The 144,179-nt window shown below is 39.9% G+C and overlaps 2 protein-coding genes across 6 annotated transcripts; one reads left to right on the top strand and one right to left on the bottom strand.

Moving 5' to 3' along the window:
* The first annotated feature begins 35,290 nt into the window (after positions 1-35,290).
* Positions 35,291-48,666, top strand: LOC126272069 (40S ribosomal protein S18). The gene is made up of 5 exons (XM_049974614.1): positions 35,291-35,397; positions 35,514-35,699; positions 35,781-35,882; positions 47,143-47,234; positions 48,532-48,666. The coding sequence occupies exons 1-5, from the start codon at positions 35,395-35,397 to the stop codon at positions 48,605-48,607; spliced, it is 459 nt and encodes a 152-aa protein (XP_049830571.1). The 5' UTR covers positions 35,291-35,394; the 3' UTR covers positions 48,608-48,666.
* A 21,845-nt stretch (positions 48,667-70,511) lies between these two features.
* LOC126272068 (uncharacterized) lies at positions 70,512-123,004 on the bottom strand. 5 transcript variants are annotated; one of them, XR_007549169.1, is made up of 4 exons: positions 122,769-122,985; positions 122,208-122,690; positions 121,587-121,815; positions 70,512-73,758 (listed from the first exon to the last, which is right to left on the bottom strand). XR_007549169.1 is itself a non-coding variant. In XM_049974609.1 (3 exons), the coding sequence occupies exons 1-3, from the start codon at positions 122,928-122,930 to the stop codon at positions 73,111-73,113; spliced, it is 1,293 nt and encodes a 430-aa protein (XP_049830566.1). In that variant the 5' UTR covers positions 122,931-123,004; the 3' UTR covers positions 70,512-73,110. The 5 variants fall into 5 exon arrangements, 4 of the variants coding, with proteins under 4 accessions (XP_049830566.1, XP_049830568.1, XP_049830570.1 ...); XM_049974609.1 differs by lacking the exon at positions 121,587-121,815 and having other exon boundaries at positions 122,769-123,004; XM_049974611.1 differs by lacking the exons at positions 70,512-73,758; positions 121,587-121,815 and adding an exon at positions 90,947-92,179 and having other exon boundaries at positions 122,769-122,952.
* Positions 123,005-144,179: the final 21,175 nt, after the last annotated feature.

Raw genomic sequence — 144,179 nt, 5'->3', positions numbered from 1 at the left:
ACAATAACATTAAGAGTATCTTTATTTCAAAGTTTCATGCATCAGCCAACCCTTGTGAGAGAAGTTTTAGAGAAGTAAACAGATTCATGAGAACTTACACCTCAACACAGCACACAAACTGGATACACTACATACCACTTTTTGAGGAAATACACAATAATTTAAATGTATACCATACACCCTATACTCCCAGAGAAACCATGTTTGACACAAAGGAAACTAATGAATGGAGCAACCCACTGACAAAATTTTCTGATACCAAACCTTCACATGAGGAAAAGATAAGGGAAGTATTCGTTGCAATTACTGAACAAGCTGACATTAGAAATAAGAATTATGGCGCTAATCTTAAAAGAAGGCAAAACTTTACAACAGGCTTGCAAGTTTTACTTAAGACCCACTACAAATCGTCATCACCTCTGAAACGTAAGGATAAGTGGCGTCCATTATATGAAGGTCCTTACACGATCATTGATACACCACACCCTGGAGCATATCTTCTACAAAACACCAAGAATAATAGAATTTTGGGTTTGTACCCTCACAAAGATTTGAAAACTTTTAGCCCTTAGCAGAATATGCTGATACAAAAACAAGGTAAGTCACATCTGGAACTTCAAGATGGAAGAAGTAGAAAATATAAGCTATAATCTTGAGTATCTACATTTTACAGCACCAGCAAGAAGATAAGGCACAGGAAGAACTAACAATTTTCATGCAAAGCAGAGCTACTGATTATATTTATTAATACCCTACAGACAAGCTGACAGACTAAATGACTGGAGACAATTTCTGCCCTGAACCTGATATATTAATTAGCATGATAGACATTTGATTTGCTGTTCACGCTCTCACCACAATCCACAAGAACACAACATGCACAAAAAAAAACACACTCTACAGGAAATGGCAAATGAGATTCACTGAGCAAGGCTATATACTTTATTTTATTCATAAATGGTACTTTGTGCATGTGCTAATTTGGAATTGACTGTGAATGTGATGTGTCGTGTCTTATTGTTATCATGACTTTTCAGGACAGATCATCTCCAAGATGTTTTCTAAACTACTATGAAAGTTTATGTTGCAGGAAACATTTAATGAGGAAGAACACTTATTGTGTAGTACTGATGTAAAGGAAAATATACTTAAAAGGAAAACTTTATTAAAAAAAACACTGAACCTATAATATAACTTTTTCTATGTTTATGTAAGTAGATTGTGAATTAGAGTTTGAACTCTTTGAATGAGGAGACCAGGAATTCAGATTTGCAACATTGATAAAAAAATAGGTTGAATTCATCTGAAATGAAATTAGCATCATTTATAACTTTTACATAATGATTACCTGTACCTAATTCTCTCTTAAAGCCCCTCCACTCAGCCTTACATTTAGTATTGGAGTGTCTGATGAAGTTACCATTTGCTCTACATTTGGCTAATCTAATCTGTTATGTGTAGTGTCTCTTCAGGCTAAAGTAAGCTGTTTTGTCAAGACTACCATTTTCACCATATCATGTCATATCATGTGGTGTAAACCACTAATGTAGAGTTGTTTGGCCATGTTTAATCACTATAGTTTTGTTTAGTTTGGTAACCAATGGACAGAAAGTATTGAAAATCTTATATAGAATACTAACAAATACACTTTTTTATACAATACACTCCTTTATATAATAATCAATATTATATATATATATATATATATATATATATATATATATATATATATATATACTGTCCAATTATTAGAACTGTTTTGCTATTCATATGGAGAAACTAGCCAAGACCTCACAGAAGCTAAACATAGTTTTATTTATTGGTGAGCCAGAAACATTTTTTGAAAGTAGCTCTGATAAACTTAAACCAGAAAATGTTTTTTTAAAATTTTTTTTAAACCTGCCTTATGCACAACATTCATTCTTTTTATTCACTCAGATATGTTTTGACATCTATGTGTCATGCTCAATGGGTCAAATTTATTTCTATAAAGTAAAACACAAAGTATACAATAGTTTTTCTATTGTAGGTCTAATAATTATTACATTTGTATTTCGTTTGGTTTGTTTTGATTTCTCACATGAAAATTACATTGGTAGTAAAAATCAATAAAAAAGTAGGAGTGCGGGTAAGCTACTACAAACAGCATAGTGAACGCATAGTAGCCAAGATAGACGTGAAGCCCACGCCTACTATGGTAGTACAGGTGTATATATTAACTAGCACTGCAGATGATGAAGAAATTTTTGAATGTATGACGAGATAAAGGAAATTATTGAGATAGTGAAGGGAGAAGAAAATTTAATAGTTACGGGTGACTGGAATTTGAGAGTAGGAAAAGGGAGAGAAGAAAACTTTCTAGGTGAATATGGATTGGGGGTAAGAAATGAAAGAGGAAGACGTCTGGTAGAATTTTGCACAGAGCATAACTTAATCATAGCTAACACTTGCTTCAAGAATCATACAAGAAGGTTGTATACATGGAAGTATCCTGGAGAAACTAGAAGGTATCAGATAGATTATATAATGGTAAGATAGAGATTTAGGAACCAGGTTTTAAATTGTAAGACATTTCCAGGGGCTGACGTGTACTCTGACCACAATCTATTGGTTATGAACTGTAGATTAAAACGGAAGAAACTACAAAAAAAAGTGGGAATTTAGGGGAGATGGTACATGGATAAACTGACTAAACCAGAAGTTGTACAGTTTCAGGGAGAGCAGAAGGGAACAATTGACAGGAATGGGGGAAAGAAATACAGTAGAAGAAGAATGGGTAGCTCTGAGGGATGAAGTAGTGAAGGCAGCAGAGGATCAAGTAGGTAAATAGACGTGGGCTAGTAGAAATCCTTGGGAAACAGAAGAAATATTGAATTTAATTGATGAAAGGAGAAAATATAAAAATGCAGTAAATAAAGGCGCAAAAAGGAATGCAAACGTCTCAGAAATGAAATCGACAGGAAGTGCAAAATGGATAAGCAGGGATGGCTAGATGACAAATGTAAGGATGTAGAGGCTTATCTTACTAGGAGTAAGATAGATACTGCCTACAGGAAAATTAAAGAGACATTTGGAGATAAGAGAACCACTTGTATGAATATCAAGAGCTCAGATGGAAACCCAGTTCTACGCAAAGAAGGGATGCACTTGAGGACAATATGATGAAAATGGAATGGAATGTAGATGAAGATGAAATGGGAGATATGATACTGCGTGAAGAGTTTGACAGAGCACTGACAGACCTGAATCGAAACAAAGCCCCGGGACTAGACAACATTCCATTAGAACTACTGGCGGCCTTGGGAGAGCCAATCCTGACAATACTCTACCATTTGGTGAACAAGATGTATGAGACAGACGAAATAAACTCAACTTCAAAAAGAATATAATAATTACAATCCCAAAGAAAGCAGGTGTTAACAGATGTGAAAATTACCGAATTATCAGTTTAATTAGTCACAGCTGCAAAATACTAACACGAATTTTTTGCAGACGAATGGAAAAACTTTTAGAAACGGATTAGTTTGGATTCCGTAGAAATTTTGGAACACGTGAGGCAATACTGACCCAACGACTTATCTTAGAAGATAGATTAAGGAAAGGCAAACCTACGTTTCTAGCATTTGTAGATTTAGAGAAAGCTTTTGACAATGTCGATTGGAATACTCTCTTTCAAATTCTGAAGGTGGCAGGGGTAAAATACAGGGAGCGAAAGGCTATTTACAATTTGTACAGAAACCAGGTGGCAGTTATAAGAGTCGAGTGGCTTGGAAGGTAAGCAGTGTTTGGGAAGGGAGTGAGACAGGGTTGTAGCCTCTCCCCGATGTTATTCAATCTGTATGTTGAGCAAGTAGTAAAGGAAACAAAAGAAAAATTCGGAGTAGGTATTAAAATCCATGGAGAAGAAATAAAAACTTTGAGGTTTGCTGATGACATTGTAATTTTGTCAGAGACAGCAAAGGACTTGGAAGAGCAGTTGAACAGAATGGACAGTGTCTTGAAAGGAGGATATAAGATGAATATCAACAAAAGCAAAACGAGAATAATGGAATGTAATCGTATTAATTTTGGTGATGCTGAGGGGATTAGAATAGGAAATGAGACACTTAAAGTAGTAAAGGAGTTTTGCTATTTGGGGAGCAAAATAACTGATGAAGGCCAAAGTAGAGAAGATATAAAATGTAGACTGGCAATGGCAAGGAAAGCGTTTCTGAAGAAGAGAAATTTGTTAACATTGAGTATTGATTTAAGTGCCAGGAAGTCGTTTCTGAAAGTATTTTTATGGAGTGTAGCCATGTATGGATGTGAAACATGGACGATAAATAGGTTGGACAAGAAGAGAATAGCAGCTTTCGAAATGTGGTGCTACAGAAGAATGCTGAAGATTAGACAGGTAGATCACATAACTAATGAGGAGGTATTGAGTAGAATTGGGGAGAAGAGGAGTTTGTGGCACAACTTGACAAGAAGAAGGGACCAGTTGGTAGGACATGTTCTGAGGCATCAAGGGATCACAAATTTAGCAGTGGAGCGCAACGTGGAGGGTAAAAATCGTAGAGGGAGACCAAGAGATGAATATACTAAGAAGATTCAGAAGGATGTAGGTTGCAGTAGGTACTGGAACATGAAGGAGCTAGCACAGGATAGGCTAGCATGGAGAGCTGCATCAGACCAGTCTCAGGACTGAAGACCACAACAACAACAAAAGAGAAAATGCACGTATACAGATTGGTTTTTGTGCCGTTTGGTCACTTTGTCAGCATCTCATCTTCAAAGCAGTTGACAAAGAAAGTTTGTATAATTCTGAAGCTTACACAGCAGTGGGGCGCGGTCAACACCACCTAGAGAGAAGGTGGCGTTGGCACGGTGCGACTCTTCTACTGCCGGCGGCTTGGCGCAGCGTGTAACGTGATCTAGCGGGGCGCGGCCATAATGTGGGCACGCTTGCTTCACTGGACCATTACGGCCTACACGTCGTCGTGCACGCCCGAAGACGCGTCTAGCACATATAACGCAAACAGCTAAGCGGCCCTGGGCGGCACATCTCTAGGCGTCGCTATGGTTGCCAGCATATGAGATCGGCACTAAAATATTGATTCGGAACGAACGGCGGAAAAGATCCCACTTCCAAGACCCGTTTGTACAAGTCATGATGGTATCAGGTGGGCATCTGGAGTGTTTTTCTACGTAAAATGAGAAACACCAGGATTAAAGGAAACAAATGGGTTTTATTCCCAAGAATTACCACTAAGGTATACAATGTTCATGAAAACTGGCTACAGCCATGGAGTGAATCACACATGGTATGGAAAGAGCATTTCACCCTCCATAGGGAGGACTGGTGGACATGTCTGGAGGACAAGGAAGCTGGCGTGCAAGAGAGAATTCTTATTTGTTAAGAGGCCCTCTAGATTGTGTGTGAAACAGTTTTAAATGCATAAGTGGTTTTACAAGCTAACCCCACTACAAATAATGCTCTTGAACAATCAACAGACAAATATGAGATGGAAAGAAAACCTAGACATCTCAAAGGGTAAGGTATTGAGGGAGATGTGACTATTATAAAGGAATTTGTACTAGACTGGAAACTAAACTAAAACTAAAACAGACAAACGTTTTACGAGATGTGATGACACCTCGTTTTCCTTTTAGTATATTTCTGACATAACAAATGAAAAACATGGTGCTTCGACTTTCTGAAATATAAAATGCAGATTCCTCTTCATCTAGCTTCTCGTATAGTGTGTGAAATTTCCCTTCTGTACCACGTAATGACAATTTTCGGATCCACACTCTTTTTTGCGTTGACTTGTCCTTCTGTCTCCTTTCTCTATAGCTCGCATTTTGTGAGATGGCTCCTCAGCGCATGCGGGCGGAGCAGGAAAGCAAAGTCCGCGTTGCCTAACTGCGTTGCTTGTGGTCAACAGTCAGGTTCATTTGCCTATTGTACATCGTACATATGTTCAAATCTGTGAGGGACATAGTAAATGTTAAAACCTATTTCGATCAGTAGTCCACAAGAGAGAAATCTTACTTCCCGCCTCGATGTTTCATCCCCTGCCCCACGGCATTAGTCTGCATAAAGTCGGAAGGTATGAACAGATGACACAGCTTTGTGAAGAGGTCAAGTGCAATTTTTCTCAAAATGACGATTGTCTACCGACACGATAATCGGAACTTTTCGACAGTTGTCATTTATTGTAATCTGGATTGTATCATAAGTAAAAATAGACAATAAAATGAACATCAAACCCAAATAGAAATCATTATATACACTTGACAACTGTTTCTACTCCATATAATTTTTTTCAGTATGTATAATTTGTGTGTGTGTGTGTGTGTGTGTGTGTGTGTGTGTGTTTAGTGTAGTTAACTTAAGATTACTAGTAGCGAAGACTAGTGCAAAAGGCTGTCATAAAAACTGTTCCTATGTTCATATTTTTCGCTGAAAATGGGCATTATGAGTGGAAACTAACTCATTTGACAACAGCGAGAGAATGCATTTATGATTCACTGAACAGCAGACAATTAACCATCTTCTATCTATAACTAGAGGAAATGCTGACTGATAACGTTGAAAACCACCAATAACTCGACAGGTAACCCTGCACATCATTTTAAGGTATTTTCCAGTTCACGCCTTGAAAACGTTACAGATGTAGTCGTCGCAATATTGGAGTTTTTGCCGAATGTATCTAGCTGCATTCTTGCTAGTAATGGCTTCTGGGGTAATATGTGGAACATTATAGTCTACTTATTTCACGAGATAAAAATTCCTAGTCAATAACGGCTAGGAAGTTCATGTGTACCATGTACGCAACTGATATGTTGACATACAGATTTTGTAAAGCATGGGTCTTCAAAATAGGGAAATAATATCTATTTACTTTCTTCCAAAATCTAAATCATAATACAATCCTTACTGCTATCCAAGGGCTCCTCTGAACCATCGAATTGTAAATTTAGAATAAGTTCAAGGCTTACATCCATCTTCAACTCCCTAAAAAGGTCTTCTTTCTGAAGCTTTCCAGCATACCTCACACACTGTGCCCACCCTGAAGTGGGATGTTGTCTATTGCTTTATGCACAGGTAATACACTTTCTGTTATGTTGAGCATTTTGTTTTTTCCTCCATATTATCATTTAACTTGTAACAAAACTGACTCTGTCGAATTATACTGACTGTGATATGTTAGTAAACGTAAAAACTTTGTGACCACATTCACGTGCATTAAAGTCAAATTTGTACCATGTGTCCAGTGACTTGTATAAATTAACAAGGAACAGAAGTTCAGCAAGAGTCTGGCTTATAATGTACATAATATACTTATTTAAGCCAGAACACTATGTCTGCTTTCCTGTTGTTTCTACGTAGTATTTTCTCTGTAACAGCTGAATGACAACTGGAATGGTAATTACAATGACCGATTTTGAAACAACATATGGCAAGAATTGATCAGTGAACCATTTCTTGCAACTGACAATGTTCAATTCAGAATGATAGTCACTGTTGTTCTTACACCTACATACAAATTTACTCTCCCCATTACAAAACCAAAAGATGATCCAGCATGGAGAATAATTATCTAAGAACCTATTCCTATGGGAACTGTAAAACCGCCAGTACCATCACTCATTTTCCAACAGGTATTTGTAGAATGATTGTGATTCATCCATGGTTCATCAATATAATACATTTTGAACTATCTCCTTCTCTTGTATAGTGCATCTTTATGAGGGATGTTGTTTGTGCTGCACCTTTGTCACTTCTTTCAATCAAAAATCTCGTCTTAACATATTTGAAACCAACACCTTTTAAAATTATTTGCATTGTCAAAGTACTACCCCTGAAGCCAATTTTCTCAGGCATAATTATAACAAGTTTTCGTGATATCAGGTATTCACTAGTTATATGTATTTGAAACATAGAGTGCTTTGAAATGTCATTTTCAAAACCATCCATTTGTGTTACAGGTGTCCTGCGATTTCGACGTTTTGCAGGTGACACGAAACTGTATTTTCCGGAGGTTTCTACATCTCTGACACTTTTGTTTACTATTCTCCGTACAGTGCTCTCGCCGACGTGTGCTTCTGCATTTCGTTCTTGTGTCTTCAAAATGTCAAAAATAGGAGTCTTGCTTATAGATCCACGTTTGATAAATTTGTAAATGTGCCTGCTTGTGAATCATTTCACATATATTGTCACCATTTGGCATATTTGTCCGAGTTTAGTTGTAAATCACAGCTAGCAGTTTGCACAGAGAATGAATCTTACTGGCCGCTTCCAGTCAATGGAGGGCATGCGCAGAAAGTCTGAAAATTGGGACGCCTTCTTACATGAAGGGAACTGTAATGCACAAGCTATACCTGCAAGCTGCAAACTATTTGATTCCAATAAATGTCAATTTCATAAAAATGTGGACTACAGCATTCACATATATGTGCTATCGAGTTTTGTATGTGCTCTTCGCTTTAAAAAGCAATTGAAATTCATTTTGAGTAGATCAAAAGTCACGAGAAAAAACAGTTGAGTACAGTAATGTGACATGAGATCACGTCACTTGAATTGTCTTGATGTGCCATGCCTTGACAGATAGTGTGAATATACCTTGACTTGGTGGTTCTGTGAAATGATGGTGCTGTGACAGAAAGTGTGAACTGGCCTAGATTCTTTCTTTCATGAGTGTTAGTCCCACAAGGCATGAAAGAGAATTTTATGAAGTTAGGAAAGTAAGAGATGAGGTACCGATGGAAGTAAGGCTGTGAGAGAAGGTTGTAGTCAAGATTGGATAGTTCAATTGGTAATACAGTTTCCCCAGGATCGAGTCCCAGTTTTAAGCAGGTCTTCAATCTTTCAGGAAGTTTCTAGATTACTGATGTTAGGTCACAACAGACTCCACACATATATGCCTATCTGTCAATGATGTCATTATAAGCCCTGTTTCTCCATTTTTGTACTATTAACAAAGTGACCCTCTTACTTCTACTGCCTGATACAGACCAGCACTATGTTAAAAAATAATCTGATCCTAGTTCATCCTACAGCAGTTTTCCTACCCTTCTAACACATGAACCAGCTGTAAACCAGATATATGGGTGTGTACTAAATAAGCTATATTCTCAATTTTGAAATTATTGCTATACGTTTGTTGAATTTGGACTACATTTGCAGCTATCTAGCAAGATGTAAAACATGTTTTCCATATTTATCATAAAGTTGTTAGAATAAGTCATATGTCTGATACCTCTATTACCTCTTGCCATTTCCCACCTCCTTTTGGCCATATCCTTCCTTGATCTGTCAACATCATGTCTAACTTTTTCTGATTCAGGTTGAAGATTTCCTGTTCCACTATCATCCTGTTTCTACTCCATTTCATAAATAGCCATTGAAAACCCTCATTAATTTTTTGAATGCCAACTCTAGTACAGATAGAAATACCACTTACAATTGCATCAAAACCATGAACAAACAGTTTTACGGAAACTCAAGTTTTCAGCTCACTTTTCTCATAACACTTTAACAATAACAATCTAATACGAAACTTCCTGGCAGATTAAAACTGTGTGCCCGACCGAGATTCGAACTCGGGACCTTTGCCTTTCGCGGGCAAGTGCTCTAACAAGTAGAGCCCGTGAAAGGCAAAGGTCCCGAGTTCGAGTCTCAGTCGGGCACACAGTTTTAATCTGCCAGGAAGTTTTAAATCAGCGCACACTCCGCTGCAGAGTGAAAATCTCATTCTGGGAACAATCTAATACTCTATTGAGTAGACAGCAAAAATCATTTACAAATCTCATCGCTATGTTCTTGCAAATGTCATGAAATAGAACAAGAAAAGCTTAAATACGTTTACAAAAATTTAGTATGTGATAAGGATGTATGCCTATCTTAGCAAAGTTGAAAAGAGAAACAATTGAGAAAAATTAACCCTGCTTGCTGTACAGAAATTTGCCTAGAACTCTCACTACTAATATTACGCTTTTATTTCGACTGATAAATAAAGGAAAGAGCGGTGTTGAACAGAAGTAATAAAATTAGACCCTACCACACAGATATTTCTATGCAAACTTCAGAAATATATATGTTATTGTTAATTAAATAACTTGCATTTTCAAAAGTGCAGAAATACATGTTTCCCCTGTCCTTGCAGGGCACCATACATTTTAAGATGTGCTAAGATACAATGGCAAGAAATACTTTTGTGATGATGAAACACATGCATTGACAATTTCTCAAAATGAATTGATCTTTCTGAAAGTGACCTCATTAATGTAGATACTTGAATATGTTAGCTTCCACAAAAAAAAATAGTATTCAGTGTCTTGTTGCTAACTGGTTTTTACCTCATCTAGCTAAAAGAGTGTCGAGTATCACACATAGAACATGCATGAATATCTACAATGAAACTGCAGCTACAAAATGAGAAGAAATAATTACAGACGAATCTCTGGTATAGATACTGGGTTCGCTCTTGTTTTTCTTTTACACACACACACACACACACACACACACACACACACACACACACACACACACACACACACACACACACACATATATATATATATATATATATATATATATATATATATATACACTCCTGGAAATTGAAATAAGAACACAGTGAATTCATTATCCCAGGAAGGGGAAACTTTATTGACACATTCCTGGGGTCAGATACATCACATGATCACACTGACAGAATCACAGGCACATAGACACAGGCAACAGAGCATGCACAATGTCGGCACTAGTACAGTGTATATCCACCTTTTGCAGCAATGCAGGTTGCTATTCTCCCATGGAGACGATTGTAGAGATGCTGGATGTAGTCCTGTGGAACGGCTTGCCATGCCATTCCCACCTGGCGCCTCAGTTGGACCAGCGTTCGTGCTGGACGTGCACACCACGTGAGACGACGCTTCATCCAGTCCCAAACATGCTCAATGGGGGACAGATCCGGAGATCTTGCTGGCCAGGGTAGTTGACTTACACCTTCTAGAGCACGTTGGGTGACACGGGATACATGCGGACGTGCATTGTCCTGTTGGAACAGCAAGTTCCCTTGCCGGTCTAGGAATGGTAGAACGATGGGTTCGATGACGGTTTGGATGTACCGTGCACTATTCAGTGTCCCCTCGACGATCACCAGAGGTGTACTGCCAGTGTAGGAGATCGCTCCCCACACCATGATGCCGGGTGTTGGCCCTGTGTGCCTCGGTCGTATGCAGTCCTGATTGTGGCGCTCACCTGCACGGCGCCAAACACGCATAAGACCATCATTGGCACCAAGGCAGAAGCGACTCTCATCGCTGAAGACGACACGTCTCCATTCGTCCCTCCATTCACGCCTGTCGCAACACCACTGGAGGCGGGCTGCACGATGTTGGGGCGTGAGCGGAAGACGGCCTAACGGTGTGCGGGACCGTAGCCCAGCTTCATGGTGACGGTTGCGAATGGTCCTCGCCGATACCCCAGGAGCAACAGTGTCCCTAATTTGCTGGGAAGTGGCGGTGCGGTCCCCTACGGCACTGCGTAGGATCCTACGGTCTTGGCGTGCATCCGTGCGTCGCTGCGGTCCGGTCCCAGGTCGACGGGCACGTGCACCTTCCGCCGACCACTGGCGACAACATCGATGTACTGTGTAGACCTCACGCCCCACGTGTTGAGCTATTCGGCGGTAAGTCCACCCGGCCTCCCACATGCCCACTATACGCCCTCGCTCAAAGTCCGTCAACTGCACATACGGTTCACATCCACGCTGTCGCGGCATGCTACCAGTGTTAAAGACTGCGATGCCACGGCAAACTGGCTGACACTGACGGCGGCGGTAATTATTAGCTTTTCAAAGCATTGAGACAAGGTTGGCGCCAGTGGCGACACCTACAACATACTGACATGATGAAAGTTTCCAACCGATTTCTCATACACAAACAGCAGTTTACCAGCGTTGCCTGGTGAAACGATGTTGTGATGCCTCGTGTAAGGAGGAGAAATATGTACCATCACGTCCCGACTTTGATGAAGGTTGGTTTGTTGGCTATCGCGATTGCGGTTTTTCGTATCGCGACATTGCAGTTCGCGTTGGTCGAGATCCAATGACTGTTAGCAGAATTTGGAATCGGTGGGTTCAGGAGGGTAATATAGAACGCCATGCTGGAGCCCAATGGCCTCCTATCACTAGCAGTCGAGATGATAGGCAATTTATTCACATGACTGTAATGGATCGTGCAGGCATGTCTCGATCCCTGAGTCAACAGATGGGGACATTTGCAAGACAAAAACCATCTGCACGAATAGTTCGATGACATCTGCAGCAGCATGGACTATCAGCTCGGAGACCCTTGACGCTGCATCACAGGCAGGAGCGCCTGCGATGGTGTACTCAACGACGAACCTGGGTGCTCGAATGGCAAAACCTCATTTTTTCGGATGAATCCAGGTTCTGTTTGCAGCATCACGATGGTTGCATCCGTGTTTGGCGACATCGCGGTGAACGCACATGGGAAGCTTGTGTTCGTCATCTCCATACTGGCGTATCACCCGCCATGATGGTATGGGACGCCGTTGGTTACACGTCTCGGTCACCTCTTGTTCACATCGACGGCACTTTGAACAATGGTAGTTACATTTCAGATGTGTTACAACCCGTGGTTCTACCCTTCATTCGATCCCTGCCAAACCCTACATTTCAGTAGGATAATGCACGATCGCATGTTGCAGGTCCTGTAAGGGCCTTTCTGGGCAAGGAAAATTTTCGATTGCTGCTCTGGCCAGCACATTCTCCAGATCTCTCACCAATTTAAATGTCTGGTCAATGACGGCCGAGCAAGGGGCTTGTCACAATACGCCACTCACTACTCTTGATGAACTGTGGTATCGTGTTGAAGCTGCATGGGCAGCTGTACCTGTACACGCCATCCAAGCTCTGTCTGAATCAATGCCCAGGCCTTTATTGTTGTTGCTAGAGGTGGTCGTTCTGGGTACTGATTTCTCAGGATTTATGTACCCCAATTGCATGAAAATGTAATCACATGTCAGTTCTAGTATAATATATTTGTTCAATTAATACCTGTTTATCATTTGCATTTCTTCTTGGTGTAGCAATTTTAATGGCGAGTAGTATATATATATATATATATATATATATATATATATATATATAATCTGCTATCATATATCCAAGAGTTATAAATAGTTCACTATGCTGATGAAGCAAGTGTTATAGGGAAGCCTAATGGAAACGTTCAATGCTCAAAAATGTAAATATAAATTTCTTGAAAATTAATATCTGTTTTTTGTAACTGGACAGTGACCGAGTTTGAATAAAGAACAAAACTTGCAGTTCTGTACTGCGCAACACCTGTGTATACTACTAGATGTGATGGATGAGGGTGAATCAATAAATGATATTGAATAACTTAGGTATTTATATTGAACCTGAACTGGACGTCATATATAAAAGAGCTGCTAAAACATCTGAACACTAGAAATTTTATCTTGCAAGTAAAAGTTTCTTAAACATCTAAACTCTAGAAATTTGCTGTAACATATAAAACCAGAATCTGGGATTGAAACTGCCAAAGAGTCGCCTTACTTTTCTTATTATGTTCACTAATATCTTATGGCATCATCGTCAGAGATGACTTGTCATTGAAGGAGAAAGAGTTTATTGCAGAGAAATGTGTAATAAGGGTCATGTGTGGTGTCATCTTCAGGACTTCTTAGGGAGATTTCTTAAAACAACTGGGCATACTGACAATCTAATCACAGAATATTTACGCTCTTATAAAGACTACTGTCTACTGACACAATACTCAAATTACTGTAAACTCCATAAATGTCATTGTAACTCACAACCTCTATCACAATTCTCAGAAATGATTGTGTCCCACTTGTTCTGAATGGAGTGGGAGGATTAAACCAGAAACTTTAAATTTTCTGTGACAAGTTGGACACTGATTCCCTAGAATTGTGGCACAAGGCCACTATGCATTAGAGGCTACTTCCCAGGCACTTAACTGTTTATAGTGTGCAAATAATGTTTTCAGATCTGACACCTCTCCATCCAGCCCAGACAGTGATAGCTTGGGTGACCTTTAAGTCTAAGTGCAAGATCAGGGAAAAACTCCCAGAGACAGTGGCATTAAAATCATGGTTTCAGTTGTTTAACACCAAGAAAGTCCCAGATTTTGAAGCACTCTGAGCTTGAGTAAAGCTAGGTACAGAAAGCTAGTGAAAACCCAAAATTGACAACATGAGATTTTTGGGGTAAATCTAAGTTCATAATAAAAGAATAGGTTAATGGGAAATGGGGAAATGGTGGTTATGTATTTGTCATAGTGGAAAGTAAAGTAAAGTCCAACATAATAGAAATGGAAACTATATATAAGTTTTATATTTACAGTGAAAATGTATTTAGTTCATTAGGAAATAAATTACAGACTAGTAGTTTGTTCTGCAACCTATCAACTTAATGTATGCACATCAATCACAAAATAATTTTAACTAAATTAAAATATTATTGTGTCATGGGATATGTAGCAGCACAAAGTGTGTCTTGCAAATGAATGGAGCATTCTGATTAGCCCTTACTGCATTTACCCGCCAAATTTCTGATGCTGCCGATGTGGAAGCACTGTCCGCCTTTTTTTCTGCAAACGAGACTTTTAGTGGAAAAACTGTTTTGTACAGGTCGCCACACTGTACTGATAGTTAAACCCTGCACACCCTGTCTTCAGATCGCCAAATAATGAAAGACACTTCCTCAACATACTGCTGGGCTACTGACGATGGAAGATTGAATATTTCAGCGTGAAACCGATATCTAACCCGGCTACATATATCGACATACCATATTGGTGTAGTACACAAACAATTCGTATCCTGCGCCATACAAAATCACCACTTCTGCATCCTGCATATAGCTATCGACCATCAGACACTTTCACATATACCGCGAAGACAGATAGCGTAAGCATATGTCGTCGTAACTGCCGTCTGCTTCACATCTCCTGTGAACCAAGCTACGTAAATTTAAGTATTAACTGTGTTTTTCTTACTTGTCACTTCTTTTTCCGTGTGTTTTTACTTTTAGGAAGCTTTAATTTTCGAGTTCTAGTAATAGTGTACCATAGGTTTCGTGTTTATTTTGAATACAGTCCAGAGACAGTTAGTGATTATTTTTAATGTTTCTAACAAGAAGTGTCTAGTACCCACAGTTTAGTCAGCCATCAGCCACCTTTAGTGAATTAGCAGTCTAGTTAAAAGTTGATTACATAGCTCCCTACAGTAAATTTTTGATTTCTTAGGATGGATAGGATGTGTGACTGCTGTGTCGGATGTCGGAGGAGCAAACAGCTGAACGTGCTGATGGCAGCTGTCAGCCGTCTTCAGGCTGCTGCCTTGGAGTGTAGCGGCAGTGGGGAGTCTGATGCGTCGTATGGAACACATCAGGTGTTACATGCTTCACCCACGGTCCCTGCTGTCGAGACAGATTCGCGGGTACCAGGCGCTGTTGGACCACCCTCTCCCCAAGGGGACTTTCAAGTTCAACGGCGTTCGCGTCGCACGAGGCGTGTCAATGTGAGTGGTCAATGTGAGTGGTCAATGTGAGTGGAAATGTGGCCGCTCCTTCAGCAAGGTCCGAACAGGCACATGGTAGGTGGGGTTTATTAGTGATTAGGAGCCCCAATGTTAGGAGCCCCTTAGGGAAATAGAGGAATGGTTGGGGAAGAAGGAGTGTTCACTCAGTCTGCTGGCCCAGGGGGTCCCATCCAAGATGTGGAGGAGGCCCTGCCGGCGGCGATAGAGAGCACTGGGTGCACCCATCTGCAAATTGCTACTCGTGTCAGCACCAATTACTCCTGCCATCTGGATTCAAAGGTCATTCTCAGTTCATACAGGCGGTTGGCGGAGTTGGTGAAGGCGGAAAGCCTCCCTCGCAGGGTTGAATCTGAGCTAACCATTTGCAGTGTCGTTCCCAGAACCGATCGCGGTCCTTTGGTTTGGAGCCGAGAGGGAGGCTTAAACCAGAGGCTCAGTCGATTCTGCAGAGATCTAGGGTGCAAATTTCTCGACCTCGGCTATCGGGTGGAGAAATGTAGGGTCCTCTTGAATAGGTCACGTGTGCACTACACGCAGGAAGCAGCTACAAGGGTAGTGGAGTACGTGTGGAGTGCACATGTGGGTTTTTTAGGTTATAGAATTCCCTCCCTAGGCTTGACAAGACGCCTCCTGAGACCCGACAAGGTGGTAGTAAGCAAAAGCAACAGAGAATGACAAGATTAATGTGGTAATAGTAAACTGCAGGAACGTCTACAGAAAGGTCCCAGAACTGCCTTCATTAATAAACGGTCACAATGCCCACATAGCACTAGGGACGGAAATTCGGCTGAAACCAGATGTAAACAGTAATGAAATCCTAAACTTAGATTGGAATGTATACCGCAGAGACAGGCTGGACAGTGAAGGGGGAGGCGTGTTTATAGCGATAAAAAGTGCATTAGCCTCGAAGGAAATTGACGGAGATCCGAAATGTGAAATAATTTGGGTGAAGGTCATGGTTAAAGCAGGCTCAAATACGGTAATTGGATGTCTCTATAGGCCCCCTGGCTCAGCAGCTGTTGTGGCAGAACATCTGAAGGAAAATTTGGAAAATATTTCAAGTAGATTTCCCGGCCATTTTATTGTTTTAGATGGGATTTTAATTTACCAAATATAGACTGGGAGGCTCAAACGGATGTAACGGGATGGCATGGACAAAGCATCCAATGAAAAATTTTTAACTGCATTATCTGAAAACTACCTTGAGCAGATAAACATAGAACCAACTTGTGGCGATAACATATTAGACCTTCTGGTGGCAAACAGGCCCGAACTATTTGAAACAGTTAACGCACAACAGGGAATCAGCTATCATAAAGCGGTTATAGCATCGGTGATTTCAGCCATAAATAGAAATATTAAAAAAGGTAGGAAGATTTTTCTGTTTAGCAAAAGTGACAAAAAACAGATTTCAGAGTACTTGACATATCAACACAAAAGTTTTATCTCAAGTACAGATAGTGTTAAGGGTCAGTGGACAAAGTTTAAAACCATTGTACAACATGCATTAGATGGGTATGTGCCAAGCAAGATCAGAAGAGATGGAAAAGAGCCGCCGTGGTACAACAACTTAGAGAACTGCTAAGGAAGCAAAGGGAACTTTACAGCAAGGATAGACATAGCCAAAGCCTTGAAGACAAACAACCATTACACGAAGCGAAATGTAATGTGAGGAGGGCTGTACGAGAGGCGTTCAACAAATTCGAAAGTAAAGTTCTATGTATTGACTTGGAAGAAAATCCTAAGAAATTTTGGTCCTATGTCAAAGCGGTAGGCGGATCACAACAAAATGTCCAGACACTCTGTGACCAAAATGGTACTGAAACAGAGGATGACAGACTTAAGGCCGAAATACTAAATTTCTTTTTCTAAAGCTGTTTCACAGAGTAAGACTACACTGTAGTTCCTTCTCTAGATTGTCAAACTGGCGACAGAACGGTAGATATAAAAACAGATGACAGAGGGATAGAAAAACAATTAAAATCGCTAAAAGAAGGAAAGGCCGCTGGACCTGATGGGATACCATTTCGATTTTACTCAGAGTACACAAAGGAACTTGCCCCCCTTCTTGCAGCGTTGTACCGTTCCAAAAGATTGGAAAAGGGCACATGTCATCCCCGTTTTCAAGAAGGGACGTCAGACAGATGTGCAGAACTATAGACCCATATCTCTAACGTCGATCAGTTGTAGAATTTTGGAACGTGTGTTATGTTCGAGTATAACGACTTTTTTGGAGACTAGGAATCTAGTCTGTAGGAATCAGCATGGGTTTCGTAAAAGACGATCGTGTGTAACCCAGCTCGCCCTATTCATCCACGAGGATCAGAGGGCCATAGACACGGGTTCCCATGTAGATGCCGTGTTTCTTGACTTCTGCAACGCGTTTGATACAGTTCCCCACAGTCGTTTAATGAACGCCGGCCGGTGTGTCTGAGTGGTTCTAGCTGCTTCAGACTGGAACCACGCAGCCACTATGGTCGCAGGTTCGAATCCTGCCTCGGGTATGGATGTGTGTGATGTTCTTAGGTTAGTTAGGTTTAAGTAGTTCTATGTTCACCTCAGCTATTAAGTCCCATGAGGCTCAGAGCCATTTGGAACATTTTGTTTAATGAACAAAGTAAGAGCATATGGACTCTCAAACCAATTGTGTGATTGGATGAAGAGTTCCTAGATAACAGAATGCAGCATGTCATTCTCAATGGGGAGAAATCTTCCGAAGTAAGAGTGATTTCGGGTGAGCTGCAGGGGAGTGTCTTAGGACCGTTGCTATCCACAATATATATACATGAACTTGTGGATAACATCGGAAGTTCACTGATTGTGGATGATGCTGTAGTATATCGGGAGGTTGTAACAATGGAAAATTGTACTGAAATGGAGGAGGATCTGCAACGAATTGAAGCATGGTGCTGGGAATGGCAATTGATTTACAATGTAGACAACTGTAATGTGCTGCGAAAAGGTAGAAAAAAAGATACTTTATCATTTAGCTACAGTATAGCAGGTCAGCAACTGGAAGCGGTTAATTGCATAAATTATCTGGGAGCAGGTATTAGGAGTGATTTAAAATGGAATGACCATATAAAATTAATCGTCGGTAAAGCAGATGCCAGACTGTAATTCATTGGAAGAATCCGAAGGAAATGCAGTGTGAAAACAAAGGAAGTAGGTTACAGTACACTTGTTCGCCCACTGCTTGAATACTGCTCACTAGTTTGGATCTGGTTCAGATATGGTCTATAGAAGAGATAGATAAGATCCAACAGAGAGCAGCATGCTCCATTACAGCACCATTTAGTAATCGCGAAAGCGTTATGGAGATGATAGATGAACTCCAGTGGAAGACTCAGCAAGAGAGACGCTCAGTAGCTGAGTTCAGGCTTTTGTTGAAGTTTCTAGAACATACCTTCACCGAGGAGTCAAGCAGTATATTGTTCCCTCCCGCTTAGATCTCGCAAAGAGACCATGAGGATAAAATCAGAGAGATTAGAGCCCACAAAGAGGCATACCGACAATATTTCTTTCCACAAACAATACAAGACTGGAACAGAAGAGAGAACCGATAGAGGTACTCAAGATTCACTCCGCCACTCCGTCAGGTGGCTTGCAGAGTATGGATGTAGATGTAGAAGTACGGGATGGGAGGTGGGGGAGTTACCAGAGGGGAAGGGTTAATTAATTGACCAATTTAATTAAGTAGCGAATCAAATTAATTAGTGTGTGATGGGGCTACAGAAAAAACTCAGACCTGAAAGTGTACCTATATCAGCGGAGGGAGTGCAAGATATCGTGAGTGAATGGGGGGAGGTGAAGGGGAGAGGGGGGGCGGGGGAACAATAAGTTAAGGATCTATCAATCGAAGGAGAACAATAGGTTAATGACCTGTCAATGAAAATAGAATAGTTTTGCCCCTGAGTGCATAGGTGCCCCTGATGTGAGCAATCTGCACTAACCAAATGCACTGATGCCACCCTTGACTACTACTATGGGTACTAAGAACTAATTGAAATAAACTATTTATACAGTCTTCATTGTAAACATAATATATTTGTCAGTTTTAGTTTATCACATTCTTCATTAAGTAAGGAAGTTAGAGATTACAGAACAGTTTTGTTTCATTTAAAACTATTAAATTTATGAATTACCACCATAAGTTAAATAGCACAGGCAATAAATAATACAAATGTGTGAGTGTTTGAATTTTAATTCTTGAGTATAATTTACAACTGCTATGATATATATAGTTCAGAATTAGTTTATCCAGCAAATGGAGCAGTGCATCAGAAATGACTGAAATTTATTTTTAGAGGATTTTTTCAGCATCTTATAGTGTTCCACGTGTTTCTCCTAAATTGTGCATAAAATAATATGGATATACATTGTGAAAACTGTCAGATATGCATCTTACTTTAGTTCCATTTAAGATTTTGAGATTGTCCTTGATAGACTGAAATCAGTGCATTGTCACCACAAGATCTGTGTTCAGTACCTTTGCTTTAGGATCCTTCGTTACTTTTAAGGTCTAGTTGAATTGCCAGAATTTAAGCTTCATGATCACTTCTGCATTAAATAATTAATGCAGATAATATTTGCCATTTCACTAATTTCTCCCTCCTTTATCCTACTCCTCCTGCTTGGCACAAGTGAAACAAGACACTTCTGAATGCACAAAAGACAGCTGCTTAAAATGATAAAATTGCTGTACTTTACATTCATATTCAATTTTCGTTTTATAGGACCCTGTAATATATATGGCGTTGCATGACTCTATCTCTCAGTATATAAGTTCTTGCTATTTGCGTCATTTGCAAGTTTTAAGTGCATTCTGTGTGTCAGACCAAAGTAGAATATACATTCCTCTGTCTTTGGTGCCTTTCTGCTGCTTAGAGTCAAAGTCACACATAGACTAATAAAATTTTAGTTAAATTTGGAACAGTGAATGTCATAATTTTATTTAATTTGAAATAGCATTTATTGTGTAAGTGGAAGTACCAACCTATGCATTTATACCAGTTATCAGTGTACTATTTGACAGATAAGGCACCAATAATGTTTCATCAGTTATTACAGAAATATTGATTAAGATGTATATAACACTGCTAGAGACCTTAGCTATGTAAAGTAATTTGATAAGAATGTATTGTTTTGTGGAAGTCAGTGCTGAATGAAAACATTGTAAGACAAAAGAGGTTGAATGGTAGATTTTAGATTTAAATGTGCTGGTTATATAATATGGGATGTCTCTATTGAGGTTGATAATGTTATGTAGCTTGTTAATTTAAATGCTCTTGTTGTATATTATAGGGTGCATGTTATATAAGGTTCATTATGTTGTATAATAACACCCATGAAGTCCCTTCACAGTGGCAAGCTCTGTGTGTTTCACCTTGTGACAGGGGAATGTTGGCAGCACATTCATGATAGTCTATAATCCTAGGGGCCAGGATTCAATTCTAGTGGCTGCAGTTATCTTCAGATTCAACATTATTGCAGTTAAAACAATGAAATTAATAAATTATATTAATTTTAATTAAATATACTGAACTCACCAATAGCATAGTAGGTGTTGGAAATGCTTTCCTCTTTCTTGGAGGCATAGTTCATCACATTTACTATATTAATGTTTCTTATATAATCGAATGCATATAATCAATTATCTTTGTCTTCAATTCATCAATTGTCTTTGGGTTATTTTGATACACAAACATTTTTGCTGCACCCCGAAGGACACAATAGGGTGGAGACAAATTTGCACACAGAACACTACTACCCCCACACTACCACTATAGGTCCATGAAAGTGTGATCCCAAGGATTTTCCTGGTGTCTTATAAGATTATGATTATGCTCTTCACGGGCATGCTGCCGGAAATGATCGTCTTCAATACGCAATATTTCGGCGATCCATCTGGCCGCCATTTTCAGTTGCGATCGCTGAGACACAATTCCGCCAGAACTGACTGAACATCAGAAGCAGCGGCTCCTTTATACCCCAGGTCCAGGCCACTGCCCATGCATGAGAAGCAGAAGAGTTGCCCCCTGTGAAGTGAAGAATTGCAGCGCTGCCACCAGTAGAAACTGGCGAAAGTGATAAATCGCAAATTAAAATGTGGTGGGTCGAAAACCAGACCGTTGTTGTTTTATGTCAGATAAAATGGGGTTCCTTATCTTGCTTAAAGGAAAACCTCTGTCACTATTATCCGCAGCTCGTGGTCGTGCGGTAGCATTCTCGCTTCCCGCACCTGGGTTCCCGGGTTCGATTCCCGTCGGGGCCAGGGATATTCTCTGCCTCGTGATAACTGGGTGTTGTGTGATGTTCTTAGTTTAGTTAGGTTTAAGTAGTTCTACGTTCTAGGGAACTGATGACCATAGATGTTAAGTCCCATAGTGCTCAGAGCCATTTGAACCATCTGTCACTATTAATAGTACTATCAGATAATCGTATTTCCATGGACTCCTTGAGTACGCAATCCCAGTAACGAGGAGCCGGAGCAACAGTTCACGTCTCTTTAAATGACATGTATTGTTTTGTGGAAGTCAGTGCTGAATGAAAACATTGTAAGACAAAGGAGGTTGAATGGTAGATTTAGACAATGTTCGGCCACAGCAGATTTTTCAGGCTGGAGCAGACATATGTGACGCTGATGTTCCACACATTGGTCACGAACAGTGCGGATAGTCTGTCCAATATAGGTCGTTCCAAAATCAAAATGACAGGGAATTTTATCATCTCCAGGGTTCCTCAATCCGAAATCATCTTTAACAGATCCAAACAGGGGTCTAGTTTGGGCCAAAGGCAAAAATATTTTTCATATAATATTTCCTGATAATTATAGAAATTTTTGAAGAAATACTTCCAGAAAAAAGTAGGAAAGCAACTGATTTACTAGTATCACGTGGTGGTCCAAACTGAAAAGCATGGTTAATTTGGTGATCGGTATATCCATTGTGCTTGAAAAAAAATGGCTCTGAGCACTATGGGACTTAACAGCTATGGTCATCAGTCCCCCAGAACTTAAAACTACTTAAACCTAACTAATCTAAGGACAGCACACAACACCCAGTCATCATGAGGCAGAGAAAATCCCTGACCCCGCCGGGAATCGAACCCAGGAAGCGAGAACGGTACCGCACGACCACGAGCTGCGGACTGTTGTGCTTGAAGACAGCCTTACGTGATCCAGTGACAATGTCAAATTTTCTGAATCAGATGTGGCATAAGCTCTCTTCACCAATGTGCATAGAACTCCCATGCGCTGGATAACAGTTTGTAGAATGAAGATAGAGGTCCATATGTGTGGGTTTATAATATACACCATGTCCAAGGTGCCATTTTCTTTTTTGTGTACTAAAACATCCAAAAAAGGTCATTTGTCAATTTTTCCAATTTCTATCGAAAATTAGATGTGTAGGTGAAGATAGTTACAATGATCTAAAAACCGATTAAGAGCATTCATTTTATGTTGCCAAACAATGAAAATATCATCCGCAAATCTCCAAAAACAAGTAGATTGAAGAGATGAAGTGCTGAGCGGGATACCTTCAAATTCTTCCATAAAAAGTTTGGCGACAATAGGGGAAAGAGGACTCCCCATAGCCACACTGTCAGTATGTTAAAAAATACATCATTAGATAAAAAATATGTTGATGTCAACACATGACGACACAGCTCACTAGCCGGCCGGGGTGGACGAGTGGTTCTAGGCGCTACAGTCTGAGCCCGAGCGACCACTATGGTAGCAGGTTAAAATCTTGCCTCGGGCATGGATGTGTGTCATGTCCTTAGGTTAGTTAGGTTTAAGTAGTTCTAAGTTCTAGGGGACTGATGATCTCAGAAGTTAAGTCTCATAGTGCACAGAGCCATTTGAACAGCTCAGTAGTCTTACCTTTCAAAAGTTGACCAATTAACAGCAGAGACTCTACCTTTCGCCAGTTTCTACCGCTGGCGGTGCTGCAATTCTTCACTTCGCATGAGGCAGCTCTTCCATTTCTTGTGCAGATGCAGTGGCTTGGATCTGGGGTATAAGGGATTCACCACTTCTGATGTTCATTCAGTTCTTGCGTGATTGTGTCTAAAGTGATCGCACCTGAAGATGGCGGCAAGATGGATCGCTGAAATATCATGTATTGAAGACGATCATATCTGGCAGTATATTCGTGAAGAGCATAATCAAGACTTGAAAGTGCTGCCAACCTTAAATGCCCTGCAAGTTGGGACAAGTGAGGTTCGTTGCTACAGAGGGACTTTATGGAGCAAGTAGAAAAAGATTTTAAATTTTCTGTAACTGCCTTGACAGACTCTGACATACTGATACAGAAAGTGTACAGACATCCCACTGCAAATCTCCAGACCTTCAATCACACCCTGGAAACACCAGTAAATCAACTTGATGCCCTTAGTAAAATTTTGCTAATGTTTGGGTATCTTAATATCAACTTCCTTAAACCTAGGAAAGAAAAAGATGAATTGCTAAATATTACTGATTCATCAGCTTATCCTCAATCATTGAAAACTTAACTAGGATCTCTAAGGCTTTGAAATTGGCTCTTGATCAGGTTTTCATGAATGTAGATATAGAATACTGCTCAACTGAAATCATAAATAGAGGTTACAGTGACCATGCATCGCAGATGTTAACAGTGAATTTAAACCAGAAAAAGAAATGTCCTATAAAAACTGCAATTCACAGATAATTTAATGGTGAAAATAGAAGGATTTTTAATTATCTTTTAAGATCAGAGAACTGGACAGAGGTATATGAGGAAAATGACGTTAACAGCATATTTAATTCCTTGCATAAAACATTTCTCGACTATTTCAGTACTGAATTCCATTAGAGTCAAGGAGAATCTGAAAGAAATGCACAAATTTATGGGTAACAAAAAGGTTAAAAATCTCTAGACAAACCTGCTACCTGAAGACCTGTATTAAACACCACGAAGATGATGATAAGTTTAGAACATAACATAGGTCTTAGACACATATCTACAAAAAAGTAACTCAATAAGCAAAAATTTATAGAACAATAAATTAATGAAAGAGACTAATAATAAAATGGAAGGCATTTGGGAAGCTGTGAAAATTGATATGAACAACAAGCAACATGCTACACACAAAACTTTTAAACTAAGTCTAAATGATGAGTTGATATTAGAACCAGAAAAAATACTAAATGCTTTTAATGACTATTTCATCAAAATAGCTGAAAACCCAGTAATGAAAACTGCCATAACATCCAGTGCTTAAAACTCAACAGATGCGGAACCCATAAAAGCATCAACATTTCACCACAAAGCCTTAAACATTGGAGTGGTCACAGCTATAAAGGGCTACAAAGTGAATACTCTAGTGGCAGTGACAAAACACAGGATTTATTATTAAAGAAATATGGGGAATAAAGTGTAGAAACATTAACTCATATAATTAATGCATCATTAAGTAATAGAGATTTCCCTGATTTCCTAAAGTTTGCTAAAGTTACTGCACTCCACAAAAAAGGGACTCCAAAATGATGTAGCCAATCATAGGTCAATAGCACAACTTAGCATATTTTCAAAAATATTAGAGATTTTGTTTTACAACAGACTAGGAAGTTTCATTATTAGATTTTCTTTAATATCAAAGAATCAGCATGGTCTTAGAAAAGCAGTGATAACAATGACAGCAATGTATGACTATTTAAATACAACCATAAAACCACTAGATAATGAAGAAATTACTACTGGTATTTCTTAGAACATCTAAAGCTATTGATGTTATTAACCACACCATAGTCCTTAGAAAGTTAGCTAATGAAGGTGTAAGACGAACTGGAAACCAATGACTAGAATCACATCTCTCAAACAAAGTACAGAAGTTGAAATGGAATTTGAAAAAAGGACTACTAGTGGTCTTCAGTGAATTCTGCACTCTATGAGATAATGCCTCTTAGATATGGTGTAGCGTTAGGCTTAGCGTTGAGAACAGCACTTTTTGTCCTATGTCTTGATGATGTAAAGACGAAGCTTGCTTCAGGATATCCCACACTATTTGCTGATGAAACAAGTATTCTTGTAACAGGTACAGACAAAGCTGACTGTGAGCAAAAGATTAAACCACTTATGTTATCACTGATTGAATGGTTCAATGAGAACAACCTCATTATGAAAGTACAAAAAGGAACTCAGGTTAGTTTCAGCATCTCATCTCAAAAATAAGAAATCTCTACATGCTCCTAAACAACCAAGAGCTATTGACTGTGAGTTTTGATAAATAAAGTGTCAAATGTGGTGTATAAAAGCAGTCGAAGGGTATTCAGCGAATCAGTCACCAAATTATTCCTTATACAACTATATAATTCTTACTTTCACTCCATATTACAGTATGTAATCACATTTTGCTGCAATTCATCCTGCAGCAGAGATATCTTCAAAAGAAATACATATAATGTGCAGTCTGAGATACAATGAATCATGGAGGCAACATTTCAAGAAACTTGACATTATCACACAACCATCTGTTTATATTAATAAATTACATCATTTGTTAGGACCTATCTACAAAACAAGGACAGTTTATAATATTAAATGAACGCATTCATAGCTAGAAACAAGACAGCAATCTCAGATACACGAGAGTCAATCCAGAACAACAAGTTTCCAGAAAAATGTCCTACAAGTTGTGGTATGGATGCATAATTATTTTTCAGGTGAAGTTAAAAGAATAACAAGAGCTTTCATATACACATTTTAAAAAATATTTGGGGCGAAATTTTTATACAGTATACAATTTTTTTGAAAAAGCGTATAAACTTTAGCTAATTTCTTAATAAAAGATTACTTATGCCTGATAATTATGTGTAGTGCATGTTTTCGCAAAGTATGTAATGTACTGATCTATATTTATTCCTAAATTACTCCTACCATGTTCTGTGGCATTTCACAGATTTGTAAAAGTAAGTTACAGCCCTCCTAACAAGTAGAAATGTGCTGTGATATCTGTTACCTTCATGTAATATTTCACAGACTGTCATGTAACAAATTAAAATAGTAACAAATAAATTGTAAAAGCTATGTCCAATATCGTATGTACAAATTGTACAACACTGTTTTTTCTTGGGTCCATACAATACAATCCAATAGAATGTATATTGTTGGTTATCTCGTATAGGTTCTTTGAATGTTTATAATTTCTTACTTTTAAACATATTTCTAATTTTCATGTCAATGATCTTCGATTTCGTGTTTGTAAGAAATTCAGCTTAAAATATTCTGATTCCTTACACTCCTAATTGTCTACATGGTATGGCTGAAAAGAGAACATGAAGGTGATAAGTTATAGGTTTCATGAGATATTAAGGTCCAGAATTGCTCAGTGTGCTAACACAACTATCATTTTGTTGAGCCTGAGAGTCTTTCACTCATTGGATATTCAAGTTGGCTGTCATGAGTTACTTGTGCTGACTATATAGGTTTATACTTTACTCTGGAAGACAACACATATTTTCTAAATTTATAGGACTCATAAAAGAGGTGATGATATTCGGTAATGATACTCTGGCCAGTTTTTTTGTCCTGTAAAGAAAGAAACGGCCATACCAGTTGCTTAGTATACCTTTTTCAGCATAAATTTCAGTCATCAGTTGCAATTAAATTTTATGATCTTTACCTTTTTCGATAAATTAATTTGCCATCTTCACAAGCTTAGTTTAGCAGACAGTCAGTATCCTGTTTGTGGAAGGATAATGCCATGATATGTTCAGAATTTTAGACATTGTATGTGATTATTTAGAACATGCTTGACAATTTACAAGAGCAGTTTCGACCAATTAATTTCTCATCTTCAGAAGCCTATAAAATTAGGGTTATTATAAATCTTTGAATTGTTGTCTATACATTTCTGTGAAGTATAAAAAGGATATTACAGAAACTTACTTTATTTAGCAGTATATCTTAAATGAATTAATTATACCATTAAATTATGACTAGCAGACTTTATTTTATTGTCAAAAAATAGTCGACATTACTGTGTACTCTGAGCATTGGCTTTTGTTATTTGCAGAAGTAGAATCTTGTGTATATACGCTTTTCTTATGTAGCAATAAGTCCGATTCACACTTTACAGAATGGAACAGAACATCTGACTTTTCACAATGCATTGCGAATGGCACAGAGTGGAACAGGATGGGATGGAATGTGAAGGTCAAGGTTTCGCATGAAGAAAGTTAGTATGTTGATGTTGGTGTGAAGATGGTGTCATTGCCTGTTTGTTCGTTAGAAACAGTCCTTTAAAAATTTTACAAGAGCAACAGTAAAATTATTTTAAGTCTGGTTTTTAACATTGACTTTCTATCAACCAATAATAACCATAGACAACTACAAACATTGGTGTCTCTTTTTTTTTACTTATAACTAATGGTCTTATTCTGACAAAGGGTAGATGATTACAGCAACTGTGACAGACAAATTTTCCTGCAACTTATATATACAGGCTGTAATAAATGGCCCATATGATCATGGTTGTCAAATACCAATCCTAAAACGTAGAAACAGAAAAAAACCATTGAAGTGCATACCCAAGTTAGGTTGTTTGAAGAAGACAAGACAGCGAAGTCATCGGTCTTATCGGATTAGGGAAGGATGGGAAAGGAAGTCGCCCGTGCCCTTTCGAAGGAACCATCCCAGCATTTGCCTGGAGCGATTTAGGGAAATCACGGAAAGCCTAAATCAGGACGGCCAGATGCGGGATTGAACCATTGTCCTCCCGAATGCGAGTCCAGTGTGCTAACCACAGCGCCACCCTGTTCGGTCCAAGTTAGGTATGTGAGAATACAGCAAATTCACCAATACTCTACAACAGAAACTGTGGGAAGAAGTCTACCCAAAAGCACTATGAATACGAAATTTGTCTGGTTTTAAACCTTTTTCTCAAACATTTTGAAGTCAGTTTGCCCTGAAGACAAATCAAAACTAAATAAAATATAAATAGGCATAATGAATGGATAACATCTGGGATTAGAATATCAAATGCTATAAAAACCCAACTTCACCTAGAACAGAAGAATAGTAAACACAAAGCAGTGAAAATACAGGATAAGAGATATTATAAAATCTTAAATTGTGTAGCTAGCAATGCAAAAAATGTTCATTACGCACAGAAAAGTAACAGATCAAACAACAAAACAAAACCATGTGGAAAATCCTACAATTGGCAACAAACAGGGACAAAATATTAGAAGAATCAGTAGGTAGTATAGTCAATAAAAATGAGACAGATCATAGTAATCTGAAAAGGACAGCTTCAAAATTCCATAAGCTTTTCCTCTCCATAGCCGAAAACCTAGGAAGACGAAACACTCAGCTTCCCTCACAAGCTACAAAACTACTTACTATACTCGCAAACAAAGTTGACACTCGGCGTGGTGGCCGGCAGGAGCCACTTTAAAAGCATTTCCAATTTACAGCCGCTCCTAGCAGCTACATCGTCAATTGTCAACTTAGTTTGTGTGCTTAATCTTGCCCAGCACACATCAACAATGACAATGCACTTCAAATCCAAAAATCCCTTGAAATAATAAAAATCATCAGTACTAGCTCTTCTAGGAACGATGGAAATTCAGCTAGGGCACTAACATAACATGATGAGTTAAAAAGCGAGATACTGCGCTTATTATGTAACTAGTCTACGAAAACTGTTACATTTCCTAATACATTAAAATATGCTGCAGTGATACCAATGCACAAAGATCGTGAAAGACTTGTAATATCTAACTATAGGCCTATTTCGCTGCTACTAGTTCTTTCAAAAATATTTGGAAGGTTAGTGTACAACAGGCTGTATTAACACCTAACATGAAATGACTCACTGTCAGCCTCCCAGTTCGGCTCTCACAGTGGGCTCTCCACAAAGGAGGTAATATACAGTCTCACAAAAGAAATTCTAGATGATCTGAACTGTGGAATGTATCCTGTAGGGATTTTCTGTAATCACAATGAAGCTCGTGACTGTATAAAACAGACCATATATTAGTCATCGACACGGTTAATGGCCTCAGTCCACACAGCTATAGGTAATGCTGCACTGTCAGCCCAGTGGAAAGTGCACCAGTATTGCCGTAGGCCGCTGCGGTATGTTCCTGCGCTTTTGCATGCTACTAGACCAGTTCACTAAATCTGTCTCGAATTTGTAGAACCAGTATGCTTTAAAAACCAGGTCCTTGAAACACTTCGCGCCTTCTCTGTGTTTCAATCAGTATGAAAAAAACTCACAGATCACAAAAATCTCAGTCAAACGTGGTTTCGTGCTCGTAAAAGACGATAAAAGGCTCAAGTATGATGGAAGTTTACACAGTATGGAACGCGGAAACCGACTGTGCGCTGATTTTCTAGTTGTACAACTGTCTACACCACATCACCAGCGCAGAATCTATAAACGCTGTCGCAGATTATAGTACAAACATCCCACACCATGGCATCAAAAACTAGCCATTATCTAGCCTTGAATCCTACTTACATAACTGGAAACAGAGTTATCCTAACAAGTACAGGTGAAACAATAAAACCAGACTGGGTAACTATTAAGTATGGTGTTCCCCAAGGCTTGATCATTGGACCACTGATCATCTTAGTGTACATTAGTTACCTACCAGAATTAGTCAATAACTATGCAAACATAGTAATGTTTGCTGATGAAAGTAGTATCTTGGTCAAGGGCATGAAATCCTCAATGCAGATTACAACTGAAACAACAGCTTAACGAGTACTCAAATGGTACAGAGCAAATAGCCTGTCATTAAACCTCTCAAAAACCAATAACCTTGGTTTCAGATCGTAAATAACAAGCTTCAAACCCTTGAAATGGGTATCAATGGCCAGAAAATAAATGAACCTCCACACCAAGATACTAGGAATGTTGTTGTTGTGGCCTTCAGTCCTGAGACTGGTTTGGTGCAGCCCGCCATGCTACTCTATACTGTGCAAGGTTCTTCAGCTCCCAGTACCTACTGCAAACTACATCCTTCTGAATCTGCTTGGTGTATTCATCTCTTGGTCTCCCTCTACGAGTTTTACCCCCCACACTGCATTCCAATACTAAATTGGTGATCCCTTGATGCCTCAGAACATGTCCTACCAACCGGTCCCTTCTTCTAGTCAAGTTGTGCCACAAACTTCTCCCCAATCCTATTCAATACTTCCTCATTAGTTATGTGATCTACCCATCTAATCTTCAGCATTCTTCTGTAGCACCACATTTTGAAAGCTTCTATTCTCTTCTTGTCAAACTATTTCTTGTCCATTTTCACTTCCATACATGGCTACACTCCATACAAATACTTTCAGAAATGACTTCCTGACACTTAAATCTATACTGGATGTTAACAAATCTCTCTTCTTCAGAAACGCTTTCCTTGCCATTGCCAGTCTACATTTTATATCCTCTCTACTTCGACCATCATCAGTTATTTTGCTCCCCAAATAGCAAAACTCCTTTTCTACTTTAAGTGTGTCATTTCCTAATCTAATTCCCTCAGCATCACCCGACTTAATTCGACTACATTCCATTATCCTCGTTTTGCTTTTGTTGATTTTCATCTTATAGCCTCCTTTCGAGACACTGTCCATTCCATTCAACTGCTCTTCCAGGTCCTCTGCTGTCACTGACAGAATTACAATGTCGTCAGCGAACCTCAAAGTTTTTATTTCTTCTCCATGGATTTTAATACCTACTCCATTTTTTTCTTTTGTTTCCTTTACTGCTTGCTCAATATACAGATTGAATAACATCAGGGAGGGGCTACAACCCTGTCTCACTCCCTTCCCAACCACTGCTTCCCTTTCATGTCCGTTGACCCTTATAACTGCCATCTGGTTCCTGTACAAATTGTAAATAGCCTTTCGCTCCCTGTATTTTACCCCTGCCACCTTCAGAATTTGAAAGAGTGTATTCCAGTCAACATTGTCAAAAGCATTCTCCAAGTCTACAAATGCTAGAAATGTAGGTTTGCCTTTTCTTAATCTTTCTTCTAAGATAAGTCGTAAGGTCAGTATTGCCTCACGTGTTCCAGTATTTCTACGGAATCCAAACTGATCTTCCCCCAAGGTCCGCTTCTACTAGTTTGTCCATTCGTCTGTAAAGAATTCGTGTTAGTATTTGGCAGCTGTGGCTTATTAAACTGTTTGTTCGGTAATTTTCACATCTGTCAACACCTGCTTTCTTTGGGATTGGAATTATTATATTCTTCTTGACGTCTGAGGGTATTTCGCCTGTTTCATACCTCTTGCGCACCAGAGTTTTGTCAGGACTGGCTCTCCCAAGGCTGTTAGTAGTTCCAATGGAATGTTGTTTCGACTCAGGTCTTTCAGTGTTCTGTCAAACTCTTCACGCAGTATCGTATCTCCCGTTTCATCTTCATCTACATCCTCTTCCATTTCCATAATATTGTCCTCAAGTACATCGCTCTTACATAGACCCTCTGTATATTCCTTCCACCTTTCTGCTTTCCCGTCTTTGCTTAGGACTGGGTTTCCATCTGAGCTCTTGATGTTCGTACAAGTGGTTCTCTTATCTCCAAAGGTCTCTTTAATTTTCCTGTAGGCAGTATCTGTCTTACCCCTAGTGAGATAAGCCTCTACATCCTTACATTTGTCCTCTAGCGATGCCAGCTTAGCCATTTTGCACATGCTGCCTTCTCATTTTTGAGACGTTTGTATTCCTTTTTGCTTGCTTCATTTATTGCATTTTTATATTTTCTCCTTTCATCAATTAAATTCAATATATCTTCTGTTACCCAAGGATATCTACTAGCCCTCGTCTTTTTACCTACTTGATGCTCTGCTGCCCTCATTACTTCATCCCTCAAAGCTACCCATTCTTCTTCTACTGTATTTCTTTCCCCCATTCAAGTCAATTGTTCCCTTATGCCCTCCCTGAAACTCTCTACAACCTCTGGTTCTTTCAGTTTATCCAGGTTCCATTTCCTTTAATTCCCACCTTTTTGCAGTTTCTTCAGTTTTAATCTACAGGTCATAACCAAAAGATTGTGGTCAGAGTCCACATCTGCCCCTGGAAATGTCTTACAATTTAAAACCTGTTTCCTAAACCTCTGTCTTACCATTATATAATCTATCTGATACCTTTTAGTATCTCCAGGGTTCTTCCATGTATACAACCTTCTTTCATGATTCTTAAACCAAGTGTTAGCTTGATTAAGTTGTGCTCTGTGCAAAACTCTACCAAGCGGCTTCCTCTTTCATTTCTTAGCCCCAATCCATATCCACCTGCTACGTTTCCTTCTCTCCCTTTTCCTACACTCGAATTCCAGTCACCCATGACTATTAAATTTTCATCTCCCTTCACTATCTGAATAATTTCTTTTATTTCATCATACATTTCTTCAATTTCTTCGTCATCTGCAGAGCTAGTTGGCATATAAACTTGTACTACTGTAGTAGGTGTGGGCTTCGTATTTATCTTGGCACACTAATGCGTTCACTGTGCTGTTTGTAGTAGCTTACCCGTATTCCTATTTTCCTATTCATTATTAAACCTACTCCTGCATTACCCCTATTTGAATTTGTGTTTATAACCCTGTAGTCACCTGACCAAAAGTCTTGTTCCTCCTGCCACCGAACTTCACTAATTCCCACTATATCTAACTTTAACCTATCCATTTCCCTTTTTAAATTTTCTAACCTGCCTGCCCGATTAAGGGATCTGACATTTCACGCTTTGATCCATAGAACACCAGTTTTCTTTCTCCTGATAACGACATCCTCTTGAATAGTCCCCGCCTGGAGATCTGAATGGGGGACCATTTTACCTCCGGAATATTTTACCCAAGAGGACGCCATCATCATTTAACCATACAGTAAAGCTGCATGCCCTCGGGAAAAATTACGGCCGTCGTTTCCCCTTGCTTTTAGCCGTTCGCAGTACCAGCACAGCAAGGCCGTTTTGGTTATTGTTACTAGGCCAGATCAGTCAATCATCCGGACTGTTGCCTTTGCAACTACTGAAAAGGCTGCTGCCCCTCTTCAGGAGCCACACGTTTGTCTGGCCTCTCATCAGATACCCCTCCGTTGTGGTTGTACCTACGGTACGGCTATCTGTATCGCTGAGGCACACAAGCCTCACCACCAACGGCAAGGTCCATGGTTCATGGAGCTAGGAATACAAATGGATAATAAATTAAGTTTGTACGAACATATGGATTATCATCTGAAGAAACTAAGCTCAGCATATCTTGCACTAAGAGACATTTTACCCTATCTTGACTGCAAAACTATAATTTAGTCATATTTAGCATATTTCCATTCTCTTGTCTTGTATGTTATAATATCCTGGGAAATAGTGCAAAATTGGAAAAAAATTAAAAATGCAATAATGATGTGTGTTGTTTGAAATTGGGCAACTTGTAGGCATTTATATTGTTGCTCAAAAGTCTGTACATCTACTCGTTAACGATATTTGTAAACGACAACGTAAATCTTTTCACACTAACTGTGATAGTTACTGTGATAACACAAAGCTGATACAGAGCGTCCATAAAGACTTAGCTACTCTCATTAGAGTACAAAAAACAGCTATCCAGCCTGGATATAATTTAAATGAATCTCTGGTGCTGTTTGTTTTTCCTCCTTTTTTACCTATACAATAATGTACACTACATTACATTTATCGTTTGCCATAGATCCCTTGGAGAGGGATCTCTGGGATGTGCAAAAAGTATTCATTGACGTGTCCTACATTACAATAGCATATTTCTACGATATGTAATTTTACAGTATCAAATAAAGACCAGGCAAATCAAATCTCTCTCGTTTTATAGTAGTGGTTTCAGCGCATTTGTTACTTCTTAGTCTATATTTTATGATTTTGTTTTATTTTCACTGAGTGTTCTTCCACAAGATGTGCTGGAGATCTCAAAGTGGAAAATGATTAGGTTTTACAATACCTGGACAGAGAAAAATCCTACTCTGATGATAAATAAATATATTTATTTGTGAAACAATGTTTAGAAAAAACTTTTTTATGCTGAAAAATTCGGCTGAGGTGAAGGAAAAAACACAGTTGCCTTAGATATTATTTGGTATTTTAAAATACCCAGCGTACGTTAAATACCGGTATGCCTTATGTATTCTATTATAAATATTGTTTTATGTGTTCGAATATATTTTCGCTACCAAATAAATATTGATTTTTGTAATGTGTGGACGACACTTTTCCCGTAATTCCACGTTTAAGCAGTTCCCTACAGATTTTTTTAAGAAGAACATTTGTTGTCAAATTTGCTTTACCCTAGTAAACTTTGATCTGTCTAATGTCGACATACAACCATTTGATGGTAATGACTTCTGTTGTTCCGTTATTTCACGTATTGTGGAAATAATCAGTTTGCTGTTTTATCGTTTTTCGCTCACCAAATTTTGTTTAAATGCTATTTGTTGCTATTAGTGTTACAAACTGGCATCATAAACGTTCGTGCAATGTAGAATTAGAAGTCAGTAGATAGTTATTGTTTCTCTATCAGCTAGATATCTCCATTTTAACCTTCGAAGTAAATTCCCGAAAGTTATTCTATGTACGTACATTTCCGATGTTTATAATATGTTTTTATTGTCACTGTATATAAATTGCTTTCATTGGTTTTATTGTATATCAATTGTAATGTCTGCGACTTTATGGGATAAGCTATCTTTGCGATTTGATCTGATCGTATTGACATGCTGCATTACTATCACATTCACAACTAACTTCTTTGGCGTTCATTTTCTAGCAGGCCACGTTAGGTGGAGGATAGCGTTTCCAAAATGGTAAGCTAGTAATCTGTTGCAAATTTACCCATCTGCCTTTAGAGTAGTGTTTTCTAGAGATTGTGGAAGAAATATGTATTTCTACAGTGTTTTAATATGGTTATTGTTCTTCTCAGTCTCTCGTGATACCAGAGAAATTCCAACACATTCTTCGTGTCATGGGCACGAATATTGACGGAAAGAGGAAAGTTATGTTCGCAATGACAGCAATTAAAGGAGTCGGTCGACGTTATGCTAATATAGTTTTAAAGAAGGCTAATATTGACTTGGACAAGAGAGCCGGTGAATGCACTGAAGAGGAGGTACGTATGTGAATTGTTTGAGAGATTTAATTCGCCATTGATGGAAAAATGGGTAAACTTACGTAGTATTGCTTCTTTCAGGTGGAGAAGATTGTGACTATTATGAGCAATCCTCGCCAGTATAAAATTCCAGACTGGTTTCTTAATAGGCAGAAGGACATTGTCGATGGAAAATATTCTCAGGTTTGTTATAGTTTGATAGTGAAAATGGCATTGTTTCACATTGATGCGTCTGGCACACTGTACTTGGTGGAATATTAGTTAAATGTGAGCATGATGGTTGAGTAATTGTATCCTTCGAATTTGTTTACTGCGGCCGAGCTTTGACCCCTCTACAGGTTTTATCCCACAGTTCCTTCCGTTAGTAAGTTCCGTACGGTTTAGTACACCAGGACGACCACTGCTAATATTTCTGAGCTGGTAATTTTCAAAAGTCTGAACTTTGTTAGATTTTTGAGTTCAGGAAAGGGGTTCTGTACAATTAAATGTTTAAATTAATCTGATGCGTTAGTAAGCTATCAGTATGTGTCAGACTGCTACACCAAAGAAATTTTATTATAAAGCATATGCCCTTATCCATAATTTATGAAAGACAATTTCTTGTAGTCATAAGATACGGACTTTGCAAATGTCATGATGCAGTTAGGTGTTAAAGTGTGGTGTATGAATTTGCAGCACTGACTTAATCTCCATTACATGCTTCTGCCCTTAGTCATTAATACTGTGTATTATAACTAGCACTAAAATTTTGAACACTATTTATTTTTGGTTTTGAAAGGTTTTGGATTTGTGTGACCGTACCAAACAGTGTAACAGCAAGTTTTCTGAGTACATGAAATGAACTATGGGTGGATCTCTGCGTGGATAAGAAAAGTGAAATCCGCACCACATCCACAAGGTCCTAATCCGCATCTGCATATATATGTTTCGAATGAGTGATTAATAGTAACAGACAGTACTACTTAAAATTATGGTATGTAATGAGTTATTGTTAGGGTGCCATTTCTGTGACAACTTTACTTTTTTTCTTAAATCACATGAAATGCTCTATATCTACTCTAAAGCAGACCTTTCCAAACAGGAAAGCATTGGTGCTCCGGAGCACACCCAATAGCGGCTCGGAACTCGTGAGATTGGAAACGCTATTTAAAAAAATCAATGTAATAGTATTAAATGATTACAATATGTATAGAAACAATTGTATTTCACTGCTCTTGTGCCAAGGCAGCTGAAAATGACGATGGTTTTAAACTGTTACTAGCACATTGCATCATTTACTGTTAGTTTTGTTTTACTCACTGCTTGGATGTGTCAAATTTTGAAGCCATTCGTCAGCTGATTAGGCTGTATTATAGCTTACGCATTCAGTCCTCATTTCCATGTGAAAATATTTACAGTATTAGGCCTACACTGCAAAATGCTGGCGCACCTGTGAGAAAGTTAAACTGCCAGCAATAATTGACGTTGCCTGGAAGAAATGTCTTCCGAAGAGTGACAGCTAAATCAATGGTTACAGAAATTAGGAGTCCATTTAGCTTTAGCTAAAAGTACAACTGAAATCTCGAACCTCGCCTTTTGGCTGATTTATCGAATTAAGACCTAGCGGTAAATGAAATGTCTGATTCATTCTCAACTAAACAAGTTTTTCACACTTTAAAACATTCTCAACATTGTTCTAAATTACTGACAGAATTTGCAGTAGATTCACAAGTAATGTCAATGTTTTAAATTTTGTTTTTAGTTTAATGGAACTGCAAATGATTGCAAGATGCCTATGTAAAAAGCACTGTCCAATAACTTCAACTGTTAGGCACTGTTCCCTGTTAAACAATACCGAGTTACAGTAAAAATGTTAAATTTTGTTACGAATTTCAGCCCTTATCTTTACTAATTTGCTGGTAAATTAAGACAATATTAATTTCGATGATTTGATTATTTTGTAAGTTTTCAATGTGATCAGAATAATCTTTGACGGGCTATCGCAGTCACAGATTGTTGGTGTTCGTAAGCCGCAGTTTGAAGTTCCACTTGTAATTAATTACAAGGCCCGCCGTGCCACCGCTCCGGCTGGGCTGTTTTACTGTTCACAAAGAGCGACAATGCTCGGCGACTGCAAATGTTACTGTAGTGCACGCTAAAATTTAGGTAGGCACTTTGACATGTTAGCTGTTGAATGTTCTTGTTGCGAAGAGTAAAAACTTAAAATTGAGCTCTTTAATATGAAAATTACAACAAAGCAAATTTCTTGTTAAGTAGTTCCTTCTTTTACCTAATGCTATTTAAATGTTCTTGTTGGGAATAGTAAAAATACATTGTCGAGGAAATTCTTCACTATAAATATTACAATAAAAACTCTCAGGCTTCAGATTAAATATTTTCATTTTCTGCTTGCTTCTGATTCAAATTCTGTAAAAGAATCAGATAAATTGTAACTAATTGATAAGCCCAAAAATAGTGAAGTAAGAGAAGCTGTACAAGTACCTTTTTACTTTGGAAGATTACTATACAGGAACATGTCATCAATTGTCTGTGGCGTCAAAGGCATGTGCCGGTCCTGCATTATTTGTCCCGCAGTAGAGAAGCTTCTCTCAGATGGCGCGCTGGATGCTGGAATGCAGTGCGTGTTTGGAAAGACGCGGATAGACATTATCACGTCTATGCCACCAAGCTATCAGGTTGATGCCTCCGGGACTTAATCATTCTTATATCTGAGAATTGCATCTGACGCAAAGTCAACTTCTTTTGTTAAATTCCAGATGTTGCTTTCTCCTTATCTTTTAACTGTGGGCAATTTTTCGCTTCCTTTACAAGTTCATCTTTTTCGGCACTGCTAAGAAATTTTAGGTTTTTATATTTTGGATTCAAAAACGTTGAAAGTTTATGGGTTACTGTCCCATTTTGTGATTAAAATATATTTGGCTGTACTCTTTAAATCTATCAGAAATGGGCTGTCACCATCATTTTTCCAAGGAAGGAGAGAAGTTTTAACTTCCACAACACACATAAGTAAAGCGTAGGTGTTTTGGAGGATTAGAGAATGGTGTCAGGAAGGTTATTGTATCTTCCAACATCCCCTTGTATATAGAATCAAATTATCTTGATTTTTCTCTGTCAAAATTGACATAACTTCAAACCATTGTGAATTAAGACTATATCGTATTTACTGTTCCATCGTGTGTCTATATCCCCTTTCAATGACTTCTGAAGGCAATTCTGAAGACCAGATTTTTTAAAAGAAAGTTGTGATAGCTCGACAGGAATTTACTAGTCGCTGCAAGTCGCTCTTCTCATCATTCGCGTCTCCTCGAGTCGTGTGCTGAGCACGAGAGCCTCTTGTGAGTGCTGCCACAATATTTGGACCTCTATCCGCAACGAACACGATGTTATTCACAGCACTGAATAAAACGACCGTAGTATCTTAATTCAAGTTTAATGTTTTCTCCTGTTTTTTAATCTCTCAAAATTTCTGGTGCACAACACTCGATCCTCAAGTTTTACTTCTTCATAATTAACATAATGTGCAGTCACTCCCATATAGTTTATTTTACGGTACGAATCAGTTCATAAATTGACAGTTAGTGCTCCACCTATATCTCTGAATATATTCTTCAATTCTGCAGAGACAGTTTCACACAGACGATTGGCTGTTTCCTTCAAATTTCTGGATATGGTGGTTGGATGGAGTAGCAATTCCTTAGCACTCACTGCACCGTACTTGGCCCCCGCATCAATAAGAAACTGTGCCGTCTCGAGAAACCCAGATCCACACGCAACTTTGAATGGTGAAATGTCTTTGCTGACAAGATTGATAAGTTTTTCTGTCCCGGCTGTCTTCAAATTTGGTGGAACTTCAGGAACTTTCACGTCTCTTGGTATTTAAATAAGTAATTATGCTACTTTGTCCTGCCTCACACGAATGTTTTAGCAAATTTGAAGTGCCACTTTTGTGTCCAGTGTAGCAATATACTTATTTACATGCAAAACAAGCCACTATATCTATCTTTTTGTTGCCATCAAATATGTATCCGAATTTTTTTCCAAATTGGTGATTTCAATTTGTTTTCCTTCACTAATGTAAAATCGCCTTTTTTCACCTTACAAGAAATTGTATCCATCGATATGGTGTTCATTTGAAGAAAGAACTCTCCTGATATTTGTTGCGATGCACGTTGTCACTTGGTTACTACAAAGCGCTAACTGAAGGCAACGGGCACCTGTCTGGTAGACAGCGGCACAGACAAATATGCTACTCTGTGACAGTGTGCAGGTTTGCCACCCAGAGAGCACGTCACAGGCCACACAAGACACGATCGCGGAAATGGATTAGGCGCAGGTCTCTTGGGTACAGTTAAGTCGGTCGTAGCCAGGTGCTGAGGACAACACATCTGCTCTACCCGGGCACACCAGGATTCCAAGAATGTCAACGTACGTACTAGGCAGATGCCTTGCTCATTATCCGAAGATGACCCGGGGATATCTGCACTGGTCGTGATTTTATCTGCCAAGTAACAAATACCGCGGATATCTGCATCCGCGCAGACCTCTACTATGGGACCATTGGGTTAGTGAAAGGGTCCAGTTCCACCCATCTTTTTTGGCCCTTGACGTAAGAGTTGTTGTATAATGTCATTGAGAGTCAGTGTGTTAGATATTTTTTGCAAAGTGTGAGTGTGAGTATGAGTAAGTGGTGGTGCACTCTAGTGTATTGTTTGTTTCTAAATTGTTGGAGAGTATTGCAGTATTGACAATAGTGCTGTGTGATGCGATATTGTCTGAGTTATTCTTCTGCCTTGGCAGTTGATTTCAGTGTCATTATTGGCTTCTGACTTATTTTTGGTTTTGAAATTGTTAGCTTGTCAATTTGTTAATGGTTTGAAAGTTATTTTTTTGTGTTCAACACCATCTACGGATGGGAAGTCATTGGTTGGTTGCTGTTGTGGGCAACAACATGGCCTATATATACTCTGAAGAGTTCTCCACTTACATGGTCACTTGGCAGAAAGTGCAGAAGTTATTACATTGAGCCAAGTCTTTGCTTCTCAAACCAGGGACAAGTGTATGTGGCAATGTTTCAGTGGGTGTAGGTAATGGTTATTTTAGTGTGTGTGTGTGGGAGGGGGGGGGGGAGACAGGAAGACATGCCTGGTTTCATTTCCCCTTGAGCTACATAGGCCAAATGAAATGTTAGATTCCACATGGTTTACATTATTGTTCATGGGTGTTTTCAGTGACTTTGTGGTTGCCACATTGTGTATGTGGGTAATAGGAGTGTCCACCATCGTGAAGACTTCGTGGACACAAAGCAGATGTGCAGAGTTCCACACATTTGTATTGCTGGGCCATCCCATGCCAACTTGTTTGATTTCACAAAAAATCCTGGATGACCATAAGGTATTTTGCTGAAATTTTGTGAACATTCTCACACGTTTTCAGTGATCAGTGTCAGTTTCACGAACATTATTTCAATCCTTATGGAGATAGTCATTTGTTTGACCCCATACTGCAGCTGTTAGCAGTGGACCCATGAGTTTTCACCTTGCAAATATTTTCTTGAAAGAAACAAAACTTGGTCATTGGGTACAATTTTATTTTATTGCTGGCCTGCATAAAGATGATTTGAAGCAGTTGGCTGAAAATCACTATAAAAATGCAAAGTTTTGCTTTTTATATCTCTGTAAGTAACTGGGGCAAATGTAAAACTTTGCTTGTAACAACTTAACTGATACTAGGTCTTAACATATAAAATTTTACTGCTATTCAGTTAACAAATAGAGGGCAGAGTTGAATTTTCCTCAAAATGCCAAAAGTGGCTATTTTTGGTCCATTTCTATAAAAGTAGTCATGTTCAAGCTCTTTTAAATCGCTTACATAAAAAAAACTATTCTAAACAACCAAAAATAACTAATTTGCTAGTATACAAAGCCACAGAAAAAGTATCTGGAAGTAAATTGAAGATGGGCCCTTATTCTGCAGATACTCAAATTAAATCTGACCCCTCTTATGTTCTACAGCTGGTTAGAATTTGCTATGGCAGACATCAAAAGTCCTGAGGACAGGAAATGAGCTTTGGTGAGAAAAATTGCAAGACCTCTACTGCAACTAGTTCTGCAGATCCAAACTCTTTATAGAAGTTGATTGGAATAGGGAATACAATATAAAGAATAGTTCTTTTTTGTGGCTATAATAATTTTAGGAAGATGCATTTGAAGAGTAATTTTTTGGGTTCTGTGTTATCAAAATTTTACCACAAGCAATCCCAAGTTTGAAGTAAATATAAGCGTAAGATCCTGAAAGGTATCTCCTCTAGTGTTGCCCTCTGACATTTCAAAGTGTTATAAGCTGGGACCATGTGTAAAGAAGCCCTTGCTAGATTTCTGAACCTCTGAAGAAACTCGCATGGGGATGAATGCTGGTTTTCTCACTTTAAAATGAATCGGCAGTGATTAAACTACGAAGGACCACACCAACACATACAGTTTTTCATGTAAACACAAATGTTCCACATTAACAGCAAACTATTGTAACACACAGTATGCTATACCTTGAACCAGAATTAAACTAGCCCATCATTACACAATACATACTAATTCTCAGCAATGTGAATCAGTTTTAAGAGCCAGGCAGTGGTGTAGAACCTGCAGGTTATTTGTACAGTGTCTGCTGCAGCTGCTATGCAGTGATTTTACTAATGTGATCTCCAGTGCTTAGGTAACACATGATTAAATTGTGAAGTTAACGAGTTTGATTCCATAGTTATAGCAGAAAAGCAGTCATGATAAATCTTGATGACACTATTCTTTTTTGAAGTTTTGAGTTATTCACACTGCACACTTCACTTCCTAGTCAAGAAGACTTGATGTTGCCTTCCCCAGTGTGGACTACACAGCTGTAAAACCAGGGGCAAACCAAGGTATCTGCCCCGGGCTGCAATTTCAGCATGGGGCCAAATCCATGTTATTGAGGAAAAACCTTTTTTTCACAAAGCACCTAGCACCCAGCCCACATTGGTCTATCAATTATTCTTATGATGTAAATAAAACAGAAAGAAACTTCCACATGGGAAAAATATATTAAAAACAAAGATTCCAAGACTTACCAAGCGGGAAAGTGCCGGCAGACAGGCACATGAACAAAACACACACACACACACACACACACACACACACACACACACAGAATTACGAGCTTTCGCAACTGGCAGTTGCTTCGTCAGGAAGGAAGGAAGGAGAGGGAAAAATGAAAGGATGTGGGTTTTAAGGGAGAGGGTAAGGAGTCATTCCAATCCCGGGAGCGGAAAGACTTCCCTTAGGGGAAAAAAAAGGACAGGTGTACACTCGCACACACACGCGCGCGCACACACACGCGCGCGCGCACACACGCGCGCGCGCACACACGCGCGCGCGCGCACACACGCGCGCGCGCGCACACACGCGCGCGCGCACACACGCGCGCGCGCGCACACACGCGCGCGCGCGCACACACGCGCGCGCGCGCACACACTCGCGCGCACCTATTCTTATGATTTTGAAATGCATTGCTGTTGGTTTTTTAATATTATTGATCTCATTATGAGTTGATTTCTGCCATGGGAATCCCTGGCACATCAACAAATAAACTTTCTTGCAGACAAAAGGCGACAGAGCTGAACCAAATAAAGCTCTTGAATGCAAATCGCTGTTTGTGGGTGACTGGGTTTGCGAATAATCAGCATTGTTATAATTACTAGTGAAGTCCATAGATTCAGACAACCAGAGTGGAAATAAATAACAGGAATAACAGGTAAGAAAGGTTACGTGTTATCTTCTGTGTATCCAAGAAAATGAAATTTTGACAAATTTTTGGCCAGACTCTTACACAAGTAAGAGCCGTTTGTACAGACCCTGGCAAGCAGCCCTTTAAGTTCTATTCTGAAAATAGTGCGGATAATGTGTTGTACGGACATATAATAATGCCTGACTGTAGAATAAATGTGTTATTTAAACTGGTGATTGGCAGGGTTAGTGAAGTTAACTGGAGAAAAAGTTCTGACACTGGCAGGAATAGCTACAGAATTAGTGGCGACAAGATTGTTAGAACAAGGAAGGAGAAGAAATGGGGACATCACACAGATTGTGGAAAAATGACTATTCCATATTTATATAAAAATTTCATATGACTACTTTTTATCTCATTCTTAAGAAGCTGGAGCATATGAATGAAATGTGAAACTATTTTCTAACAAACTTTTTGCTTGTAGGTCTAATAGGCATTTGATATTGGTACTTCGCGAAATATATTCTCTTGTATTATAAAAATGACCATTTGTGCGAAAGCTCATTTATTTGGTGTGTTGCAGTTGCTGCCATATTAGATAGGTCTATTTCATTTTATCTAGCAGTGACATGTAATCAGATCGAGAAACCACACCAGTCTTGGTTACTATTTGTATCAATGGTTTTTCAGTATTAGATATTTAGTTTTTTCATGAAGCAACTTTGATGAGGTAATAGATTCTTTTGCAGAAGGGAAAACAGGCCATGAAAGCTGTAGCAAGATAAGAGAGTAAAAAATGCCAGGACTTGCAGATTAAAGAAATATGTACTGCCTTGCTTGTCTCTCGTCTTAACGGGTTTTATGTATCCTATGTTTAATCTTACATCATACAAAACAAGTTACTAGCTAATAGGCAACAGAATGCAAATTTTCTGAAGAGTTCATGTTCTTGCTGGTTCTGTTTCAGCTCCCACCTCCATTGATGTTTCACTTCAACACCATTATCACCATTGACGTTTCACTTATCAAACTTGAAAAACCACTTAACGATATATTTTCATTGCTCGAATGTAGAGTGCTTCTGCCATCTTGTTTTCTCTATACCAAGATGAAAGTACTTGTTGCTTAGGCCATACAACTCACTCGTAGCTCAAATTGAATGGCTATATTGATAGCCAGACAGAGTACACATTTTTCTGGTGGACTCTATATGTTAATGGCTTGTTGCTCTGTATTCCTGAAGATGCAAAGGTAATTCTTTTTGCTGGTAAAATTATAGTAATCACATGCACTAAACAAGAATTATCAGAGGAAATTGGAAACAGTCTTTCAGAAAATTAAGTGGTTCTCCACAAATGCATTCAAAATTTTTGGGTGTGTGCATTGATGAGAAATTGAGTTGGAAGAAACACATTGATCTGCTGAAAGGGTTAGTTTCAGTGATTTATGTTACAGTTATTGCAAATTGTGATCATAAGTCAGTAAATTAGCCTTCTGTGCTTATTTGCATTCACTGCTTCCATATTGCATCATGTTTTGGGGTAATTCATCATTGAAGAGAGAAAATATTCATTGCATGAAAGCATGTAATCAGAATAATGGCTGGAGCCCACTCAAGATAAGCTTGCAGACATTTAAGAAACTTTGGGTATTCACAGTACCTTTGCAATACAAAAGTCCACTTCTTAAATTTGTTAATAACCATCCCAGTTCAAAAGTAACAGCAATGTGTGTAGCTATGACACTAGAAGAAAGGATGATCTTTGCTATTCTGAGTTAAATTGGACTTTGGCACAGAAAGGGGTGAATTATGCTGCCACAATCCAGTGATTAAAAATAAATTAAAAATTGTGCCTGAAGGAGGAGCCACTAGCTCCAAAAGCTTGCCTAATTGCAACCCTCTTATGTGTTTTCTGTCACTGCTTGGCAAGTAGATTATCTATTCAATTAAATTTTGTTAGTTTCTGAATAACTTCTACTCAATAGATGAATTTGTACGCATGAAGTAACTGTGTGTGTGTGTGTGTGTGTGTGTGTGTGTGTGTGTGTGTGTGTGTGTGTGTGTGTGTTCCACGGAACAACTATTAATGTAATGTAGATGTCTGTATCCCCTGTACCTGTTTCATTTGCTGTCGTGTGTTATCCAAGAATTTCTGCAGGGCCTTGTCTTTGCGTGTCTGACCTGCCTTCACTGTTTTATCTGTGAAGGCTACCTTTATACATTCTTTACCCAGTTTGTCATTGCCTAATGCTTTCTTCAAAACTCTAAAAAATCCTTGTTTTAAATAATTATAGTCCCATCTGTACAATTTTCTGCTTTTCTGGAATTTTTTCAGCTTTAACTTACACTTCATTACCAATAATTTGTCAGTCCACATCTCACTGGAAATGTCTTTCAGTTTAAAATGTGGTTTTGAGTCTCTTACCATTCTGTAATCAGTCCGTAACTCATTGGTGTCTCCACATCTCTTCAATGTACACAACCTTTGTTCATGATCTTTAATTAAAGCGGTAGTGATTAAATTACTCAGCAGAATAGTACCAGGCAGCTTCTTCTTTCCTTTCTCCATTACTTACTTTTTCTTCTCCTTTTCATACCTTAGAATTTCTCCTATTGTAGTCAAATATTCTTCATCCTTAATTATCTTAAACAATTCCATGTTTATTATGCAGTATTTCAATTTCTTTATCTGTAGTTAGTTGGTGTACAAACTTGTGCTAGTGAGTAGGTGTTGGCTTTGTGTGTGTCTAGGCTATTATAATGCATTCACGAAGCTGTTCATTGAAGCTTACCTACAGTCCTATTTTATTATTATATTTAGTCCTGTATTACCTCTATTTGATTTTGTATTTATAACCCTGTACTTATCTAACCAGAAGCCCTGATCTTAGTGCTACCAGATTTCACTAATTCCCAATATATCCATCTTCTACCTGCTGATTTCCATTATTAAATTCTTTCAATTTTGGGAGCCAGCATCACATGCTCCAGCCTATAGAATAGCAGTTTTTGTTTTTCCTGAAGAAAATTCTCCTGAGTGGTCCCTACTTGTAGATCTGACTGGGCAGTTTTTCCACAGACTATTGTCAGAGGGTGCAATTGTTATTAAGCCACAGAGCAAATCTAAAAGTACCCTGTAGTCTTGCCTTGCTTTTTCATTGTTCAAAGCAACAATGTAGTGTCAGTTTAATAGAAGGCCAGATTAGTCAGTTATTCAGACTGTTGCTCTAGCTACTCTGGGTGCTCCAGATACACCCTTTCCTCTCCCCTGTGTATCACTTTTTAGAAGGCATTTGGCTGAAAACTCACTTGCTTATCAATGTTTTTGTTGTGGCTGTCTGCAACTTAATATCTCCACTACATGGTGATTATTGTTCCCACAATGTTGATTATTCCATCCTGGATTTCCTTCCTTAATTAATGTTAAATTGCAATGTCTAGTAGAAAATCCTAGCAGAAAGGGCTGTTTGACTTGTTGTTGTCAACCATCACAGCTTGGGGATATAACATTTTAAGATATATCACAACTCTACTGTCCTGTATAGTGAAAGTTTAATTCTTGAATTTAATAATGGAGGAAAATGATAAGGGAGAAAATATTCTAGCCATTCATGTAACTCATTGGTTTACTTATATTTGCTCTTGCATAAATTAAATCCTCATTGTATAAGATATTGTTAATTGTTGTAGTTAACCTCAAGTTACCTGGACAGCAAGCTCCGAGAAGATCTTGAGAGGCTGAAGAAAATCAGGGCCCATCGTGGAATGAGGCACTACTGGGGGTAAGTTATCCAAATTTCTTAAGGAATGGGGGAAATGGAAAATCTCAGAATTTTTTTCTCAGTAACCTATTTCTCTAAAACAAATTATTGAAAAAATATTGCCTTGTGAAGTACTTTAATTATAGTAGATCAATGTCATAACTATCATAATAAAGAACATTGGTAAAAGTCTAGAGTAGAGCCAGTGGTCGTAGTTACTTGTTTGGTGCAGGAATGTTGTCAGGAGTTACTATGAGGAAATACAGTGTCAGCTGTTAATTGTATGCAGCCATTGAGGGAGCAGCAGGCATACAGGAAGAGATATGAAATTTTGATGTGATTGTAGCAACACTTCAAAAGTAATAGTTCAAAGTATGAATAAAATTGCTACTAGTTTCATGCACAGAAATACCAAATTGGACAATATCTTAAATTTTCATAAATTTCAGCACTATGAATTCATTGCTTGTTTTCTTGCCTGTCATTGACCACATGAGAATAATTGGCTACACAAAATTGGACATGGTGCCAACCTGTGAGCAATAGAGAACCACCACCATCAAGGATACCACTGGCACTCATCTAGACTTTAACCAAGAACATGTAATACCATTAATGAGGTTTGTTGTTATGGTCTTCAGTCCAGAGACTGGTTTGATGCAGCCTTCCATGCTACTCTATCCTGTGCAAGCTTCATCTCCCAGTACCTACTGCAACCTACATCCTTCTGAATCTGCTTAGTGTATTCTTCTCTTGGTCTCCCTCTACAGTTTTTACCCTCCACACTGCCCTCCAGTACTAAACTGGTGATTCCTTGATGCCTCAGAACATGTCCTACCAACCAATCCCTTTTTCTAGTCAAGTTGTGCCACAAACTTCTTCTCCCCAATCCTATTCAATATTTCCTCATTAGTTATGTGATCTACCCATCTAATCTTCAGCATTCTTCTGTAGCACCACGTTTAGAAAGATTCTATTTTCTTCTTGTCCAAAATATTAATTGTCCATGTTTCACTTCCATACATGGCTACACTCCATACAAACACTTTCAGAAATGACTTCCTGACACTTAAATCTATACTCGTAATGAAGATATTCGTTGGGTTGTATGTGTAAGTGTATCTTTCAAAACTAATAGAATTGAAGTGGTTTATGCATAATAACCCATAATAAACTTCAAAAATTAATCAGTTTGTTTGTGAAAGCCTACATTACTGAAAATGTTAAGCTATAAATTATAACACTTGGATTTTATTCATAAGGGTCAGATATTACTATGGTTTATATGTGAAATGTATTTGATGTAATTGTTTTTCAGCTTGAGAGTGCGCGGTCAGCACACGAAAACAACTGGCCGCAGAGGAAGGACAGTCGGTGTGTCTAAGAAGAAGTAAATTATTCTTTCATGGTGTCTGTACATTGACTTTTTCAAATAAACAAGAAATTCAAAATATGTTGGTGTGATTATAATTCCATATTGCTCGGTTAAAGGTTTTTGTTGCAAATGTTTATTTTGAAAATCATTTTAATGCAAGTTCATGTTGTGGTTGGTTGACTCAGAGCTAAGATATTGGATAATGTGGGTGTATTTGATGCTGAAATATTAAAGTTTTCTCATTCTTTGAATCATATAACAGTGATCATACCAGCATTGCAAGGACATTGAGCCATAGTGTGGATGCATTTAATGTACATGCTTTCAGCATTTTGATGGTACATTTGTTCTTGTATTTACACTACTAAATGAGGACAAATACATTGGTGTACTCTTAAAAGGGAAGCAGTAGTTAAGGGAGTGATGCACAGTTCTAGCATGTTACTCAGTCTATACATTGACCAATCAGTGGAGGAAACACCAGAGGATTTTGGAAATGGATTTTAAGGAGAAGTAAATACTTAGGTTTGCTATGTTGTATAGTATCACTCTATCTTTTTATTATATTGACATTCCAGTCTGGAGAGAGTGTCAAATCAAACACCTTTAAGATGTATAATTTCCAAACTGTCATTTTTGGCCACCAGTTTTGTCGATATATTAGGCCATCTTCAGGCTCCTGACCAACATGTAGGGAGATTCCAACCTTGGTTCTGGTCAAAATGGGGGCTGTACTGTTATCTGCAGATCTCCACTTGACATAGATAATCACTTAAAGCATCATCTGCCAAAACCTGGAGTTTCCATTGTTTGATTTTAACTGGTAGATGTAGAGGATTTAAAATGGAGACTGGAAATAGCAAGAAGTGTTTCTGGAAAAGACAAATTACATTCAACTCTAAATTTAAGTGTTAGTTTTTTGTCTGAAGTTATTTATGCCTTACATGCAAGTGAAAAGTGGACAGTACATATTTCAGACAAGAACTGAAAGAGGCCATTTGAAATGTGGTGCTGTAGGAGAAAGTTGAGGAATTTGATGGGTGGTACAGTAGTTAGTTTAAGTGTAGTAATCAGACACACCAAAATTTGTGTGTAGTTGCAATAGCTTCAGCGCACACACACACACACACACACACACACACACACACACACACACACACACACACACACACACACACACACACACACACACACAGGCTATACAACCAGGGAGAGCTGCATTAAACTAGTCTTGAAAGCAGCACTAGGCAGATATTGAAAAGAGTGCATTTGGTACTAATAGTAAAGAATAGATATTGTTCCTCTAACCAAAGTGTTACTGGAAGTTTATTCACAGATCTTGAACATCAGTTGAATGTGTCTAAAGGTTTTCAGGATTTTTTAATCATATTCATAAATGTCACCAGAATGTCAATATTCAATGTAGTTGCGTATTGTTCTGGGGGGGGGGGGGGGGGGGAGGAAGAAGCAGTGTTTCGTAAGAGCTGATTTGCTCTAAGTATTGTGGAGAGTAAGGGATGTGTTCCATTGCGACTTCTTACTCAGATGAAATGAAATGAAATTGATAGCCCAGGCCAACAAAAAGCAGGTAACTACTTGGTAGTTACCGTAACCTTTTTCCACTAAATCCATTATCTGACCCCAGTTCTGTCAATTGTATTTGGTTTTGACATCAGTTTTAGTAAAATATCAGCAAAAATGTGTAATGAGAATGGATCATTTTTCAGTATGAACTAAGGTTTTGTTGAGTTACACGGAAACCTCTATCTCATAAGAATTGTTGCCAGCTTATTTCCTTTCTTTGTTCATTATAAAGCATTTAATACAACAGAGAAAGAACTTGTCTGTCACTGAGCTCTCCTTTTTTCAGGGAAAAATTGAGAACTTCCAAAAGTGAAGTTTGAGACTAAGCAAACAGCCCAACTTAATTTTTCAGCACGTCTAGAACCTAAGAACTTAAATCCTTGAATGATACCTATATATCCCTCTGCCAGTGTTAGGTCCAGCAAACATGACAGTTGTTTCTAAGGTAAAGAACCCACCTGTCATGGGAAGACGGCATGCTAGGGTTTGTTATACATCCTACATTTTTGACTTTCTGCAACCAATCATATTTTTATCTCCAAGTAATGAGCTAATAATAATAACTAGGATGATTTTGTTCTTTAACTTCCTATGCCTATCAGCAGTACTAAAAATTTCTCCCTCAGAAAGTAATTACTACCAGCTTTATAATTTCCTCAAGTTGATTTACATTTGGCTTCATTTCTGGCAGATGAAACTTATTGAGGTACCAGTATGCAGAAAAATCTCTGCCTTTGAGTAAGACTTTCTTAAACCCTTGAAGTGCAACTTAAATTGTGGTGTGGTAATATAAATTTGAGTCCAAAGTTGTTGTGTGAAAGGGAGCCAAAGAGCTCAAAGTAATTAAGGGAGATGTATGCAATTAAGCACACCTGTGGCACTCATTTAAAAGATGAACAAAATTTTGCAAGATGGCTTGGCATGTAGACACTGGGATGGCCGCAACTTTGCTGCGGATAATTTCTTTCAATTGCTCCAGAGAAGTCAGATTGCGCACACGCACTCACACACGCACACTTTTTAGATTTGGCATATTCCCATATGAGAAACCATTGGGGATAAGATGGGGGGGGGGGCAATTTGTCTGTCGCCCCACCCCCTCCTCTCCTTCCCCGGGAGATAAATTTGCCAGGGATAATTTCATGACACATTGGACATGTGTGAAGTGGTTTTTGTCTTGAGGAAACTTCTTTGGTTACAACCAGGAGAGTTTTGAAATTCAGGCACCAACCAACCACTATCAGAAAACATTCTGAATTCACTGTAACTGCATGACTATTGTCCTCAAAGTATGGACCAATTATTCTCCAAGCTAATGTCACAGCCTATACAGCAACTTTTGGCAAATAAAGGGGTTCTCATGCTTCTGTTGTAGGATTTGTTGCACTACAGTAGTGGCAGTTTTGCTTATTGATGTGACCTTTCGGGTGAAAATGAGCCTTGCCAGAAAACATTAAGTGAAGAGCACTGTCACATTAATGAACTGCAGCCCATGTTTGGCATCCTGAGGGTCTAATTCTTGCTCCAATTGGATATTGTAAGGGTACATTTCAAAATCTTTTTGTAGAATTCTGTGCAGTGATTTATTCCTAATTAAAGAACTCGTGTGCTTACAAATGGAGAGGTTAGGAATGTTATGAACAGACCGATTAACACACTCCACACATTCACCTGTTCTTGATGTCCATGTTGCCTGTATTTAAGTAGGTCCAGAGTTGAACTAGTCTCCTTAAATGTTTTGATCTATTTCCTGATAAGTGAATTTACATAATGCAATCCACAATAAATGAAAAATATATCTGCTCTAGTCACTAAATCACACACTGTAAAATTAAAAATGGGTGTGGTGAATGTTATGTTAAATGTATATTGCTTGATATGGATATTTTTGAGGCCTCAACACATTAAAATCTATAAGAATAAGTATTTCATTATAAAACTTTTCATTGTTGGCCTGTTTAATGTAATTATGAAATACAGACAGTTGGGAGCTCACAATATTTTACTTTGCATCGTGATTTGGTGAGATAAGCAGTACTAGAACAGTGCAACCAAATAAGAGTGGCCTGTCACATAGTGAGGGACAGATGTATAACAAAACCATATAGTTCAGTTACACATATTGGATCACATAGTACTGTCCAAATAGGGTAGAACTACGGTAATGCAGTATTAGTCTGATGTTCCACTTCCTTCGTCCAGTAGACAAAACCGGAATTGTCTGAGGAATCCTGTGACAAGAGGTAACTGCTTTCCCTGTTATGTTTTCTTTCCTTTTTTTTTTCCAAATGTCTTAAATAGTGTTACTCTTATGGCATGTGCACAGTACCAAAAATCTTAAATGTTTACTCAGGGTTTAGCCAAATTTGTAATTCATCATATTTTTTTTAGTTAACTGAAACTCATAAGTAGAATTGTTACCTATGCAATGTTCTAATTGAGAATACCAGTAACGTAAAGCTTTGTTATTGTTCCTTTGTAAATGTACCAAATTACTAAATTTCAGGTGAAGTAGATCAAAATAGACATAATTGAAGTGTGTAGACAGCTAATGCTGGAAATATGTTGGCAAATTTTGCACTCATTTAGTTTCAGGGTAATTAGCATTCTTATCCAAAACTGGTACTGAGATAGAACCGCATATTTTGCCAAAGTAGGCAGCATAGTCTAATAGCAATTAGTATTTTATTTAAAAATACCCAGTCAAACAAATCTTGATTCACTATTAAGTTATTGAGAAATATTGAGTTAGTGTGCTAGTTCGTAGCACTTTTACTTAAGTATAGTAAACGGATTTAAGCCATGAATAATATATTCTCCTTCACTATTTACAACAGTCTTCCAGTGCTGCGGTACTTACCAATTCTGCGGTCATAGCAGTCACTTAGTTTTGAGGCAAAGAACTCGTTCTGTCATATTTGGAGCACAATGTCATTCAGGAAGGAACTTCCTTGAAGGTTGTTTGATAGTGAAGAAAGTGAACATCAGAGGTTGTAAGATCATGGATATAAGGTGGTTGCAGAATGACTTCCCAACCTAACTCCTGTCTTAGTGTTTTTTGTCAGTCAGAATGTGCATGGGTGTTACGTCGAGCAGTGTCACTTCACACAGTCTTCCTAATAGTTGTTCTTGGACTGCATCTGCAACTGTTCTCAGTTCTTGACAATAAACTTCATCAGTGATGGTTACACCTCAGGAAGCAATTCACAGTACACCAGGCCATTGATGTTCCACCACATGCATAAGATCTTTCGTGGATGCACACAAGTCTCCCCCTGCGGGTCCAGGGGTTAGAATAGGCCCGCAGTATTTCTGACTGTCGTTAGAGGTGAATAAAAGGAGTTTCACATGTTTCGGCCTTTGTGATAGTCCGCTGTAGGGTCTGACCTCTATTCTTCAAAATTTTCCTGAAGAGTGAGCAAATTGGGGAAGGGCGCCTTACAAGATGTAAGGTCCTTCGGGGATTGAGATCTTTAGCCCACTTTCTTGTTGTTGCATTGCAGTCCTGCCCATTCTCCATCTCTTGGGCGAGGACACCTTCCTGGGTGCATTTTCCACCATGCACTGTGCAGTGTCAATATCTGTGTCGACAATGAGTATGGACTTCTTTGCATCTGATATCCAGCATGATAGCCAGTCTGTTGTGGTGGGGCTGCAATGTACTCTGTTCGTTGTAACCCACCTGACCACACTGGGATCGCTCTGCTGATGCCTGCACCGTTAACTCCCCACGTATGCCAATGGGTAGAAGCCAATCCCCCTGGGGCATCGGGACTCCTGACAATGGCCATCCTGCCAGGTGGCCTTTGCTGCGGCTGGGTGGCAACTGTGGGGAGGGCCCATGGTCGGAGTGGGTGGCATCAGGGCAGATGACACGCGATGAAGCATAGTCCATTGTCTCTTGCTTGTGTGAAACACAAGTTGTCACCAAGCTATCACAAGCTCAATTCAATGCACAGAAGTATGACCCCAAATCGTTTTTCACCATGGGAGGAATGCCAGGCTAAGGATGGCAGCGGATCTTGTTCGCTACGGTACCTTGTATGTTCGAGAGCTAATCGAGAATCTTTCATGGCGATGAAGCCTCAGTTTTTTGTTGAGCATTTAGAGTAAAAGTTCAGGGTGGTGGAGGGCTTGTCCAAAATGAGATCTGGGTCAGTCTTGATCAAAATAGCATCATCTACCCAGTCACAGGAGTTACTCACTTGTGACAAGCTGGAGAATGTTTCTGTAACCATCAAGCCCCATAAGAGCTTAAATATGGTCCAGGGTATCATATTTCACAGAGGCCTTCTTTTGCCTTCCACCGATGAGCTGCACGCCAATTTAGAGTGGTGGGATGTATATTTCGTCCGGCGTGTCGAACGGTGTCTGAAGGATATGAGATTGCCACCAGTGCCTTCGTCTTGGCCTTTGAGGGTGATACATTGCCTGAGAAGGTCAAGGTGATGGTCTACTGGTCTGATGTAAAGCTCTTTTCTCTGCCCTGATGTGGTGCTTTAAGTGCCGGACGCTCGGCCAAATGTCTTCCCGCTGTACTTCTAGCATCACATGCCGAGATTGCGGACGCCCATCACATCCCAATACTCCATGTGCCCCGCCTCCCATCTGTGTCAGCTGTGGAGAGCACCATTTGCCTTGCTCGCCTGACTGCAGGATTCTTCAGAAAGAAAGGAAAATCATGGAGTAAAAGACCCTGGACCACTGACCTACACTGAGGCTCAGAAAATTTAAACGCTTGCTTCCTGTGTGTATGACACTGTCTTAAGCCGCTGCTACAACAGTTCTGGCACCATCAGCTCCACCAAATCAGGTCACATGCATCAGGTCACTCTACAGCCATATCTTCTAAGAGGAAGAGTTCTGTCTGTGGTTCTGATACATCTGCCTTTCCCCCCTTGGCCACTCCCTGGGAGGAAGGACAGGCCCAACGGCTTGGGGCGAAATACTTCCCCCGCTATTTAGTCTGTTCTTGGACCGATGGGACGTTCGCCACCTCCAAGCTCATGTTCTTTGTACAGCATATATTCTCATAAAGACCACCTCCGGTACACAGTTGGCGGCACTCCAAGCATGCGACCGACTAGGGGACATCCCAGTGTCCATTGTCCCACACCTGGCACTCAATAGGACGCAGGGGATATTTCCCATCGGGACCTCCTGCTGCAAACTGATGAGCTCAGGGCCAACCTGGAACGCCGTGGTGTGCATTTTGTCAGGCAAGTCGAGCGCGCCCCCAAAGATCGGCAAGTCGACACTGGAGCGTTTATCCTCGCCTTCGAGGAGGATGTTCTCCTGGAGAAGGTAAAGGTGATGTGCTACTTGTGTGATGGTGACCTTCCGCCCTCCTATGCAATGCTTTCGATGTTTGCACTTGGGGCACATGCCATCACGGTGTGAAGCTGAGCGCCTTTGTGGCGATTGTGGACGTACTCTTTGTGAGGGGCATACATGCACCTCAGTGTGTTAATTGTCCTGGCCTCCACTCGCCTAGATCTTTTAACTGCCCCGCATTATGAGAAGGAGAAAAAATTCTTGTAGAATTGAAAACCTTGGACCGTCTGTCTTACTCTGAGGCCAGGAAGAAGTATGACTGCCTCCAACCCATGATGTTGACAACGTCATTTGCTTCGGCAGTGTCCACTCCTTCCACAGTATCCTCACCTCTATCCTGTCCTCCCCTCCACCTCCTCACCCCATCCGGGGTCTATGCCTCCACCTCCCAAATCCTCCTCCCTTGTGGCCCCTGCCCCCTCTTCCCTGGGGCCACCCTCCCTCCTCCTCCGCCACCTGAGAAGCAATCCTCTTCTCAGGCGTCCAGTGGGGAAAGGTTACGGACCCCGGCTTCAGAGGTCCAGTGTTCCAAAAAGGACCCCGAGTGCGAGGACTGTCTTCGGGTCCTCAGTTTCGCCGGGACGCCCTCTCTTCCCTGGGGCCACCCTCCCTCCTCCTCCGCCGCCTGAGAAGCAATCCTCTTCTCAGGCGTCCAGTGGGGAAAGTTTACGGACCCTGGCTTCCGAGGTCCGGTGTTCCAAAAAGGACCCCGAGTGCGAGGACTTTCTTCGGGTCCTCAGTTTCGCCGGGACGCTCTGCTGCCAGGCGCAGTTGGCCTGTCGTCGGCAGATGATGATGATGATGATGATGCCCCTCCTGCGCAACGCAGGAATGTGGCCGCAGCTGGTGACGACTCAGTGGAACAGGATCCGCCTCCCGACGGGTGTAGCGATGTTCCCTCGAAACCTGGCCGTCGAGGTGACCAGCTCTTCACACGTTTTGTTCTCCCTTTCTCTGATTCCCGATGTATCTGTTACATTGGAACATAAGAGGTATTCGATCTAATCGAGAGGAATTACAACTGCTCCTCCGCCTGCACTGTCCACTCGTCATTGATCTCCAGGAAATGAAGTTCGCCCAATTGACCATATTGCTTTTACCCACTATACCTCCGAGCAATCTGACCTAACCACTCCAGCTCATGGTGGGGTCATGGTGCTCGTTCGGGATGATGTCTATTACCATCCCATCAACCACCCCACTCCAAGCAATAGCTATCCGTAGTACTCTTTCTGCCTTTACTTTTTCTGTTTGTATTGTCTACACTCCATCGTCATCAGTCGGGCTGACATGGTGCACCTCATTGCTCAGCTTCCTCTGCCACTTCTATTGTTTGGCGACTTCAATGCCCATCATCCCCTTTGGGGTTCTCCTGCATCCTGTCAGAGAGGCTTCCTCTTAGTGGATGTTTTCAACCATCTCAATCTTGTCTGCCTCAATACGGGCGCTCTGACTTTCCTCTCTGACTCTACTCATACCTACTCCCACTTGGACCTCTGTCTGTTCTGCCACCATTGTCCGTCGGTTCGAGTGGTATGTCCTTTCTGACACCTATTCGAGCGACCATTTCCCGTGTTGTCTCGTGCACCACTCCCCATCCCCACGTCCCTCGAGCTGGAGCATACCGAAATCTGACTGGGGGCTTTACTCCTCCCAGGCGACCTTTCCGGACCAAGATTTTCTCAGCTGTGACAGTCAGGCTGAATACCTCACGGCTGTTATCATCAATGCTGCTGAACGTTCCATTCCTCGTACTACCTCTTCTTCACGTTGCGTTTCAGTCCCCTGGTGCAATGAGGCTTGCAGAGATGCTATCCGTGCTCAACAATGTGCTTTACGCACTTTTCGCCGCCATCCTACACTGGCGAATTCCATTGATTACAAACGACTCCGAGCGCAATGTCGTCAAGTTATCAAAGAGAACAAAACAGCCTGTTGGGCCTCTTTCACAAGCTCCTTTAACAGTTTTACTCCCTCTTCTGTCGTCTGGGGTGGCCTGTGCCGGCTGTTGGACATTAAGGCTCACTCCTCAATACCTGGCCTGTCTTCAGGTAGTGAGGTACTTATGGACCCTGTGGATGTCTCCAACCCCTTCGACCACTTTTTCATGGAGATTTCAAGCTCCGCCCATTACCACCCTGCCTTCCTTCCCAGAAAAGAGGCAGAAGAGGCTTGGCGACCTTCCTTCCATTCGCTGAATCTGGAAGATTATAATGGCCCCTTTACCAAGTGGGAACTCGAACGTGCACTTGCACTGTCCCATTCCACTGCTCTGGGTCCAGATGCCATTCACGTTCAGATGCTGACACACCTTTCTCCGGCAGGCAAATGCTTTCTTCTTTGTACCTATAATCGTGTCTGGACCGAAGGTCAGGTCCCAATGCGTTGGCGTGAGTCCGTCGTTGTTCCCATACCAAAATCTGGGAAGGATAGACACCTTCCTTCTAGTTACTGCCCGTATCCGGCCCATCCCTTGGTGCAACGGATCCAGCAATCCCTCCATTCCTTTGCTGATTATGGCTCTCCTGTTAGCTTTATGTGGATCCTAGGCCATGTAGGAGTGCCTGGGAATGAGGCTACAGTCCTCCTGCCTCAGCCAGCCTCCCTTTGTGTCCCATCGTCTGACGTTAGTGGGGTTGTTTGTAAGAGGCTTGTGTCATTATGGTGGGATACTTGGTCGTCACTTCAAGAAAATAAGCTCTGGCCCGTAAAACAGTTCCCAACAGCTTGGACAACCTCCTCCCGACCATCTCGACAAAGTCCTTTTGGCCAGGTTGCGGATTGGGCATTGCCGGTTTAGCCACCGCTACCTGCTATTCAGTGACCCTGCCCCACAGTGCCCTTGTGGTCATGCATTGACAGTGCGCCATGTTTTATTGTCGTGTCCCCGTTTTAATCAATCTCGTGTTGTCCTGTCTCTGCCATCTACTTTACAGGAATTTTAGCTGATGACGCTAAAGCAGCTGCTCGTGTTCTTCGATTTATTGCTTTGATGGACTTGTCCAAAGACATCTAACACTTTTAATTATTTTATCTGTGTCTTTGTCAGAACTTTCTGGTGTCTCCCCCCCCTCCCACGCCCTTGAGTTTTACCAGATTATATGTGCACTTAAATTTGTGACTGGGATCAGTCCCGGAGACTGAGCCAGGGAAACACAAGGAGCAGTAAGAGAAATCCAAAAAGAAAACCCCTAAGACCAAGGAAATTAAGGAAATTGCGGTGGCACCCACACCACCGCTACCCACAAGCTTTGCGGCTGAGGATGGGGTGGAGATTTTGGTGTCCGCCAGACACACACACAGTGGATATAGTCTGATCAGGCAATAGATTGGTGGCATCAGGTGACTGAGGTGTAAACTGTCTCATTGACTGTTCAATGCATTCCCAGTCTCACAATGTCATCCTCCAGTGGAATTCCAGCGTTTTTCTCCACCACCTGGCTGAGCTAAGGCAACTGATAAGCTTTACACTGCTATCTGTATTGCGCTCCAGGAAACCTGGTTCCTACCAATGTGAACACCTGCCCTCCGCAGCTATAAGGGATATTACAGGAACCGTAATTAAGTGTCAGTTGGAGTTTGCGTTCATGTCAAAACTCGGTCCATAGTGAACATGTGCCCCTTGAAACACCTCTTGAAGCTGTGGCTGTCAGAATAAGGACAACGCAGGTGATAGTCTGCAATGTATATTTTCCTCCAGTTGATGCAGCACCCCTGAATGTATTAGCTGCACTGATTGATAAACTCCCTAAGCCTTTCCTACTTCTGGGAGATAATGCCCATAACTCATTGTGGGGTGGTACCATGCTTACTGGCCGAGGCAGATATGTTGAAACCTTACTGTCTCATTTCAACCTCTGCCTCTTAAATACTGAGGCCGCCACACATTTCGGTGTGGCTCATGGTAGTTACTTGGCCATTGATTTATCAGTTTACAGCCCAGGACTTCTCCCATCTACCCACTGGGGAGCACATGATGACCTATGTTGTAGTGACCACTTCCCCATCTTCCTGTCACTGCCCCAGCATAAGGCACATGGATGCCTGCCCCAGTTGTTGTGGTCTTCAGTCCTGAGACTGGTTTGATGTAGCTCTCCATGCTGCTCTATCCTGTGCAAACTTCATCTCCCAGTACCTACTGCAGCCTACACCCTTCTGAATCTGCTTAGTGTATTTATCTCTTGGTCTCCCTCTACGATTTTTCCCCTCCACGCTGCCCTCCAGTACTAAATTGGTGATCCCTTGATGCCTTAGAACATGTCCTACCATCCGATCCCTTCTTCTGGTCAAGTTGTGCCACAAACTCCTCCTCTTCCCAATTCTATTCAATACTTCCTCATTAGTTATGTGATCTACCCATCTAATCTTCAGCATTCTTTAGTACCACATTTCAAAAGCTTCTATTTTCTTCTTGTCCAAACTATTTATCATCCACGTTTCACTTCCATACATGGCTACACTCCATACAAATACTTTCAGAAATGACTTCCTGACACTTAAATCTATACCTGATGTTAACACATTTCTCTTCTTCAGAAATGCTTTCCTTGCCATTGCCAGTCTACATTTTATATCCTCTCTACTTCGACCATCACCTGTTATTTTGCTCCCAAATAGCAAAATTCCTTTACTACTTTAAGTGTCTCATTTCCTAATCTAATTCCCTCAGCATCACCCGATTTAATTCGACTACATTCCATTATCCTCGTTTTGCTTCTGTTGATGTTCATCTTGTACCCTCTTTTCAAGACACTGTCCATTCTGTTCAACTGCTCTTCCAAGTCCTTTGCTGTCTTTGACAGGATTACAGTGTCTTTGGCGAACCACAAAGTTTTTATTTCTTCTCCATGGATTTTAATACCTACTCCGAATTTTTCTTTTGTTTCCTTTATTGCTTGCTCAATATACAGATTGAATAGCATTGAGGAGAGGCTACAACCCTGTCTCACTCCCTTCCCAACCACTGCGTCCTTTTCGTGTCCCTCGACTCTTTATAACTGCCATCTGGTTTCTGTACAAATTGTAAATAGCCTTTCGTTCCCTGTATTTGACCCCTGCCACCTTCAGAATTTGAAAGAGAGTATTCCAGTCAACGTTGTCAAAAGCTTTCTCTAAGTCTACAAATGCTAGGAACATAGGTTTGCCTTTCCTTAATCTTTCTTCTAAGATAAGTCATAGGGTCAGTATTGCCTCACGTGTTCCAACATTTCTGCCCAGATGGGCTTTGAACAAGGTGGACTATGGAACTTTCACCTCTGCTGTCACCGCTGAATCTCCCCCACACAGTAACACCGATGTGATGGTTGAGCCGGTGACTAGCACGATTGTTTCTGCGGCAGAAAACACGATCCCTCACTCTTTAGGGTGTCAGAGGCGTAAGGCAGTCTCTTGGTGGTTGCCGGAAGTCGCTAAAGCAATTGAGGACCGTCAGCAAGCTCTACAGTGGCACCCTTACCTGGAGCACCTCATAGCCTTTAAACGGCTCCGTACCTGTTTTTGCTACCTTATTAAACAACAGAAGTAATAGTATTGGGAGAGATGTCTGCACCATTGGGTGCCACACACCACCTTCCCAAGTCTGGGCAAAGATCAAATGTCTTTTCAGGTACCAGGCTCCAACATTGACCCAGGTGTTAACATAAATGGAGAAATAGTTATTGATCATTGAAGTTCATTATGCTGAGGATTTAGGATGATGTCTGGGATTTGTAGAAAATGAAGTTTACTATAACAATTTTCACTATACTCTAAAAACGATAAAGCTTAAAGTTTCAGACTTAAGTTCACCCAAGCAATGCTACTATCAGCTCTTGCACCGTCAGAGCTGTTCAGTCTATTGCACAGCTCCTATTATGCCTAGATAACGAAATTGTTCAATAATTGTTATTAATGTAAATGTTCAAAATGAATGTTCATCCCAATTTGATGTGAATACTCATCAAACACTGCGCTAGCAGTGATAGAATGTCTGTCCTGCGGCAACATGTAAAAATACGACATACGCAAATTGAGAATAAATCACTGAGGTCGTTTTGCAGTACTGAGTTCAGTAATATGGCATCCAAGGCCGTCCCTTGAAACTGCACGGATGTGGTGTGGATTCCGACAAGGAGTGCATTCTGATACGAATCTAAAATAGAACTGGGGCCGGGTTCTAGCTCGCAGTGCTCTTATTTATATAGCCGCGGTGCGGACCGCTGAAAGTGCAGCCGACAAAATTTGCCTTCCCGACTAGCTGCTGGGGCTAGTAGAGCACCACTTCAAGTTACTAAATAATTAATTGCTTCATTTGCTGAAGGCCGATGTAGCTCTCAATATAATTGTGCAATCAGCACAAGGTAAGTATCTACAGTAAAATTCTGATGTTGCTAGGTTCAATACTTTAGGCGAGAGAATTATTTTAGTTTCACTGCACGCAATACATGAGCTCTGAACTTGCCCTTGGGAAAGACGCTACATCTATTGTTTTATAGCTTCCTTTTGAAAACTTCACACATCTTTGTTATTATAGCGTATCTCCATTCTACACAAATCTAAACATCCTAGCTTTATCTAATCACTTACTTAATCTACCTTTCTTCCGTACTTTTAGGACGCAAAAACAGAAAATCATGAATTTCAACCAAAATATTTCTTTGTGAGGTCCAGCATGCTGTTTCCATTAAATTACAATTAAATAGGAATCTGAGTATAACTTTTGAAGTCCCTAGCCCCTTCCTGTTGGGCCGATGATTTTTACGTAAACGTCCAAATTTTGAAAACTGTTAAGTTACTAAACTCAAGCTTAACACAGTATCATTTTAGCATTACTCCTGACATGCTATTAACTTTTCAGATTATTTAACTTACTTTTAAGGTATTGCACAATGTTTGTGAAACAACTAGCTACAGTGAACTAGGCTGGCATACAATGGAAAGCATATGGATTCTATATGGCGTGAGTAGGCTTTTTCCCTACAGTCTGGAGAGTGACTCTCGTTGGATCCGCATCTGGGGGGCATGTGGAACGTGATTTCGGTAGCCAAAAATTGTGGAAATAGAGCGATGTAGAGGAGGATCCATAATGTTATGGGCAGGGATTATGCTGACCACTCAAAACCTTTTCATGAAATTGTACGGGTGCATCAGCAAGATTTAACTGTGATGAGATCTTGGGATCTCACGTGTGGCTGTTGCGAGGTGCTGTGAGCCCAGACTTTGTACTGATGAACGATAATGCTCGACCTCATAAAGCATGGATGGTTGTTTTCTTGGAAACGGAAGATACTGCAGGCCTGGCCTGCCCTGCCCTGCCCTGCCCTGCCCTGCTCGCTCTCCTGATTTGAATCCCACAGAGCATGTCCGGGATGCAGTAGAGAGACGGATTGCATCATGTCAAAAAGCACCAACCACTTCCCAAGACTTTTGAGGAGCTCTGCAGAAAGAATTGGCAGTATTGCCTTAACATGAGATTGATGACATCATTCACAGCATGTCCCATTGTTGTTAGGCCTGTGTTGGTGCCAGAGTGGTCACTCCCTATACTGAGCCCATTAACCAGTTGTCTGAATGTGTGTGCAAAATAAAGGCAGCCTTGAAAAATTTCTGTTTGTAGCTTTAATTTTGGACACCAGAGTATCATGGAATCTGACATAATGGTCAGTGTTGATGTGTTTCCAATATACTACTGAAAGACTTACTGGAACCAGCTGCAGAAAAATCTGACTACTTTGGTGGACCTGCTTAGGCGTGTACTCGCTTTAATATATTTCTGTATAGTGACCAATATTACTAGGAGACAGGCATCTGGTAACCACTGGAGACAATCTCCTTGTGTAGAAATTTCAGAAGGAAGCATTAGACAGAAATTCATGTGTTACTTCAGGTATGTGGATATGGCTCCATGATCAGCCAACTGAGTTTTTGGAACATCTTAACTCAAACTACTCAAGTATAAAGTTCGCAATGGAACTGGAGACTGGTGGTCAGGTGCCATTTTCGGTTTGCTGGTCAAAAGAAGAGCAGATAGACTATTTCGTCACTGTATCGCAAACCAACACACACCAATTTATACCTGCAAGCTAGGAACTGTCATCAACCAGCACTAAATAATGGAGTTCAAAAGAAGTTGATCAACTCTTCTGCAAAAATAGGTACACGGTTAAACAGTGAGGCCTTTCAACCAGGCCTTCTGCCACATCACAGAGGAGGCCAAGATGCTCAGACTGTGGCTTGCCTGCTCTATGCATGATCTACCATATATCTCTGAATCCAAGATGACTGCCCAAAGTTCAACAAGGGATTACAGAAAAATATGTATACACATACTATGTTTATTTTGATAACTTACATAGTGCTACCTTAATTATTATAGACAACTCAAGGAGACAATAAAAGTAACCAGCACATAGAAAATAAAATCAGATACAGATGCCACTTAGCCCTCCTCATTGGAATGGTCCACTATCATGGTTGGCTTGCATTTCTTCCCATAGATTGTCTTCACTCCCATCTAATCCCTGTGTTACACAACACTGCTTAAAGCCATATGCAACTGATGCACTGGGCATGTGTGTCCAAGCAGTCTGGAACTGTTCTGCAATTAAAGGTACTTATGGCCTTATGAGCCTCCCAGTAAGTCAGGGCTTGACCACCTCGAAGTGAGCAATTGCTGTACAGCTGTATCAGATGGTCTTTAAATGGCTTATTCACCACAACGTCTAACACATGTAGCTACAAAGTCAAACCTCCTGGAGTGACAGGATGATCTGTGTTTACTTTTAGAATATACGTTTTTACTGCTGGTGTCAGATGCCCCTTGAAAGCATCAAGGATCAACATCTCGTGGTTCTTTAGAAGAGCACCTGGCCTCCTGCTCCAGACTGTATTCAGCTAATCTATAACCAACTCATTGGTCATCCATCGTTTTCTCTTGCAACAAAATATGACACCAAGCAGCAGCTTTCCCTTTGGCATTGTTTTATGATTGAGGATGACGTTGGGTCCCATCGTCAAGTGCACTCATCACCTTGGTGTTTAGTGATTTCTCATTGTTGTAGTGTGAACCAATACACTTTTGGTGCTTTTCTCTTCAACTGCTGTACTGGATGGCATGTTGAATTATCAGGAGCCTTGTTAGTCTTTCTGACTTGCCCTAAAAGGTAAGCACGTTCCATTCCCCCTTGCGGGTCCAGGGGTTAGAGTAGGCCCAAGGTATTCTTGCCTGTTGTAAGAGGCGACTAAAAGGAGTCTCGCACATTTCTGCCTTTATGTGATGGTCTCCTGTCGGGTTTGACTTCCACCTTTCTAAATTTTCCAAAAGAACGAGCCAATTGGGGAAGGTTGCCTGACATGGGGCATCGTGTCCTTCGTGCATAGAGATCTTCAACCCACTTTCTCGTCGTCACATTACAGCCCTGCTCATTCTCCATCTCCTGGGCGAGGACACCTTCCTGGGTGCATTTTCCACCATGTAATATGCAGTGTCATTTCCTGCGCTGACGATGTCCATAGACTTCTTAGCACTTCATATCCAGCATGGTAGCCAGTCTGTTGTGGTGGGGCCACCATGTACCCTGTTGGTTGTAGCCCCCTGACAACACAGGGACAGTTCTGCTGATGCCTGCTCTGTTAACTCCCCACATATGTCGTGGAGTAGAGGAGTAGATGCCCATCTCCCTGGGGCATCGGGACTCCCAGCAATGGCCATCCTGCCAGGTGACCCTTGCTGAGGCTGGGTGGCACCTGTGGGAAGGGCCCTTGGTCAGAGTAGGCAGCATCAAGGTGGATGACATCACATGAAGCGTACAACGTCATCTCTTGCTGGTGGTCCACAGCCAGTGTAAGTCTTCTTGGGCTCCTCTCGCTAGGAAGGGGTCCCTTGAGTCACTCCCTTCCCAGGTTTCTGCTAATGGAAAGATGACGGCCGCCAGTGGCTGAAGTGCCAAAAAGCAGCTGGTTGTAGGGCTTCACAATCACCCTCAGTCCCAGAGACTGAATCAGTGAAGCCGTCCCAGCCATAGAATCCCAAGGAGCAGCAAGAAAAGTTCAAAAAGAAGACCCCCTAAGACCAAGAAAAATGTGGTTGCACCCACACCACCTCTCCCTAAGAGCTCCATGTCTTGGGATAAGGTAGAGATTCTTGCATCTGCTTAGGACGTAAATTTCGCCAGACCCTCAGACACAAAGAATATCGACTGCTCAGGCAATAAGTCGGTGGCAGCAGGTGGTCCTGAAACGTAAACTGCCTCATTGAATGTTCCGTGCCTTTTCAGTCTCATGATGATGTCATCCTCCAGTGGAATTGCGGCAGGTTTTTCCACTGTCTGGCTGAGCTGTGGCAACTGTTAAGCTTCACACTCGCTTTCTGCATTGCCCTCCAGGAAACCCAGTTCCTGGAAATGCGGACCTCTACCCTCCACGGCTATAAGGTACATTACAGGAACTGTAGCGACTATAATCAAGTGTCAAGTGGAGTTTGTGTTTATGCCGTAAACTCAAGTCTGTAATGACGCTGTGCCCCTTCAAACCCCCTCTTGACGCTGTGGCCGTCTGCAATGTATATTTTCCTCCAGTTCATGCAGAACCCATGAATGTATTAGCTGCAGTGATTGATCAACTCTCTGAACATTTCCTACTTTTGGGGGATTTTTTTAACACCCATAACCGCTTGTGCGGTGGCAGGATTACTGGCCGAGGCAGAGATGTCAAAAGTTTACTGTCTCAGTTTGACCTCTGCCTCTTATATACTGGGGCCATCACACATTTCAGTGTTGCTAGTGGAAGTTACTCGGACATTGATTTATCCATTTGCAGCCCAGGACTTGTCCCATTTATCCACTGGAGAGCGCATGATGACCTGTGTGGTAGTGAGCTCTTCCCCGTCTTCCTGTCACTGCCCAAGCGTCAGGCACATCGTCGCCTGTCCAGATGGGCTTTAAACAAGGGGAAACTTTCACCACTGTGGTCACCGTTGATTCTTCCCCCAGATGGTAATGTTGATGTGGTGGTTGAGCAGGTGACTACAACAATCGTTACTGCGGCAGAAAATGTGATTCCTCACTCTTTAGGGTGACACCTTGTGAAAGGCGGTCCCTTGGTGGTCGCCGGAAGTTGCTCAGCAATTAAGGAGCATCAGCGAGCTCTATAGTGTCATAAGTGGCACCCTTCCCTGGAGCGTCTCATAGTCTTTAAAAGGCTCCATGCCCGCGTTCAACAGCTTAACAAAAGACATAAGAAGGAGTGTTGGGAGAGAAACGTCTCAACCATTGGGTGCCATATGTCACTTTCCCAAGCCTGGACAAAGATAAGGTGTCTTTTTGGGTACTAGACCCCAACAGGTGTCCCTAGCATTAACATCAGTGGCATGTTCTACTGATGCAAACACAATTGGTGAGCACTTTGCTGAGCACTATGCTCGAGCCTCTGCGTCGGAGAACTAATCCTCAACCTTCAGGGAACCCTATAACGCCCCATTTACAGAGTAGGAGCTCCTCAGTGCCCTTGCACATTGCCCCGACACAGCTCCTGGGCCAGATCAGATCCACAGTCTCTCATCTGACTACAAGCGACATCTTCTCTTCATCTTCAACTCTACGTTTCTGCAGCTCTACAGAGCCCTTGTTCAACCCTGCTTTGATTACGAGAGTCTGGTTTATGGTTCGGTAGCGCCCTCAGTGTTACATTTACTTAACCCAGTGCACCACTGTGGTGTTCGCCTAGCAACAGGAGCTTTTAAGATGAGTCCGGTGACCAGCATACTGGTGGAGGCTGGAATCCCTCCATTGCACCTTAGGCATGCGCAATTGCTCTCCAGTTACATTGCACATGTTTGTAGTTCTCCTGCACATCCAAATTACTGTCTCCTTTTCCCACCCACGGTAGTTCATCTCCCTCATCGGCGGCCCAGGTCAGGGCTTACCAATTGCAGTTTGTGTCCGATCCCTACTTTCCAAACTAGAGTCCTTGCCTTTACCACCTATACTTGAGGTTCATTCATGAACACCTCCTTGTTATACACCTAGGCCGCAGCTTCGCCTGGACCTTTCACATGGTACTAAGGACACAGTTAACCCTGCGACTCTCCACTGTCACTTCCTCTCGATTCTTGACATGTACCAGGACCATGAAGTGGTTTACACCAATAACTCGATGGCTGATGGTCATGTAGGTTTTGCCTACGTTCATGGAGGACATATAGAACAGCAGTCCTTACCAGGTGACAGCAGGGTTTTCACTGCAGAGCTGGCAATCATATCTTGTGCTCTTGAGCACATCCACTCATGCCCGGGTGAGTAATTTCTCCTGTGTGCTGACTCCTTGACCAGCCTACAAGCTATCAACCCCAGGGGCAACGAACTTGCTGACAGGCTGGCCAAACAGGCTATGCGGAAACCGCTTATGCAGATTGGATTCTCTGAAACTGACCTGTGTTCATTATTATGCTGCAAGGTTTTGCGGATTTGGGAGACGGAATGGAATAACTTCAGTGTGCACAACAAGATGCGTGCTGTTATGGAAACTACGAATGTGTGGAAGACCTTCATGTGCACTTCTCACAGGGACGCTGTGGTTCTCTGTTGGCTCCGCATTGGCCATATGTGGCTCATGCATGGTTACCTCCTCCGCCACGAGGACCCACCTCGGTACTGCTGTGGCTCACGAATGATGCTTGTCCAATTCTCGCTGGACTGCCCACTTTTAGCCACTCTGCGGTGGACTTTCCAGGTCAACTTCATATTTTTCAACATCCTACCTTTGGTGTTGGGCAACAATGCCTCAACGCCCTAGTGATTTCAGGGTGGAGGTTTTAATACATTGCAGAGTGGCTGGTTTTACTTTTTTATCCTCGTGGTCAGCCAGCCATGGCAACCTGCTTCATTGTTTTCACCTCTTGTATCTGTTTCTTGCGTCTTTGTGGTTTTCTTGTCGCATTTTGTCCATTTAAATGTTTGTTGTCCTTCAGTAGTTGTGGTTTTTCCTTTCATTCTGTTTGAGTTGTAGTCTCGTTGCCTTATTCTCACCCTTGTGGCATTGTTTCCTTTGGAACCAGGGACCGATGACCTTGTGGTTTGGGTCTCCCCCCCCCCTTTTAAACAAAACCAACCAACCCGCGTTCTTTTCTTAATCTTATAATGTATCAATGATACTCAACCAACTTATTCACATGCAATGCTGGATGACACTGAGCAAGGGTTGTTTGATGTTGCAGCACAAGTCCATTGCATCACACCATCCTTGTACATCACTCAGAGCTGGCTTTAAATTGGATACTGTGTTCCTGTGCCTATTCACATGCTTTATTTTGTATGACATCCCAGGAAACTGCCATTACTTCTTTATATTTCTCATGCGCAAATGCCACCACTTAGATTTCAATACTTTTAAAATATCCACTCTGTGGGCCACTGAAAGCTTTCCAGGTCAACTTCACATTTTTCAGACATTGTTTGTCCTTTTACCATCTCTCAACATTGGCTTCTTTTTCTCCACATTTCCTCAAAGCTGCACAATTGTTTGTTGCTTTTGTATGCTGAACAACCGAGGGTTTGAAATTTGTGCCATAGTAATGTATGCATCCTGTTAAAAAATTTGATCATGTAAATTGAGGGTAGAAGTGGGAAAAGGGTAAGGGAAGGGAAGGAACTATTGATGTCAGCTGCATCAGGACTTTGTGTGGAATCAGTGGCAATGAGTGGCAAATGTGTGCCAGACCGGGATTCAAACTCGCTATCTCCTGCTTACTAGGCAGTTACGTTAACCACTGCACCATACAGATGAAAAGCTTATTGCACTTGGGTGGACTATATTCACATGCCTCCTGGCTAATCCACCCAGTGCCACCTGTCTGCAGTCCCTCCATGCTCACTACTTTGAGAATTCTGCAGCAGGTTGACCATTATTGAGCATCTGCACTGAAGATGGTCGATTCATTACCCATCAAGACACTGCACATTTATATAAAAAAAAGTTTGATGTTGCACCACATTGTTCCACACAATGACCCATTAAACATTGTACTAAACAGTTTAGAAGTGGAATCTCCAATGTCAAACAACATCTAATTAAAAAATTGCTGTGAGAGACACTTCCTGCTGTTATATAACAATGCTCCAAGCACATAAGTATGTTCAAGGTTAACGTGGCAGGTGCAGCAGAAAGTAGAGGGACAGCATAATGGAAGCTTGAGGTTCTGTTTGATAAGGAAAAGGAAAACTCTACATTATATGCTGTGAATGTAAGATGACTGCCTACTTCCGGGCAAAAAATTTTGGTAAAATCCTTGTCTTGGATTCAGATGTAAATAGGCTTCTGGCACAGACACCAGACACTGGGACAGTGTTAACAGTAAAGTCAGTAGAGATAAAGTTGGTGGAAAACCTCATGAATAATGACACTGGGTACTAGCTCAGCAATATTTGGGATCCTGCGCTGAAGTTGCTAAAAGTGAAATGTTTGCAGCAGCAGAACTCAACAAAAAGAAGTGCTGAGAATATGGACATGGGGAATGAATTGCAGACAGAGCACCGAGGGCTGACTATGAAGAGGGGAGGTAACAGGTACAAACACTGGACCCAGTCCACTTGACTAACAGTCATAGGTACCACATGATGTAGACCATGAGTCAAGTTGTTGAAACACTGTGTGTTGATGGCACTTATATCCAGCAGAAGACACGACATCTCAAGATGTAAGCGGACCATCAGGACAGCCTGAAGAACTAGATTTTGAATTATTCTACTTACATATTTTACAGGGTTTGCTTTTATGTTGACATTATTCTCACATCATTTACATTTCAGCAAAACAAAAAATTATGTCTGATTCATTAGGCCAGGTTCTCTGTACTGGTGATCGTGAATTCATACACCTTTGTTTCATCAATCTGTAGTATTAAAAGTGATATTCTAAAACTTACCATCAGGGAGGAAATGCATCATGACAATACCAGAGCTAGTACTGTGTTTGCTGTGAGAGTTTAACTTTGTAGGAATTTCAAGATTACGATTTGCAAAGAAAGTCCTTCATTTTCATATTTTGCACATCTTTATTTCATCTGTTACATTCATAAGGATTTTATACTGTTGTTATGCACCAATACAATGAAAAATAAAACCAAAAACTGGCTGAATTAAATTACAGGTCTTTTGGTCTTTGCACAAGTTATCTTAATAGCTGCCACCATATCTGCAGTTCAGATTTCTTTATTCTGAACACACAGAAAAATATAACACAATTTCCAGTTCAAGTTTTAATTCTTAAATATTACATTAAGTAGAAATCATTTAACAACAAAGATTAAATTAGTATTAAAATGAAAAAGTCTGATGACTGTATCTGACATTTCATCTGAGGAACTGTGAAACACATTAGAAATTACATGCAGTAAAAAAATGTTTTTAGTGTTAATATTAGGATCAACACTTCTTTGCTACATGAGCAAAACAGAAACTGGCTTCCATAAATTTTAATTTTTTACAATATCAAATTAACTACATGTGCAATTGCCATCCATGTCTGCCTGGTGCATGACACACTGTTCAACCTATAAATGCTGTTTGTCTCTGCTGAAAATATAAGTGAAATACTTTGTTTCTCATGGAATTATCCCAAGTTTGGTTGCACATTATCATTCTTATGTATGCAAGGAACAAAAGCATAACAGGAAAATTAAGTAATGAGATCTATTGAAGAAAATGTTACCGTATTTGTGCTATTGACTAGGATATCAAATTGGACAGTGTTTGAGAATGGTAATGTTAAAAATAGCAAGACACAAAAGATGAATATTCTTCTAAGACTATCGTCGCACAAGTAATACCACCAAAGACAATAGCATGCATGAAAACTAACTTTAATGACTGGTATAACTTTAATACGATTTTTCAGGCTTTTTCGCTTGATTGATTAATGGTGTGCATAAAACGGAAAGAATAACTTAGCAGAACACTCAGCACACACTGAAGAAAACAATACTTTTTGTAGATAATGATAGAAAAGGAAGATTAAGGTTTAACAGTGACGTCATTAAGACAAAGCACAAGCTTGGATAATAAAAAAGGGGGAAAGAAATTGATCATGCTTTGCCTTAAGCAGTTCACGGAAACTCTGAAAAAACCTGAATCTGGTTAACTAAACAATGATTTGAACTGCACTAGTGCAAGTCCAGTATCTTACCCCTATTCCACCCTGTTTGGTACATTTTCCTGGGCACAGTTCACTTCCCTTTCTGAGACTTCAGTAGCAATTATTTTATTGTAAAATGGTGAAATAATCTCTCAATGAATTATTAACTGAGGCAAAGTATATAATAGTGTATGTAGTCTGTGAAAATAGTCAATAATTCTGCCCATGACTATTAATATCATAAGAGTTATAAGGTTACCATTGGCCACAGAGACTAAACCTTTGACTACATTGTTAAAAACACAGTGAATGTGCAATGCGAAAAACTAACATAATGACCTGCTCCTTTATTTGAAGCAGTTAATACAAATGTAACTGTATATTATAAAAATATAACAATAAGATACTTATTTGCAAATGATCATGTTTTTGTGAAAACACAGTAAAATTTCAAAATGGTTGATCATCATCCATCACTTTACATAATGTTAAAATGCGAGAAAGAGAAGGAAGGTGGTTCTTAAAAGTTCTTATTAAGTCTATGTAGTCTGTTACTACTCTCTAAGAGGTACAGAGGAAGTTTGAAATACAATGAATTTAACACATCCCCAAAAGTACCAGTTATGTAAAGTAGTCAGACACAGTTATCATAAGTGCTTGAAACAACATCTTTGATCAAAGAATTATCACCGGTAGACTGTGTTATATAAGATCGTATGTGTGCTTTCAGTGAATTCTGCTGTCTCTCTGGAGTTTCCTCAAGTCATGCAATGTCACACAATTCTCAGTATTGTAACTTTGCAGCTTTGAGTTCCAAATGTGTACTTCCCTATTCATATTCTTGTGTTGAATAAAAATCTGTTTATGATAGCTACAACAAAATCTTCAAAGGCTTTCTTGAAAACTGATAACAATATGTCATTCTAACAAAAAAAAAAAAAAAAAAAAAAAAAAAAAAATCTTAGAGAGAGAGAGAGAGAGAGAGAGAGAGAGAGAGAGAGAGAGAGAGAGAGAGAGCGCAGATCTTTTTGTAGATTACATGATGTCTGAAAGTCAGTGAATCAAGATGTGTTTAAATAGCTAAACTCATGTCCTCTACTTCACAAGTTTGATTTTCAGTCTGGTCAACAAACTTCCCTTGTGAACTTCAGTTTAATACATTCACAGCCCTGAAGGTCACAATTTTCCTATCAAATTAAAACTTACTTTTTCCAAGTACATCAGTAGCAGGACATTGAAATTCAAGCATTTACATCCTGCAGTGCCAGTACTCATTAATATGTTTTACTTTTGTTGCAGTTACATCTTTTTGTCAAATTTATGGAATGTCTCTTGGTTACCTTTTAGCTTCGGGATAGTTTTACGTTTGATTGACACGGAAAGCATTGTGTACATTCTTCATTTGTATATCAAGTATATTCTGACCAAGAAATTATATGCTACTTTTCTTTTCCACTTTTAAAATTTACAACAAGAACAGTCAGAATAATGCATACAAGTTTATTGTGATGTGACTATTATTTCTGCTATAACCAATAGTAAAACAGCAAGAAAGTTGGCCTGTTGGGAAGAGCTTCTAGAAATAGAAAAAATGGCATAAAGATTACATATTTCATCATAAGTAATGTTTGCAACACACTGATATTCTGTGTTTATCATTTTCCGCAATGAACTGAGGGGGAAACTGCACAGACCTATAGAGCAAGTATTGTTTTTATCATTTTCCAATAGTGTTTTGTAAAACTGAGCAAGTTCTGGTTCTGAATCTGCAATCTGTGTGATCCAACTTAAATGAATACATGAACAGACAAATTTATTATCTGATATGTATATTATACCATTATGTTCAGTATAGGAAGAAACATTACAGTGAAGAGATCCTACATCTGCAGATTCAATGTAATTCTGCTTAAAAATGTAGGTGGGGTTGGTAGAATGCGACAATAAATTTGATCTTATGTTTTCTAATGACCTAGTCATTAAATAACCAAATCTATTTCTACTTATTTCAATATGATGTGCAGAAATGATGAATCCTCCAGGCATTACTGATCTGAATCCTGAATTATTTACCATTATGAATGTTTCAGCTTCAATATTAAATGCATGTAGTCGAATATCTTTGATATGCGAATTTTCAATAACAACCTGAAATATAAAATTAATTGTGAAGTAAATAAGTCATAACATCTTAAAGCACAAGAATTCATTGATATCCATAAATGGAACATTTGCAGTGTCTGTTAAGACATGCTATTTATGAACACTATCTTTAATTATTTTGTGCACTTACATTTATTCCAGAATGTGAATTGTAGTTAAGACATAGTATTGCATAGATATTTAATGTTTCTGGTAAAACTCATTAATCTCTGTTACAATATTCCCCATTATCTCAAAAAACAATATTTTCTTGTCTGTGAGAAAAACTGCTTATATATTTTGCATATGTTTATCTTCCTATTTTGTTAGGTAAATCCTTGTGGGCAATATAGTAAACAAAGTTAGCATGTTTATTTTGCCAAGGAGGATATTAAGGAGGGATGTTGATGAAATTGACCAAAAATGTCAATTTTCGATTTATTTTTTATTTGTTAGTACAACTCATAAGTTCCCAAAGTTTCAATGTTGAAATCACATCTGAAGTGCCTCAAAATTAATTAAAAGTGCGACACAGCCTCCCTGCCACACCCATGTTTTGAAGCAGCACTTCAATACCGGCTCAGTGAACAAAAAACTGGATAAACTGCATTTGAATAAGTTAGTGAGTGAAACATGCGAGAAACAATGAGAAACCAGCAATGAGGCTACGTCCGAAGTAAGAACATCTGCTGAAAAGGTGAACTCATCTCCTAGCAGCTCCAAGTGAAAAATTGGTGAGGTGAATGGTGCATACCACACTGATGAATCTCAGTACACTGGATTTAGGTTAATTGACCTTGAATTATTGACTGCAGCAGTGACATTTTCTTATGTTTGTAAGACATGTGGTAGTGATAACATTCAGATTATAGATGATCGTAAGGAAGTAGGCTTGGCAGCCAATCTGCATATTGTGTGCAAAAAATGCGATGATGATAGCTAATTCAAAACTTCTAAATGTAAAAACTGGTACTATGAAGCTAAAATGAGGTTTACCTATGGATTGAGGTGCATTGGAGTTGGGAGAGAAGGGGGAAATTTATTGTGCCATCACCATGCCTGAAATTTACAGAAATAAACTGTGTACTGGAAAATATAATTTCTGACATGTGTGAGGACAGTATAGTAGCAGCTACAGTAGAAGCTATTGCAAACATTGACCCATTACATGAGAACGATTCTGGTCATGTTAGGACAGATCTTGTTGTGTCATGTGATGGTACATTCATGAAAAGAGGGCATACGTATTTATATGGTGTGTCAAGTGTCGTAAGTATTGACACAGGTGAGGTACTAGATGTTCAAGTTATGAGCAGATTCTGCCATAACTGTGCACTTAGTGGAGAGTGTGAAGAAGATGTAAAAGGTCATAACTGCATCAAAACATTTTTGGTTCTAGTGATGGAATGGAAGGAGCTGGTATGCAAATTATTTTTAAGAGATCTGTCAAGGAACGTTGTGTCAGATATGTGAAATATCTTGGGGATGGTGACTCCAGAGCATTCAAGTCTGTGAATGAGAGCAAACCTTATGGAGAACTTTCAACTGAGAAACTTGAATGCATAGGTCACATCCAGAAGAGAATGGGCTCAAGATTGAGGAAACTTGTCAGTGACATGAAGGGCAAAAAGTTGGAAGATGGAAAGGACATTGGTAGACACACCAGACTCACAAAGAATATGATAGACTCTCTTCAAGTGTATTATGGCAAGGCTATCAGACAGAACCTATCCAGTGTAAATGACATGAAAAGTGCAGTATAGGCTACATATTCCCGCATGTTGTCGTCAACAGATGAAAACCCTATTCATAATCTGTGCCACATTAGCTGGTATAAATATGTACAAGCTCAGAGGGATAACAACCCCTACATTCACAAGGAGAGGCTTCCAAATTGTGTCCAGGATCTTGTCAAGCCCACTTACAGGTTTCTGGCCAATCCTGTACTTCTCAAAAAGTGTGTTCATGGAAAAACCCAAAATCCAAATGAGTCTCTAAATTCACTCATATGGAAACGATGCACTAAAAACACATTTGCATCAGCTACAGTTGTCAGAATTGCAACTTATGATGCAGTTATTGTATTTAATGATGGGAATGTTGGGAGGATGAAGGTATTAGAAAGATTGAGCTTCAAGATAGGAAATTTTACTCAAGACATACTAAGAAAAATACACTCCTGGAAATTGAAATGAGAACACTGTGAATTCATTGTCCCAGGAAGGGGAAACTTTATTGACACATTCCTGGGGTCAGATACATCACATGATCACACTGACAGAACCACAGGCACATAGACACAGGCAACAGAGCATGCACAATGTCGGCACTAGTACAGTGTATATCCACCTTTCGCAGCAATGCAGGCTGCTATTCTCCCATGGAGACGATCGTAGAGATGCTGGATGTAGTCCTGTGGAACGGCTTGCCATGCCATTTCCACCTGGCGCCTCAGTTAGACCAGCGTTCGTGCTGGACGTGCAGACCGCATGAGACGACGCTTCATCCAGTCCCAAACATGCTCAATGGGGGACAGATCTGGAGATCTTGCTGGCCAGGGTAGTTGACTTACACCTTCTAGAGCACGTTGGGTGGCACGGGATACATGCGGACGTGCATTGTCCTGTTGGAACAGCAAGTTCCCTTGCCGGTCTAGGAATGGTAGAATGATGGGTTCGATGACGGTTTGGATGTACCGTGCACTATTCAGTGTCCCATCGACGATCATCAGAGGTGTACGGCCAGTGTAGGAGATCGCTCCCCACACCATGATGCCGGGTGTTGGCCCTGTGTGCCTCGGTCGTATGCAGTCCTGATTGTGGCGCTCACCTGCACGGCGCCAAACACGCATACGACCATCATTGGCACCAAGGCAGAAGCGACTCTCATCGCTGAAGACGACACGTCTCCATTCGTCCCTCCATTCACGCCTGTCGCGACACCACTGGAGGCGGGATGCACGATGTTGGGGCGTGAGTGGAAGACGGCCTAAGGGTGTGCGGGACCGTAGCCCAGCTTCATAGAGACGGTTGCGAATGGTCCTCGCCGATACCCCTGGAGCAACAGTGTCCCTAATTTGCTGGGAAGTGGCGGTGCGGTCCCCTACGGCACTGCGTAGGATCCTACGGTCCTGGCGTGCATCCATGCATCGCTGCGGTCCGGTCCCAGGTCGACGGGCACATGCACCTTCCGCCGACCCCTGGCGACAACATCGATGTACTGTGGAGACCTCACGCCCCACATGTTGAGCAATTCGGCGGTACGTCCACCTGGCCTCCCGCATGCCCACTATATGCCCTCGCTCAAAGTCCGTCAACTGCACATACGGTTCACGTCCACGCTGTCGCGGCATGCTACCAATGTTAAAAGACTGCGATGGAGCTCCGTCTGCCACGGCAAACTGGCTGACACTGATGGCGGCGGTGCACAAATGCTGTGCAGCTAGCGCCATTCGACGGCCAACACCGAGGTTCCTGGTGTGTCCGCTGTGCCGTGCGTGTGATCATTGCTTGTACAGCCCTCTCGCAGTGTCCGGAGCAAGTATGGTGGGTCTGACACACCGGTGTCAATGTGTTCTTTTTTCCATTTCCTGGAGTGTAGATTTACAGTGCATCTCTGCAGCTGAAAAGTCAGTTGAAGACCTGGTAAAGGAAAGAAGACAGCCAACAAGAAACCAGAAGAGAAGCCTTGAAGGGAAAGACAACACAGAGTACAATTGTGGTGCCTTCTGAAGAAGTAACATAAGGAAAAAAGTTAGGTTGAACTTTAAATTGTGTTTCCTGAAAAATTTGTTTTTTAAAGTTTATGCACCTTTTCCTCAGATTATACGAATGCTAGAATTATGAAATTTAGTACACATATTTCAGTAAACCTAATAAACATTGTCTCAAGAGCAAATTTTGAAATTCTGATTGCAAGCTGAGATATGGGGCAAAGTGCTTGGAATTTTGCATGAATTTAAAATGGAATACATATGTGCGGATGGATATGTGTGTGTGTGTGCGCGAGTGTACACCTGTCCTTTTTTTCCCCTAAGGGAAGTCTTTCCGCTCCCGGGATTGGAATGACTCCTTACCCTCTCCCTTAAAACCCACATCCTTTCATTTTTCCCTCTCCTTCCCTCTTTCCTGACGAAGCAACTGCCAGTTGCGAAAGCTCGTAATTCTGTGTGTGTGTTTGTGTGTTTTGTTCATGTGCCTGTCTGCCGGCGCTTTCCCGCTTGGTAAGTCTTGGAATCTTTACATGTTCGTAAGAATAATAGTGACTTTTATGTTGAAAATCAACTTAATAAAATAAGTAACCATACATGGGACATAAGTTACTGAAGTGGGGCCCAATTGAAAGATTTGCACATGGTCATTGCACCATACTTTTATTATTATTATTATTATTATTATTATTATTATTATTATTATGTAATTATGAAGTACAACAGGTGAACTGATATTAGTTGTTCAGCAGTAATACTTTTCTCAAATGCAAGTAAGAAGCTTTTGATGTGTACTGGACAAGATAGTGATTTATGACATGAATATAGTCTGTCATGTGTTTCTTTAGAAACTGAATTATTTTATTCAATGTATTTCATTTAAACATTTTTATAATTATTCTTAGTTTTATAAATTCCTTACAAATTCAGTCTTAACTATCGTGTTACCATATTGCATTACTTCATTTATGTTTATTGCTGTAATACTTAATAGAGTCTGCAACATTCACGTCTTTAAAAATAGGTAACGCTGATTTTTATGATAATGTAATCTCATGCTGTTCCACTGGATTATAACAGTCAATGTGAAATTAAGATATGCTTGTGTTTGCAAAAGTTGAAGAAAGTGTGATTCATAATAGTGCAGTATTTTCACATTATTTTACTACAAGTTAATCTGATTCTGAATGAGGGGAAATGGAGAGTCAAAGTACACCAAGCTCCTGATTTTCAATCTGAGGATTATTGGCATTGGGATCATCTAAGTACAGTCTGAAATTTTTTGAAAAACTAAAAACTGAAGCATGAAATGTTATTAGAAAGAATATTTTTATTTAGAATACACTGTTATTCACGTGACTCATGTTTTACCATTGGTGGATGATGCAAAGCCCCAATCCCATGACCAAACTTCCCTGAAATACTTTTTCATTGTTTCCCATTTAATTTTCAGGTGAATGTGGGAACTATACCTTTGTAACAGACCCACAATCAGTTTCTTATCTGCATCTTTGTCTAGCCCTTTCCCTAGATGCTAAATGTTTTTAATTTCCAACTCACTTAAAGCCAACAGTAAACAAAAAACGATTTAGGTTTTCTTCTGGCATGATTCCCTTCAGTAATCTTGCTCTGTGTTGATACATAATGAAAGTGTTGATCTTTTATTAGAGTAGACAGGACAAAACTTTTTTGACTAAAATCATATTTTGCCTCCCTGGACAATAGGATAAAATTGAATGAAAAATAGAAACAAAATGGTGGACAATTTTTACAAAAAGTGAACTAAAAGCTAAATACATTACTGTAATTTTGTAACTAAGTAGTCAGTTTCCAGCAAGTAATGTATAAGTAACACAGTAGGCATTCAATGTGATAGGTACTTTTTTTTTCGAAGAAAAGCTGTAAATATCAGTTTCTGGTAATGATTTGTGTTTTGTATTGTCAATTATTTCTGTTATCTGTGCTCTCTTGGGTCCACACTAACCCAGATAATGGAGAGCTAGCTTTCTGTATGCGATGTTTGGTAAGTTTGATAAAAACCAGCTTGACAAACCTGTTTTTATTTGCTTAAAAATGGAATTGCAATTCAAGCTGCCTCAGGGCAATGGTGGTGCATCATTTCTGAAAAAGACTTCAAGAAAGTGCATATAAATTTCCTGAGCATGTTATATTATAAGGGAAATTTCAACATACTAGCTATTGACCAGGAAACTTGAATGATTAGTGTAGGTGGTAGGGTCAATGATCTGTGTGCTATTGTTCTAAATGCCTCATCTAAAAACTACCTTGAACTGATAGTCAGACAGCTGATTTGTGTTGGTAACATCTTACATTTCCTATCTGTAACTAAGCCTAACTTTTTTATTTAGTTAATTAACACATCCATGGAGTCAGTGATAACAAGGCAGTTAAAGCCTCATTGACTATTGGTATTGTGGTATCCACTACCATTAAATCTCCACACTGAGCAGTGGTACATTATTACGTGCAGCTGAGAGATGCATCACTGGCCCCACTTTTCCATGCATGGCCCACTGCTAGCATTGCAGGCTGCCTTTGTGTGTATGTGCTTGAAACCATAACGTTTGGCTACTCATAACACTCAGTGATTGGCTGTCCAGAATACACAGTAACTCAGCTACTGTCTCTATTAACTATGGAGCCCTATTTAATGCTGCTACTGATGTCTACAAGCCGGTTTTCATCATGCTGTGTTCTACTCCACAACTAGGACGTGCTATGCTGTGGTAGACCTGCTGATCAATGTTAATTTGGCTGTGCTCCCTCCCATCCACAATATAATCAGAATGGCTATGTTGCAACTTAGACTTCAACATTTATGAGGCTTAGTATGACAATGGACTTGTGATTTCCTGCAGAATTCTGCCTTTCACTTGTATTTCCTGGGTAATGGTATAACCACCATCAATTTATATAATTCCCATAACGTGTTTATCTACAACTTGGCACTTCATAACAGAATTATTTTCTATTAGTGTTGTGTCAATAAACCATACAACAGTGATATGTTTATTGTGTTATCCCTGGTTATAAAACAATAAAAATGGCAATGAGCCAGCAACCCTCTACATTTGAAGTTCTACTCTTGCAACTTATTCATTAGCAGGATGTGAACCAGAAGTTGGTACCCTTCAACCACTTCTTCAAGGTTTACTGCAGACTCAAGCAACTCAGCAAGTGCCAGATTTTCCTCCTTTGATGAGGCTTTAGTGGATTGGGATGCCTATGAATAAAGATTATTGGAGCATTTACACACATTCAAGGTAACTGATGCCAACCTTATGAAATCTTTGTTTTTGCCTTGATCATTACCAGCAGCATACCCATGTTATTTCCTCCCGGGTAGCATTTTAATGATGCAAGAAACAGCCAAACCAGACTCATAGAGAATGGTCCATATAGTTGCAAGGTTTAGGGTGAAAACATCATTTTGTTACCCCTAAAAGTATGGAGTCCTATGAAGAAGAAATGTTCAGGGACATTATCAACAGGGATACTCCCGACAGGGATTTCCAGCGTGATGTACCTCAACTTAAAGACCCATCATTAGACAAAATTTTGGACTTAGCACAAAGCTTCGATGTGGCCCGAGTAGCACACAAGAAACTAGTCATGGATCAACATAGCGACCATTAGTGTAAGCACATCCTAGCCAGCAGCCAATGGCCACACTAGTGGTGATTTGGATGTAGCAGCAGTACAGGCAGGATGCTGTAGCATTAACCAGCAATGTCCTCCACCTTGCTCGAGCTGCTCAAAGCGGTCTTGGATATCGAAACAATTGCTGTCATGTCCATTTGTTTTTAAAAAAAACATTGTTGTGAAGACTGTCCTGACAGATGGGCCTCTTGCCAACACTGTTCTTCCAATGGCCATTTACATTCTTAGTCATTAAGAGTGATTCCATTGAGTACTTGTTTGGGTTGGATTCTTTTCAGAAATTTGGATTTTCAGTAGATGATTTTGGTATCCAAAGATGTTTCATACTCAGAGCTAGAGACACTTTGCCAGGATTATGAGGACCTATTCACCCTGGAACTTGGCACCTCAAAGGATTTTGAGGTGCACATTGCACTGAAATATAAAGCATGGTCTCTGTACTTTTGAGCCCACACCGTTCCATTAGCTCTAAGAGGCCAAGTAAAGGGAGAATTGGATTGCCTAACTGCAATTGGAGTTCTAGAACCTATTCCTTCTAGTCAGTGGACTACCCCATTAGTCATAGTGTGAAAGCCATTGGGGAGGGCCCATCTAAGTGGCACTTTGGAAATAAGTGTCAGTGCCCAATCAGAGATTTAGACATATCCCATTCCTAAGCCAGAAGAATTACTGTAAAAATTAAAAGGTGGAAACTTCTTCTCTAAAATAGATCTTGCAGGTGCATACCTCCAATTTCCCCATGATGCAGAATTTCAACAGTTTCTTACACTTAACATGCTACAAGGGCTTTATCATTTGAAATGATTAATGTTTGGTACAATAAGTGCCCCACCATTTTTCAATGTTTTTGGAACAATTAGCACTCAAAGTGGATGGATGCATTAACTTTTTAGGCAACAATATTACAACAGGGAGAACCATGGAGGAACACCTTTGCAACCTGAAACAATACAGTGTCATACAGGAGGCTGGCCTAAAATGCAGAAAAGAAAAATGTTGTTTTTTCCAGCTGGAGATTGAGTACCTCATTCACATCATTTCCAGCTCAAGCATTTTTTCAGTGGATAAACATATTAAAGCCATAATCAAACTCGCCAGGCCAACAACACTTAAGCAACTTCATTCTTTTCTGGGGAAGATATTGCATTACCCAAAGTTGTTACCTGCAGCAGTAACAAAAACCACCCATTGTACCCGTTATGCAGAAAAGGGGTGCCTTTCCACTGGACACCAACTTGTGAGCATTCCTTCCACAGGTTGAAATCTCAGTTGTTGATGGCCCTGTGCCCCACAAGTTTTGATCCAACAAAGCAGACACTTATTGCCATGGATGCATCTGATAAAAGCATCGGAGAAGTGCTGGCACACAGGGAGGTGGATAGCTTTGAGCACCTTGTCACCTATACAATGAAAACATTGACTGACTTGGAATGCAGGTACTCACAAACAGAAAAAGAAGCACTGGCCATCATCTTTGCATTAAAGAAATTCCACAGTTTTGTTTATAGCACAAGTTTCACGTCATCACAGACAATTAACCACTGATCTCCTTATTCAATCCAGCAGCAAATATTTCAGACTGAACAGCTCACTGCCTCTTGTGCTAGGCTTTATTTTGGCATGCTACCAGTATGAGATTCACTTCTGCAACACAACTGAGCATGCCATGTGGGTTGCAGGTGCAACCAGTAATGGTGAGGTACTCCAACAAGTCCGAAGTCACATACTTCATCGATGGCCTGAATGACAGCCTTGCAAAGCTTCCACAGCATCCTGTCAGTTCTTTAATGCCTACCATCAGCTCATGTTGATCACTGGACTAATTCTACTTATTTCTGACATGGGACACCCCCAAGTAGTCATTCCTTCTTCTTTACATCAGCAAGTCCTGCAACCATTGCACCAAGTTTAACACCATGTTCTTGGCAGTGGTTGATCCTTAATCCACATTTCTCTAAATTGTCTGATGCAATGCCATGTCAACCCCCAACACCATCACAGCCTTAGAAAAAAATTTTGCCATTGAAGGTCTTCTGGAAGTGCTTGTAACTGACAACAGTCCACAATTCCATAGCAAGAGATTTTGTCCTTTCTGTGCCCAGCATGGCAATTGCCACATTACAACTTCCTCCCTCCCATCCACAACATATTGGAGAAGCTGAGAGAATGGTCCACACTTTCAAAACTCAGATGAATCAACACCTCCAGGATCTCTCCACCAATGGATCACTTTTTTTTTTACTGATCCACACCCATTGGAGACAAAAGTCCAACAGAATTTCTCCATGGATGGCAGCCCTGGACCCTCCTGAGCCTGCTAATGCTAACATCACGGCCAGCACAACCACTATCTGCTTCAAAGTTCCACCCTGGGACCTTGGTGTGGGAGAAAGGATTTGGCTGGCAACCAGCCTGGATTCCAAGAACAATCAGCTAGCACTGGGACTGGAAGGTTTTCAGAGTGCAGTTTCTGGACGGAGAAGTTCTACAACATGCCAATCAACTTCATCTCCGACTAGTTTCCCAACACTTTTTTCCGTCCCCCTCTCTGCACCAGCATTACCAGTCCTCTAGTTCCCATCTTACCCCAAGCAAACCAGCCAGTGTAGCACCAGATTTGTACATGCCTTTTGCCCACAGCCAGCTGACCAACACCACACCCCAACAAGAGAAAATTACCCTAGATGTCACCCAGCCCCAGTGGCTGCCCTTCCTGGACTATGAGATGTCACCCAGTCACCAGCTACGAGTGACTCTGGATGAAGATGAAGACATGCTGCTGGCTCCTCCTGCTCTGCTGCTGAGGTCCACACCATACAACCTTCACCCCTGGCCAGGGCATTTTCCTCCGTATGCCACTGTGCCCCAAATCACCAATGATGCTGAGGACTCAGAGAAGTACTACATGGACGTGGCAGTCATTTGCAGCAGATGCTTCCCCACTTTCCCAAGGGGGAAGGGGTGTGCTATCCATGACTATTAAAACTCTGAACCGAGCAGTGGCATGTTATTACATGCAGCTGGAAAATGCATCATTGGCTGCACTTCTCCATGCATGGCTCACTGCTAGTATCGCAGGCCAACTTCACGTGTGTGCTTCAAACCTCAGTAATTGGCCACCCATAGCACTTGGCGATTGGCCACCTGGAGTATACAGCGACCCCAGCCACAAGCTCCACTAACTATGGATTCTTATTTAACGTCCCTACTGACGTCCATAAGCCAGTTCTCATCATGCTATGTTCTACTCCACAACCAGGAAAAGCTATGTGTGATGAAGCAAGCTGGGATACTTTTAATTCCCCTCTTGTTTTCTATCTGCCTCCCTAAAATTCATGATTTAAACAAATAATTTGGCTTAACTCTTGTAGTAGAAGAAACTGTTAAAAAGAACAATTTTTTTCATGTATTTAGTTAATTTAATGAGTTAAGTTTTAATTGTAATTGCTGTAAATTAAACTTTAAACAATGTGTAGTTTCAGTGACTATTATGGTGATAATATATAAGGGCCTAATATTTGGTCACGAGACAATCAGTCCATGGCCAAGTCTCAGACGAGGAACCTGTGTTGGTAAGAATGACAACAATGCATCAGCTTAACAGTGTAATAAGTGTTACACAATTAGGGCGTGTGTAAAACAGTGACAGTGTCTGCTCCATACGTACCTTTCTATTCTTCAAGAACAGTGAAATTTGTGGTTAGGTTTTTACTGCTCATAGATGTTCAATAGTAAACTATTGTAGCAGTATGTGGAGGTTTGCCGGCAAACTCTTAATGAGGCTTATCGAAAGTTAAACAATACTGCACTGGCCAAATAACTGTGTATTATTGGGAGGTTGTGAACAGTGAAATTAAAGTACTGTGAAACGCAACTGTGCATCTGTCAGCTACATTATTTACAGTAGTCAGTGTCAGAATTAATTATAAATTATATTATATTATATTAAATATTATAATTAAATTAATTTATTTATTAGGTAACAAAACAATAATGGAATAATAAAACAATGAATAATGTTAGGTTCTTAATGATTAGAGAGTCTGTCTCTGCAGTAGTAATATAAATAATAAATTGTATTGTATTATATTATAATAAATATATTATAAATATACATTATAAATTAATTATAAATTATAAAATAAGGGATGATAAATAGTTTAGACAAGAAGAGAATAGAAGCTTTTGAGATGTGGTGCTACAGAAGAATGCTGAAGATTAGATGGGTAGATCACATAACTAATGAGGATGTATTGAATGAATTGGAGAGAAAAGAAATTTGTGGCACAACTTGACTAGAAGAAGGGATTGGTTGGTAGGGCATATTCTGAAGCATCAGGGGATCACCAACTTAGTATTGGAGGGCAGCATGGAGGGTGAAAATTGTAGAGGGAGACCAAGAGATGAATACACTAAACAGATTCAGAAGGATGTAGGTTGCAGTAGGTACTGGGAGATGAAGAACCTTGCACAGGATAGAGTAGCATGGAGAGCTGCATCAAACCAGTCTCTGGACTGAAGAACACAACAACAACAGTGTCAGAATTACAAACCCATATTTTTCAGTCAGTGTAGCAATGCAGTACGTTAACACCAAGGACAACAAATGATCAACGAAGAAATAAAGCCGGCAGAACTGCTACATATGCTGCGGTGGACCTGCTGTTCGATGTTGATTTGGCTGTGCTCTGGACTTAGAATCTGAAGGCTATACTGGAACTTGGACTTTAATGTTCACTAAGCTTAATATGTCAGTAGACTTGTGATTTCTGCCAGAATTCTGCATTTCGCTTCCACTTCCTGAACAATGGTATAACCACCATCAATTTATATAGTTTCCATAAAATGTTTATCTACAACTAAGCTCTCAGTGACAGAACTATTTTGTATCAGTGTTGTGTCAATAAACTGTAGAATGGTGGTATATTTGTTATGTTATTCATGTTTATAACAGGTATCATAGGAATATGAAGAAAGATAGGGGAGATATTTCTGCACAGTGAGAGAGACAAGAAACAGATAACATGAGCGGTCAAAATCAAACGTGCTTCTCTGACACTGTATACATTGAGTACAAATGGAAAAATATGAGAGAGACAGGTATATGCCAAGCAAAGTTGCAGGGGATGGTAAAACACATCAGGGTTCAATAGTTATGTTAGCAGGTTGCTCTGAAAGCTAAGTGTACCTCAAAGTGCTACCAAAGCCATCATGACAAACAAAAACTGAATGTATCAAAAATGAACATAAGGGAAGCTGTACATGAAGCGTTCAATGAATTCAAAATATAAAATTCAATCTACTCTTTTGACAAAAAAGTCAAGAAGTTTTGGCCTTAAAAGAAGTTGGTAAATGAATCAATGCCATGTACCTGTTACTCAGTGACCAGGCTAGCAAAAAAATAACAGAGAGAAGACCAAAATACTATATTCCATTTTCTGAAATTATTTTGCTGAAAAGGTCAGTTATGCAGGGTTTATGTGCTATGAGGGGTGGACAAGGAGGAGCACTGTATGGGTAGGATAGGGATTGGCTAGTGGTGCCCCAAGGTGGTAGTAGGATGTCAGCAAGTTTGATCATTTATGGAGTGGTGGCTGAATGCTCCTCCAGGTGTGGGAGGACAAGGGATTCAATTTCAGAGATGTGATGTGTGGACTAGGGATTGTACAGTAGTAGTATCTTGAGGAGGAAGCGGAGATAGTTCTGGGATGCCTGTACCATGGAGAAATGTTTTTGCAGTGTCAGGTTTGGGCAGAAGGTAAAGATCATTGTGAAAGGAGGGGTTGGATCCAGAGAAAGGTATGTTTACAGTTAGACCATTTGGGGGGATTCCATGAGAAATATGATGTGGGATTGGGTTTTAGCCAAGGAAAGGGACACTTTTCTGAACAAAGATGGAGCAGGAACCCACTGTGGTAGGAATGGTGTAACGGAAATGGGAATGACACAGAAATGGGCAAAATAGATGTTGATGGTTGTCAGAGGAGCTGTACAAGAGAAAAGATGTATAAACTATAAGTAAAGACATGCATAAACACGTGTAGATATGCAAAAATATGCACAGCTACGTAAAGATACACACAAATATGTAAAAACACACAAAAATGAATGAAAGTGCATGAAACCACATCAAAATATGCATAGATACATTAAAATGTACTGAATTGTTAGGGGAAAGGCATGATGAGGTATGGAAGAGTGTATGTATTGCGATAAGGGAAGAGAGGGGTGGGGAATGGATTAGGTTGAGGATCACAAGTATGTATGGCACAGGTAAGTATGGAAAATAAAACACTGAGGTACGTCTGAATGGGGGATGAAGTGGGACCAATAGGAATAAATATAACTATTGGGGCTTCAGATGCTGCACCAACAATCTACATGGTCATAAAGCCTGTGTTATTTGTGGATGATCATTGATACAGTGTGGCTCAGAAGTAAATGTGGTTTGGAAGGTGGCGAATAAACACAGTTTGTAGGATGGAAGAAAAGCCATTGAGCAAAATCAAGCAATGGAAACTCCAGATAGAAATAAGAACAATGTAGGAAAAGATAGATTGCTACTTACCATAAAAAAGACATGTTAACTTGTTGACTGGCACAATTAAAAGATATTTACGTAAAGCTTTTGGCCACAGTCTTTATCAGCAATAGAAAATCATGCAGTATTCATACACACAAGCAAGCACACCTCATGTACACATGAATGCAAGCTTCAGCAGTTTGGACTGGAATGCAACTATCATATGGGACACAAACAGCAATTTGGAGAGGGTGGGGAAGGGGAAGGTGAAGGGTAAGTGGTAGTAATGTAAGGGTGGGGGGTGAAATGAATGCTGTATGGCGGAGAGTGCAGGAAGTAGTATGTCAAAAGGTGGAGTGTCAGTAGGTTGTAAGGCAGGGAGGAGGAGAAAAAAAGGATTGAAAAAGGAGAGGAATGGAAAAAGATGGGTGAATGTACTGGCAGAGGGTGGCAAACAAAGAATGTGGGAGATGAGAATGGGGAGGAGATGATGATCAGAGGGGGTGGAATCTGTTGGGTGGAGGGTCTGAGGACATCATGTTGCCGTAGGTTGAGGGTGGGATGATTACCAGAGCAGAGAATGTGTTGTAAGGATAACTTCCATCTGTGCAGTTCAGAAAAGCTGGTTGTGGAAGGAAGGACCAAAATAGCTTGGGTAGTGAAGCAGCCACTGAAATCAAGCATGTTATGTTCAGTTGCAAGTCATGCCACAGTGTGATCTACTTTGAACTTGGCCACAGTTTGGCAGTGGCCGTTCATCCTGGTGGACAGGAGGTTGGTAGTCGTACCAATATAAAGAAGATATACATTGATTACTTCGCACATCATTAGCAAATATGATAGTCTTTTCAGTTATGAACCCTACAGTATTTCTAGTGGAAAAACCCTGGTCATAGGTTGTGTTCCAAAAATGAATACAATAGAGAAAGAAGTAACGACACTTTCTATAGGACCTGACCACCATTTTGCAGGACAATACTCAAGCACATACAGTGCAAGCTGTTACTGGTTTGTTTGACTGATGGGGCTGCTAAGTGCTATACCAGCTACCGCACTCCCCTGACTTAAGCCCTCCTAAGTTCAACTTGATTTCTAAATTGAAGAAAACACTTCACGCCATTCACTTCAGAACTGCTACAAATTTGTCGGTCAGTAGACTGTGCCGCTTGAACTGTCAACACAACTGGCACTGCTAAGAGTATCCTGTGCCTTCCACATTACTGGCAACAGGTTATACACAAAGAGGAAACTGCATATGGAGGCAAAAGTAAATCGAAGTCCTGAATTTCTTAAATACGTAAGCACATACAAAAAAATATTTGACAAAGTAGTTAAATTAGCAAAGCGTATTGCAAATAATAGCTATATCTCAAATGCTAAAAACAAATCAAAAGCTGTTTGGTCTGTTATAAGAAGTGAGGTCGGCAATGAAATGGAGAAAAAATGCCCCTCAAAACTAATGATAAATGGTAGAGCTGTTACAGATCCCAGTACCATTTGTGAATCCTTCAATGACTTCTTCATAAATTGTAATGAAACTAGTGATTATCCACCACCAAGTACAAAGGGTAGTGCTGCAGAGCAAAATTGCACGGGTTTAAAAAGTTTCCCATGTTTCCAGCTCTGATGTTATAAAAATCATAATGTCCCTAAAAAATTTAAACTCTGTGGGTTGGGATGAGGTCCCCACTAAAATAATAAAAATAGCCTGTCATAGTATTGCGCATCCACTCTCCCTCTTAATCAACCAGTCTTTTGATGAAGGATGTTTCCCAGACCGATTAAAATATGCAGAAGTAAGGCCAATTCATAAAAAAGGCAAACAAGATGAAATGGGAAACTATAGGCCTATCTCACTATTACCAATTTTTTCAAAAATATTTGAAAGAGCAGCATGTGATCAGATGCAAAATTACAATTCATCCCACAGCATTATTTTACGCAATCAGTATGGTTTCAGGAAAGGCTGCAGCACCACTCGGGCAATAAACGAACTGGTCACAAAAGTTAGCAGATGTCTTGACGATAGACTGTGTGTATCGGGCATCTTCTGTGATCTTACCAAAGCTTTTGATACGGTAAATCATGACCTGCTTCTCCAAAAACTGACAAACTATGGTTTTCAAGGAAAATCTCTTAATTGGATGTCGTCATACTTGGCAAACAGGGAACAAAGAGTACTTGTAAACAACAGTAACAAAAAATTAGTCTCTGGCTGGAAACACACTCAGTTAGGCGTGCCGCAAGGTTCTATATTACGGCCTCTACTATTTTTGTATTATATTAATGATATGCCATGCCAGGTTCAGTCCGATACCATCCTCTACGCAGATGACTCAACAGCAATAGTATGCTGCAAAACTGATAAAGACTTAATCCATCGTATTGAGCAAACACTTGGGGAAGTGGAGAAATGGGTCAAAAATAACAGCTTGAAATTAAATCTTACAAAAACAGAAATTGTTCATTTCACCACAAAACAATCGGCTCAATGTATAAATGAAATAACATACAAAGACAAAAAATTGGACACTGCAAACTGTGTCAAATTCCTTGGGGTACTAGTGAATAAGAATATGCTGTGGGGTTACCAAGTAGACAGCATACTAAGTCGACTGAACAGTCTCGTATATGCCATGAATGTCCTATATAGCATTATTGATTTAGCTGTAAAGAAAACTGTATATTATGCATATTTTGTATCAGTCATAAGGTATAGTATAATTTTTGGGGGGTCTGAGAAAACAAATCTGCTCAAAGCCTTTAGGCTACAAAAAAAGATAATCCGAGCCATGGTAGGAGCAAAAAGGAGACAACACTGCAAACCTATATTTGAGAAACTAGATCTAATGTCCATACCTAGCTTATATATATATGAGCTTCTCATATTCACAAAAAGAAACCCACAACTTTTTGAAGGCAACTGCTTCTTGCATCAGTATGAGACCAGGCATAGAGCAAGTTACATGTTACCTACCCATAGACTAACACTATATGAAAAAACTCCACATTATATGGGCATGAAATTTACAAATACTATCTGGAAGGGGAAATGTGACCCACCTCTAAAATATACTGAAGGAGACTTGGAAACATATCTAAAAAATAAATGCTACTATACGGTAGAAGAATTCTTGAATGATAACCATGTAAAAATAATTGTATAGATCACCACAATATGTATTATGACAAATGTGTAAAATACTTTATTATGACAAATGTGTAAAATACCTGTATAGCAACACATGTATTATAACCTAAAATTAAGTTTATTAGTCTGTATGTAGTATAAAAACTGACAAGTCACCTATGTCACAATCCTTGATTGTATAAGGCATGTTACGTGATAATAAAATTTGATTTGATTTTGATTTGACATTCGCTATGATTGACCGTTGGATTACCCTGTTACCATTCATAGGTTGATGGGCAGCGCTATGGTTGTTGGTTCACATATACAAACACCCCTCGCCCTGTCAATGCCAACATGATATGCACACATTTTGAATATGTCTTGCTGTTTGTATCCGCCACATGTCAGAGGCATTCACACATAAGCTTCACTTCGGAGCACACACACACATCACCTGCAATTTAGTCATACAGTAAGCATGGCAGCACAGTATTCATTTGAAGAACAATGAGATATGGGTTTTGTTTATGGACTAGCTGATTGCAAGGTGCATGAAGCTCAATGGTTGTACGAGGAACGGTAGCCAGCAAGATGCCACCCATACACACAAAAGTTTACAAGAATTCACTAGCGACTTGGCGAAACAGGCTTGTTAGTGTGATATCATGGTGATGCTGGAAGACCTTGAACACGACGGGATGCTGCATTTGAAGAGACTGTTCTCTGGCACTTTGAGGAAGCACCTATGACGAGTACTCGAGCAGTTAGATATGACATGGGGGTCACTCATCGGTTAATCTGGTAGGTTTTGAGGGATGATGCCCAGCAGCCATTTAGTTTCCACCCTGTCCATGTAGCAGACTATGAACATACGCTAGGGTTTTGCTGGTGGTTTCTGTGATGTGTTGCATGAGATCCTGACTTCCCTGCCTTATGGACAAGTGCACCTTCCATTGGGATGGCCGAAACGTTCATTACTGGGCAAGGGGAAATCCTCACAGCACGTACATCCACAGACACCAGGAACAATTTTTGCTCAGCATTTGGGCAGGCATTGTGGGTAACCATCTGACTGGGCTGGTCCGTCTACCTCCTTGACTTACTGGGAGAAAATACCTTCACTTTTTGTGAGAAGCTCTACCTGGCCTGCTGGAAGATGTTCCCCTGGACATAAGGCGACGCACGTGGTTGCAGCATGATGGGGTGCCCGCACATAGCAGTAATGCTGTGCGCAGATATTAAAAAGAACTCTTCGACAGCTGGGTAATTCACAGAGGTGCTCGTAGGACATGGCCCTCATGCTCACCGGACCTCACACCACCGGACTTTTTCCTGTGGGGACTCTTCAAGGTTCTAGTTCACCCACCTGGATGTGAAACACCTACAAACAAAGAGGAATTAACGGATTGCATTCAACATGCCATCACATCAGGGCAATGTCAGGAACCTTTGACAGAGTTCAGCAAAACACCGTTCGACGTTACCAAGCTTGTGTCGTGCCAGAGGGTCACCAGTTTGAGCACCTGCTTTAAGTAAACAATGCCCTACAAAAAAGGCCCTTTTCATGGCCGAAACAATTTGGAAAAGACTTTCTGTGTGCAAACTAACAGCTGTTGACCGGTTTGTTCCCAGTACGTCTTATCATGAAACTACAATGGATGTGTCGGGACCCAGGTAGATTTGCCCCCAGGCCTCCAGAGTGGAAGTCTGGTGTGTTACCACCAAGCATGTGGGCTGCCTTGGATACATTGTGCTCTTCGGTAAGCAAAGAATTCTCGGTCATGCTTTGCCCAGAGCATCCAGCAACCGGGCAATCTCACGGGATCAGTAATTTTGGTTCCTAATGGCATCTGCTATTCAGGGTTAAAATTTTGTAAGACAATTTTTCTCCACCCTGCATAAAACCTGGTGTATCAAAAGCAAAAGGATCTCACTATCCCTCTCTTAAAGTCACTTTCAAAATGCATAAATTTTCTTTATTTCTATGCAAGGACCTGATCACAAAAGCCAATAATTGGGGGTCACATACTATACTTATTGCTATAAATGACATGCACGCATTAAGTTAAATTGGCTCACTTTAGAGTGGAGATGGTATAGATAGAAATAAGCATGCTATGCAGTCATACATATATTGGTGAAATTCATCTGCATACCAGATTCATAAACAGTGGCCGCATTGCAGCCACACCCAAACAACTAAACCAACAATAATTTTTGTTCAAATTAGATAAATCTGGCATTTGTGATGTTTGGAAATTTACTACATTTTAGTCTATTAACATTGGTACTAATCATTTGCATTGTATTATCAATTTGTGTTACCAAAATCAATCAGACATGCTTATCAAATATTTTCATCATACGCATATAATTAGAATATATAAAAGGAAACAGGATGTTGATGAGGAAACTGGTGTCAGAAATAATTAAGAACAGCTTCAGTTAACATTTTGTATCACTGCTTCTCCAAGAAGTTCTGACCACAAGTGGGAAGCAGAAATCTTTGACTCAATTTTGTACAACATAATGGATGTTTTTGGAGTTTTTGGAAAACCTGCAACTGTCATTCATTCTTTAAATAATGAAACACTGCAGCAAGTACATAGCTTTTCATGTTTAGCATGAAGTATTTTGAGACCTTCTCATTGTCATAATCACATATAAGATTAGCATTTTTGTGTTGTACTGTCTGTCTTGCAAAGCAGCCATCTTCTGGAGGTTATGGGATGCTGTGTCTCTGGCACTGTGCAGAAAACCACACACACAAACCATCACTCATATTATTTGTGAAATTTCACTGTGTGTGTGTGTGTGTGTGTGTGTGTGTGTGTGTGTACATAATATAGGAGACACAGTATGGTACCTTAACCTAAAAAACACGACACAGTACAATGCAAGAGAGGCACAACTCACATACAATCAGCACACAAAATAGTTGCAAAAATATTTGCTCTTGATAATGAGAATAAAGTCTCAAAATCCGTAGTGCTGAGCATGAAAAAAATACATACTGGGTGCACTGTTTCATTATTCAGATCATATACATTAGAGCAACATGAAGAGAGTAAAAGAGTCAACTAGGAATACAGGTGGTCAGACATGACAAAACTGTGCTGTACAGCAGAGGCAGTTTGAAAAGGTTTCACTTTCACTCAAATAAAGCTATAATTGTGCAGTGAAGTCAAATGTTGCAAAATTGTGTTAGCAATGCCAATCATGGACTACACCAGCATTTTCTCTCTCACATCTCCCCCCTCCACAATGGCCAAAAATATTCCTTTAACTCTGCCACCACCTGGAGTACAAACACTTTTGTGTATTGTGCCAGTTATAGCTTGTTCAGTCTCGTCAAATGTCAATAGGAAGAAAATGGGATGAAGTCAAATGAGGCATTGAGTAAAAATGTAGAATCGAGGTAAATGAAATAATTGTATGGTACTGTTGGCCGGGAGGCCCCATGTGGGGGAGTTCGGCTGCCGTATTGCAAGTTATTTTCTAGTTGATGTCACTTCAGCGACTTGCGAGTCAATGATGATGAAATTATGATGAAGAACACACAACACCCAATTATCTCAAGGCAGAAAAAATCCCTGACCCCAGCGGGAATCGAACCCGGGACCCCACGTGCAGCAAGCAAGAATGCTACAGCAAGACCACAAGTTGCGGACATTGAGATAAACCTTACTAGGAAGAAATGTAAAATCAGGAAATTTTTTAGAATTTATCTTATGTGTTTTTCACAAGGGTTAGGAGTTTATGGTCTAGAATCATGAAAAACATAAAATCAGAGCACTTGAAATCAAAGTTCCACTGTAGTTTTAAAACATATCTTATTAGCAACTCTTTTTACAAACTACAGGAATATCTCGTTTCAGGGATTAAAACTTTCTGGTTATGTACTTGGAAAGTAGCAGTCCATGTTAATTTATCAGAAATGTTTGGTGAAAATCTAAGACTATAAAAACATTAGGTTTTATTTTTATTTTTATGAAATAATGTTTGTGCTACCAGTCATGCTTAGCAGTGTTATAAAGTTTTATAACATGTAATAATGTTCTACGAATAGGATTCAGTACTTACAGATACTTTCTTTGAAAAATACCACTACATTCAAGTCAATATTGAGCTACTAAAAGGAGATAAACAGCGGCTATATAATAACAATAATGAGAGAGCAGCTATTTTCAAATTAGCACCTTTTTTTTTTTTACTAGTTTACTTGATTAAATTTATATGGTATAAGTGTGAATGACTTTAAGCTGTGTTATTATAGTTCATTTTTAATAAAGCATACATGCAGAATGAAGCAACAAATGAAAATTTTTACCAAGATGAAGATTCAAACCCAGGTCACCTGCTCACTAGGCAGATGCACTAATCACTGTGCCACCCCAGCACAGTTGCTCTCAAATGTAATCTCACTAACAAGGTGACTCCCTCCCCCCCCTCCCCCCTCTAAGATCTAATTGTAAGATGGCCTAATGGATAGCTCATCACAAACTGAACACAGATCAAGCATGAAAACGGGAAGAAGATGTACTGACTTGTGAAAAAAAAGCAAAATAGAAACAGTGAATGTGTGGGCGTCGGAGATGTTACTTATGCTAATATTGAACCCACCATTAAGTATTCGCTCTTTTATAATGAATTAACTTTATTTTGATCATGTTGGTACAAACACATCCGCTCGATTACAGAGTTTGGAACACACTGAGATTAACAGTTTTCAAAGAAGTTTGTTCTCAAAGATGAGGGGGACAACTCTTGCAGTTGATAACCACCACAGAGCGCCCACCAGCAGTGCGGAGCATGGTAAGGATGATGAGAGGCATGTGTGCACCCGGCCGTCTGATGGCGCAGGTGCGCGTGACCAATCGTGTCGTGGCAGGCGCTAGTGCAAAGTGCAATCGGACCATTTCTCAATGTCTTGGTAGGCACAACCAGTGGAGGGAAGGAGGTGCAAAAGGTGTCCACAGGTTGACCAGGCCATGCTGCTGATGGCACGGTGGAAGCAGAAGGCGGCGGTGTGTCGGTGGGGAGAACATCGTCATGCCGAGGCCATGCGGCGCAGTGGGGTTTTGATCCGATCAAAGGCACGGAATGTGTCGAAGATGCGATACAATGTATTGCCAAAGTATTTGCCGGTGAGCACTGCAGTAAGTGCAATGTGTCTGGCAACAGTTTGTTATTGGCCGTATGACATACAGGAGCAAGCATGCTGTGGGTTAACAGGTTGCGTAAGAGATGCCAGATGAGCAACACTCGCAGTAATGACGGAGGTATAGAGGCATTTGATGTCGCAGCAGAGGAGAAAACTGCAAGCTGCACATGACTGACCTTGGTGGCGGATGACTTCGGTGTAGACGGAAGCAACATCTCAGAGTCCGTGGATGGTGAGTGTGTTACAGCGGTAGATGCCAGGATGTTCCAAGCGGAGTTGACAGTGTCAGTGTTTTGGTGTGCGAAACAGTCGTGACCGAAGGTTGGAGGGCGTGGCCGTGAGCTCTGTGCATGAGGCATGGCGACTGCAAGAGGTGGTAGAAGGCGGACGTGGTTAGTGAAACCATGGTTGGAGCAGGAAGACGATGAGACGCAATGTGAATGTGAAGAAGTCGAATCAGTGGATGAACTACTGGTCCGTGGCGGAGAGGCAACACAGTTCGATGGAACTGGAGCTGTGTGTGTGCTGTCACTGTTGGCGCTGCAGTCGAGTTGTAAGGCTGCAAGCTGCTCGTCTGAAACTGCTGCATGGTCATGTGTTGGAGCGGAAAGATGCTCACTCGTCGAAGCAGAAATGGCAGATGTGTTGCTCATACATTACGGAGGTAGTGAAGAGAGTGGCAAGGCAAGCAGCACTGCAATGCGACTGGTTATGCTGTGGTACAGAAACAAAGTGTCTGGAACTACCAAGGAAAGGTGGCAGCGGCGTAAATAAGTTGCTTGTCTCACATCAGTAACATAGAATTTCCACTTGAGGCGGCGAGATGATGACAGTTGTGACATCTTGGACATAGATCCATGTAGCGTGATCATCAGGGTATTAGTTGTAGCTGGTAGTAACGGCAAATGATCATCAGCAGTCAGAGGTGGAACAATGACAGGAGCATCTTGTAGCATGTTGTGCTTGGTTGGTGTCGGCTGCAGCTTGTGTAACTGATCTTGTACCAGCAAGTTGTATGTTGCAATTTGCTCACGTAGCTGTCGCAGTTGTTCAGGAGAAATGTATGTCACGAAGCAGTCTGCTGTGTATCACTGAGTAAGATGGGGTCGAAATCAGAATCTGTCTCTACCAAAGGGTAACCTCGCGTACAAGATAAGGTCAGCGGCACAGTATTGATGTAACAGTGTGAGTAGAGAAATCGTATGTCCGATCACGAATGGGAAACTCAGTACTTGGCGGTGGTGGACTGAGAACATGTTCACTGCTGTATGAAGCACTGATACGGCTGAAATCGTCTTCTGGGGTGGGTGAACAAGTTGTGGGCGCGATTGAGTAGTGAACGGCTGGGCGGTAAGCGTGCATAGTGTCTGCGAGTCGTTGACAAGATGCAGGTACGGTAGCCAGGGCGTGATCGTATGTCACGCAGCTCTCTGTTTTCACTGGGTAGGTCAGTGAGCCAGCAGGCAGCGGCTGTGATGGCGCTGTTGGTAGCGGTTGAGTGGAGTCAGTGCGGCTGGGGTGTTGCGTAGAGGGAGACGTGGCACTTCCAGTGTTGCACTGAGAAACAGCCTGCGTTGTCGTCGGTGTAATTGGTGGATTGTTGTTGATCGGTAGGATGTCATTGATGAAATTGTTCCTGTGATGCTGGTGACAGGCGCTGAATTAAAGCGGCTTTCGCTCTGGTGTACGTGTCACTCAAATTGTCACAGATAATGTCCATAACTATATAATGATAGTCCTTTAGGTGCCTGAAGAGCACGAGATATTTTTCACTTTCGTCGGTGATGCCATAAGAGGAGAATATATACTCCGCGGCCATGAACCACATTAGAAGTTGGTCTGAGAGAAATGTTGGTAGTTGAAAGCTGCAAATGAGGGACAAGTGTGGAGAAGCGGTGGAAAAGTTGGTGCGAACATTTGAACTCTGGAAGACGGGCTGAGGGGAAACCGGGTCGGTCGAACGAATTTGCACATGGCGCAGAAGACATGGTAGCCATGACGGGCATTTGTGAATTCGACCAAGCATGCAATTTAGCCGTAGTTCAGAACGAACTGGGATTTGCAACATAATCCCCGTTTGTTGCAGTCCATTGTTTGGCATGACTGTCCGGTGTTGAAGCACTGCACTGATGAATGTCAATGTAATAATTATCACATAAAAGCAATTCAAAATTGTCCAAATTAATCAGCGAAGGAGCACTGCACTGTCCGGAAGTGAAATTACCGACGCATTGAGCGGGTTTTGACGGATGGCGTGTGCATCTCGGTTGCATTGTCGATGTGTAAGAAGGTGACAAAAGTTACAAAAAAGCATGATTCACACTAGAGTCAGGAATTCACACACTAATTACACTTCCTGCACACTGCATCCATATGCGGTGCAATGCAAAGTTGATGGATCTAGAAATCCGAGAAAGGGTTGCTGCACTGCTTGTTCATAGCGATGTTCTACTACACATTTCTGGCATCGTAAGCGGCGTTCATGAGCGTCAGGGTCACCAGTGTGAGGGTCAGAGATGTTGCGTACGGTAATATCGAACCCACCATTAAGTATTCACTCATTTATAATGAATTAATTTTATTTTGATCATGTCAGTACAAAAACATCCACTCGAATACAGAGTTCGGAACACACTGAGATCAACAGTTTTCAAAGAAGTTTGTTCCCAAAGATGAGGCAGTCGACTCTTGCAGTTGATAACCGCCACAAATGTTTAATGGACAAGAAGTGCAATGTAGAGCAGCCATTCCTATTTTCATACTTGATCTGTGTTCAGTTTTTGATGGGCTATCCACTGGGCCACCTAAATCTGATGGGGTGCAATGGGGAGTTTCCCTTGTAAGTCTCACTTTTTCCAGCCTTCCATTGTTTGTCTGGGTCATGAAATTTCCTGACAGGGTGTCACTCAATGTGTGACAAAGCAAGCTGGGATAATTTTAATTCCCCTCTTGTTCTGTCATCTGCCTCGTTAAACTCTTTTTTTAATTTTAACTATTTAACATTAGCATACTTGAATATACTCTGCATTTTCATAAAAGAGAAAGATTGACCCTCAATTTAAAGAATATAACACCGGATCTAATGTTGTGCTTAGTTTTATCTATGTAATTGATTTTCCAATTTATTCTGATTATTACTAGTTAGTATCATTCAATATAGGGGCGAAATCAGTAATTGTTTTGTAACTTAAATTCTGTTGTTGACATATAAACAAAATAAATTCTGTAATAATTAGAAACTTTTGGAAGACGAAATACTAGTAATCTTAAAGTATTTGATGTATTCACTTAATTTAATGAGTTAAGTTTTAATTATGATTTCTGTAAATTTAACTTTAATCAATGTGTAGTTTCAGTACCTATTGTTATGATGATATATAAGGACTCGATTTTTGATCACGAGACAGTCTGTCCACAGCCGAGTTTCAGACGAGAAACCTATGCTGGTTAGAATAACAACAATGCTTGAAATTAACTGTGGAATAAATGTTAAACAATTAGGCCGTATGTCAAAACAGTGACAGTGTCTGCTCCATAAGTACCTTTCTATTCTTCAAGAACTGTGAACTTTTTGGTTAGGTTTTACTGCTCGTAGACATTCAACAGGAAACTATTGTAGAAGACAGTGAAATGCAACTGTGCATCTGTTGGCTACATCATTTACAGTAGTCAGTGTTCAAATTACAAACCACATTTTTCAGCCAGTGTAGCAATGCAGTATGTTGACACTGAGGATAACCAACAAATGAAGAAACAAAGGCATGGGGAACCAATACACATGGAACAACATGTGGCCGACGTACAGCTTTTTCCAGTCTAGCTAACCTATGAGAACTTCAAGCATTCCTCAGCAAAGTGGTATAATATCACAAGTTTATTCCCAGAGTGGCTACTATTGCCCAGCTCTTGTACCTGTTGCTTCAGAAACATGCTCTTTTGTTTGGTCTGTTGCCTGCTAGTGTAATTTTGTAAAGCTTAAAACCAGTCTCCACTCTCCACCATGTATTGCAATATTTCAACCCAGCAAGCATCTGGTCTTGGCCACAGATGCAACTTGGGAACTGGATATGGGGGAGTCAGCCACACATCCGAGTATGGAGTGGGTGTGATACTGGCCCATTGCCATTCTGATGGCTGTGAATAGCCTATTGCATGTGCGTCAAAAACACTCAACTCAACTCACAAACTTTATTCTCAGGTGGAAAAATAAGGTCTTGCTATTGTCTATGCTTTAAAAATTTTCATGTGTTCTTGTACAGTACAAAATTTTATTTATTTACCAACCATAAGCTGGTGTTTTTCCTGCTTAAACTGTTGGTGTCTTTACCAGACAAATCAACTCATTGTCTTCAGCATTAGGCTCTGTTCTTGTCCCAGTACAACTATGAGATCTATTTTTGTCCCACATTGCAACACGCAGATGCACGTGGCCTGTCCCAGCTCCCATGGCCTCTGACCTCTGACCCCTCATTTGTCCAGGAGGAACTGTTTTGTTTTCAGCTAGATATGGAGGTGAGGCACATGGTGGCTGACTCCCCCATATCCACTTCCCATGATGCCTCTCCTGTGATGGCAGATCCAGTGCTCCGGCAACATGGTACAACATGGGTGGCCTGAGTGTCTGCCAGGCCAGACACTGGACCCACCTTAGAAGTTTTATGCATTGCAACATCACCTCTCCCTCTTGGATGATGTAATTCTCCTGTCAACACTAGGGTCCATGCCCCGCATTGTGGTTTCTGATGCTCTGTATTGGGAGGTTCTCTGCTTATTACATGAGAATCATTGGGGATCCCTCATACAAAACTGCTCGTGTGCTGCTATGTGTTGGGGGTTGAGCTTTGATTGGGAGGTGGAACACCTTCTTGTGGCCTGCCACAAGAGTTCAGATCAGCACAGCAGGCAATAACATGCACTGTTTTTTTCAATATGGCTGGCCCCTACAAAGCCCTGTGAAAAGGTCCACATTGATTTAACTGATCATGTTTTGGACACTTTATGATTATTGGCAAGTCATACTTTTTCTTGTTTCCTTTATGTCATTTTTATCATTCTGTGACAGCAGGCATGACTGTTGCCTTGCAACCTGGGTGTGGACAACAGTCCTCAATTAGTGACACAGTCTTTCAAGGCCTTTTGTACATATAATGGGATTTGTCATGTCATGGTGCCTCTCTTCCATCTGCTATCAGACCCCTAGGTGGAATGCAATGTCCAAACATATAAGATGCAGATTTTCAAGTACATAGATGATTTCCCAGCCAAGGAGGCCTTCACAATTGTTAATCCCTTATAGAATGATGCCAATTAGGGCCAACAGTCCTGCTGAGCTTCTGCATGGCTCTCAGCCATGAGCACTGCTCATCTTCTTGCTGATGGGCAGGCATCTGCTAGTGGCACCTGTTTTGTTGATGTCCATGCCTGGTGCATCAGTTTGGGGCAGCATGTTTGGATGGCGCCCATGTTGGATTCGGGCCAATTGTCCATAGCTGGCAGAGTCACCGCATTTTCATGATTTCCATCAAAGATTGACTTGTGGTATGCCACCAGACCTGGGTGCATCCCAGGATGAGTGCAGGGCCTCGTCCTCGGGCCAAGGGTACCACTTCATCCTTGTCAGCCTTGGTGGCTTTGGCAGTCATATAGGCTGGCTCAAGCCTGCTTATCCTGGCAGTTTGGGCTTTATCAGGACCGACAGTGGGTTTGCTTCCTGCAGCAGGTGCTGGTGCCTCTCATGTGCTGAGTAGGTGCTGCTGTCAATGGGGACAGAAGCCAGGTCTGTCACTAGAACCTCTCCTTTCCAATCCGACATCAAGATGGTTTGTACCCCCATCACTGGCCCTGTTCACCAGTCACCTTGGGGTGCACAGGCAGTGAGGATGTTCTCGTCCTACTCACTTTTGCCCATATGGGCCAATGTGGGCAGATCGGGAACTTCTCCCACCTTTGACTGCAATCGCTGGCACTGCCACAGATGCTGCGGATGTCTCTTCACACACAGCATTGTGGGCTGTGATGCCTTTTTTCCCTCCTCCAAGAAGAAGGAGGAGTGTAATAACCAAGTGGTTACTACAACTGCTGTCCACAGCAGACCTTAGGCCACAGCAGCAAATGTAGTGCACACCAACATTCACTTGGCTTGCCCACAACAGCCTGAGGTGGGCACCAGAGCCCCCCAGTCAACTGCCATCACCTGGTTTTCAGTGCATCCACAACACTACTCCAGTGACACCCGATGGGGCAGTGTCTTTATAAGGACATGCAAGAGCCTCCAGGCCCTCAGTTGTTAATGTTTATGACATATGTAACTGCCTACATTGTATTTTTGTTGTTGTCACTCCATGACCATACTTACACTGTAAGCATGTTATTGCCACTCTGTGAGCCAGTAAATTGTGTTTCTTTTCTGGATGTGTGCTTCCTGGTGTTCCTAGTTAGAACAGTTTAAGTTATGTTAGCACACATTCAAGTAATGTCAGTACATATTCAAGTAAATCAATACATAGCTCATTTCTTATGCAATTACACAAGACCTGAATACAAAATTTTGATCACAGCTTTCTATATTAAATTTGAAATTTAATTTCTTTTCTTAGTTTGTTTTAACACCACACTATATGTTCTAAGCAGTTCACTACACTTCTCCAAAAAGGTCTGAAGATCATCTTCATATGGTTTAAGCTTTCACAGGTATCCCATGATTTTGCAATCTAACAAGAAAAAGTCATGATATTGGTATAAAGTTTTTGCACAATATCTGTGATATTGATCTAGCTTGTAGGTGAATACACTTGCTACTTTGCACTGAAATAGAAATAATGCGAGTTTTCTTCCTGTTGCTTTGAACCTTTACTACATACAATTTAAAATGAATTATGGCTTCTTTGTTTGATTAGTAGTCATTATTCCTAATAATTATTCTCATATGATTCCTTATTGTACTTATGTATAGTGAGAGCTTCTCCATGTTTAACACAAAAAATAACCATTCACAGTCAACATGCTCCATTTTTAAGAAAATTAGCCAAGTTTTGCTTTTATGTGCAACATACTTATGTATAGTGAGAGCTTCTCCATGCTTAAAACAAAAAAATAAACATTCACAGCCAACATGGCCCATTTGTAACAAAATTAGTCATGTTTTGCTTCTATGTGCAACATACACTCTTTTTTTCTTTGTCAGTTTTAGAATTTCAGTGCAGATAATGCAGGAAACAAGCTGTTTCCTACATATGGACTGCTGTGAGCAGGAGCAGACCATAAAGAGCTACCTTCAGCATCACCTTCCTTAATTTGTACCTACACTGTTTTTCGAACCATGCTTCTATGAAAGCAAATACAATAATAGATGATATATTTCAAGTAATTGAAAATATATTATAAAGCTTATGTTATATATGTCATTAATAATGAAAAGGGACAATTACAACACCCTGTTACATTAACTGCATATTCACAATGTTATGCTTTTACAAGCAAATCTGACAAGATTTGTAGTGCATGATAGTAATGCTTTGTCACTCTACTGAGCTGAACATTTCATTTATTAGGTGGGATACTGACTCAGTTTTTGAAATGGACTGAAGAGAGGATGTGGGACATGCAAGTTCATGGCCATGAGTGTGCATCTATAGTGTCTGCAGTGGTGCAACACCAACTTTGTTGTAAGATATTTGGTGTACACTGTGTATTCTCAAAGAGATTACTGCATGGTACGGATCATACAAATGAGGCAATGCACTTGTTAAGACACTGACTTTACATTGGAAAGATGGAGTTTGCTATGCCTGGCCATTCTAATTTAGGTTTTCCTTTATCATTTCAGGCAAATGCTGCAACTGTTCTTTCAGCAAGGTCATGGCTGACCACCTGTCCTATAATCATAAGCAAACTTATGTATTCTGTGTATTGTGCAATCTGAGACCCCCATCCAAAAAAAAAAAAGAAGCAGCAGCATCAAGAAGGAATTATCTGAATTGGATGGAAATTGGTAGATGCGATGCACATGTACAGACAAACAACTGATTATGATTTCAGAAAAATTATACGATTTATTCAGGAGAAAGAACTTCACAAATGGAGCAAGCTAATAATGTGCTGGTCCACCTCTGGCACTTATACAAGCAATTATTTGGCTTGGTATTGATTGAGAGAGTTGTTGGATGCCCTTGTGTGGGATATCATACCAAATTTTGTCCGACTGATGTGTTAGATCATGAAAATCCTAGTTTGTTGGAAGACCCTGCCCAGAATGTTCAGGAATGTTGAGGAAAGAAAAGGGCAACCTTGCTGGCTAAGGTAAGGTTTGGCAAGCACAATGACGAGCAGCAGAAACTTTCACCATGTGTGGGCAGGCATTATCTTGCTGAAATGTAAGGCCAGGATGACATGCCATGAAGGGCAACAAAACAGGGCACAGAATATTGTCAGTGTACTGCTGTGCTGCAAGGGTGCTGAGGATGACAACCAAAGTGGTCCTGCTGTGAAATGATGTGATACCTGAGACCATCACTACTGGTTGTTAGGCTTTACAGTGGGTGACAGTCAGGTTGGTATCCCACTGCTTTGCAGGGCATCTCCAGATACATCTTTGCTGGTCATCACTGCTCATTTCAAAGTGACACTCATCATTGAACAGAATTCTACTCCATTTGGTGAGATTTCAGGCCAAAGATGTGTTTGGAGATTCCCCATACAGTGATGGGATTTTTCTGAAATTCTAATCATTTGTTTGTCTGTACACATATCTCTCATCTACCGATTTCCATCCCATCCAAATAATTCCTTTGTTTCTTTGCCTTAGAGTGTACATTGGTGTTATTTACCTTCATTGTCTTATGATGAAAAATCCTAAATCATTATGAAATAATCCCTGGATGACAGAATTTAAAAAAAAGAAATTGTAGGATATAGGACCTATTCTACATTCCAGAGCATGATTCATGATGTACAATTGTAGTACTAGATGTCACAGGAGATGGGGTATTGTCTTGTCAGTAGAGAAGCAGCAACAGCAGAATGAAGTGGTCAGGAGAGCACACTAGTTTTGGACATGGGCTAGTCACTGGATGTCACCTGAGTAACAGATCCATATCAGGGATGTTTAAATCATGCTAAAGCTGCCCAAGTTGATTGCTGATGATGTGGCTGAGAAGTGGAAACGTGAAGGAACAGCCACAGCTAAACCAACACCAGCAGCCCTCAAATACTGACAGACAGGGACTTCTGGGCATAATTGGGAGTGGTTGTGAAAAATCACACAAAATCAAAGTTCCAAAGTGCTACAGGAGTCCAGCTACTGCACTGACTATGCATATGGATTAAAATGAATTGGGCACAATGGTATAGCAGATCCTCATAAGCCATACATCTCTGTAGTAAGTGCTAAGTGATGCCTGAGGTAGTGTTAACAGTGACACAGTTAGACAATGTATGATTGGAAATGAGTGAAGTGGTAAATCATACTATACCCTGTGACTGGCAAGAAGAATTTGACAGAGCACTGAAATACTTAAGTCAAGCAAGACCCCAAGGGTAGACAAAATCCATCAGAATTACTGAGAGTCTTGGCAGAACCTTCCACAGCAAAACTCTTCCATCAGATCTGCTATACATACAAGACAGACAAAGTACCCTCAAACTTCAAGGACAATGTAATAATTCCAATTCCTAAGAGAACAGTTGCTGACAGGTGTGAAAATTACCAAACTGTCAGTTTAATAAGTAATGGTTGCAATATACTAACACAAATTCTTTACAGAAGAATGGAAAAACTGGTAGAAGCTGACTTAGGGAAAGATCAGTTTGGATACCAGAGAAATGTAGGAACACATGAGGCAATACCAACACTATGACTTATCTTAGAAGACAGTCCAAAGAGAAGAAATAAAAACTTAGAGGTCGCCAATGACACTGTAATTCTGTCAGAGACTGCAAAGGACTTCGAAGAGTAGTTGCACAGAATGGACAGTCTCTTGAAAGAAGGATATAAGATGAACATCAACAAAAGCAAGACAAGTATAATGGAGTGCAGACGAATTAAATCAGATGATGATGAGGAAATGAGATTAGAAAATGAGACACTTAAAGTAGTATATGAGTTTTGCTACTTGGGCTACAAAATAGTTGATGGCAGTTGAAGTAGAGAGGATATAAAATGTAGACTGGCAATGGCAAGAAAAGTGTTTCCAAAGAAGAGAAATTTGATATCATCAACTATAGTCTTAAGTATTTGGAAGTCTTTTCTGGAGGTATTTGTCTGGAGTGTAGCTATGTATGGAAGTAAAACATCGACTATAAACAAATTAGATAAAAAGAGAATAGAAGTTTTTGAAATGTGGTAAGAATGCTGAAGATTAGGTGGGTACTGTAACACCCCAAATATGGAACCCCTAATGAAAGCCCTTTGGTGGCAAAAGGAATAGCAAAATTAGTTATCCTGACATTGACGGAAGCTACTGACAACAAAATTAACACTATTGCAAGTTTGACTAACAGGTATACTATGTAGCTAATAATGTTTATTATACAGAAATGACTAAATGAAAGACTATCAGATGATATGAAGCCTGAAACTTTAAATAAATAATTCAGAACATATTCTTTATGAAGGTTAAAGTCCAGACCATAAATAGACCAGAGATAACATTTATCCAAGAAGAGAGTTGTAGCCACATCAAGCTGTAAGTTCGCTGCGACTACAATGTGACACTGCAATGGAGATGTTAATTCAGTCTCTCTTGTAGACATCACAATAGTAGTAAGCTTATTGAATGCTTCTAGATTGTTTCAAACCGATCTGAAGTTTTAAAAATTTTCCATTATCGACATGACGTACTAGTCAGAATTTTGAACTGAAGTAAAATAACATTTACATTTTAGCCAGACAACGGAGCGTTATTATATGTGAAAGAAAAGTAAATTGGGTGATACCTGATTAACACTGGGACTTAGCCTTCATGATCTGTGACTGTCACAAACATCAAAGGACGCAGCAATATACCAACTGCCGACATAAACTCTATTATTAGCCTAGAGTAGGAAATAGCTACATGCGATCACGAAGAACTAACAGTTACGCCGTGTTGTTGGAAGCTATAGTCAATGTCAGAATTACTGATGCAAATAGATTCAAGACCTTCAATGACAGATCAGTGTGTTTTCAGAGCAGTTTTAAATAATTAGAAAGTTCAATGAAATCCTATATAACCATAATGCTTTGTGTTGGCTACGTCATTTAATGGAAATTTACTGTGTAGTTGTGAAATTTACTATTTCTTGAGAGAGCACAGAAGTTAAAGGTCATTTAATGATTTTATTAACAGTGAACAGCAAGTTTACACTGAAATCCGATGCTTTCTGTATGTTGTCTGAAGAGTATTTTATCTCTGGAATTACATTGTATTAGTTGTTGAATTAACACTGTAGTGACACCTTGACAATGCTATATTAATTAATAAATCAACATCCTCGCAAAACTATGATGTGGCATCAACTTGAGTGATGGACTTTATAATTCAAGATATACTATTATCTGCATTTGAACACTCATTTGCAAACCGTGCATAAGAACTACAGTTATCAAGTTCGTGTAAGCTTATCAGCCTGTTGGCGAACATATTTGGTTAATTGTTTCAGATCAAGGGAGTTGTTGCGATATTGTGAGGTGCAGTCACTGTGGTTTCGAAGTAAAGCAGACTGACAGACTTTGAACACCAGTGCTTCAAGGGCTGCTTACACAATCCAGTGTGCTGCTACATCGATACACTGACGTCAATCTAAGGGAGATAGTATCTGAAACTAATCAACCAAGCAAGGAGTTTGTTTTTAACAGTTACAGATCAGAGTCATCGCAACCTACGGCCGCTGTTCCATGTCAACCAGACTGGGACAGCCATCACCATTGAGACAAAACAAATAAAATGCCACAGTAAATCACATACCTAATTATGAGAAACTGAACAGGACTGGGGAAAAAAGAAATTTGTGGTACAGCTGGACTAAAATAAGGGATCTGTTGATAGGCACATTCTGAAATATCAAAGGACCACCGATTTAGTTTTGGACGGAAGTGTGGCGGGTAAAAATCATAGAGTGATACCAAGAAATGAATAAAGCAAGCAGATTTAGAAGAATGTAGGTTGCAGCAGTTACTCAGAGATCAAGAGGCTTGCGCATGATAGAGTAACATGGGGAGCTGCATCAAAACCAGTCTTTGGACTGAAGACCACAATAACACAACCCTGTGCCAATCTGATGGAAGGGTTTGGGTTTGACGAATGTCTGGAGGATGATACCTGCTATCACTTGTAGTGGCTAACAGTGAAATATGGAGGAGGTGGTGTTATGGTAAGGGGAATTTTTATTTTTTTGTTATGGTGTGTCTGCGTATTGTGGCATATTGTGGATAAGGAAACACTAAATGCAGAAGGATAGTAAGACATTCTACAGCATTATGTACTGCATACAGCAGAGGAAAAGTTCAGAGACAAAGGTTGATTGTATCAACATGACAATGCACCCTATCATAAATGAGCATCTATGGAGCAATGGTTTGAGGGCAACAACACACCTGAAATGGAGAAGCCTGCCCAGAGTCTCAGCCTGAACCCAATGGAACAGCTTTGGTATGAATTAGAATGTAGACTTTGCTCCAGACCCCAGTGTCCCACCTTACCAGGTTTCAGCCCGATTCTGCGTAGAACCTCCTCATTCCTTACCTTATCAGTCCACCTAATTTTCAACATTCGTCTATAGCACCACATCTCAAATGCTTCGATTCTCTTCCGTTCCGGTTTTCCCACAGTCCATGTTTCACTACCATACAATGCTGTACTCCAGACGTACATCCTCAGAAATTTCTTCCTCAAATTAAGGCCGATATTTGATATTAATAGACTTATCTTGGCCAGAAATGCCTTTTTTGCCATAGCGAGTCTGCTTTTGATGTCCTCCTTGCTCCGTCCGTCATTGTTTATTTTACTGCCTAGTTAGCAGAATTCCTTAACTTCATCGACTTCGTAACCATCAATCCTGATGTTAAGTTTCTCGCTGTTCTCATTTCTACTACTTCTCATTACCTTCGTCTTTCTCCGATTTACTCTCAAACCATACTGTGTACTCATTAGACTGTTCATTCCGTTCAGCAGATCATTTAATTCTTCTTCACTTTCACTCAGGATAGCAATGTCATCAGCGAATCATATCATTGATATCCTTTCACCTTGTATTTTAATTCGACTCCTGAACCTTTCTTTTACTTCCATCATTGCTTCCTCGATGTACAGATTGAAGAGTAGGGGCGAAAGGCTACAGCCTTGTCTTACTCCCTTCTTAATACGAGCACTTCGTTCTTGATTGTCCACTCTTATTATTCCCTCTTGGTTGTTGTACATATTGTATATGACCCGTCTCTCCCTATAGCTTACCCCTACTTTTTTCAGAATCTTGAACAGCTTGCACCATCTCATATTGTCGAACGCTTTTTCCAGGTCGACAAATCATATGAACGTGTCTTGATTTTTTGTAGCCTTGCTTCCATTATTAGCCGTAACGTCGGAATTGCCTCTCTCATGCCTTTACTTTTCCTAAAGCCAAACTGATCGTCACCTAGATGTCGGATGTCAACAACTACCGCCCAATCTCTCTTCTGACAGCTCTATCAAAAATTTTTGAGAAAGTAATGTATTCAAGAGTAGCCTCCCATATTTGTAAAAATAAAGTACTAACAAAATGTCAGTTTGGTTTTCAGAAAGGCTTTTCAACAGAAAATGCTATATATGCTTTCACTGATCAAATATTAAATGCTCTGAATAACCGGACATCACCCATTGGTATTTTTTGTGATCTCTCAAAGGCCTTTGATTGTGTAAATCATGGAATTCTTTTAGATAAGCTAAATCATTATGGTTTGAGTGGGGCAGTGCACAAATGGTTTAATTCATACTTAACTGGAAGAATGCAGAAAGTTGAAATAAGTGGTTCGTGTAATGTTAAAACAGCTGATTCCTCAAACTGGGGTGCTATCAAGCACGGGGTCCCACAGGGTTCGGTCTTAGGTCCTTTACTGTTCTTGATATACATTAATGACTTACCATTCCACATTGATGAAGATGCAAAGTTAGTTCTTTTTGCTGATGATACAAGTATAGTAATAACACCCAAAAACCAAGAACTAAGTGATGTAATTGTAAATGATGTTTTTCACAAAATTATTAAGTGGTTCTCAGCAAACGGACTCTCTTTAAATTTTGATAAAACACAGTATATACAGTTCCGTACAGTAAATGGCACAACTCCAGTAATAAATATAGAATTTGAACAGAAGTCTGTAGCTAAGGTAGAATTTTCAAAATTTTTAGGTGTGTCCATTGATGAGAGGTTAAACTGGAAGCAACACATTGATGGTCTGCTGAAACGTCTGAGTTCAGCTACGTATGCTATTAGGGTTATTGCAAATTTTGGTGATAAGAATCTCAGTAAATTAGCTTACTATGCCTACTTTCATTCACTGCTTTCGTATGGCATCATATTCTGGGGTAATTCATCGTTGAGTAGAAAAGTATTCATTGCACAAAACCGTGTAATCAGAATAATTGCTGGAGCCCACCCACGGTCACCCTGCAGACATCTATTTAAGGATCTAGGGATCCTCACAGTATATATATTCCCTTATGAAATTTGTTGATAATAATCCAACCCAATTCAAAAGTAATAGCAGTGTGCATACCTATAACACCAGGAGAAAGGATGATCTTCACTATGCAGGGTTAAATCTGACTTTGGCACAGAAAGGAGTAAATTATGCTGCCACAAAAGTCTTTGGGCACCTACCAAACAGCATCAAAAGCCTGACAGATAGCCAACTAACATTTAAAAATAAATTAAAAGAATTTCTAGATGACAACTCCTTCTACTCATTGGCTGAATTTTAAGATATAAAGTAAGGAGAAAAAAAAAAAAAAAAAAAAAAAAAAAAAAAAAAAAAAAAAAAAAAAAAAAACTTAATCATTAGTGTCATGCAATATTTTGTGTAATGTAACTTCTTGTACAGACATCTTTTATTAACCTGACACGTTCCACATCATTACGAAGTGTCGTATTCATGATCTATGGAACAAGTATTAATCTAATCTAATCTAATCTAATCTAGTGCATTCTTCATTTTCTTTTCCATTCTTCTGTATATTATTCTTGTAAGCAGCTTCGATGCATGAGCTGTTAAGCTGATTGTGCAATAATTCTTGCACTTGTCAGCTCTTGCCGTCTTCGGAATTGTGTGGATGATACTTTTCCGAAAGTCATATGGTATGTCGCCAGACTCATATATTCTACACACCAATGTGAATAGTCGTTTTGTTGCCACTTCCCCTAATGATTTTAGAAATTCTGATGGAATGTTATCTATCCCTTCTGCCTTATTTGACCGTAAGTCCTCCAAAGTTCTTTTAAATTCTGATTCTAATACTGGATCCCCTATCTCTTCTAAATCGACTCCTGTTTCTTCTTCTATCACATCAGACAAATCTTCCCCTCATAGAGGCTTTCAATGTATTCTTTCCACCTATCTGCTCTCTCCTCTGCATTTGACAGTGGAATTCCCGTTGCACTCTTAATGTTACCTCCATTGCTTTTAATGTCACCAAAGGTTGTTTTGACTTTCCTGTATGCTGAGTCTGTCCTTCCGACAATCATATCTTTTTCAATGTCTTCACATTTTTCCTGCAGCCATTTCGTCTTAGCTTCACTGCACTTCCTATTTATTTCATTCCTCAGCAACTTTTATTTCTGTATTCCTGATTTTCCCGGAACATGTTTTTACTTCCTCCTTTCATCAATCAACTGAAGTATTTCTTCTGTTACCCATGGTTTCTTCGCAGCTACCTTCTTTGTACCTATATTTTCCTTCCCAACTTCTGTGATGGCCCTTTTTAGAGACGTCCATTCCTCTTCAACTGTTTTGCCTACTGCGCTATTCCTTATTGCTGTATTTATAGCGTTAGAGAACTTCAAACATATCTCGTCATTCCTTAGAACTTCCGTACCCCACTTCTTAGCGTATTAATTCTTCCAGACTAATGTCTTGAACTTCAGCCTACTCTTCATAACTACTATATTGCGATTTGAGTCTATGTCTGCTCCTGGGTACACCTTACAATACAGTATCTGATTTCGGAATCTCTGTCTGACCATGATGTAATCTAATTGAAATCTTCCCATATCTCCCGGCCTTTTCCACGTATACCTCCTCCTCTTGTGATTCTTGAACAGGATATTCGCTATTACTAGCTGAAACTTGTTACAGAACTCAATTAGTCTTTTTCCTCTTTCATTCCTTGTCCCAAGCCCATATTCTCCTGTAACCTTTTCTTCTACTCCTTCCCCTACAACTGCACTCCAGTCACCCATGACTATTAGATTTTTGTCCCCCTTTACATACTGCATTACCCTTTCAATATAATCATACACTGTCTCTATCTATTCATCTTCAGCTTGCGACGTCGGCATGTATACCTGAACTATTGTTGTCCGTGTTGGTCTGCTGTCGATTCTGAATAGAACAACCCGGTCACTGAACTGTTCACAGTAACACACCTTCTGCCCTACCTTCCTATTCATAACGAATCCTACACCTGTTATACCATTTTCTGCTGCTGTTGATATTACCCGATACTCATCTGACCAGAAATCCTTGTCTTCCTTCCACTTCACTTCACTGACCCCTACGATATTTAGATTGAGCCTTTGCATTTCCATTTTCAGATTTTATAGTTTCCCTACCATGTTCAAGCTTCTGACATTCCACGCCCCGACTCGTAGAACATTATCCTTTCGTTGATTATTCAATCTTTTTCTCATGGTAACCTCCCCCTTGGCAGTCCCCTCCTGGAGATCTGAAAGAGGGACTATTCCGGAATCTTTTGCCACTGGAGAGATCATCATGACACTTCTTCAACTACAGGCCACATGTCCTGTGGATACATGTTACGTGTCTTTAATGCAGTGGTTTCCATTGCCTTCTGCATCCTCATGTCATTGATCATTGCTGATTCTTCCGCCTTTAGGGTAATTTCCCACCCCTAGGACAAGAGAGTGCCCTGAACCTCTATCCGCTCCTCCACCCTCTTTGACAAGGCCATTGGCAGGAATGAGGCTGACTTCTTATGTCAGAAGTCTTCGGCCGCCAATGCTAATTATTTATCAAAATTTAGGCAGTGGTAGGGATCAAACCCGGGACCGAAGACGTTTTTGATTATGAATCAAAGACGCTACCCCTAGACCACAGGTCTTGATAAATTTAACTGAAAAGCCAGCAATAATACCATGACTAGTACTCCTAAATCTAGTAATACTGCCACATTGTTAAATGAATGCAATAATTTAAAATAACTCCTCTAGCTTGTTTACACTTGCTAATTCATTTCAGCTCTATTAAATATCATAATGCACTATTGGAGGTTTACAGCACAAAGATAACAAACTTGTGATGAAGAGAAGTAAGTTACTGTGAAAACGATCGCTAAGGCACAGTGAAGCACACATGGTACAGCATGTGGCGTTAAATTGAAGCATAACAGCTGATTTCAACCATACCTATCTGAAATCATATGTAGAATATTCATTTATATGCAGGCTGTCCCATGTACCTCGACCACCCTAAATAACTGTTTGCCTAGATGAAAATTACAAAATGTTTCAAGCAAATGTTCTTTAGCCGTCAGGGGGACATCAATCAGCATGATTGCCTTCACTGTAGCTTTGTTTTTAACAAAAATAAGAACAACGGTATGACTTTTTTAAATTGCACCCTGCATTTTTAATCCAGTAATTCATTTCCTCTCCTAAAGACCTATTCAAAATGTATCACAGTGTACAGTTCACTGAAACAGCAACATTATTAATTACACAACATTATGAATTACACAATGTTATTAATTACACAACACAACATTGACATTGACACTACCAGTACTTAGTGCAGGTGCTCAGGGTAATGGAACATATCCACGTGCTAATGTTGACAGAGGACAAATGCAAACAAAAGTAGAATGCACACCCATCATTCCATCAACCATCGCCAGTTGAAGAGTTGTGTTAGTAGAATGTACACCAATGAAGAGAAGGTAGAAATGCCACTCATCTATGGGGAATGTAACTTACCAGAACAGTAATTGCAATACTGTTTTTATATGTACGAGTACATTTAGTACAGTAGTATAGTCCTTTTAAATACTGTTGTGTAGAGTAGTCATACAGTAAAGGCTGTCCTTCCTACAAACTACATCATTTCTTTTACTATTGTTGTTAAAGGTAGGCGAAATGATACGCAGGCAGCGGAACTGTACAGAGCCATATCCTCACAAAAACCCACTTTCCCGATGGATGTTTTCTCATCTTGTTGCAATGCTTCAGGAAATGGGAAGTTTCGACCCATGAAAACGCAATCATTGAAGCAAATAAAATAGAAAGAAACTTCCACATGGGAAAAATATAATAAAAACAAAGATTCCAAGACTTACCAAGCGGGAAAGCGCCGGCAGACAGGCACATGAACAAAACACACAAACACACACACAGAATTACGAGCTTTCGCAACTGGCAGTTGCTTCATCAGGAAAGAGGGAAGGAGAGGGGAAAATGAAAGGATGTGAGTTTTAAGGGAGAGGATAAGGAGTCATTCCAATCCCGGGAGCGGAAAGACTTCCCTTAGGGGAAAAAAAGGACAGGTGAACACTCGCGCGCACATACACACACTTGTAATTCTCTTCGGGAGGCAAAACTGGAAGCAGTAAATAATTCTTTCATTCAATGAGTGCACCAGTGTATCGGTGTCCAGGGTCACCACTTTGAGCACCTTTGTATGTTCTATTCCTGGGCAATGGTAACAGGAGAGTCAAAGTCAATTTTGTGTTATGTTTTTACTTGGTTTTCATTTGTTATCTGACAACTCCAGCAAGTGGATGAGTTTGTGATTCCGGGCTCAGAGTCAATGTTGTGTTATGTAATTAATAATGTTGTGTGTTCAGTGAATGGTATACTCTGATACATTTTTGAATAGGTCTTTAGGAGAGGAAATGAATTACCGAATAAAAAATACAGGGTACCATTTAAAAAAGTCATATCACTGTTTATATCTTTGTAAAAAACAAAGCTACAACGAAGGCAATCATGCTGATTGATGTCCCCCTGATGGACAAAGAACATTTGCTTGAAACACTTTGTAATTTGCATCTGGACAAACAGTTATTTAGTGGAGGTCAAGATAAATGGGACACCCTGTATACATATGCAATACATGTAACCATAGATGCAAACAATATCAAAAGAAAATAATACAAAACAGCTAAACATGAGTAAAAATCACCTAAGGGTTTGGTAGTAATAACTATGTATAAATGTTTTTACTATTGAAATGTACTGCTGACACGAATGAATGTAGGAACGAATAAGATTATCTGGCTCTTTTGTAATCTGCAAAAATGAAATCACAAACAATGATGTAACATAATTTATCAAACATTAATACAGTCATATTTCAATGTAATATTAACCCAGATGTATTGCTATTAAACAATCATTAAACTTTTCGTGTGTTCAAAGCTACAGAAACAAGTTAATATGTTAAAAACATACAATTAATGGCGAGGACATTATTAGGAAATGTAAACTTTCTGATAACTAAGCCAGATACATAAGTTTTGCTTACATCATGAAATGCTATATTTAATTTCATCTCTCAATGTACAGTAGGAACTCTTTTTATTAATTAGTTTGCCCGTAAGTAAAGAAAGAAGTAATTGAATTGTTGTTAAATTGAACATCTTATATTTCACTACTAAAATATAAAAAATGCTGTGATCTTTGTATTTAAAAACATGTACCTGTATATTAGAAGTATTTGGCCATCCAAATTGTCAACTCAATGTAAAATGTTTAATTGTAATTCATTTAAAATCTGTTAATAACAATTAACCCATTGTAGTGTTTACTAGAAATACTGGCAGATTTTTGTAGCCAGCAGGTCATTCTTATGTCAGATTTTGAAGCAGAATCTATATTTCTCATTGGTCCTAACACTGTGATAATATACAGTATTATTTAAAATGGTAAACTTGATTATTATACATATCACATATTAAGTTTGCAGATTGGAGGAATTTCAGACTGTCTACAAGAATCAACTGTTGCAGCAAAGAAGAAAATGAGAAGACAAGTGTTGTACTGCTTGAATTTACACCTCATATAATGAACTGTTCATGAGATTAGTTGTTGTCGTTAACAGTGACAAATTTTTTATACTTCAACAGATTTTGAAACAGTATAATGTTTCAAAATGGAGCCAAAAAAGGCTTCAGATTGTGTTGCATTCAGCTGTTCTTGATTATATAACATGACTGCCAGGAATTTCATAATGTGAATGGTGGGGTAGTAGCTTGTCAATAATACGCTAAAGAAGGCAATAGAAGAAGTAAGCTGGTACAAAGGGTCTTTTTTATCCTGCTCATGATTGTTCCATAGTACAGCCATGATCTCGGTAATATGGAAGAATAAAAGACTCACAAATGAAGGAGACATATTATTGAGTGTGTGGACTTGCCATAAAATGAAACTGTTATAATTTAAACTCACCTTTTTTTATAGTTGCCCTTAAAACTGGTTATTATAAATTACAAATTTTGTAACTTGTATACATGCTGGTTAACACTAGTACACTATAACTATCTACAACTAAAATAAAAAAATAGTCAAAAAGTAAACTCAAATGAAAACAGGTAAGGATGGAGAATGGAATAATTAACATCTGAAATTTGTTAAGTCCTCCTTACTTTACATTGTATACATATGAGTAGTGCTCATTAATCAAGTGAACGCCACTTAATTTGGAGGGACTGAGATGGGTTGAAGCACATAATGTATATGGAGATATGTAAACACATTCAAATTAAGCTGAAAAAGAAGCTAAATTAGGAATCAGAACCTGCTACATGATTGTCTCATAACTGTGTGCACATTAAACTGTGCCATCTTCTGTGGGAATCATTTTTAGAGCAATAACATGACAGATTATCTGGGAGTAGGCATTACGAGTGAGTTAAAATGGAATGATCAGATAAAATTGGTTGTCGGTAAAGCAGATGCCAGACTGAGATTCATTGGAAGAATCCTAAGGAAATGCAACCCGGTAACAAAGGAAGTAGGTTACAGTACACTTGTTCGCCCACTGCTTGAATACAGCTCAGCAGTGTGGGATCAGTACCAGATAGGGTTGATAGAAGAGATAGAGAAGATCCAATGGAGAGCAGCACGCTTCGTTACAGGATCATTTAGTAATCGCGAAAGCGTTACGGAGATGATAGTTGTTTCGAGAACATACCTTCACCAAGGAGTCAAGCTGTATATTGCTCCCTCCTATGTATATCTCACGAAGAGACCATGATGATAAAATCAGAGAGATAAGAGCCCACACAGAGGCATACCGACAATCCTCCTTTCCATGAACAATACGAGACTGGAATAGAAGGGAGAACTGATAGAGGTACTCAAGGTACACTTCGCCACACACCATTAGGTGGCTTGCGGATTATGGATGTAGATGTAGATGTAGATTTATGACTTCAGTTGCTAACATCATTTCTACACAAACTGTCATGTACTCTGTCACTTAACTCATAACACAGCTGGTTTGGTGAATTGACACAAGTGACAAGAGCGATAATGTAAGGAAAGTCCAATACTTTAGTAAGAATCTTAAAATGTTGTGCAACTGAATGTCCATTGACTTCTGAAAGGTCTTATGATTATATACAATTAGTTCTATTTATTATGGAATTACATTGCCCATGATTTTGTCTGAATTCCATTTATACTTTGAACAAAAGAAATACAGTATTCATTACACTAATGTGAACACAAGTGAGAGTTCCATTCACTTCACTCTGGCTTTTAAAATGTAAATAAAATTTGCATTTTACAGTAGCATGTGATCTTTCACACACTGAGTTATATTTCTCACCATCAATCAAAAATTAAAAACAGCAAAGCATCAGTATACATTTGGAATTTGTATTTGTTGAAACAGTACTTCCAAGTCTGGGCTTTGTTCCCACCAAAGAGTGAGCTGTAAAATCGAATATGCTCATCTTGGTATCAGTTAGTAAATAAAAGTATAGTGCAGCACCCAGTTCCTCTGCAACTGCTGATGCCGACCATGTCTCTAGCAATGATGCACAACAATGGGAAAAGAGAACACCCTTAAGAACCTTCCAACATCCTATAATTTAAAGGCTGAAGTAAAAGCAGCTACCCGAGTATCAGAAACTTGCCAAACAGCTCTAGATCAGTTTCTAGGCAAGAAGAGTTTACACAACACATCACTAAAAATTTTCAGTGCGGGTTTTAGTGACCACCTTCCTCAAATATTAAGCATAACAGATTAACAACATGTCTTTCAGAACCTCATGTAGAAGTTATAACCAGTTTTTTGATGCATTAACCCATTTCTTTGAAATTGCATTCTCACTGAAAACATTAACCATATGGGAAACTCTAGAACAAACAGCTGGATCACAAGGGGAATAAGGGTATCATGCCAGAAGAAAAGATTACATACGTAACTCAAAAAATTCCTCACCTGTAGTACATGCATACTATAAAAAATACTCCAAAATATTAAGAAAAGTAGTAAAAGCAGCAAAAATAATGCATAATGATGAATATGTTTATAATTCAGCTTATAAATCAAACGCTATGTAGAATGTTATAAAAACAAAGAATCTATAGAATACAGACAATCTAGCAAAAATGTAACACTATCACAAAAAAAGTAACAAATCAGCCAACATATTTAACAATTTTTTCAAGGTGTTGATGATAATATGTTACAATCAAACTTTAAGAGCACCCAGGCAAATGAATATAAAATAAGTGCATGTAGACGATAAATGTACATCAGTTCTGTTTGAAAAGAAGTAGCTAAAGCAATGAAAGGACTAAAAAATTCCAAATCTGCGGGCATTGATGGTATACCTGCAACAATATTAAAGAAGAGTGCATCAAACCTAACTGAAATACTCACACACTTATGTGGCTGCTCACTTCAGGCAGGCACTTTCCCTGATGTATTGAAAACATCGAAAGTTATTCCTGTATATAAAACAGGTGAGAAAGATAATGTAAATACCTACAGACCCATCAAAATTACTTCCTGCATCTATATAAAGTATTAGAAAAAGAAATGTACACAAACTTAAGAAATTTATAAACTAAAACAGCATCCTATGTAATGAACAACATGGATTCAGAAATAAGAGGTCAATGACAACTGCTATCTACGACTGCATCAATTCCACCCTAAACCTGATGGACAAAAAACAGGAATCAATAGGAGTATTTATTGACTTGTCAAAAGCTTTCAACATGGTGAATCATAAAGTTCTACTATCTAAGCTTGAAAGATATGGTATTCGAGGTCTGTCCAACAAATGGATCAGTTCCTTCCTGACTAATCGTAAGCAGACAGTGTGCATCAAGCATACAAATATTGAACTAAAAACTCTATCCAAACACTTGTCAGACTATAAACAAATTAAATGTGGTGTACCCCAAGGATCAGCAATGGGACCCCTTATGTTCCTTCTGTACACAAATGATCTAAACTTAAATACTGATGACACCACAATTCTACTAAAAGGAGACAGCAACAAACAATTACAGTGTGCAGTAAATGTGACAAGAAACAACTTAGCAACTGAGTTCAGAATGCTTGTAATAAACAGTAAAAAACCATTGCACTAAAATCCCACAATGCTGCTAACAAGGACATGTTTATCCCATTGGTCTCTATCTACATCTACATCTACATTTATACTCCGCAAGCCACCCAACGGTGTGTGGCGGAGGGCACAATAATGAATTAGTTGGTAACAGTACTGAAACCAAATTCTTAGGACTTTGGCTGCAGAGTAATGTCAGGTGGAATAAGCATATTGAATGTCTCAATGCAGAACTGAGGAAAACATGTTACCTTCTTTGCTCATTACAGTCATACTGTAGTGTGAAAACAGTAATGAATGCATATCATGCCTACTTTCATTTTCATCTCAGATATGGCGTCACCTTCTGGGCAAACTCTAAAACAGCTAATAGCACTTTTAAACTGCAAAAAAAGGCCATTAGAATCTTGTTTGGGTGCAAGCCTAGAGACTCTTGTAAACCTCTGATTAAGAAATCTGGTATTCCTCCATTACCATGTGTATACATTATGGAAACCCTTTTATTCTTTAAAATAAATCTAATAGGTAAGGACTGCAGACTGCAAAAAACTATAATATACATGATAACTTTACCAGATGAAAGAAAAACTTACATATAACTGAAATCAGCACAGCTCTGTGCCACATAGGTACTTTTCACATGAGAGTTAACCTTTATAACAAACATCATGAAAACATAAAACCTACTACTGAGGTCAATACCGTTGGAAAATCTCTAAAGTCATATTTACAGCATCACTGCTTTTACTCCATTGAAGAATATTTAAATTTATGAAGTGTTATGTAAATACTTATGTATAAATTGTATTATTGTAACCTTAAATACATATGCTTAGAAATGACTTTCAGCAGTGCATTTATAACTTGATTTGTCCAATATCTTATACATAAACTGCTTTGTAGACAACAGGATAAATAAATACAATAACAGTACATACTACATTGCAGTAATCATCAATATACTGTACTGCCTAACTGAACTTCAGCATCTGAATATGTGGATTCCTGGACTGTAAATTACTTTAATTACATGGCAACAGCACAGTTTGTCATAAACCTGAATGATAAGTAATAATCTACTATAAACAGGACTCAGTATTTATACGACATAACAGTATTTTCTTTGAAAAATATGATTGTGTTCAAGTACATATTAAGCTGCTAATATCAAGTAAATAGTAGCTATATAATGAAATAGGGGAGGCAGCAGCTTTATTCAGAGTAGCAGCTTACTAATTAACTCAGCTTAATTTAGGTAGCATATCCTCAAACAGCATTAAGCACTGTAGCCACAGTTTACTGTTAATACAGCATATAGATTAAGTTTCTACTATGTCTGTGTCTTGTGTTAATGTATGCCTTGACTCATTCCACATCCCTGAAGGTTATCCTTCTTGATGAGATCTATGGAACACAATGAATGAATGCATGAATGATCTTGTTATGGATTCTGGTAAAAGTTCCTGTACAGTTTGTGTTTCGCATTTTAATCATATTCCCTAGATTCAATCATAAGCCTTCCTTGATTTCTAGAGTAACAATTTTATTTTTGGTAATAAATGAAAAGCCCACTTGAGAAAATTACAAAATTACAGAGAGATAGAGTGGCTGATCAACACATTTAAAAGTGAGAAATTAATGATCATTTCTACTAACACTAATAATAATACATAATAATTAACAAACCTAATAATAAATAGTAATATAAGGGGCAATCAAAAAGTTTCTTTTTGAAAGCTATACTGTCCAAAATTCATATGACAGTCAGGCAAAATCACTATGAGTATTGAGGCAATCATTGCACTGACACACCACGTTGAAGATGCCCATTTAGTAAAACACAGTCTACTTACACGTGGAGAAGTCTATAACTGCCTGCTGCACATCCTTGTCCAAAAGGAATTGAATCAGAACGATAGAGCAGGTGTTTAAGTGTCTTCCACCAGAGTTGGTGTAATTTCTGCATTACAACATTTGCAATTCGCCCACAAGCGTTATCATGAAGCAGCAGCACCCTTTGTTGCACCATTCCACAATGGTGGTTTTGGACAGATATGCTGCTCCATACAGATTCTTCATTCTCTGTTGGATGTCAATTGGTTTTGTCTTTAGCAGCCAAGAAAAGATTAACAGCACATTGGTCCTGTTTGGACACTTTCAGTAGTAATGTTGCCACCTCTACTGCACACATATTGGGAAGACACAATTGCCACATTAATCCCTTGCCTACATGTCAGTTCTTATATACCCGCATCGCAATCACACTATGTTGCATATATGCTGTAAAAATGCCCTCAAGTGGAAACTTTTTGATTGACCCTTATATTCCATGTTTGTGTGTTCCTCAAATTCTTTTATCCCCCCCCCCCCCCCCTCTCTCTCTCTCTCTCTCTCTCTCTCTCTCTCTCTCACACACACACACACACACACACACATGTACATATACTAAATTACATACAATTAATGATGCTTACCTTTGAAGCTTTTATTCCAAATGACATTATTTCCATAGTTTCAATGACAGAATTTTTTATTTTGAAACTTCCTTCTTCAATAAAAACATTGGCAATAGCGTTTGTATCTAAAAGGTTTACATTCACATTGTCCCATTCAATGTGCACAGCAACATTAAGTTCTGCAAATGCATACATGTCAATTCTGTCAATGGTTACATTGGAAAATGCTATAGACTGCCAGTCTCCTGAGAAAGTGTTCCTTTTTATACAGTCCAACCAATGAATGTTATTCAGAATAATATTTTGTGGAGTGGATAATGTATCAGGAGCTGCTGTCAAGAGCAGACTAGCAACATTATTTATACTGAGCTTTGGCAGCCTCTGATTCAAATCACTATGGAAACTGAATGACAGTGGAATCATAACATCATAGCAGTCCGTAATTGTTATGCTGTGTGTTCCATCAGGTACTGTCAGTACACTCTCCTCAAAGACAGCATTCTATTGGGAAAAATAGTAGTAAGTATGCATTTCAGGTATGAGACTACAGCAATCTACACATTTTCTGTCAGTACTTACCCACCCAATGTCTTCATTACAATGGTACAGTAAGTTCACAGATTTACCTTCTACTTCACATGACCAACCTTCCTCCTGGCATAGACTAAGACACTGGATCACACTTACTTGCAATAATAGCAATTCAGTAACAATAAATAGTGCAGAGCCTATGAGAAACATGGTTTATGCCTACTGTGATAGCTGTGACACTTGACACTAAGGGAGACTTCCTAATGAAGCTTTGCAGTTATCATATAGATAGGCCACTTCCTGTTTCTCCCACACATGTGTAGACATACCAGGATTTCTGCCTGTTTGGAAAGGCTATCCATGGAACACTTACACAATGAATCTTATACAACTATTTTCTAGTAGCTAACAATAAATTATTTATATATAAGGATGTTATTATTTACATCCTTATATTTTGTTAACCTAGGGACTGAAGGCTACAACAACACATTTTGTTAAGGGTATTCCATCACACATTGCTTGGAGAAGATGGCAAGCAGTAACAAAAGCCTTTTAAAAATTGGAATTCAGTATTATGAGATAAGACAAATATCACAACACACTTTCTTGTGTTCACGCCTTCAAACTAACTCTTCTCAGAACCGGCTCATTTATAACAAGAACATGCAAAATGGAAATGTATGATAAACAAACAGGAAGCACAGCTAAAACTCTCACACTGGCTAAAAAAAGCTATACAATATGAAAACTGTCACACACACATGGCAGTAGAGAATCATATTTACCATTATGAAATGAAATCCATAAAGTGTTTCACCAAGTTTACCAATGCACTCTGTTTATACAATGACACAGTCTTTGTCACAATAAAATTGCAAAATTACTGAGAATGCTGAACTAACAGCAAAATATAGATGAAACAGACACAAACATTTAAATGTAATCAGTTCATAGCTGGTAATAATAGTACTACCAATGTTCTCCTGTAATCGTCTTGTAGTTTAGATCAATTAATAAAAAAAGAATATTGAGGTTCATTCAGCTTGGAGACCATGTACTGTTTTTCCTCTTCCATGGAGATGAGTTTTTAAAATTAGGGAGATATAAAGACACAATTCAAAGAAGGCAACTAAAACTGGGTTAGAAGAATAGTAAAATGTAGAAGTGAACTAAATGCATCCATGTGCAAAGATTTCATTTGTAATAAGTATTGTTTATTGGAAAAGTTATTCAAATTATTATTCTCATTATTATTATTATTATTATTATTATTTTGAGGTGGGGGGGGGGGGAGGAGGGGGAGAGGGAATATTAGTTGCACATTGCTCTTGGTTAATAGGTGATGATAGAGCAAAAAAATACGATGGATGATAATGAAGTTTAGAAGATTATGTGTACAGTCGGCAATGCTTTGAATCATTTGTTTCAGATTTCTTGTGTGTGGTAGGGAAGTACTACTTCTAATTGTTTCTTAATGCCAACATCTATTTAATTTCAAGTTTGAGTTTCCTTTATTTTCTGATTGTCTTATTGTCCAAGATATGGTGTTTAACATACAGTTCTGTGACAACATTCCCCAGATAGAATTTTCGAATTAGACAGAGGTTGAAAGGTGGTGAGTTAACTCTGTTAAAGGTGAAATTCATGTTGGTGATGATTAAATCAGCAAAACCAACATAACAAAGATAGTTCATCTTACAGAATGAGCAGACATCATTTAAGGACCTGTTTCACCAATTACACTCAGTAAGCTTAAACACAATATTAGAATGAGGACACTATTGGTAGAGAAAAATGGAACAATGTCTCTAAGATTACTACAAATTGATTCTTAAATTCTTATGGCTTGATTTCCAAAAAGCTGCTGTAATATTTTTGTTAACAGTGTGAGAATGAGGCACTATACTTTGGGAGTGTGATGATATGTGACTACATCATGTAATAAAACATGTTTATTATGATACACCAAAACAAAGTCATAATTCACTAGTGATCACAATGGCAAGAGAAAACAAACTGAGTCAAAGATGGTATCACTGAGATTCACAGCAGTTTAGGCAAACTCTCGATAGTCAGTCTGCTATTGATAGTCACCACAGAGACCTACCGCCCTACCCCCTGACTCCACCTGGCACCTTAGAGCATGGGGAAGGAAATGAAGGACCAGCACATTGGTCGAAAGGGTGGAGTGGCAGCCGGTTGGTGTCAGATGAGGAGGTGTGCAAGATTGTGCAATCAGTGACGTCATGGTAGGTCAATGAAGGAGATACAACTGGAACATTTCTCGAGGCCGGAGGCAGTGTGAAGGCTTGGGGCCCCATAGTTCTGTAATGAGTGAGGAAGACACAGAGGTCGGTCCACTTGAGAGAGAGGGACTGGGTGTCCAGCACCATAAAGGGAGAGTGCATGGCATTTGGGACAATGAGGAAGCTGCAATGTTGTCCTTGTCAGAATTGTGCAGAAACAGGAAGGAGCAGAGAAGAGTGATGTGGGCAGTTGCTGAATCATCAAACATACATGGAGCAGTGTGGAAATGAAGAGGATGCTGTTTCAGAGTTGGAGAGAGAGATCTTTGATGCAACATGCTGATATGTTGATCATGAAGATGGCAATACTGGGAGAAGGGTGCAGTGACACTGGTACAGATGTAACACTCAGGGAGAGCAAGTCATCTGGCAGTGAGTCATCTGTAGAGCACTGTTGTTGGTAGGTACACAGGGAGATGTGAACTCAAGACAACTGGCCAATGCACATGGAGGAAGGCGTGTCTAGGGATGACAATTCAAAATTGGATACCAAGGGAGGGTCCTCATCAAGGGTCCAAGTGGGTTTAGCTCTGTTAAGTGATACAGTCTTTTGTTTCCCATTGAGGCAAATGTCTGAAGTATTATTCAGTCAATGAAACATGGCTGGAGTAAGGAGGTTGTAATGCTGCCTGTACTGTGTAATCACGGAGCATAACAAACTAACAGTGCTTAGATCTTTGTATACAAACACTCATGGTACAGTGTGAGTGTGTGGAGGGGAGTGCGAATGGATGTGCTCGACAAAGGCGAACAGATGTGCTCGACAAAGGAAGGGACCTCAGCAAGGGAGGGGAGGGGAGGGGAGGGGAGATCAAAGTCATCAATAAACTCACCAGGGAGTATCAGACTGTCGCCGTGTAAATTTGAGCTAAGGAAGAGCTCAGGTCATCAAAGGTTGTGTGGAAGTGGGAGAACATCCACACAAGGGCCTCTGACCAGGAGCCTGAGTGACATATGAGTGGTGCAAACTCTCAACCAGTCCACTGCTCTGGGAGTGGTACACAGTCACGTGGGATTTGTTGGCACTGAACAGGACACAGAACCTGGCAAAGAGGAGTCACTCAAATTGTCTGCTGTGTTTGGTCATGATAGAAGATGGATAGGTGAAGTGTGAGAACAATGAAGAGACAAAGGCTCATGTGACTGAATTTGCAGATGTGTCTGTGAGGGGAACACACTGATGGCATGGTCAGTGACTGATAGTATATACCTAAAGCCTTTCGAGGGAGGGAAGAGGACCCACAAGGTTGAGGTGTACATGATGGAACCACTCTTTTGGTATTTTGAATTGTCCTAGAGGGGATCGAGCATGATGACCAACCTTGCTACACTAGCAAGGTAAGGACATGCATGTCCGAGAGAGAGAGTCATTTTTATCCCAATCCAGATGAGATATTATGTCATGAAGCCAGTGGTAGCCTTAATTTCTAGGTGTGCATGGTCATGAATGGCCGAAAAAGCCATATGTTGCAGGGAGACCAGGTCAAGGGTGTGGAGAATATCCATAGAGACATCACACGCCACTGGACATGAAGCATCAGGAAGACAGCGGGATTCCACTGTAACACAAAGGTAGTGTCTTGTTGGAGATTCTGAATGTCTGGGTCATCTACTCATAAGTGCACTAGTTTATGCAAGTCCAATTGGTGGTTGTTGGTTAGTGTTTAACGTCCCGTCGACAATGAGGTCATTAGAGACGGAGCGCAAGCTCGGGGTAGGGAAGGATTGGGAAGGAAATCGGCCGTGCCCTTTCAAAGGAACTATCCCGGCATTTGCCTGAAATGATTTAGGGAAATCACGGAAAACCTAAATCAGGATGGCTGGAGATGGGATTGAACCGTCGTCCTCCCGAATGCGAGTCCAGTGTGCTAACCACTGCGCCACCTCGCGCGGTGCGCAAGTCCAAGGGAGAAGAAATGGCACGCATATGCAACATGTAGTTGGGAACAATATTGTCAGTCCCCCCTCCCTCAATGTAGCGGAAGTTTGCGGTTTATTGACTAATGAGCCCTATATGATGGAAATGTTGTGGGGGAAGATTGCTGGCAGCAGTTTGTGACCAGTGAAGATCATGATTCACAACCTTCAATGTCCCCACAGAAGTATCAAACAGTCTCATAGATTGCAAGGAGTTTCTTGTTGAATTTCGACCACTTGCATTGACAAGGGTGCTTCTTTTTGAAAAAAATGGACAGCCTGGGTTCTATCATCAACGTGTTGCTGAAGAACAGTGCTGACTGATAATTCACTCACTTCAGTGATAATAGAGAAGTGAGGATCAATACGTAGGTGTGCGAGTGTAATGGCATTTGTGAGGGTAGTCTCGAGAGTGTTGAATGTGCAGATCATACTGTTGGATGACTGCACTTTCCATGTCCCACAAGTGTGTTGCCTGTGAAGGTGTCCATCAAAGGGGTCTGGGGAGAAGCAATGTGAGGTATATGGCACAGGAAGAAATTTACCATTCTGAGTAATCATCACAGATTGTGGTAGGTCTCTAGCAAAGGCAAGTCTTTGATAAATGTGACACAGTCTGATGCTGGACAGATTCCTTCAGTGGTGATGGTGTGACTGAGGGAGGTAATGCTAGTGTGGTGCAATTGTAATTTGTCATAGTTAATCTCCACACTGTGGTTGGTGAGTGCTTTCAGGACCTGTGTTAAGTGTTGCTTGTGCCTCTTGGTTGAGTAGATGAGAATGCCATTAAGACAGACATAGCTAAAAGGTAGTGAGAAAGGTACAATGTCGATGAACTGTTGCCACATTTGAGCAGTATTCTCAAGAACTTATGGCATAAGGCGGTATTGAAACAAGCTGAATGGCTTAATGATGCTACATCTGGTATGTTGTCTTTGTACATAGTAATCTCATGATATGCTTTGGGACAGTCAATCACACTAAATATCCATGTGCTGTTGAGTTGTTGAGCAAAGTCTTGTATGTGAGGACTAGAGAAGTTGTCGATAATGGTACATGTGTTGATCATGCAACAGTCCCTGTACAACTGGAATGAACCGTCTTTATTATGAATTAGATGAACTGCTATCTGATGGATGAACAACTCTTGCATTTAGGAGTTCGTGAATGACTAATGAATAAGTGACAACAAATTGCTATCTGATGGATGCATGATTCTGCCATATAAGAGTTTACGAATGGTTACTTTTGTGTGACAGATTTTCTTAGAGTTTAGGTGTTGGGCCTTGTAACGGACCAGAGAGCTGTCTGTAGTGGATACCCTATAGCAGATATCGTTTTCAATTAAGCCAAAAAGAGCAGTTTGAGTATTTGTGGGGAACACACACATATCAGCATGAGATGTAAGCGCCTGATCACACGAAACATTGATAGTTTGAGTGTCTCTGACCTGAGTTGTATGAAGCACGGTCGGGGGTGAGGGAGCAGCAGGGGCAGAGGCCAAGTCTACACCATAAAGTGGCCATGAACAACCTGCACTTGCAGGTGCCTCCATAGTTGTGGAGGTGTTCTGGCTTGAAGTTGTACGCCATCGACAATGTAATGTACCACTTCCGACACAGAGTGCAACATACACTCAACATTGAGAGACTTCAGGGTGATGGATTTACATTAAGTACATGAGTTGAGAAGCAGATCACTAATAAGTAGGGCCCAGATTTTAATGACAAGTAATATTTTTCTCTGAACTATAGGGTGAAGTTTAGAATAATTTATACACAAATCTAGGCATTTTAGTGTCGAAAAATGTATTTTGATTGTGCATATAGTCATATTTCAACAAATTTTAATAACAGGTCATATTGCGGCTAACTTTTAAATATAATAGGTCATATTTCCGTCAACTTTTGCCAAAAATGCATATACCGTTTTTCTCTTATCTTAAGGGACATACGAATAAGAAAATGAATATGTTGCTCACGAGACAATATTTAACATGCTATTATGAAAGATAAACAGATAAATTAGTACACAGCTTTATTTCACAAGACTGTAGCAGAAAATCGGTGTACCACAACAGTCGTTTCGCGAACATAAAACATTGTTGCGCAGAGTCGACAATGCGCTCTGAGCCAACAAAGGCGACTTCTGCCATAATAATCATCGCAGTCGCACAGGTGTTCCCAGTAACCAGTTTGAATACAGCCTTTGCCTTGTTCAACATGCCTAAAGCAAAGTGCTCCAACAGTGTGAAGTTGCGAGATATGTTTGAGAATTTGGAGAGAAGTCTTTAGTACTGACGGGAAATTATTATTTTGTAAACTGTGTGAAGTTAAAGTTAGTGCAGAAAAGTGCTTTAACGTGCAACAACACTGTAATACCACTAAACACAGCAGCTGTGTGAAACGAAGTGCTGAAAATATCAGAAGGCAAACGCTGTTATTTGAACAGATGGGTCAATCGCCAACCGTGCAATCATTCTGCAAGGATGTGTATGAGATGATGGTGCCCTGCAACATCCCATTGGAAAATCTGAAGAATCCACGCTTCAGATGGTTCTGGGAGAAGGACACAACACATCCAGTTCCAGATGAATCAACACTGAGAAAGACCTATTTATCCATATGCTACAATGATGTGCTCAACAAAATATGAATTACTATTGCTGAGCTAAAGATCTAGCTGCCGATAGATGAACCTATGAATATTAGTGGGTGATATATTGCAAATGTTGTTGCTGGTGTTCTAAAAGTTGATGGCCCTGGAAATATGTTCCTACTAACGTGTGAAGCTCTTGATAGAGTAAACAATTCGACGACTGCCATTTTGTTTGACAACTCTCTGAAGCTACTGGGGCTGGATGGTTTGAAAAGAGACAACGTTTTGCTGCTTGTAACATATGGTGCTTCATATATGGCTAAAGCAGCCAAAGAACTTCAGATTCTCTACCCCAGTATGGTGTACGCCACTTGCCTTGCACATGCATTACGCAGAGTTGCTGAAGAGGTGCAATCAAATTACCCTGACATGGACAAATTAATTTCCTGTGGCAAGAAAATCTATGTGAAGGCTCCATTACGGGTGCAGAAATTCAAGGAACAAGCACCTTCAACGCTCCTTCCACCTAAACCTGTTCTTACATGATGGCGTTCTTGGCTTAATGCAGCTGAGTATTACTGCACCAACTACACCCAAATAAAGACAATCTTCTGTGAGCTTGATAGTGATGAATCAAGTGCTATCAAAATTGTGAAAGAAGTTTTTACAGATACATTGTCCTGAAACTTGGCATACATCAACGCCAATTTTTCAGTGATATGAAAAGCCATCAAATGACTGGAAGCTGTTGGCTCTCAGCTATGTGAGGCCCTGAGTATTGTGCAACATGTGCAGAGTGAGTTGGGTCGAGCTCATGGTCATGTGGCTGACAAAGTGAAAACAAAATTGCAAAGTGTTCTCCAATGGAATCCTGGATATTCTACACTGTGCAAAATTAGTGTCAGTCTTTCAGGGAATGCCACAACATTTGAAGATACTGGAACAAAGCTGAACTCCAGTGACCTGGCTGCCTTCAAATATGCTCCAGTGATGTCTTGTGAAGTGGAGAGGAGCTTTTCCAGGTACAAAACTATCCTCAGCAACAACTGTAGATCTTTGACAATGGAAAACCTGAAAATGCACCTTGTGATCCAGTGCAACTTTGCAGATACTGAAGATTGACATATGGTATTAAATACTGTGAAACACTTTAAATACTAAGTAGAAATAAAAACATTGTTTTACTGTTTCGATAGATGATCTTTTCACTTTACTTTGTATTTAGAAAATAAAACATTGAGACATTCAAAAAATAGGTGCAAATCAGCCACAAACCCTACAGAAAGAAATAACTGTACTTACAATATTTTGAGAAGTGAATTTTGTATTACTTTATGGTGAATAAAAAATTAAATAAACAAAGAAGAATGCTTTAAATAAACTTCTATTGAGTTATATTTTATTTTTAAGGTCATATTTATGTAAGTTTTAGGTCATAAATGCTTGCATATTTCACTGTTTTTTACGTAATTAAAATCAGGGCCCTACTAATAAGGTCTGCATGATCATGGTGATGGCTAATAAGACAAATAAAACAAGTGTCATGATTAATTATTTCACGAATGTCTGAGATGTTACCCATCAGAGTAAACCATGTTTTGGGTTCTCTTACTGCAGCTAGGGAAGTCTGGGGAATCTGCCCACAGCAACATGCTGCAGCAAAACAGGGTACGGCATGGGCTGACAAATGAATGGTGAAGAGGTAAGTAGTTGAGGAGGGACACTGTCAGTGATGGAATTGTGATGTAGAGCAGCTGATGAGCTAGGCAGAGGAATGTGTTACATTACCCGAGGTCTAAGTGAGGGGGCAGGTGGGAACACACGGCATGGTTAGCACGTAAGGTACCCCAATAATGAGTATGGGGTGACCATTGTTGTCACTGTAGAACAGTTCGAAAAGTTTGTAGGAAACAATTCGGATCAGTGAGCGGAACATTGCAGTATGCACGGATGAACAAAATTCACAGGTTGCTAAGGTAGTGAAGACAGAGGTGTCAGTCTGGCAAATTGATGAGGCAATGTGGCTTCATGCTTCAAACTGTGTGGCACACAGCCTGAATAGGCTGAATGAGCCTGGAAACACACATGTGGTCCAAGATGTGGGGGCATGAGTACAGCCATGGTGGCATTGGCCAAGTGAGGTTAGGCACTGGAGCACCAGTATGAAGTGAGTGTATGTGCACAAATGAATCTGGGAAGCACTAAAAATGCAGAATTTGTGCTTCACAGTCAAAGTTAATTAAGAGCCAGGCATGCAAAGTTCGAGTCACAACATGATAAGCGATCCGTTGTTTACAGGTCCTGGCACAAAACCGGTAAAACACAACACAAATTTTGCAAATGAAAGAAATGAATCAGGATCAATGTGGGAATGAGGCATTATACTCGGTGAATATAATGACATGTGACCACTTTATGTAATGAAAACAGGCTGAGTCAAAGATGATAACATTTATCTTCACAGCAGTTTAGGCAGATCCATTATTGATAGTCAGTACATTGGCATAGGATTTTAAAGCTGCAGTTGTCTCACTGGCTTAAAAATTTTGTATTGTAATTGTAGAAAGGTGTAACTTACCCAATATATTATTGTGTTCATTAAAACTTATACATGTGTATGTATACTAAACAATATTATGAAAAGGATACATTGCTACTCACCATATAGTGGAGATGATGAGTTGCCAATAGGAACAACAAAAAGACTGTTACACAAGTAAGATTTTGGCCAAAAGGACCAGAATGTGGGCTGAGCTGCCGGAGATGGTGATCATTTGTGCGTGGGGTGTGCATGCTTATGTGAATGAATGTGTGTGTGTTTCTCTTTCTGATGACGGCTGTGGCTCAAAGCTAATGTGTAAGTGTCTTTTAGCTCAGCCTGTCTGCAGCTTAACATGTCATCTTTATGGTAAGTAGAATCTATCTTTTCCTTACATTGATGATGTCATCAAAGTCACTTCTTATCATTTCCTTGGAGGATGAAAGGTCTGATGAGTAGCTTTTCCTACTTATACTCATTATGCCACAAGCCAAAGTTTTCTCTGCTTTAAGCGTTCCAGGCAGGGCAAAGTAAGTAAAAACTTATTGAGGCCCAGTCACCTGTTTTTGCCCAAAACGTCTTTGGTGAACCTGAAACCACCCCTTTTTCGTAACACATAATTTTCAAATTACTTGTCCAGGGTCACATTTCTCCTTTGATAAATATGAAAGGTAAGAATGTGCCATTTCTAGTCTCCAACATGCTACAGTTTATAACTGTGTTACACAGGGTTCATTGCATTGGGTTATTTCACTGAATTTCCCCCCATTGCAGAAAATTTTGGATCATCTATATTTCTTCCATCTACTGTCTCAGGCACCTTTCTACTTCCGCAAGGTGTTTGTGTATGTCACCATTTATCTCTTGAAACTTACTGGCAGATTAAAACTCAAATTTGTGACCTTCATCTTTTGCGGTCAAGTGTTAGGTCATGAGCTGTGCTTGGGTAGCTCAGTCGGTGGACCACTTGCCCACAAAAGGCGAAGGTCCAAGTTTGTGACTCAGTCTGGCACAGTGTCTTAATCTGGTAGTAAGTTTCATATCAGTGCACACACTACTGTAGAGTGAAAATTTAATTCTGGAACCATTTATCTCTTGTTTTTCTTATTTCTATACTGCTTCAAGTAAACTGATTTTGAGCTCCACTGGTACACTTTCTATCAAACAACCTCTTTCAAAAATTGCATCAAGACCTGAAGCTACAGGATTGGTAGAATCAGTTCCATCAGCATCATTGTCCTCACCATCCTCTACTTCCATAACATCAATATCATCTCACAAACCTTTGAGAAGAATGGCAGCAATTTCATTTTCTATTAGTATTTTTGATGCACAATAAATGGTATTACTCTGCGAAACACTATTTACAGCCTGGAGAATCATGCTAACAGTAAAAGGAGCCTGACTGTTATGCATCTAGATGAATAAAGCTGGTAAAATACAACAAAAAATCAAAGAAAGCAACAAACTACAGCAGTGTAGCAGCACACAAAGGATGCACATATGGGCAGATGGTACTCTAAAGTACAACAAGGTTTTTAGTTTATTTCACACATACACCCCACATATTTAACAAAACAGGTAGCTGAGAAGAAAAAAATATGGAACTCTGTCATTTCTGTACTAATAAACACTAAAATAGCCAACAGCTGTATGACAGTAAACAAAACAAATATGGTACTTCCAAAGCTAACCTTCAGTAGTCACGAAGATCATACAAACATAGTTTTTAAATAGCAAATGAGATCAGAAGACAGAGAAGTTTTTCCCACTGAAGGCAAACATGTATTTGAAGGTATTATCAGCTCAATATGTGGGATGTATATGTTCACTCAGAATAAACAATGATTAAAAGAGGTGATATTTAGAAGCACCAACAGGGAATGAAGGGTTAAGTCTTCTAAAGCTCTTTTAAATTCTGATTCTCATACTGGGTGCCCTATCTGTTCCCTATTAACTCCCACTTCTTCTTCTGTCACACCATCAGACATTCCCCCCTCCTCATAGAGGCCTTCAATGTGCTCTTCCCACCTATCTGCTCCCTTCTTTGCATTTAACAGTGAAATTCCCATTGCACTCTAAGTGTTATCACCATTGCTTTTAAATTCACTGAAGATTGTTTTGACTTTTCCATATGCTGAGTCAGACCTTCTGACAATATTTTTTTTTGATTTCTTCACTTTTTTCATGTATTCATTTCACCTTAGTTTCCATGTACTTCTCATTTATTTCATTCCTAATGACTTGCATTTCTGTATTCCTGAATTGTGCAAATCATTTTTGGATTTCCTTCTTTTGTTGGTCATCTGAAGCATTTCTTCTGTTATCCATGGTTTCCTTGCAGCTACTTGCCTTGTACCTATCTTTTTCTTTCCAACTTCTGTGTACGCTCGTTTTAGAGATGGCCATACTTCTTCAACTGAACTGCCAATTGATCTGTTCATTATCACAGTATTTATATCCTCAGAGAACCTCAATTGTATGTCTTTATTCCTAAATATCTAGGGCTTACACTTGTGAACAGTTCAGTGAACAATACATTAATAGTTACTTCTGATTCAGGTTCCAGGGGAAAATTGCAGATTTCCTGGAATGTATGCGGAAACTCAAACACCAACTAAACATAATAGTTCAACCAGTACTTCTCAGACATGATGCTCAAAGCATGAAAAATCAAGCCTGGGAATTACTTCATGATAGAAAAGAATCAATATTACTACAAATGTGTGTAGGAAGTGACTGTCTGTTAATTTTCAACTTGAATGACTGGAAAGAAATGAATATACAGTTCTTGGTCTACATCTAAACAATCAGGAAAAGATCCACATTTGCCATAGACAAACTTTACTTCACCTGTCTAATTGTTTGCCAGACTTTTGACAGAATTACTCACTGAAGTACTCTCATAGCTGATGAGGTTTTCAATACAGTCAGCTAACTTAAACACCAGAAATACCTCCACTTCGACAGCTGCCACCCGTTTCATACCAAGAAGTCCCTTCTGTGCAGCCTAGCCACCTGTGGTCATCACATCTGCAGTGACAAGCAGTCCCTCTCTAAATATACCGAGGGTCTCACTGAAGCCTTCACTGACCGTAATTATCCTCCCATCCTTGTACAAAAACAAATCTCCCGTGCCTTATCTTTCCAGTCTCCCACCACCTCCCAAACTCCCACAGTACGACACAGAGGAGCATTCCCCTAGTAACTCAGTACCATCCGGAACTGGAGCAACTGAATTACATTCTCCGCCAAGGTTTTGACTACCTCTCACTGTGCCCTGAAATGAGAAATGTCCTAGCCACTATCCTTTCCACCCCTCCTACCTTGGTATTCCGCCGTCCACCAAACCTACACAATATACTCGTCCATCCTTACACAATCCTTGCTCCCAATCCCTTACCTCATGGCTCATGCCCCTGTAATAGACCTAGATGCAAGACCTGTCCCATACATCTTCCTACCGCCACCTACTCCAGTCCGGTCAGTAACATTACCTATCACATCAAAGGCTGGGCTACCTGTGAAACCAGTCATGTGATTTACCAGCTAAGCTGCAACCACTGTGCTGCATTCTATGTAGGCATGACAACCAACAAGCTGTCTGTCCGCTTGAACGGCCATCGACAAACTGTGGCCAAAAACCAAGTGGACCACCATGTAGTTGAACACGCTGCCAAACATGATACCCCTCATCTCAATGACTGCTTCACAGCCTGTGACATATGGATCCTTCCCACCAACACCAGCTTTTCTGAATTGTGCAGATGGGAACTTTCCCTGCAATACATCCTATGTTTCCGTAACCCTCCTGGCCTCAACCTTCGTTAATCACTGTCCTCACCTATCCAGTCGCCTCACTGTTCCCATTCCAACACTACACAGCCCTCATTTCACCATCACACCCAGTCTTTTAATTTCTTTTATTTTCATTTCTCTCCTTTCCACTACTTACCTCCTCCCCCACCTGCACCTTCTCTCCTACCCTCTGTCTAAACTGCAACACTTCACTGTTAGCCAGTCCCACCATACTATCCACCGCCACCTCCACGCCCCAGCCTCTTCCTTACCCCCATCCAGTCGCCCCTCCCATCACGCACTGGTGCTGCTGCTCGCAGTGTAGTTTCAGCTCTCTGAGACTGCAGATGTGTGTGCAAGTTGCACTTGCCTGTGTGTGTGTGTGTGTGTGTGTGTGTGTGCGTGTACCGCTGACAAAGGCCTTAATGGCCGAAAGCTATGATTGTGTGAATCTTTTAATTATGCCTATCGCGGCTCAGCATCTCTGTTGTATGGTGAGTAGCTACTTTCATTATTTCATATTGTTACATTCCAACCTGGATTTTCCATTGTTTGATTAACTTAAACTTTAATATTGCATAAACTGCGAACTCTAATATCTTATCTGATTTTTTAATCAGCCACAGTACCTTCTTATTACTTTTATATCTTGAAATTAAATTTTATTTACCATTTGTTTTCATGCTATTACAACATTTAAATGTATCTGACATTCAGTAAAATACCAATTTTTACTATGTTTTAATTCAGTCTGAAATTGCCATTAACTGCCACTAAAAATGTTTATATCCTTATCAACTGAAGTCTACTTTTCTCTGGGTTGGTTGGGTATGGCTATGAATGGAAAGGTTTCACTGAACATTTCTAGAAAGCTACTGAAAAGTTTCATACAGTTCTGCTACTTGATAAGCAACTGTTAAAGCTGTATTTTAATTTATTACTAAATATGGTGAATTTACTTCAGATGCCTGCCAAATACGTTATGCTTCAATTTATTATCGTTATGTGTTTTGTTACTGTTCTGTGTGTTATTCCATCATCACCACCTGTATATGATAAGGTAAAAACATTTCAAAGTGTTAACACAACCATCTGACCCAATTCCAAGGGCTCCCAGTAGCTTTATTACACTCTAAACACAATAAACAATAAATTTACCATTAAACTGAGTTTGTGAGACATTTTACAGGAGAAAACACAAACTTGACTTCACATTATTATGACATCCACTGCTGATAAAAGCCTCCAATACACTTTTTCATGCATTATGGTCTTTCAGCAGCGTACATCTTGCTACTTCTGTTTTTTTTTTTTTTTCTAATGAAACTGCATGGATATTAATGAGCTAGGTTCATCATGCACATTCTCAACAAACTACTACCAACTTCTCATAGTGCTCATTTTTCATTTCATTGTTCTTTATCAATCTTAAAGTCATTCAAGTGAATTCAAAGCTTTCCCCAGAAATTATTTTGAGCTCTCTTTCATGAGCCCACACAAAGTGTAAAGATTGTGATAACAAACTAGACTTCTTGGCAGCAAACAATCCTGAGCATATGGTAAGCAGCTGTAACATAAAAATTCATCAAAAACAAATGCAAAATACAATATGTCTAATTACAAAGCACATAAAAGCTCAGTAAATACCTTCCGAGAGACAATCTCCATCCCTTCCGTGCTAACTATGTAACCATTGCCCAAATGTGGCTTAAACTCAAAGAAATAGTGTTGATGACAGTTGAGAGTTTTATACCAAGTAATGAGAGATGAAAGAGATACATGACTGTACATAAATCAGATCAGGGGACTATCACAGAAGCAATGGAAAAATCCACACCAGATTTAAAAGAATGCAAAATCTCCCAAGATTGATAAAGCTTTACAGATGCTAAGAACTTATAGCGAACTTCAATCCGAGCTACTTTTCACAGCTCCCACAATGAAAATCCATCTTGAAGTCTGGCAGAAAATCTATTGAGATTCTGGTTGTATGTTAAGTACACCAGTGGCAAGGCACAATCAGTACCTTCATACCGATGGTAATGTTCCCCTTGACAGTTCCACTGAAGCGGAGTTACTTGCATTTGTGTGAATGTGTGTTTGTAATGCAGAAGAAGGCCTTTTGGCCAAAACCTTAACTTGTTTGCAGACTTTTTGGTGTGCCTGTCTGTGACTCAGTGTTTCCACTATATAGTGAGTGGCAATGATTGTTTTCATAATATTGTCATTATTCTATCCTGGATCTTCCATAGCTTGAATTAATATTCAAAATTGGCATACAGTATCACGCGGCTGCCTCAAGCCTCTATTCTGGGGCTAAACTGCTTTTCTGTAAAGATAAATTTTTCAGAAGCTCAGTTGACCTAGTACTCAATTCTATTAATCAAGGTACAAGGTACAAGGTAATTTCAGTGGATGGTCAAGGAACATCAGTGACACACGCAACTGGAACAACCAAGCAAATCAGCTGTCACCGAGCACTGCCTCAAATATAGTCAAGAACCGAGGTACAATGAGACCAGCATCATAGTGCAAATTATAAGTTTCTGAGACAATGTAATTAAGGAATCTTATCAAAATAAAGATGTCAGAAACCTAATAAACAGGGATGGATGGTTCAGTTTAAACAAGGCTATATGTTCAGCACTCATTTTATTAAGATCTTAGCCATCACATCCATCCGAGTTGGGCACTGCTGAGAGTATTTGTGCTTCATGAAATATCCCTATCAGCTCTGAAAAATAAGAGAGCCTCAGTGATTGTAGTGTGCATCAGGAATCAAACTCTGCTATAATTCACAGCATGAGACCAATAATATTTCACAGTCCGATTGGAATACAGGCAGCAAGTACACATATTCACAAAACTCTCAGCACCTGAAGAAAATGGGTGGATCTGTTGTCAAAATATTGTGGATGAGATGGGAACTACAACTCAATCAGACTTTCAGGAGCACACCATTAAGTTTAAGATCAATTTAAAAAACAGTCGTGTAATGGTCAGTACAATGCCATGTTGTTTTAGTGGGGCATTGCTTTGTAATTGTAAACGGATTCATTCAGCAAAATATTGAGAAATCACAATTATCATGCATGAACAGGCAAGTAACTAACTTACATAAATTGATTGTTATGATCATTTATAACTCCCTGGTTCATTGCTATTTGACTTTTCAGTTCTTAACTATACCAAACTGAATTCTGAAATGTTCAATTTGAATTCATTTTAACCAGGCTTCTAGAATACTGAGCAGGATCTCAGTAGAATCAGGATGTCTTTTCCCCCATTCTTCAAAATATACCCTTGTATTTTGAAAGATCATTAATAAATGTGAGAAAATAGCCATTTCCACCAACAGATGCTGTCTCCATTGGCCACCACAAAAATCAAAACCTGCTAAGTCTAAGATGTTTTCAGATGCCTTTCGCAGTTTTGAATGGAAGATCACATTGTTTCCCATGCACCATTCTTACAGATAAAATGCCATACGAATTTTGTTTGCACCTGTAGTCTAGGGGTAGCGCCTTTCATTCATAATTCGAACGTCTTTGGTCCCGGGTTTGAATCCTGCTGCTGCTTAAGTTTTGATTAATAGTCAGCGTTGGCCACCGAAGAGTTCCAGCATAAGTAGTCACTCCTCGTTCTGCCAATGGCCTTGTCAAAGAGGGTGGAGGAGCAGACAGAGGTTCAGGGCAATCTCTTGTCCTAGGGGTGAGAAACTGTCCCTAGAGGCGGAAGAATCAGCAATGCTTAATGACATGAGGATACAGAAGGCAATGGAAACCACTGCATTTAAGACATGTATCGTGTATCCACAGGACATGTGGCCTGTAGCTGAAGAAGTGTCGTGATGATCTCTCCATTGGCAAAAGATTCTGGAATAGTCCCCCATTCGGATCTCTGGGAGGGGACTGCCAAGGGGGAGGTTACCTTGAGAAAAAGATTGAATAATCAACGGAGGGATAACATTCTACGAGCCAGGGTGTGGAATGTCAGAAACTTGAACATGGTAGGGAAACTATAAAATCTGAAAAGGGAAACGCAAAGGCTCAGTCTAGATATAGTAGGGGTCAGTGAAGTGTGAAGTGGAAAGAAGACAAGGATTTCTAGTCAGATGAGTATAGGGTAATATCAACAGCAGCAGAAAATGGTACGACAAGAATAGGATTCGTTATGAATAGGAAGGCAGGGCAGAGAGTTTGTTACTGTGAACAGTTCAGTGATAGGGTTGTTCTATCAGAATCAACAGCAAACCAACACTGACAACAATAGTTCAGGCATAAGTGCTGATGTCGCAAGCTGAAAAGGAAAGAGCTAGAGAAAGTGTATGAGGATATTGAAAGGGTAATACAGTATGTGAAGGGATATGCAAGTCTAATAGTCATGGGAAACTGGAATGCAGCTTTAGGGGAAGGGGTAGAAGAAAAGGTTACTGGAGAATATGTGCTTGGGACAAGGAACGAGAGAGGAGAAAGACTAAGTGAGTTCTGTAACAAGTTTCAGATAGTAATAGCATATATTCTGTTAGAGAATCGCAAGAGGAGGAGGTATACTTGGAAAGCTGGGTGATACGGGAAGATTTTGATTAGATTACATCACAGTCAGACAGAGATTCCGAAATCAGATACTGGATTGTAAGGCATACCCAGGAATGATGAGATATGGTTGAAGTTCTATAAGACTAGATGCAGCAATAAGGAATAGCTCAGTAAGCAGTACACTTGAAGAGGTATGGACATCTCTAAAAAGGGCCGTCATAGAAGTTGGCAAGGAAAACATAGGTACAAGGAAAGTAAATGTGAAGAAACCATGTGTAATAGAAGAAATACTCCAGTTGATGGTTGAAAGGAGAAAGTATAGAATGTTCCGAGAATAACTTAGGAATACAGAACTACAAGTCACTGAGGAACGAAATAAATAGAAAGTGCAGGGAAGCTAAGATGTAATGGCTGCAGGAAAAATGTGAAGACATCAAAAACAAAATGATTGTTGGAAGGACAGACTCAGCATACAGGAAAGTCTAAACAACCTTCCGTGACAGTAAAAAAAACAAGGATGATTACATTAAGAGTGCACAGGAATTCCACTGTTAAATGCAGAGAAGAGAGCGGATAGGTGATAAGAATACATTGAAAGCCTCTATCAGGGGAAAGATTTGTCTGATGTGATAGAAGAAGAAACAGGAGTCGTTTTAGAAGAGATAGGCAATCCAGTATTAGAATCAGAATTTAAAAGAGCTTTGGAGAACTTAAGATCAAATACGGCAGAAGGGATAGATAACATTCCATCAGAATTTCTGTCCGTCCCCGGTACCTGAGTGGTCAGCGCGACAGACTGTCAATCCAAAGGCCCGGGTTCGATTCCCAGGTGGGTCGGAGATTTTCTCCACACAGGGACTGGGTGTTGTGTTGTCCTAATCATCATCATCATTTCATCCCCATCGACGCGCAAGTCGCCGAAGTGGCGTCAGATCGAAAGACTTGCACCAGGCGAACGGTCTACCCGACGGGAGGCCCTCATCACACGACATTTCATTTCATTTCATCAGAATTTCTGAAATCATTGGGGGAAGTGGCAACAAAATGACTATTCACATTGATGTGTAGAATGTGTGAGTCCGGCAACATACCATCTGACTTTCAGAAAAGCATCATCCACACAATTCTGAAGACGGCAAGAGCTGTTAAGTGCGAGAATTACCGCACAATCAGCTTAAGATCTGCTGAATGGAATGAACAGTTTAATGAGTAGAGAGTAAATTGAAGGAAGATGAAGGTAATGAGAATTAGTAGAAATGAGAACAGTGAGAAACTTGACATCAGGATTGATGGTCACGAAATAGATGAAGTTAAGGAATTCTGCTACCTAGGCAGTAAAATAATCAATGACAGACAGTGCAAGGAAGACATCAAAAGCAGACTAGCAATGGCAAAAAGGGCATCCCTGGCCAAGAGAAGTCTATTAATATCAAGTATCAGCTTTAATTTAAGAAAGAGATTTCTGAGAATGTATGTCTGGAGTACAGCATTGTATGGTAGTCAAACATGGACTGTGGGAAACCTGGAACAGAAGGCAATTGAAGCATTTGAGATGTGATGCTACAGATGAATGTTGAAAATTAGGTGGACTGATAAGGTAAGGAATGAGGAGGATCTGTGCAGAATTGGAGAGGAGGTGAATACATGGAAAACACGGATAAGGAGAAGGAACAGGATGATAGGACACCTGTTAAGAAATGAGGGAATGACTTCCATGGTACTAGATGGAGGTGCAGAGGGCAAAAACTGTAGAGGCAGACAAAGATTGGAATACATCCACCAAATAATTGAGGACATAGGTTGCAAGTGCTACTCTGGGATGAAGAGGTTGACACAGGAGAGGAATTCGTGGTGGGCTGCATCAAACCAGACAGACGACTGATGAAAAAAAAGAATTTTTGTACAGGAGGAAGCCTTCCACTACCACATTTGAAATTTTTTGACTGGAGTGCATTGGTTCACATCCCAAAACCCATCACAACAAGCGAGATAAGAAGTCACAGAGTTGACATTTGTAGGCTACTACCAGGCAACCAAAGGCTATTGATACGAAAAGTTGCCACATAACTATCAGCAGGTATGAAAATTTCCTGCAGGATGAGAATTTTCTAAGTTCAGAGATAGAGGAAAGTAAGATCACCAACATTTAGGGATGGAACAACAAGAATTTCTTCATTACAACAACACTTCACATATGGAACATGAAATTAAATCAGTAGACAGTGATAATGAATGCTTTTATGGTTTTGACAGTTATCCAATGAAAACTGGAAAAAAAAAGAAAGAAAGATCCTATGGTTCATCAAGGGGTTACACTCTACAGCCAATCATCAAACCAAAACCAAAGAAATGGCCTGATTGCCTTACTTAGTTCTTGCAAGGACTTCTAAATGAAGTTACTGACGTCAAAGAGGCCTTTGAAAGGATAAATAAGGAAGACAGGAAAAATGCAAAAAAATATTCTTCTCTCTAGTTCTCAATGACACACTTGGCTCAGAAACAGGCGGTTCGGGCAATAAGTGGTGTAAGTTCACTAACCTTTTGTCGACCCCTGTTCACTGGTCTGGATATTTTGACATTGGCCTCTCAATATATATATTCCTTAATGTCATTTCTTGTTAACAATATTAGCTTATTCCCAAGAATAAGAAGCTTTCAGTCATTTAATACCCGGCAGAAATCTAACCTGCGTTTGGATTGGACTTTCTTAATTCTTGTGCAGAATGGTGTGCAGTATACTGCTGAATCCATTTTCAACAAGCTACCACTCAAATTCAAAAACCTTAGCAGTAATCCATGCACTTTCAAATCGAAACTGAAGAATTTCCTCATGGGTCACTCCTTCTATTCTGTCAAGGAGTTCCTTGAAAAATTAAGCTGATTCTTGTTGTATTGTTAATTGCGTTTACTTTAAGTTATGGATTGAATTTTTTTGGGTTCATGAACATTTTATTTTTATCTGTTATTACTTTTATGTTGTAAGTTCATGTACTGATGCGTTCCATGACCTTGGAGATTTGCTTCGCAATTTGGTCCTACAGAACTTGATGTTTAAATAAAAATAAAAATAAGAAGTAGTGCTACTCTGGGGACACAAACCTTTCAAGGCTAAGTGGGTAATATAGATAAAGCCCGGGACTGACAGTACACCAGAAACATTTTTAAAGTACGTCTAGTGGTAAAAGGGCACTCTTAAGTTTAAGGTGTTAATTATCAGGAAACTTTCACACCAGTGGTCCAGCATGTATCCATTACATATATCTGATCTACAGCAGCTCAAGGCAACCTGGAGATTGGTCATGTTGATATCACCACTGCCTATCTCTATGGAGATGTAATTGGATATAGGTATGTCACTTAATGGGAAAATGTTTGCAGCTTCTAGAGAAGTATGGAGGCTGAAGAAATCTGTTATGGACTTTTAACAGGCTACTTGGAATTTAAATAAAAAATTGATGAGGTGCAAAGAAAACTGAAATTCATCAGATCAAACACTGATCCCTCTATCTATTTGCAGAGAGATTGAAACAGAGTAAGCTAGAACTATCCCACCTGCTGTTATTGAACTCCTATTATAATAATTTTTTTCTAATTTTTCATTTTGAGTTTAGTCATACACATGTACATATGTAGTGTATGCCCAAAGTATGCTGACTATAATAATGTGTTTAGTTTTTCTGGAGACCATACTAACTAAAATCAATGAATAATTGAAATTATGATAACGACATGTATTGATAGATTTTGAGTGAACTATCAA

The sequence above is a fragment of the Schistocerca gregaria genome, chromosome 5 (genome assembly GCF_023897955.1).
Source record: "Schistocerca gregaria isolate iqSchGreg1 chromosome 5, iqSchGreg1.2, whole genome shotgun sequence".
In the NCBI taxonomy this organism is placed as follows: Eukaryota; Metazoa; Arthropoda; class Insecta; order Orthoptera; family Acrididae; genus Schistocerca; species Schistocerca gregaria.
The sequence above is the reverse complement of the archived record's forward strand: the minus strand, read 5'-3'. Positions and strand labels throughout refer to the sequence as shown.

Bases quoted from the DNA above. Each gene is read 5' to 3' on its own strand.
- LOC126272069 (XM_049974614.1), top strand. The intron at 35,883-47,142 runs GTTTGTTATAGT...TAATTGTTGTAG, and splicing joins TCGATGGAAAATATTCTCAG to TTAACCTCAAGTTACCTGGA. The intron at 47,235-48,531 runs GTAAGTTATCCA...ATTGTTTTTCAG, and splicing joins GGAATGAGGCACTACTGGGG to CTTGAGAGTGCGCGGTCAGC.
- LOC126272068 (XM_049974609.1), bottom strand. From the start codon at position 122,930: ATGTTTCTCATAGGCTCTGCACTATTTATTGTTACTGAATTGCTATTA. The intron at 122,691-122,768 runs GTAAGTACTGAC...TTTTCCCAATAG, and splicing joins GTAATGAAGACATTGGGTGG to AATGCTGTCTTTGAGGAGAG. The intron at 73,759-122,207 runs GTAAGCATCATT...TTTATATTTCAG, and splicing joins TTGGAATAAAAGCTTCAAAG to GTTGTTATTGAAAATTCGCA.